General features: G+C 55.1%; 1 protein-coding gene, 1 long non-coding RNA gene and 3 pseudogenes across 2 annotated transcripts; 3 read left to right on the top strand and 2 right to left on the bottom strand.

Annotated features, from left to right (window-relative positions):
• The first annotated feature begins 73,595 nt into the window (after nt 1-73,595).
• On the top strand, nt 73,596-73,771 carry LOC142002505 (U2 spliceosomal RNA; annotated as a pseudogene).
• Nucleotides 73,772-84,835: 11,064 nt separating this feature from the next.
• On the bottom strand, nt 84,836-87,002 carry LOC142002471 (uncharacterized). Its single transcript, XR_012642673.1, has 3 exons — nt 86,960-87,002; nt 86,428-86,617; nt 84,836-85,255 (listed from the first exon to the last, which is right to left on the bottom strand). It is a non-coding gene; the product is annotated as an uncharacterized LOC142002471 (long non-coding RNA).
• A 303-nt stretch (nt 87,003-87,305) lies between these two features.
• On the top strand, nt 87,306-95,897 carry LOC142002469 (uncharacterized; annotated as a pseudogene).
• Nucleotides 95,898-109,489: 13,592 nt separating this feature from the next.
• On the bottom strand, nt 109,490-117,737 carry LOC142002467 (uncharacterized). Its single transcript, XM_074978609.1, has 2 exons — nt 116,440-117,737; nt 109,490-111,655 (listed from the first exon to the last, which is right to left on the bottom strand). Exons 1-2 carry the CDS (start codon nt 116,624-116,626, stop codon nt 109,992-109,994), a joined length of 1,851 nt encoding a protein of 616 aa, XP_074834710.1. The 5' UTR covers nt 116,627-117,737; the 3' UTR covers nt 109,490-109,991.
• A 21,982-nt stretch (nt 117,738-139,719) lies between these two features.
• On the top strand, nt 139,720-141,281 carry LOC142002091 (uncharacterized; annotated as a pseudogene).
• Nucleotides 141,282-141,598: the final 317 nt, after the last annotated feature.

Here is a 141,598-nt window from a genome sequence, read left to right as displayed (position 1 = left end):
GGGTTGGAAAAGCTTCCACCCATCCACTCAGCTGATCCATTATTACCAAGAGATGCTTGAAATCTTCTGCCGGCGGCATGTCTGCATAATCAATTTGCAGTTGCTGAAAAGGAAAACATGACCACGGGCGGCCCCCCATCTGTGCCTTCGGGCGGGTATCTGCAAACTTCTGACAAGTAGGACAAGCCATTACCACGCGTTTCACCGTGGCGTAAATTCCAGGTGCAGCCCAGATTTGTAAAATACGTGCCACTATAGCTGCATCTCCTCCATGGCTGCGTTCATGGAACCATCTTGCCACTGGCAATAGATACCTGCGGGGTAATATGGGTTTCCCTTGCAAAGTCCAGATCCCATCCTCATATTTTGCCTCCCACTTTTTCCAGTCCTCCTTTTCTTTGTCCGGCACATCCATATATAGTTTAGCTGGATCCGTTACCTCCGGCCATTCTGTGAGGGAAGCAGTAGCGGCCCCCAGGAACACTTGTTGGGCCGCCGCTTTAGCTGCTCTGTCCGCTAAGGCATTACCTTTTGTTATCTCAGACTCACCTTTCGTATGGGCTGGGCAGTAGATTACAGCAACTTCTCTTGGGAGTTGTATAGCTTCCAATAATTCCTGCACCTCCAATCCACTGGCTATGGTTTTCCCTGCTGAAGTGAGGAAGCCTCTCTCCTTCCACAGCATCCCTGTTGCATGACAAATTCCAAAAGCATACTTAGTCTGTGTAAATATTTACTCGTAGTCCTCGGCTTACCTCTGCTGCCCAGGCTAGCGCAATCAGTTCAGCACCCTGGGCGCTCATGGATGGGGGTAAGGGTTCAGCCTTAATTACTGCATTCAGGTCTGTGACTGCCTATCCTGTCCGGCGTTGTCCTTCCAAATAATAGGAAGACCCATCCGTAAACAGGACTAAATCTGGATTCTCCAAAGGCTCGTCTCGGAGGTCCTCACGGGGTTTGCTGGAACTCAGGATCACCTGCTCACAAGAATGGTGTAATTCCCCATCCTCCAGCATTGGCAACAAAGTTGCAGGGTTTAGGACATTACACCTTTTCAAAGTCACATTATCTGCTTGCAAAAGGATTAATTTGTACCGGTGCGCCCTCTGTGGTGACAGAGCCTGGGTAGCGTATTGTTTTAGCAGCAATTCTACCTCGTGAGGTATGTATATAGTTAAAGGGTGCCCCAGCACTATAGGCCTAGTCTTCTCCAAGACTGTGGCGGTAGCAGCTATGGCCCTGATACATCCCGGTGTTCCCTTGACAACCGCATCCAACTGTACTGAATAGCATGCCACTGGCCTGCGGTGGGGTCCCAACGTCTGGGTTAACACTCCACTGGCAACCCCTTTGTTTTCATGTACAAATAACTCAAACGGCTTGCTGTAATCCGGGAGACCAAGGGCTGGGATAGATGCTAAGGCTTTCTTGATCCTAGTAAAAGCCGATTCCCGCTCTGGGCCCCATGTTATAGGTTCCACCTCTTCCTTCCGGGTAGCTTCAACAAGGGGTTTTATTAGTTCCCCTAATCCCAGAATCCAAGGCCTACAAAACCTCACGGCTCCTAGGAACCGTCTAAGCTGCTTCTTAGTTACTGGCCGAGGTATTTCTAGAATAGCCTTCACACGATCTGGATCTACCAACCGCTCCCCCTCCCTTAAAATAAACCCCAAGTATTTTACCTCCGGTTAACACAGCTGGAGCTTGTATGGAGACACACGATGCCCTTTTTCTGCTAATGCCTTACACAGGAAGATAGACTCCTTTAAGCATTCCTCACAACTCTTGCTGGCTATCAGCAAATCGTCCACGTACTGTACCAGCACCGAGCTTCCTGGAAATACAATATCTGCCAGATCATTTTTAAGAATCCTTGAAAAAATAGTCGGAGACCTGGCAAACCCTTGTGGGAGCCTAGTCCAAGTTAATTGATGTCCCTTCCAAGTAAAAGCAAACAGATTTTGACTTTCCTTAGCCACCGGAATGCTGAAAAAGGCAGCTGTGAGGTCAATCTCAGTAAAGCATTTTGCCTAGTGCGGAATTTGTAACAGGATGGTTGAAGGATCTGGTATGACAGGGTGGGGAACAATAACATGTTGATTTATAGCTCTTAAATCCTGAACAAACCGAAATTCGGGGTCCCCATCAGCATCCAATCGATTCTTTTTCACTGGTAGAATAGGAGTGTTAAAAGGTGACTCTCAGACCCGCAATATTCCTAATTTTAAATAATGATCGATCTGTTTTTGAATACTTTTCTCTGCCTTCTTTGGAATCGGATATTGCTTAATTGCAGGGGGAGGACCCCCTTTAGTTCTCACAATTACAGGATTAGCTGATTTCAATAACCCCACATCATCCCCAAAGTACTCCATAAGGACAGAGGGATTGTTTCCAAGCCCTTTGGTATCTGCAGCTGATTAGCCTCCGGTTCCTGGCCCTCAGCCAGGAAACAGGATCCTAGGATTACTAATTTTACTCCTTCTGGATGCAGATAAATTTTGGTGTCCAGGGCTTGAAGAAGATCCCTCCCCAGGAGACAGGACGGAGAGTCTGTTGAAATTACAAAACATCCCCACACCCTCTTTCCCCCTACAGGTAACAGGAGGGGTTTGGTTAAGGCTCTCTCCCCACTCCCAGCGACTCCATATACCATCACAGTATCCTGGGATTTTCCACTTTTTGGTACAAAATTTATAAGTGAGAGTGTAGCTCCCGTGTCTACCAAAAAGGGAACTTCTCGATCATCAATTGTACCTATAATCTGACCCTGAAAATTTAAGTCTAAGCCTTCTGAGACTAACCCTGCTGCCTCCAAAATCTCGGAGCTTTCCTGTTCCAGTCTCATTGCTGGTTTACCTCCCGGTCCTCTGATTCTCTCTGGCCCCATTGCTGTCCATACATCCTACCTACCTCAGCCCCCCGAGGTCTCACCGGACACTCTCTTCTCCAGTGTCCCCTCTCTCCACAACAGTGGCAACAATCATTCATACCTGAACCTGGATTCCCCGTTCCAGGATTCCGCCTACCACCTCTTCCTCGACCCCTTCCTCGACTTTCCCCCATCCCTCTACACAAAGCCGCTGCTAACAGACTTATTTCCTCCTTCTTCTGATGTCGTTTATTCTTAGCCTTCTCTCCCTCCCAATTATTATAAACAAACACAGCAAGACGAACGATCTCTTCCATCGTCTTTCCTGGCCAGTCTGGAACATGCTTAGAAAAATACTTCTTTATATCCGGAGCTGACTGCTCCACAAACATAGAAACCATTAAAGGTCTATGTGCCTGTGCCTCCGGATCAATACCTCCCCCGTACATTCTCACCTGCTTAGACAGACGGGCTAAAAAGGCGGAGGGGTGTTCATCGGGCTGTTGTAAACACTCCCGAATTCTAGACCAATTTGCGGTCTTTTGGCCCGCCACCCCTATACTCTCCTCAATACCCTGTCTAGCTTGGAGCAAAGTCCAATAATCTGCATCGCTATTATAGTCCCAACCTGGGTCAGCTGCTGGCCACACAGTGCGTGCCTGCCCATTGGTCCCCTGTTCTGCCCAACGGCAATTAGCCGCTAAAATCGCATATCATTCGTCCGGAGTAAACAATGTCTCCAAGAGCATCTGGACATCTGCCCATGTAGGGTCATAAGCATGGAATATTCCCCGAATTATCTGTACAACCTTTTCGGGATCATCCTGGAGCCTGGGGAGCTGTTGGCTCCAGGTAATCAGATCCTGAGGTCTCCAAGGTTTACGAACTCTAGTCATCATTACCCCCCTATGCTGCTGACCCTCCCTAGGAGGCTCTAGTCCCACAGGGACTGTGGCCAAGGGGGCCTGAAAAGTAACGGGGGAGAGTAGAAGGTGGAGAGGAATAGATAGCAGAAGGGGGAGCATAGGGTGGAGCGGATTCCACAAGCACAGACGCAGCAGCAGAGCTCTGTAACGCCTTTAAATAATTTTTTCTAGGCTTCTCTTTTTGCCTAGCAAATGCCCAAATAACCCACACATACCAATAATCCTCTTGTGTGGGGAACCTGTTTTCCAATTGCTGACGTAAAAAAGTTAACTCCTCTAAATCAAAAGTCCCTTCACTTGGCCGCCTCTCTGCCGGATTACCGCCCGCGGTTAAGAGAGGCCAATCCTCCTGACACAGCTGTATCAATTTCCTTTTTCCTAGTCTCGTGGTACCATCGATTTTCCTCCAGTTTTCCAGCACTTCGGCTAAGGGCGTCCCCTTCTCTATGCCGAAAGCGTTACCCATCCTGTATTCCCGTCAGGTGCGCCTTACGCGGATCAGGCTGTGCCCCAGATGCGCCTTATGTGGATCAGGCTGTGCCCCAGATGTGCCTTACGCTGATCAGGCTGCGCACCTCCCCTAGTGCACTAAATACCATGTGGAAGTATAACATTGTATAAGTATAACGTTGTATAAGGGGACATGCTGGATACATTGTATATGAGAGGGCATGCCAAAACATGTTACAAAGTATCTGAGGGAGCACACGTAGGGACAGTTAGCTTTTGAATGGAGAAGCAATTAAGATGGAGCCAGCGCGTCTAAGAAGCAGGCATCAGAATGGAAGGTGTGAAGGGCAATTAGTTAAGTTAACTGGAAGCTGTTAAAGGAGATTGTTAAGGGTGGCAGGTAATTGAAGATACCTGACTGGTCTCAGGGATCTCGAAGGGTGGTGACTAAACTCTTTTTCTTCTTTTGTCTGTAACTTGTCTGTAACTTGTTCTCCAAAAAACTGTATAAATTAAGAGACACAAGCCCCACTCGGGGGGCTCACTTCTAAATGTATTAGCAGAGCGGCTTTGCTAATAAAACAGAGTGGTCTGATAAATTGTGAGTCTGAGTCTAACTTTGACAACCAGAATTAGAATTTAGCAAGTGGGAATTTAAGACTCACCCTTCGGTGCCTCCCACTGCCAAAGATCCCAGGTGACCTCACCCGTTGGCGCCAAGTGGAAGTATGGAGACAAGAGGCTCCGAGATGGTCGCCTAGGCTGCGTCTACACGTGCACGCTACTTCGAAGTAGCGGCACCAACTTCGAAATAGCGCCCGTCGCGTCTACACGCGTCAGGCGCTATTTCGAAGTTAACTTCGACGTTAGGCGGCGAGACGTCGAAGTCCCTAACCTCATGAGGAGATAGGAATAGCGCCCTACTTCGACGTTCAATGTCGAAGTAGGGACCGTGTAGACGATCCACGTCCCGCAACGTCGAAATTGCTGGGTCCTCCATGGCGGCCATCAGCTGGGGGGTTGAGAGATGCTCTCTCTCCAGCCCCTGCGGGGCTCTATGGTCACCGTGGGCAGCAGCCCTTAGCCCAGGGCTTCTGGCTGCTTCTGCGGCAGCTGGGGATCTATGCTGCAGGCACAGGGTCTGCAACCAGTTGTCAGCTCTGTGTATCTTGTGTTGTTTAGTGCAACTGTGTCTGGGAGGGGCCCTTTAAGGGAGCGGCTGGCTGTTGAGTCCGCCCTGTGACCCTGTCTGCAGCTGTGCCTGGCATCCCTATTTCAATGTGTGCTACTTTGACGTGTAGACATTCCCTCGCTGCGCCTATTTCGATGTTGGGCTGAGCAACGTCAAAGTTGAACATCGACGTTGCCGGCCCTGGAGGACGTGTAGACTTTATTCATCGAAATAGACTATTTCGATGTCGCAACATCGAAATAAGCTATTTCGATGTTGGCTGCACGTGTAGACGTAGCCCTAGAGTCCCATCTGGGTCGCCAAACTGTTTAGGAAAAGATGCAACTCTCCCCCTCACCCACGCAGGTGTTGGGTTCGACTCTAGGATCCCACAGAGTTCCAAGTTCAGAATCCAATCCACAAGTAACCTTTATTGAGGTACAGAATTACAGCTCGAGCTGGGTGCCTCCGGAGAGGGACCCCGCCCCCCAAAATTCACTGACAATTATACTCTTTACAGTTCATAACACCGCCCATACCCCAGTCCAAAGTCCAATCCCCTAATTTGAGTAGGGGTCTTTACTACTCCTCATTGGATGATTCCATTGCTAAGAAGACAGTCTGTTGCTGGGTGTTTGATCTTCTTTAGGAGGCGGTTATCTCGACTCCCTATGTTCTTCTTTTATCTCTACTTCACAAACTCCCAGTTAGTACAATACCAGCCAGTTTTCACTGGTTCTGCAGCTGCTGTCTTCAGCATTCTTCTCAGGTCAGCTTGACCTTGGGCCTAAGGCTTCTGTTACTTTAGCTACTAGTGCTAAGCTAAAAGAACAAACCCTTTAAAATATGCATATAAAATGACCTATAAATGATTTTCCCATAACAATGGACATTATTGATCATCAGAGAATTCACACAGGAGAGAAATCTGGTAATTCTGTCGCTGTTTTTGAAGCTGGGCCACTGGGCAAAAAAAAACTGTTATCAAGTCCCCCCTCAGTCTTCTCTTCTGCAGACTAAACAGTCCCAATTCCCTCAACCTTTCTTCATAAGTCATTTGCTCCAGCCCCCGAATTATTTTGGTCACCCTCTGCTGAACCCTCTCCAGTGTGTCCTCATCCTTCCTATAATTGGAGGCCCAGAACTGGACACAGTACTCCAGATGCAGCCTCACCAAAGCCTAATAAAGAGGAATAATCATTTCTCTGGATCTACTGGCAACGCTCCTCTTGATGCAACCTAATATGCCATTTGTTTTCTTGGCTACAACGGCACACTGTTGACTCATGTCCAGTTTCTTGTCCGCTACAACTCCCAGGTCCTTTTCTGCAGAACTACTACCGAGCCAGTCGGACCCCAGCCTGTAACAATGCTTGGGATTCTTCCAGTCCAAGTGAAGGACTCTGCACTTGTCCTTGTTGAACCTCATCAGATTTCTTGCAGCCCAGTCATCCAGTTTGTTTTAGTCAGGCTGGACCCTGTCCCTACCCTCCAGCGTATCTACGTCTCCCCGTAGCTTAGTGTCATCCTCAAACTTGCTGAGGGTTCAATCCAACCCCTCATCCAGGTCATTGATAAATATGTTGAACAGAACAGGACCCAGAACCGAACCTTGGGGGCCCTCCGCTTGAAACTGACCGCCATCCTGACATGGAGCCGTTGATCACTACCCGCTGGGCCCAACCTTCAATCCACATTCCTTTAACTTGCCGACAAGAATATTGTGGGAGACCGTATCAAAAGCTTTGCTAAAGTCAAGATAAATCACGTCCATTGATTTTCCCCTATGCACAGAGCCAGTTATCTCATCATAGAAACTAATCAGATTGGTCAGGCGTGACTTACCCTTCATGCATCCATGCTGACTATTCCTGATCATTCTCCCCTCTTCCAATGCTCAAACCACTGAGCTTTCCCCATGCCAGGCTCTGCCTTGCTGCTTCCTTTTGTTAGCCAATGTGTGTGTTCTCCATTGTGCACATCACAATAACGTTACACATGTTGTGTACCCCTCTGAAAAGGGGCCCAGAACTCCAGCCACTGCTACCGCTGCCACCACCAAAATGCTGGGCCCTGGGGCACCTGCCTCCTTTGCCACCCCGTCCGTGGGGCTGCCCCTGAGCTAAACCAGGAGAGGGATTAAAGGTGCCAGATGGTCCTGGCTTGTTTTGAAAATCACCTTTCAGCTGCTGAGCTTTTCTGTCCAAGGTGGGGAATTTCTGCTCTTTTCACTAAAATTCCACTTACTAGATGGGGGCTCCTGTTGAAGAGGTTCCAGCAGTACGTGGGTGTGGGTGGGCTGGGGGTTTTGGAGAGCCAGGTGGGGTGGGTGTTGGGAGCAGGCCAGGCTGGAGGGCACGAGGGGAGCTGCGGGCCAAGGAAATATTGGGAATGGGCCAGAGGGTGCAGGGGGAGCTGTGGGGCTTGACTGAAGTTGCCTGGCTGGACAGCTATGGGCACCCTGCCACGCAGCTGGAGCTGCTTTGCAGCAGACAGGCGTGGCTGCCCTGACACTGGAATGTGCAGACCAGGTGTCCAGGACTTGAATCTGCCCCTGATCTTTCGAACACAGACTCCATACGCAAAACAGCCGTCACAGATCAACAGTTGCACAAATGAAACGTTGACAGCGCTGCTCTCCAGGAAACCAGGCTGGCAGATGCTGGGTCAGAAAGAAACCAACTGCCCTTTCTTCTGGAAGGGCTTGGGTTCAGAGGAACGCTGCCTCTGGGCAGTAGGATTTGCTGTTGGGAACAATCTGCTGAAGTCTGTCAATACGCCCAAAGCTGAATTGGAACGTATTAAATCCTGGAAGCTCTGCACCAAGTCAAGATATGTCAACATCGTCGGTGCTTGTGCACCCACGTTGGCGTCATTTTTGGCCATTTTTACCCTGTGTGCAGTGTGAGACAGAGGAGGCTGGGAGGGTAACGCTAATTTTCCATTTTCTAAACAATGTAATGACTTGAGTGCAAGGACTTCTTGCATCGTGTGCCTCAAAGTTTCAATAGTGTTAAGTGCAAAGCAACTTATATGGGTGAGTGAGATCGAGAACTACCTGTGCACCTAATTCTGTTTGCGGTCACACTGCTGTATCCTTGCTAAGGGGTTATGGAAGAGCAAGGGACCCATCTGGCTTAACTCCCAGGTGATAAACCCCGAGTGGGAGGAAAGCATTTGCTTTTTCTAAGCTGGCCCTCCAAGAGGGAAGAGACAGAACACCTGTGCCAGGTTAGTAGGCCCGAGCTGGGCATGAGGGAAAGTGCCAGGGCCTGAGGTCTCCCTCTGGGCCATAGGATGTGGTGTACACCCACAGGACAGAGCACAGGCCACAGAAGTCAGGCCTGAAACACCCAGAGCATAGGGAGGGGGAGCTCTCCAGGAAGAGGCTTGGAGGAAAGAGACTTAACTTTGGGGTTATTTTGTATATAACAAACCTGTCCTCAGGAGCAAGTTGTTACTGGACGTCAGCCTCTGTGAATCACTTCTGGCGGTGGGGCCGGGGGCGGGGGAGGTGACTGAGGCAGGTAGTTCTGCCCTGCCCCGGCCAGTAGATGGCTCTCTAGAAGCAGCTGACCTGTGAACAGGCGTTAAGTCCTGCGACTGCTGGGAAATTTGAAACCAACCATTAGTGTTCAGTTCTCAACTGTAATTTCCACTTGTGGCTTTTTGGTGCTGTCCTTTCCTGTCTGTGCCATGTTTGCCACATGAAAACTGTGTCAGGAGGTGGGGGACAAATCAGAAAAATTGTTATCAAGGTTGGCAAATCAGAAGAGCAGAGAGGTGTGGGGTGATGAATTTGAATATTAATGAGACTTCTGAGCACTCTCACCCCTGATTCTGTGAATAACATGGTTCGGTCCAGTGATCCATTACCCCTCCTTTCACTTACATGGAGGATATCTTTATCTTTTGGAGCCAGAGTAAAGAGACTCTAACAATCTCCAAACAAACCCCACCATCAAGTTATGCCTCAACCAATCCACAGGAAAGATACATTTCCCGGATACTGCAGTCCAAATCAATGATGGCCTGATCAGTACCACACTCTACAGGAAACCCACTGACCACTATACTTACACACTTCTAGCTTCCATCCTGCACACACAACACCATCGTTTGCAGTCAAGCCCTTAGGTACAATCGCATCTCCTCTGCTCCTACTGTCTGAGACAAAAATTACAAGATTTCTACCAAACATTCATAAACCTGAATTATCCACAGGGAGAAGTAAAAAAACAAATCGATGGGGCCAGACAAATACACAAAAACCAACTACTCCAAGTTAGACCCAAAAAAACCCAACAACAAGACACCAGTGGTAATTGCCTACAACTCCGAACTCAAACCACTGCAACACATCATTAAATACCTTCAACCTGTCCTTAATCAGGGTGCCACACTCCAGCAGGCCCTAGGTGACAGGCCTGTTCTCTCCTATAGACAACCTCCCAACCTTATGTGAATTCTCACCAGCAATCACAGGCTAAACCAGAATAACAACAATCCTGGAACTTTTCCTTCCAACAAGCCCCATTGTTAACTTTGTCCACATACCTATTCTGGAGATACCATCACTGGACCTGACCATGTTATTCACGTAATCACAGGCACATTGTCCTATTCCTCAACTAACATCCTATATGCGAACATGTGCCAACAATGCCCACACACCATGTATGGAGAACAGACTAACACTCTTCGACAAAGAATGAATGGACACACAGCAACAAGAAGTCCTGTGGCACCTTACAGACTAACAGATATGTTGGAGCATGAGCTTTAGTGGATACATCTGACGAAGTGGGTCTTTGCCCAAGAAAGCTTATGCTCTCAAATATCTGTTAGTTTATAAGGTGCCACAGGATTTTGGCTACCTCTCTGATCCTGGATGCTAAACAGACATCAAAAAACTCTGAACTCACAAGCCTGTGAGCCAGCACTTTAATGGAGTGGGCCATTCTGTTAATGACCTGAAAGTCTGTGTTTTACTGGAAAGGAACTTTTAACAATTGTTTTCAGAGAGTGCTCACAACTCTCCTTTATATTCAAATTCGACACATTAACACATAGTTTGAACTGGGAGAGCAATTACCTGGCCCATTATAAGGACTCTTTTACATACATTGGTTTATCTAACTCTTGACTTCCCCACCCCATGGCCTATGGGATTCCCTTCTCACAAAGACAAATCCAGCCAGCCACAACTGCACCTCTACCAGCCCCACTGACTAGCTGGACGCCACAAAAGCAAACCCACAGACTTCCCAGCGGCTGTACCAGCCCAGCAACCCCCCAGTTCAGGTGTGGGGCTCTTAATCCTGTTTCACCCAACACTAACAGATTCCTCCAGACCTCAAAAGACCCAGCCTCAGCTACAGGTCAATACACACTTGGATCTTACCCAAAGAACATGCTCACCAATTCTTTAGATCTAATCTCTTCAGATTCCTCAATACAAGAGAAAGAACAGTGGAAGCGAGAAGACTTCTTGGAGCAATACTTGACACACATCAGCCATAACTACTGGTGCAGCCAGCGGTGTTATCTGCTGATTCCTGAAAGTCTCTGAAAGTTCATTTCAGGTTACAAGGGTTCAGCTATCAAGGCACTGGCGATCCAGCCTGTTGGTGTCCACATGCTGGGACATGGACCCTGGGAGACCACAAGACAAAAGATCCAAGGTGGACACTGGTAAGTCCACACCATTGTTCTTGAATAGTAACAGAGAGGAAGCCGTGCTAGTCTATACACTATCAAAAGAAAAAGCAGTCAAGTAGCAGTTTAAAGACTAGCAGAATAGTTTATTAGGTGAGCTGATCCGCGTAAGGCGCACCTGACGGGAATACAGGATGGGTAACGCTTTCGGCATAGAGAAGGGGACGCCCTTAGCCGAAGTGCTGGAAAACTGGAGGAAAATCGATGGTACCACGAGACTAGGAAAAAGGAAATTGATACAGCTGTGTCAGGAGGATTGGCCTCTCTTAACCGCGGGCGGTAATCCGGCAGAGAGGCGGCCAAGTGAAGGGACTTTTGATTTAGAGGAGTTAACTTTTTTACGTCAGCAATTGGAAAACAGGTTCCCCACACAAGAGGATTATTGGTATGTGTGGGTTATTTGGGCATTTGCTAGGCAAAAAGAGAAGCCTAGAAAAAATTATTTAAAGGCGTTACAGAGCTCTGCTGCTGCGTCTGTGCTTGTGGAATCCACTCCACCCTATGCTCCCCCTTCTGCTATCTATTCCTCTCCACCTTCTACTCTCCCCCGTTACTTTTCAGGCCCCCTTGGCCACAAACCTGGAAACCCTGGACGCCCTATAATTTCAGGTATTGGCACCCTTACCACCGGACTATCCAGTTATGTGGACTCCCTCCTCAAACCCTATGCCACCAACACTCCCAGCTATATCCGAGATACCACCGACTTCCTGAGGAAATTACAAAACATTGGAAAAGTTCCTGATAACGCCATCCTTGCCACAATGGATGCAGAGGCTCTGTACACTAATATTCCACATAAAGACGGATTACAAGCAATCAGGAACACCATCCCTGATGCCACCACAGCCAATCTGGTGTCTGACCTCTGTTACTTTGTTCTCACACACAATCATTTCCGTTTTGGGGACAATTTGTACCTCCAGATTAGTGGAACTGCTATGGGCACCTGCATGACCCCACAATATGCTAATATATTTATGGCTGACCTGGAACAACGATTCCTCAGCTCTCGTCCCCTATTACCACTCCTCTACTTAAGATACAATGATGACATCTTTATGATTTGGACCCATGGTACAGAGGCTCTAGAAGAATTCCACAGAGACTTTAACAATCTACACCCCACCATCAACTTATGCCTCGATTACAACATGCAAGAGATACATTTCCTGGACACTACAGTACTAATCAAGGACGGCCTGATCAGTACCACACTGTACCAAAAACCTGCTGATCGCTATACTTATCTACACCCTTCTAGTTTCCATCCTGCACACATGACTAGATCCGTTGTTTACAGTCAAGCTCTTAGGTACAATCGCATTTGCTCTGATCCAACTGACAGAGACCAAAAACTACAAGAACTTTACCAAATACTCATAAACCTGAATTACCCACTAAGAGAAGTAAAAAAACAAATCGACAGGGCCAGACGCATACCCAGAATCCAGCTACTCCAAGATCAGCCCAAAAAAGCCAAGAACAGAACACCACTGGTCATCACCTACAGCCCCCAACTCAGACCACTGCAATGAATTATTAAAGACCTACAACCTATTCTTAATCAGGATGCTACACTCCAGAAGGCCCTGGGTGACAGGCCTGTTCTCTCCTACAGACAACCTCCCAACCTTACAAGGATCCTCACAAACAGTCACAGTCTATACCCCAGGAACACCAGTCCTGGAACCTTTCCCTGCAACAAAGCCCGCTGCCAGCTTTGTCCACATATCTTCTCTGGAAATACCATCACTGGACCTAACCAGGTTACTCACAGAATCACGGGCACTTTCTCATGCTCCTCTACTAACATCATATATGCCGTCATGTGCCAACAATGCCCAGATGCTTTGTATATTGGACAGACTTCTAACTCCCTTAGACAAAGGGTCAACGGGCACAAAACAGACATCAAAACACTCCAGATCCACACACCAGTTAGTCAACATTTTAATGGAATGGGCCATTCTGTCAATGACCTCAAGGTATGTGTGTTACTGAAAAGAAATTATCGCTCCTTTGTAGAAAAGGAAGTGGACGAACTGACATTTATATTCAAATTCAGAACATTAACACATGGTTTAAATCATGATGTGAACTTTCTGAGTCACTATAGGGGCTCGTCTGCAAACTTGGCTCAATCTAATTCTTGATCTTCCCCCCCCACCCCTCCACTCTCTGATTTGCTCACCTTGATTATCTTTTTCTGATCTGTCCTCCTTGCTTACTGTTTTTGGTTCTCTGTGTCTTAAATATTGAGCCTGTTCTGGTCTGGCTATGGTCTGAAGAAGTGGGTCTGTCCCACGGAAGCTCACCTAATAAACTATTCTGCTAGTCTTTAAAGTGCTACTTGACTGCTTTTTGTTTTTACCATTGTTCTTGTTTGTCTCTTTGTGTTTGGGAACAAAGCCCCTTCTTCTTCCCACAATCACTTGAGGGCCTCCCCCACCTGACTCAGGTGGGTGTTGTGGCAAAGTGTCATTGGACGAGTCCCAGGAGACAGTTTCAGATTTCGGAACTGGACCTGTTCCTTCCTTTCAGCCCAGGTCACTTGACCAATGGGCTCCATCCCATTGACAGGTCCCAAGCATCTGGGATGCAGATTCAATGTCTGAGCACTTGTTTATAGCCCATTCATGCTGGCTGGGACTGAGCTCACACCTCCTATTGTGAAGCTTAGTACCGAAACATTGTCTAACACAGCCACAGAGCTAAAATCTGTAACTTCACCTACAGACATGGTACAGACACGTGAGTATCCTACAGAGATTCAGGGCATCATCAGCTTTCACTACACACCTCACACAGCCCCCCCCCAACACAATATTTGGGGCCAATAGCCCCACTGGGCATTAAAATGGCTTCCAGACCCAATATAAAAATCCAGTCACGTGACAGCCCCCCAGGAGCAATCTCAGTGGAGCCCCAGCTTTGGCCAGGCCGATCCCTCCCATAACAGCTGCTGCTCTGCTGTGCTGGGGGTGTTCTGGTTCTCAGCCGGGTGACACCACACTGCTACTTCCTTTGGTGTCACTGCAATACACCCGGAGAGCCCTGGGCCCGAGAGGGGCAGAACACCGTCTCCAGCAGGACTCGCTGGGTGGGACTTGGTGCACAAAACCACAGAGACAGGCTGGGATCAGTGCTGCTCAGCAACCCAGGCTTTGAACCACTCAAGCCAAGATATACAGAGGTGACTCCAGGAAGGCAGGTGTCAGAGGGGGGAGCCGAGTTAGTCTGTGCCTTCCAAAACAACAGGCAGTCCTGGGGCACGTGACAGACTAACGGACGTTTTGGAGCATCAGCTTTCGTGGGCAGAGACCTGCTTTGTCAGCGTGTCCTGGTGCTCTGCTCTGGTCAGACAGAACCAGCTGCTCCTGGGCGCTCCAGAGCGCAACGCCCAGGGCTGTCTGACAGGCTGCTCTCGGCAGTGGGCCAGTGCACCGTGCCAAGCATCAGGCAGCCAGGCATGTAAAAGGGCTCGCTAGGGCCATGCATGCCGCCAGGTGTGTTCCTGGTGGGACAGCCACATCCCAGCCTGTCCTGCTGCCCCATCTTGCTACGCTGGCTGGGCACTGGAGCAGTGTAAGGCAGGGACCAGCCAGCCAGCCAGCCAGGTAACCGTGTTGTGACCACCACTGGCGTAGATCAGCCCTGAGCCCCCCAGCTGGTCTGGGCCACACCCTCCCCCTGCACCCGTACTCTGTCACCCCTCCGCCCTGATTCCCCACAGCCACCTACAACCAACCCCTGCCCTGAGCCCCCCCTGGGCTGTGGTAAGACATCACCTGGCAGAGATTTAAGTTACTTTCCCCCCAGGAAGTGACCTGCCTCTGTGGAAGGGGGGGTCATGGGGTCCCACACAAGGAAGGGGTCACTCCCCAGGGAGCTGGAGCTGGGCTGGGCAGAGACCAGACTTTGTACATCCACAACAGTCACCTCTCGCTCTTCCCCTGCTGCGCTGAACTGAGGGAGCCTCTCCTGGCCCCTACCGTGAGCTGTTCGCTGCAACCCCGAATCGTGTCTGTGACCCTTTCAGAGACCACCCAAGGGTGTGGGACCTGCCCCCGAGTGTGGCTGCTCAGAGCCCCCCAAAACCTGCCCGTGCCACACAAGCGCCTGCACGAGTGGTTCAGAGCTGAGCTCTTATGGCGACTGAGCCCTGGGCCTCTATGGCCCCGGCACCTGCAATGGGCTCACGCCAAGGGCTGACTTCCCGCGGGCGCTGCCGGAAGCTCCGGCTGGGGCTGGACTGGGACAAGGGGAAGTGGCTGTGACTGGCCTCGGGCCAGGGCGGCTGAAGCCCCCCGCCCCCTCCAGAGAGTTGCAGAGTCTCACCGGAGTAACTGCTCCCCCTCTGCCCCCGGCACCCCGGGGCTCAGCTGCCGCTTCTCCCCCCAGCCCGATTCTCCTCCAGCCCCTCACTTAGCCGAGCCTCCAGCGCTGCCCCCGCCCCGCTGCATTTACCCCTTGCCCCGCTTTAGCTCCCTGCTGAAAGGAGCAGCACCAAGGGAGGGCGCCGCGATTCTCCGGCGTTACTGCGCGTGCCCGGTACCCCCCCACCCGCAGCTCAGGCCTGCAGGGCGCTGCCAGCAGGGACACCGGGCCTGGCCCGGGAGCAGCCGTGCCAGGGAGAGAGTGGGCGCGAGCAGGGCTGGCGGGCGGGTCTCGTCCCCGCCCCCCGGAGCACGTGCACTCAGTGGCAGCTGCCGCGAGCGAGCCAGTGAGAGGCGCAGCTCCCCCCGCCCCAGGGCAGCAGCCGCCCGGCCCGGCCCCGCCCCGCCGGGGTGAGATCCGCGCTCCGGGCTGCAGAGGGGCAGAGAGCTGCGCGCCGCGCTCGGAGTGGGGGAGGTTCACAGCCCGGGGGAGTGCGGGTCCCTGGGGCTTGTGCTCCGGAATCCCGCAGGCGGGTCAGGGAACCTGCCCCTCCCTGCAGCTGCTGCCCCCAGACCCTTCCCGCTGCCACCCGCAGGGGCTTCCAGCAGCGCCGGCCCAAGGGACCAGGCGGTTCTCGGGGTCTGCGTGGGCGTTTCTAGCGGGGAAAGGGGCAGCCCAGCGCCACATCCCCCCCCGCGAGGCCCTGGCACAGCCGCAGGTCCCGGGACTGGCCCCACGCAACGCGGCTGGGTGTGCAGAGCGGGAGCCCCCACGTGTGGAGTCCTGCGAAGCCAGGGCCGAGCTGTGCCGGTCTCCCCAGGGGCCTCCCTGCTTCGCTGGCGCTCGGAGCCACCCCCTAGGCAGCGCTCCTGTGCCCAGAGCCGGCTTCCCTTGCCCGGGCTGCAACACCCATCCCGCCGCAGGGCTCAGGCAGCCACGAGGGGTGACTCCAGCCTGGCCCGGAGCTTTGCACCCAGTTATCGCATTTCCTATTGCAGAGCAGCACCGTCCTGCCCTGGCACACCCACCCCTGCGAGAGCGAGAGCGAGAGCAGGACAGGGCCCTTTGCTCTTCCTGCCACCGGCTCCGCCTCACAGGGCGGTTCGGTACAAACATTGAATCCCTCTGACCCGCCCACGGTGCTGGGAGTCTGCAAATCTGGGGCCGGCCCAGCCACTGCCTGTTCTGCAGGCTCCTTGGCCGGTGCTCTGGGAGTCTGGAACAATAAGTGCAGCCCCACGGGAGGAATGGGCCTGAATCCCGCTGCAGTAGCCCCTGGACTCAGTGGCCACTTTAAGTCCTTCTCGTTCCCTGGTGTAACATTAACGTGGGATTATCTGCGGTGTCGTGTTTCCAATGGCCCAGACTTACTCCCTGGGCTTCTTCACCTGCCCGCATCTGCATGACTAGCGTCTGCTGACAGAAGTGACCTTTGGAAGGGATTTCCCAGCAAAACTTCTCTCAGCAGATTGCATCGACACATAGGCCCTGGCTACAGTTAGAGAAATCTTTCCAATAGCCACACTAACGGCCATTTCAAAGAGTACTAATGAGGGGCTGAAATGCATATTCAGTGCCTCATTAGCATGCTGCCGGCCACAGCACTTCAAATTTGCTGCTTTTTGCTCCCGCGCGGCTCGTCCAGAATCACAAGGCTGGAAGGGACCTCAGGGCTACGTCTACACGTGAAGCCTACATCGAAATAGCTTATTTCGATGTAGCAACTAGGCTATTTCGATGAGTAACGTCTACACGTCCTCCAGGGCTGGCAATGTTGATGTTCAACTTCGACGTTGCGCAGCACCACATCGAAATAGGCGCTGCGAGGGAACGTCTACACGCCAAAGTAGCACACATCGAAATAAGGGTGCCAGGCACAGCTGCAGACAGGGTCACAGGGCGGATTCAACAGCAAGCCGCTCCCTTAAAGGGCCCCTCCCAGACACAGTTGCACTAAACAACACAAGATACACAGAGCCAACAACTGGTTGCAGACCCTGTGCCTGCAGCATGGATCCCCAGCTGCCGCAGCAGCAGCCAGAAGCCCTGGGCTAAGGGCTGCTGCCCATGGTGAGCATAGAGCCCCGCAGGGGCTGGAGAGAGAGCGTCTCTCAACCCCTCAGCTGATGGCCGCCATGGCGGACCCCACTATTTCGAAGTTGCGGGACGCGCAATGACTACACAGTCCCTACTTTGACGCTGAACGTCGAAGTAGGGCGCTATCCCCATCTCCTGATGAGGATAGCGACTTCGACGTCTCGCCGCCTAACGTCGAAGTTAACTTCGAAATAGCGCCCGACGCGTGTAGCCGCGACGGGCGCTATTTCGAAGTTAGTGCCGCTACTTCGAAGTAGCGTGCACGTGTAGACACAGCTAAGGAGGTGTGGCATCGTGTGGTATTGTCACTCCTAGTTCTGTGCCACTGCTGGCGGTGGCCCTGTCTTCCGAGCTGGGCGCCTTGCGAGCAACCAGGACTCTCTGGCCGCCTCACTCGGCAGTCAGTGCTGCTCCCAACCATGGTGCTGCAGGATGTGAAGTGGGTGGTGTCAAAGTTTGACTCAGACTCACAATTTATCAGACCACTCTGTTTTATTAGCAAAGCCGCTCTGCTAATACATTTAGAAGTGAGCCCCCTGAGTGGGGCTTGTGTCTCTTAATTTATACAGTTGTTTTTGGAGAACAAGTTACAGAGAAGTTACAGACAAAAGAAGAAAAGATTTTAGTCACCACCCTTCGAGATCCCTGAGACCAGTCACGTATCTTCAATTACCTGCCACCCTTAACAATCTCCTTTAACAGCTTCCAGTTAACTTAACTAATTGCCCTTCACACCTTCCATTCTGATGCCTGCTTCTTAGACGTGCTGGCTCCATCTTAATTGCTTCTCCATTCAAAAGCTAACTGTCCCTACGTGTGCTCCCTCAGATACTTTGTAACATGTTTTGGCATGCCCTCTCATATACAATGTATCCAGCATGTCCCCTTATACAACGTTATACTTATACAATGTTATACTTATACAATGTTATACTTCCACAATCCCCCCTTTTGGTCAAGGCTACGCCCATGACCAACGACTTACTGGATTCCATACATCAATCGTTCTTTTTCATTACTTTCACTGGTGACATTTAACAACATTAGATTAGCACTCTGGTTAGGGGTAACCTGATGGATGGTGTGTCTTGTGCAGTTTTGGATACAACAAGAAATCAATTGAAAACACACAAAGATTATTAGAATTCCAAATAGGATAGTCAGGATTCCTTGAAACAACCAGTTTCCCAGACTAGAGAAATTGAATAAGTTACTTATCCATTTCCACAAGGAACTTGGTTCTTCGTGGGGAAGGTATGCAATTTGCTCCAGATGGCTAGCACGATTTATTACCTCATTAGTATTATCAGGTATGTATACGCAGCATTCTGTTCCAATTAGAGCACAGGTCTCTCCTTTGGCTGCCAGTATTATATCTAATGCCCGACGGTTTTGGAGGGCCACTTGTCGGACCGCTCCTGCTTCTTTGGCTAGAGCTTTTAAGCTCTCTCCTGTTTCATTGGCCATGATCTCAACCACCGCTTGTAACCTTAAAAGCCTTTTTGCATGGTGGATTACCCCCCCTACTGGGACTAAAGAAATGCCAACAGCTTCTTCCCAAGTTAGGGGGCTTATGTTATCCACATACCATTTAGCATCTGGCAAGTCCCTCCTTTTTCACCTGAAATTACGGAGGCGATTTCGTGGGAGGGATTGAAGCACCCGGAATTGTGGGAAAAGCTGAGCAGGATAACAGACACCTGACCAATTTGCTGGTAACACAGTGTAAGCATTTTCCCCACAAACCCAATGATGTCCCATTAAAGCTGGGAAGGGTTGACTGCAACCCTTTGACATGTAAGAATTTACAAAGGAGGAATAGTATCCCCCAAAGGGCACAGGATGATTTTCACTGGGAGAAGAGGTAGCATTTACATGACATTTGTAGATGGTGCTGTTTTTCTCAGGGAGGCTGTAGGGGGAGCAAGAGATTGAATCTTTGGTTTGATCCCAGGTTGAGAGGAAGTTTATCTTTCCATACCCGGTTCGCCATTCTCCAACCTTGTTTGAATAGTCCCATACACCATGGGACACGATGTATTGGAGACAGCTGCTCCTCCCTAGATTTAGCCCTATCCCATTACACACCCAGCACCAGTGGCCCTTTCCTTTCACCACACTTATAAGTTTAGGAACATATGTTTTTCCCAGCCCCCAAGTGTCATTTTCCTTCCATGTCCTTTTAAGTGGATAGGGTTCTCCAGCAAGCTCTGAGGAATTCAAAGGGATTGCCATGGTGGGGATACTAGCTTGTGAGTGAGCTGGGATGTGGCTGCAGACCCAGCAATTAGAAATATTCAGGATCTGGGCTATCTGCACCTGTTGTTGGATGAAAGAATTGTCACTGTCACTCTGGACTCCCCAGACCCTCAGGACACAGTAGCTGAGGATTAAGCTTCTCAAAGGACACATGTTGGAAGCAGGACCCTTTCTGGTTCTGACAACCCCTTTCGAGGGAACCGCAGTCACGGTTTTACGTCCACCAGGCAGCAGGCGCTAGGCTCACTACTGCTTCTTGTTTGTTGGGTCCTGCTGTCTGCTTACCCTCTGCTTCTGGCAACCCTTACGAGAGCGCAGATTGTAAGGTATTGCAGGCTGTTCCTCTTTGTCTTCTGGGGTTGAAGCTGGTTCTGCGTGGTCTTGCAGAGGTGCTTGGTCCCCTGGAGGTGGCGCTGGCTTACACTGTGAGGCATGGATCCATGCAGCGATGACGGATAATTTCACTGCTGTCTGGGTGGTGAGCAGTACCTGGTATGGACCCTTCCACCGGGGTTCCAAGGCGTGCTTCCGAAGGTGGTGCCGCAGGTAGACCAAATCACCAGGCTCAAGAGTGTGACAGGCAGCAGAGGTGGGTTCCGTCGGCCAAGCTGCTCGCACCTGCGAATGGAAGGAGCTCACAGCTTGCATTAACCCTTTGCAGTACTGGAGGAGCGTGCTGTGAGTTAGGTTTAGGTCTGGGGCTGGGGTAATAGTAGCCATTGTTCGCATAGGGCGTCCCATGATGATTTCAAATGGACTCAATTTGTGTCTCTGGGATGGGGATGACCGAATTTCCATAAGGGCCAGTGGTAAAGCAGCTGGCCAGTTTAACCCTGTGGAACTACAGATTTTTGCCAGCTTATTTTTAAGCACACCATTTCGCCTTTCAACTGCCCCTGCACTCTGTGGATGGTAAGGGCAGTGCAACAGGTGGGTGACATGTAATACCTGGTTTAGATGTTGAACAATTTTTCCAGTAAAATGTGTTCCCCGGTCACTAGACAAAGTGGCAGGAATTCCCTTGGTAGGGATAATGTGGTTTAACAGACATTTTGCAACAGACAATGAATCAGCTTTGCGACAGGGAAAGGCTTCAATCCAACCCGAAAACAGACATATTATAACTAAAATGAATTCATATTTCTGACACTTTGGCATTTGTACAAAATCAAGTTGCCAGTGTAGGAAAGGTGCTTGAGGCAAACCCCGGAACCCTTGTGTTACTTTTACAGATTTGCCTACATTGTGGCTTTGACAAGTAACACAAGCGGCACAGTGGCGGGTTGCAAAGGAGCTGAAATGGGGAGCCCACCACCCCGCCTTACTCATAGCAGAGACCATCCCCTCCTTGCCGACATGCGAAACACCATGTAGCAGGGCGGCTAGAGACGGGTAGAGTGAGAGGGGGGCTACAAAGGTACCGGTGGGCGATCGCCAAAGGGAATCAGAATGCAAAGAGCAACCCAAAGCACTCCAGGAGTCTTTCTCTGTTTCTGGGGCAGAATCCTGGAGCTGAGCGAGATGAGACAGGGATGGTGGCGTTACAGAGACAGAGAGGGGACCAAGAAACGCTTCTGGTGAAGGTTTTATAGTGGCGGCATGTTTTGCAGCAGCATCAGCAAGTGCATTACCTTTTGCCACCTCGGTGTCTGCCGCTGAGTGGCCAGTACACTTAACAATTGCCAAGGCAGACGGTAGTAAAACTGCATACAGGAGGGCGGCAATGTAGGGGCCATTCTTGATAGGGGTACCAGTAGAGGTAAGAAAACCTCAAGCCTGCCAGAGGGTGCCAAAGTCATGCACAACCCCAAAGGCATACCGAGAATCAGTAAAAATAGTGGCAGAGAGCCCCTCGGCTAGAAAGCAGGCACGGGTTAGAGCAATCAGTTCAGCCACCTGGGCAGAGGTCACAGAGGGTAAGGGCACAGCTTCTATGGTCTCAGAGAGAGAGACCACAGCGTACCCTGCAAGAAGGTGGCCTTGGTCATTTCTATAACAGGACCCATCAGTGAATAATACCAAGTCAGAGTTAGGGAGAGGTACATCTGAAAGGTCGGGGCGCGGGACAGTGATAGCGGAGACAGTTGCAAGGCAGTCATGGGGTTCACCATCACTAGGTAAAGGAAGGAGGGTAGCAGGGTTTAACCGGGAGCAGCGCTTAATAGTGATATGTGAGGCTGAAAGCAGCAAAAGTTCATACCTAGTGAGGCGAGCAGAGGAGAGGTGAGCAGTGTTGCGTTGCAGAAGGAGAGTTTCCACAGAATGGGGAACCATGAGAGTGAGAGGAGAGCGGAGGACAAGGGACTCAGACATCTCAACCAGGCGCGCTGCAGCAGCTACAGCACGTAGGCAAGGGGGTAAACCCTGGGCTACAGGGTCCAAGGTTGCAGAAAAATAAGCCACCGGGCAATTTCTGTCACCGTGCTCCTGAGTAAGAACCCCGAGGGCACAAGCAGATTGTTCGTGACAGAAAAGGGTAAAAGGCTTGTCATAGTTAGGTAACCCTAAGGCAGGGGCAGAGGCTAAATTCTGCTTAAGGGAGATGAAAGCAGCATTTGCTTCAAGTGGCCATGGCATGGGGTTAGGTACAGAGGATCGAGTGAGTTCTTGGAGTGGTTTAGCCAGAGAAGCATATTGGGGAATCCATTGCCTACAGAACCCTGTCATGCCTAAGAATTTTCTGACCTGGCGTGGAGAGCAAGGCTGGGGAAAGCTAAGGATGGCTTGTACCCGGGCTGGAGAGAATGTACGGGAGCCCTGGGAGAGAAGGAAGCCTAGGTATGTGACAGAGGTTTGGCAGAGCTGCAATTTTGTGCGAGAAGCCTTATGACCCTTGTTCGCTAAAGCTGTGAGAAGTGTTAGTGAATCAGTTTCTGAGGCAGACAGAGAGGGGGAGCACAGGAGTAAGTCGTCCACATATTGGATCAGTGTGGATCCTGATGGGAAAACCAGATCAGCGAGATCCCTGGCTAGGGCTTGAGAAAAATAGGATGGACTCTCTGTATACCCCTGGGGAAGGGTAGTCCATGTATATTGCTGACCCTTGTAGGAGAAGGCAAAGAGATACTGGGATTCAGAGTGAACTGGGACAGAGAAGAAAGCGGAGCACAAATCTACAACAGTAAAGTGGGTTGCATTTGGAGGAATAGACGCTAGTATTGTAGCAGGGTTAGGAACCACTGGAAAAGAAGGTATGACAGTACGGTTAATAGCTCAAAGGTCTTGAACAAATCGCCACGATTTGCCATCAGCCTTTTGAACTGGGAGGATAGGGGTGTTACAGGGGCTGGAACAAGGGACAATAATTCCTTGTTCTTTTAATGCAGATATAACTGGAGCAATCCCAGCCTCTGCCTCAGGATTCAAAGGATACTGAGACAGGCGAGGCAGAGGTTTGGAATTGTCTACAGTAATCCGAACTGGGTCAGTATTTAATCGGCCCACTTCAGATGGGTGAGATGGCCATAGGGAGGAAGGAACCTGAGAGATTAGGTGCTCTAGGGACGGAGTTAAGGGACAGCAAGGGACCGGAGTGGAGAGGGAAGTTTCAGACAGCAGGGAGGCTACAGAATCACATAAGGAAGACTGAGAGATTTGCAGATAGACACCATCTGGGGAGCAGTAAATAGAACAGCCAAGTTTGCATAGCAAGTCCCGTCCCAGAAGGTTTGCAGGGGTGGAATCAGAGAGGAGGAATGCATGCTCCTCAGAGAGGGGACCGACCTGAACAGACAAAGGTTTTGAGAGGGGAAAAGAGGTAGGGATCCCTGTAATGCCAACAGCAGACACAGATTTTCCAGATCAGGGAACCACAGGCAAGTCAGTGGTGTGGATTGTAGAAAGAGAAGCTCCAGTATCAACAAGGAAAGGGAGAGAGAGATCATTTACAGTCAGGACACATTCTCCAGTAGGGGACAGAGGTAATAAGGGAGCTAAAACTTTCTGAGGTTCCCCAGCATCCCGTCATTGTTGGGGTGAAAAATAGGGTTGGGGATCAGCTGGAGGAACCAGCGGGGGGTTCACTTGATTTCCCATACAATTATTAGGTCGTCTTGGACACTCTTTTTTCCAGTGTCCAGTCTGTTTACAGTAGTTACAAACCCCAGTTAATCCAGCCCCCCGCCCCCTTCCGCAACCCCGTCCCTGTCCCCGGTGTGGTCTGCTTAGTCCTGAATAATGCTGTATCTGCAGAGCCATTAACTTTTGGGAGGACTGTTCCTCCTTTCCTTTTAAAGTGCGGTGGCAATGCTCTGCCACTGCCAGCAATTTGTCCATGGTTTCAGTCTCCCATCCCACACTTATTTGTTTTAACATGCTGCCTGTGGCAGGGAGAAGACCATCAACAAATGCATGTGCCAAGGCCCCCTGCCCATTTACATCGGGCTCTTGTATTCCTGAATGTTGTAGGAAAATATCAGTTAGCCGGGACCTATAGTCGCCTGGGCTTTCTCCTTGCCCTTGCTTACAGCAACGTATTGCTGTCCAGTTTGTTTTAGGAGACCACACTTTGGGAATGGCTTGATGCAGGCGCTTCCAAAGAGTCATACACCGGTCTCTGTATGCCGAATCTGGGCCAGTACTTTTTATGGTTGAGTGGCGTGCCTCAGCTGGCCAGTCTGCGGCAGCCAACCATTTTTCATAATAACTGGCAGGAGCTAACAATTTACACAGTTGGAGGAGATCTGTCTCAGAGGGTTCATAGGTTTCACAGATTAACAGAAACTCCTCAGCAAATTTGACAGAGTTTTCCTGTGGTTTGGGAAAACCTTTAACTATAGATAAAAGTTCCGTACGAGTCCAGGGCTTATAATCCCATATGGACTCACTTTCTCCCATCTTAAGGACTCGTAAGGGTGCCACAACAGTTTGATCAGAGTCTCTCATTAACCTCCCATCAGGTTCTCTTTTCCAAGAAGAGATGTCAAGAGAATCTTTGCAGTCTGCTTTGGATTTCTTCTTCATTATATTTTGCAGAGCTGCGAGGCCAATGAGGGTATCTTCTTCACTTTCATTATCTGTAGTCACTGAAGATTTTTCTTTTTCTGATTTCTTATTTGCGCAGGAGTATGGTGGGGGTCGGGTTTGATCCGGATCATTGCACAGGACTGGGCAAAGGGGAGCGCTCGGACTAGTGGTGGGAGAGACTGCATCCAATTGAACTGTTAGTTTTTTTTGATAGAATTTTTAAGAGAGGTGAGTTTTGACTCAGTCCATCTACGATTTGCCTCTTCCCACCACTGCATGAAGCAGTCTACTTCTCCTCTCTCTCCAATTTGGTTTTTGGGAGGACGAGTTTGCTTTTTAAAGCGTCCACTCGATCCTTGTCCCAAGAACCTAACAGTGGCCACTGTAATTTGGGGTTCTCTAGAGCTAATTTGGACCATTTTTCAAGAAACCTACAAGAGTCCGGACCCCTCCTAAAATACATAAAATAAGCCGGAGTTCCCTTAGGGAACTGTTCTACCTTAGACTTCTGATTACCCATCCAGGAGGACTTCACACAGCATTCACACAAGAAGGAAATTTGGGCTCGGCAGAGCGGTACCCGGTGCAACACACAGAAAGGAGCCCACAGGCTACTGCCTCAACTGCCCTTGCTTTCACACCAGGGGTTATACCCAAGGCGTGGTGCGGCTGCAGCTGTGCAGATTCCACTTATTCAGACCATGGGGACAGGGACCCCTTGGTCAGCCAGTCTCCGGACAGAGATGGCTCCCAGATTCACACACACACCACAGGGAAGACGGATAGACACAAAGACAAGACAGTCCTCAAACCGGTTAAAGCACAAAAATAATAATTACCTGAGACGTCTGATTCCAGAAGCTGGATCCAAAGACCCCTACCAGAACAGAGTGGGAACCAACAAGTTCAATGGCGTAGACTGCGCTGCTGCTGTGTACCTTTCTGTCTTGTGGAGGATCGCTTGGACTAAGCGTCCAGTCGCCGGCTGCCACGATCGTCCTGCAAGGCAGTCAGGGATCACACAGCCTCAGTGAAGCCGCTTGCCATCTCGGTGGAACCTCCAAATTGTCAAAGTTTGACTCAGACTCACAATTTATCAGACCACTCTGTTTTATTAGCAAAGCCGCTCTGCTAATACATTTAGAAGTGAGCCCCCTGAGTGGGGCTTGTGTCTCTTAATTTATACAGTTGTTTTTGGAGAACAAGTTACAGAGAAGTTACAGACAAAAGAAGAAAAGATTTTAGTCACCACCCTTCGAGATCCCTGAGACCAGTCACGTATCTTCAATTACCTGCCACCCTTAACAATCTCCTTTAACAGCTTCCAGTTAACTTAACTAATTGCCCTTCACACCTTCCATTCTGATGCCTGCTTCTTAGACGTGCTGGCTCCATCTTAATTGCTTCTCCATTCAAAAGCTAACTGTCCCTACGTGTGCTCCCTCAGATACTTTGTAACATGTTTTGGCATGCCCTCTCATATACAATGTATCCAGCATGTCCCCTTATACAACGTTATACTTATACAATGTTATACTTATACAATGTTATACTTCCACAGTGGGGATGGGGGAGAGTTGCAGCACTTCCTTCAGCACCACGGCTGGGGGCAGCCCTCCCTCCCAAACGGGGTGACCGGAGAGCAGGTGACACTGGTCAGGGGCCTTCTACAGAGGGCAGCGCCAGCTCCAGCAGCAGCACAAACTGGGGCTGTCAATGTGTGTAGCTGACTACACACTGAACTGACAGGCCTGGGCTTATTGGTTAATCCCGTCGACTACACGAACCCGCCTCCCTCGGCAGCCTCAGTATCAGAGGCAGAAAGCAGGGCAGGGAGGTGGGGGCTGGTGCCTGTGGGGAGCCAGCTTTTAAGCTACCTCCCCATGAGCACCAGATCCCACCAAGCTGCCTGGCCTCCTACCCCCGCACTGCTGCCTGTAATAGAGATGCAGCAATGCGGATGGTCAGGGGAGCAGGCGGGAGCCGGTGCACGTGGAAAGTGGTTTTCGAGCCACCTCTCCCTGTGCCCAGGAACTATTGAATAACGTGGAAGTGCTACTTTTTGATGCATCATCATCATCATCATCAACTTCTCTTCATCTTCCTCAATGATAACTATCATCTGCGAACCTCACATTGGTAATTCTCATCCTGTGTACCGATGTCCCTTCTACCTCTTCCTTGATCTTGTACATCGCTCTCTAAGTGTGTGATAAAGATACTCAGTGATCTCAGATTTTCTTGTCTTGTACTTCTGCTCATTTTAAACCAACTTCCCAACTCTCCGCATGTTCTCATCACCGCCGCCACATTGCCATTGATTTCCTTCAACGACAGTATCAATCTGCTATCTGCTCCATACGACTCCAACACCGCCCAAGTCAATTTGTAATCTACACTGTCAAAAGCCTTCTGAAAATTGACGAAGAAATTGTAGATGTTCTTTTGTTGAGCTTTCTGTGCTATCAGTCTTAGTGCCAATATCTGCTGCATGGAACTTCTATCCTTCCTGATTCCCTCTTGCTTATCTGCTAGATGGTCTTTTATCTGCATTCTCAGTCTCTCTGTCAGTATCATCATCAGCGTCTTGCCTAGATGACTCGTTAGGGCAATTGTTCTGTAGTTCTGGCACTCCAATGTACTTCCTTTGTGACTAGCACGGATCTTGTCCATTCCTTACGTGCCTTCCCTTCTTTCTATCATATTATTACATGGTTGGTGTATTTCCTCAGTCATACTTTCTCCACCATATTTGATCATCTCTCTCATGATCTTATCATTTCTAGAGCTCTTGTTATTTAATCCTTTCACTGCTCTTTGTACTTGCTACTTCAAAATATTGGTCTTGGTCTCAATGGTTGGCAGAGATGTCTCTCAGTTTTTCAATCAGTCTCTGTGAGACACTGGGGTCCATCTGTGCTTTGTCCAGATGGGTGCAATATTTCATCCATCGCTATTCCTAATCGTCCTGTAAACCTCCCTGGTCTTACGTTCACCGAAATACCTCTCAATATCTTCACACTGCTCCTCTAAGCATTTCACCTTATCCATTCTGGCCACTTTCCTTCCCTCCTTGCATTTCATTCTACATTGCTGTTCTGCCCTCTCGGCAACAGCCCTTCTGATCTACAATGCTCTCTTCTCTTGAGCCAACTTCAGTGTCTCCTGTGTAGTCCTCTTCTTCTTGATCTTCTCTTATTCCAGAACCGTCTGCTCAATTGCCTCTTCTATCGCTGTGACTATCCCTTCCCCTCTCTTATCTCGGTCTCTCTCTGTGCCCCCATTCCTGATGTTCTCTTCCAGCGCTGCTCTGTGCGGATTCCCTGTTCTGATGCAGTGACACAATTATTCAGTGACTTCCTGTCTGACATCCCTAGCACAGAAGAGTGGGCGACCCTCAATGGTGCTGCCCTTCTTCCTTCTCTGTCATTCCTGGCAGCAGCTGGGGAATCACGCCGGGCAGCTGGATGTTCAGTGCTGTCACCAGGAGAACTACAGAAGGCAGGTGGCCTGGTGCAGCTTTGCCTCCCTTCCTTCTGCACCACTACTGCTGCTGCTGCAGGCTAAGGATGTTACAGAATGATTCATTTTCTAGTGCGTGGAATCTCCATTGACTACTTAAGTAGCTGATGGACACATCTGAACTCAGAAATGTGCCTGATCCCCAGCGGGGGCTCATGTGCATTTCAAAATGGGAACTCCGCGTGCAGCCCGGGGCCAGCAGGAAGTCTGGGGACTCTTGTGCATTTCAAAGTGGAAGTGCCTCCTGGAGTCTGGGGTCAGTGGATCCCGGGCTTCACGCAGCATTTCCACGGAACCCAGGATCAACTGGGGAATCCAGTTTCCATGGAAATGCCACAGAGAACTGCACTCAGCCAGGGAGTCCCCAGCTACCCCGGGCTCCACGTGGCACTGCCACTTTGCAGTATTTTCTTTTCCCTCCTTTCCTGCCACTCTACGATAGAGGCAGGAAATGGGGGAAATTGACAAGTCGACTCCACTTCTTTATCACATAGTTGAGGAGCCCTGAGCATCCTTACTGCCGGCAGCACTGAATTCCACCCTGGGAGGCTGCAGCCCCTGGCCAGGCACCTGGCTGGGATGGCAGCACGGCCACCAGCAGCAGCGCAGAGCACAGGGCGGCATTCGATGGCGTTGCTGCCCTGCCTGCTGCGCCCCTGCTGGTGGCAGCTCTGTCTGCCTGTGTGGGCAGCTGGAAAGGCAGTGCCACCCCCAGCAGCAGTGTAGAAGGGCGGGACGCCTGGTGTGGTGTCACTTCCCTTCCTTGTGCACCCCCGCTGGTGGGACGCTGCCTAACAGGGTGGCTGGGGGCAGGGGAAGTGGCTCAGGTGCCCAACCTGGATGGCCACCCCACCGCCAGCAGCAGCGCAGGAGGGAGGCAGGCCTGGGCTGGTCCTGCCACTCTCCCTTCTGTGCCGCTGCTGGCGATGCCTCTCACTTCCACGCTGGGTGGTAAGGGAGTGCGGTCACCATGTGCACACAGCCGTCTGCCCCCAACAGAGGCACAGAGGGGCTGTGACTGCAACCGTCCTTCTGTGCCACTGCTGGGGGCAGCCTGGCTCGCCAGAGAGAGGCAGGGACAGGCCGGGCGCCCAGGCCTGAAGTCAGCTCCACCGCCTGCAGCAGCACAGGAGGAAGGGGCCTGGTTCGGTATCACCCCCCTTCCTTCTGCCCCACTGCAGGCACTGGCACAGCCTTTGGACCTGGGCGGCAGCAGAGCAGCGGCTGCTCTTCTGGTTCCCAGCTCAAGGGTGACCCCACTGAGCACTGGGGGTGGGGGGTGGTCACCGGCAGGACACCCAGCTCTGAAGTCAATGCCCCCAGTAGCAGCACAGAAGGCAGGGTGTACTGTCAGTGACCACCCCTTCCTCACGCTCAGTGGGGCCACCCTCCGAGCGGGGAAACACAACAGCAGCCACTGCTCTGCTGCAGGAGGCAGCCCCCAGCTGGGATGGCAGCGCTGCTCCCAGCAACAGCACAAAAGGGAGGCGTGTAGCTTGGCATTGCCACCCTTCCTCCTGTGCCGCTGCTGGTGGCATCTCCCTTCCAAGCTGGGTGGTCAGAGCGAGCGGGAGCCCAGCTGTGAAGTCAGTGCCAGCAGCAGCAGCGCAGAAGGGAGTGCAGCCAGCGATGGCATTGCTGCCCTTCTGTCTGCGCCACTGCTGACCAGGTTGGGCAGCAGAGAGCAGCTGCCCCTCCAGGCACCCAGCTCAGAAGGCCAGGAGAGATCACTGACATTTCTTCTTATTTCCAAACTCCGCCTGGACGGAGACCTGGGGACTGCAGATGAGGCCACGGCCGGGAAAGCCCAAATGGCTGGTGACCCTGTGAGCAACCCTCCTGCCCTCGCCTTGGCACCCCCTTCTGGGCTGGGACCCCCAGGGGGAGAAACGCTGCACTAGGCGATTCCTCTACGACCCTGAGGGCGAACACGGCCAGGACTTCCTGGCAGCCCCTTTCCCACCACTTCCATAGAGGAGGGGGGAGGTTCTCAGGGGAGGTGGCCCCCACTCAGAGATCTGCCTGAATGGAGAGTGGAGGAGCCAAGGGAGGGCCTGGCCAGGAATGCCCAGGGCCATGGCAGGGCTCACACCTCAGCACCCCAGCAGTGTGTGACCAGAGACTCATGGGGACCCACTGGTGTATGAAAAAATCTCATACTCCCAGGCACAAAACACTGTGTCTGCCACCCACTGGTATACCAGCCAAGATTTATCCAGCCAGGGCTCCAGAGTCCCTGCTGCTTCCTCCTGTATTGCTTGGAACAGCAGAAGTGAAACTGGTCTCTTAAGAGATGCTCCCTCCATGTCAAAATCTCCCCCAACCTCAGGTGTAACCACACGAGGAGCCGAATAAACCGATTGTGGGACTGGCTGAAAATAATGAGATAGAAGAGAAATAAACCAATGATTTAATTTGTCTCTTTTTATGAACTTTGCTTTCTGGGCCTTAAGCACATGCTTGGGTCATGTTTTAGCCTTTTCTCTGCAAACGAGAGGACCTGGAACACTTTCCCCGACAGCTAAGGGTGCAGCTCAGGATGGTGGTACAGGGGGTGTTGCAGAATGGTTCTGATGCTGCAGACAGATGGGGCTGGGCTCCAACTGGGGGCTTGCTGGCCAGGCTTCATTTCTGAATAAAGTATAATATTTTGCCCCTCACAAAAGGTTTCAAGTTTCAGAGAGGTGCTGTGTTAGTCTGTCCCTTCGAGAACAGCAAGAAGTCCTGTGGCACCTTATACACAAACAGATATTTTGGAGCATGAGCTTTCATGGGCAAAGACCCGCTTCATTTGCCCACAAAAGCTTATGCTCCAAAATATCTGTTAGTCTATAAGGTGCCACTGGACTTCTCATTGTACAAAAGGTTCCATCATTGTCTTGTTTTGCAGCAGGGGTGGGGAATCTTTTTTGGGTCAGGGCCTCTATCCCACAGAAAAGTCATTTGGGAATTGATGTGGCCCCCAAGTAGACACCTCACTCCCCTGGCACTCCAGCCCACCTGGCTAGCAGGGGATGTAGGACGGAGGTTCAAGGTCTCAGGCCAAATTAACAATTCCGGAGTTCCAGAGTTGGTGGAATTTGTGGTCCGTCGTAGGCTCTAGGGTGGGACCAAAATCAGGGGTTCAGCACGTGGGACAGGGCTGCCAGCAAGTGGGATCTGGATGGGAGTTGGGTGTCTGGCCAGGGGGAGGGGCAGGAGCAGGTTGGGGGTGCAGGTTTTTGGCGTGGGGCAGTGGGGTGTGCAGTGTCTGGGCAGCACTTACTGGCATTTCGTGCCCATGCTGTTCTCAGGCTCCCTGCCCCAGGCTCAGCTTCCCGATGCTCTACTGGCCAGATTCTGGCCCCAGGAGTAGCAGCTGGATCCCCAGCCTGGGCCATGAGCAGAATCCACATAAAGAACCTGGATGGGACAGGCCAGGAGACAGCTCCAGGGGCCACCTCAGCCTCACACACACCACCTGGTGCCCCCTCACTTTCACCCCCACTGACCGATGGCCCCCCCAGCCTCACACACACTGTCCAGCGCTCCCTCAACCTCCCCCCACTGCCTGTCCTCAGCCTGAGAGAAGCAGCATCACCTCCAGCCTGGCCATGTGGGCTGGTACCTGGGAGTCTCCAGGGACGTGTGTCTCTGGGCAGGGTCTGCAGGCGGTGCTGGAAGAAGAACACGAGCCACCCTTCAGGGAATGCAGCCGCTCCTCATCCTCAGCGCCCGGATCCCCCGCTGCCACCTTAGCATCACCTTGGGTGTTACCCCCACCTCAGCCACAACCCCCCAGTCACCAATCCCTCACCTGAGCCACAGTCCCCCAGCCACCAACCCCCACCTCAGCCACAACCCCCCAGTCACCAACCCCTCACCTCAGCCACAGTCCCCCAGCCACCAACCCCCATCTCAGCCATAACCCCCCAGTCACCAACCCCCCACCTCAGCCATAACCCCCCAGCCACCAACCCCCATCCTCAACCATAACCCCCAAGTCACCAACTCAGCCATAACCCCCCAGCCACCAACCCTCACCTCAGTCATAACCCCCCAGCCATCAACCCCCACCTCAGCCACAACCCCCCATCAACAACCCCCCACTTCAGCCATAACTCCCCAGCCACCAAACCCCCAACTCAGCCACAACCCCACAGTCACCAACCCCCCAACTCAGCCATAACCCCCGACACCAGCCCCCTACCTCAGCCATAATCCCACAGTCACCAACCCCTCACCTCAGCCATAACCACCCCCGTCACCAACCTCCCACCTCAGCCACAACCCCCCAGTCACCAACCCCCTTCCTCAGCCACAACCCCCAGTCACCAACCCCACCTCAGCCATAACCCCCCAGCCACCATCCCCCCAGCTCAGCCATAACCCCACAGTCACCAGCCCCCTTCCTCAGCCATAACTCCCAGCCACCATCCCCCCACCTCAGCCATAACCTCACAGTCACCATCCCCCCACGTCAGCCATAATACCAGTCACCAATCCCCCACCTCAGCCATAACCCCCAGCACAAATCCCCCACCTTAGCTATAACCCCTGTCACCAACTCCCCACCTAAGCCTTAACCACCCCCGTCACCAACCTCCCACCTCAGCCATAACCCCCTGTCACCAACCCGCACCTCAGTCACACCCCCCAGTTACCAACCCCCACCTCAGCCATAACCCCCAGCCACCATCCCCCCACCTCAGCCATAACCCCCCAGCCACCATCCCCCCAGCTCAGCCATAACCCCACAGTCACCAACCCCCTACCTCAGCCATAACCCCCCAGTCACCAACCTCCCACCTCAGCCGTTTACACTAAGTCCCTCTCACTTATTAACACATCCCCCGAGCCATTAACCAACCTAATTTATGCATTAACCCTGCCCCCCAGGTCACTAAGGCCCTTTCATTCATTAACACTCTGGCCATTAACCCCTCCCCACCTCAGGCATTAACCCCCCCAGCTTCTAACCGCCACCTCAGCCATAAGCCCCTCCCCCGCTAGCCCCACCGCCACCAACCCTCCTCCTCAGCCCCTGACCACCCCAGCTACCAACCACCCCCAGCTCTGCCATTCACCCGCCTGGCCTCTAAACACCCTCGCCTCAGCCCCTCTGCCACTAACGCCCATTGACCATTATCCCCGTCAGCAACCCCCAGCCATTAACCCAACCCGACCACTACCCCCCCGCACTATCCCCCACCTCAGCCATTAGCCCCCCACCCGCTCACTCCCCCGCAGCCATTAACCCAACCCGACCAGGATCCCCCCGCACTATCCCCCACCTCAGCCATTAGCCCCCCACCCAGTCACTCCCCCCAGCCATTAACCCAACCCGACCACTATCCCCCCGCACTATCCCCCACCTCAGCCATTAGCCCCCCACCCGCCCACTGCCCCGCAGCCATTAACCCAACCTGACCACTACCCCCCAGCACTATCCCCCACCTCAACCATTAGCCCCCCACCCGCTCACTCCCCCGCAGCCATTAACCCAACCTGACCACTACCCCCTAGCACTGTCCTCCACCTCAGCCATTAGCCCCCCACCCGCTCACTGCCCCCCAGCCATTAACCCAACTCGACCACTATCCCCCAACACTATCCCCCACCTCAGCCATTAGCCCCCCACCCGCTCACTGCCCCCCAGCCATTAACCCAACCCGACCAGGATCCCCCCGCACTATCCCCCACCTCAGCCATTAGCCCCCCACCCGCCCACTGCCCCGCAGCCATTAACCCAACCTGACCACTACCCCCCAGCACTATCCCCCACCACAGCCATTAGCCCCCCACCTGCCCACTGCCCCCCAGCCATTAACCCAACCCGACCACTATCCCCCCGCACTATCCCCCACCTCAGCCATTAGCCCCCCACCCGCCCACTGCCCCCCAGCCATTAACCCAACCCGACCAGGATCCCCCCGCACTATCCCCCACCTCAGCCATTAGCCCCCCACCTGCTCACTTCCCCCCAGCCATTAACCCAACCCAACCACTACCCCCCGGCACTATCCCCCACCTCAGCCATTAGCCCCCCACCCACCCACTGCCCCGCAGCCATTAACCCAACCTGACCACTACCCCCCAGCACTATCCCCCACCACAGCCATTAGCCCCCCACCTGCCCACTGCCCCCCAGCCATTAACCCAACCCGGCCACTATCCCCCCGCACTATCCCCCACCTCAGCCATTAGCCCCCCACCCGCCCACTGCCCCCCAGCCATTAACCCAACCCGACCAGGATCCCCCCGCACTATCCCCCACCTCAGCCATTAGCCCCCCACCCAGTCACTCCCCCCGCAACCATTAATCCAACCCGACCACTATCCCCCCGCACTATCCCCCACCTCAGCCATTAGCCCCCGCACCCGCTCACTCCCCCGCAGCCATTAACCCAACCCGACCAGGATCCCCCCGCACTATCCCCCACCTCAGCCATTAGCCCCCCACCCAGTCACTCCCCCCCCAACCATTAATCCAACCCGACCACTGCCCCCCCGGCACTATCCCCCACCTCAGCCATTAGCCCCCCACTTGCTCACTCCCCCCAGCCATTAACCCAACCCGACCACTACCCCCCCCGCACTATCCCCCACCTCAGCCATTAGCCCCCCCACCCACTCACTCCCACCCCTTAACCCAACCCGACCACTACCCCCCCACACTATCCCCCACCTCAGCCATTTACCCCCAGGGCCGCTCACTCCCCCCCACCATTTATCCCCTTAGTCCCAAACTCCCACACTCCCATCTTTCCCTGAGCCTGGCTGGCACTGGGGGCGGCTCACCCCGGACCAGGCTCAGGAGGGCTCCAGTTGGGATTCCAAAGAGTCAAACTCCCAAACTCACCAGAAACCGCTTAGGAGCAAATTCCAGACACCCCCCAACCGCCAACAGCTGAGCTCAATGGAAACTGCAGCTGCCTCCCTCACCCCGAAACTCAGCCCCTCAAGGTCCATATGGCCCGAGAAGGCGCTTGCTGCTCATGGGGCTGCACTCGGTGTGAGAACGTTTCTCTCTGCCAGGGGCTCCCTGATTGACCCTGGGGAAGTTACTTCCCCTCTGCCCCAGTTTCCCTTCTTCCGTAGTTGCACCATTAGGATGCTGGGGCAGAAATTGTCTCTCCTGTGAATCTCTGCAGCTGATCTTGGTCAGTGACTAATACAATGGATCAATGGTAGATCACAGCCCCATTGCCTGGCCAGTTGGGAGCAGAGGTGCACAGCTGACAGCAGCTACCTCTAGGCTCTGGGGTAGGGAATGGGCCCCTCACTAGCGGCAACATGCAGAGACCATCCTCCCCCTCCTCCCCAGGGGCCACCTGGGAACAGAGCTCGTCCCTCCCTCGCCTGAATCCCTCCCACACGTGATCTGCCCAGTCACTGCTCCTGGCAGGTCCTTCTGATGGGCAGTGCGTCCCAGCGGCTGGCTCCCCACCTGGGTAACGCGCTTTCTCTGCAGCTGTAATTCGCCCCAGCCAGCTCCTGTGGGGATCACTGTGCTCCCGCCCCACCCACTTCTCCTGGGCAGGCCAGGTGCTCCCTTCAGCTGCACCCCCAGGCATGTCCTGCACCTGCTCTGTAACCTCCAGGCAGACTGTGCACAGCTGGGGTCTTCAGGGCCAGGCCGGGCGTGAGGCCTCGTAACTGTAATAAATAAACCTGGTTTTGTCATTTCTCAGTTATCATTTATTGATTATTTTCCCTATTTGCACAAAACAACTGCTGTGAATTTCTCAACCGGAGGGGCCCAATGTTCTACTCTCGCCTCAGGCACCAAATTCGCTCCTCGCGGTGCCGGTGGGACTCTTGCCAAGGCAGGAAAATCGGGTTGGAACCAGTTCTCCAACCGCCACAGGATGTTCCAGAGGGAGAGGGCCCAGCCCAAGATGGAGCTCAGGGGTCAGAGTGGAAGGACTCCATTTTATTTCCTCTTACACCGATTTAACATTAAAATCATGAGCATATAATTGTAAAGATAGCACACAGTTAGGGGTTCCCACTTAAGCACCAACACCTCCCTCCCTTCAAACAGAAAAGGCCATCCTGGAGCATCTTAAAAACTATCAATGTCATTTATTCTGCGACGAGGTTTTGTGGGATGGACCTTCTTCCTCCCGCAGCTGGGGATATGGAGCCACCGCAATGCTGGGTGTTGTGTAAGCACAGGCCATGCCCACCTCTGCAAGGGAAGGGAAAGAATCCACAGGAATTAGATGAGGCCAGGGGTCTGCAACCTGCGGCTCCGGAGCCTCATGCGGCTGTTGAATGACTTTGTTGTGGCGCCCAATGCTATAATTACAAAGTAAAAAACAAAAAAACCCCCCTTCCTTATTATTGATAAATGGGGGACGTCTAAAAGCCCAACGATGAACAACTTGTATCTAAAAAGCAAACGATATGCAATCGTGAAAGGTTGGATAGCCCCCTCTTTAATACGTGCAGTGCATTGTGGGATATGATACTGTATCTGTGTTTGAGCCTGTCACTAAAAAAGTCGTGACTTTGATAAGGAAAAGGACGCCTGCGGCATTCCTGCTGGGAAGGGCAACACACGTGTTAAAAAAGAAAACTAAAATTAAATGTGAAGAAAAATTTGCATAATGGAAGTATGTTTGGGAGCACAAGTCAGGAAGACAGTGGTACAAACACACTTGTAAAGTGTGAGGGAACACAACATGTAAAGTTTGTGAACGTCCTGCAATAAACGTGTGTATCTGCAATTGACTTTCTTTCCCCGGTGTAGACGTAGCCTCAGGCTGTTAAGCAGCACTAGGGGCACTTTTTCTGGATTTTCTGTGCAACTGACAGGGCTAGAAACGTCCATTGCTCAGAACATGAAAGCCGAGAGTCTCAGCTCCTGATAAAGCCATGACAGTGGTGACCTGCCGGCACTAAGGCCCCTTTGCACTGCGCAAGAGCTGCTTTAATGGAAATGGGAATCAGGCCTGTGAAACACTGACTCCAGAGCAATCAAGTTAGCCTGCGCCGCGAGGTGGTAGGTAGTACAGACAGGGGACGGCTGAGGCTCCCTACGCAGCCTGACATGGCCCTGTCCACACGCCACCCCCAGTCTGCTCCCGCTGCTTCCAGTTCCCTTCTCTCTCCTCCACGGCAGAGCTGCTGGGGCCGGCAGGCTGTGGGGGCTGGGCCCACCTCGTGCTGCCCGAGTGTCCCCCTAGTGCTGGTGTGGCTCCCCCTGCTCTGCCCACCCTGCTCTGGAGCTTCGGTCCCATGGGGAGGAGGTGGCTGTGGGAGGTTTGCTCTGGGCTCCGTTGAGGTGGGGTGGGGGGAAGGAGGGAGGGACGGGGCTTGTGTACGGGGGGGGAGATGGGGGCCGGGCTCCCTCAGCCGCTCAGTCACCCCCCACCCATGTGGTGAGTTCAGTAGCGCTCGGCTCGCAGGGCTCAGATTGTGTCAGTAACTGGGGGATTTCATTGCACACACGCAAACCGCATTTCCATCAAGGGCCATCACACTGCACAGAGAGGCACAAAAGCCACCCGGCTGCATGAGAACATCTGAGAGTTCCCTGCCAGGAGAGTGACTGTGTCTGTCTGACGTGTGAGTCACAGCCTGGGATTTAATGGGGATAAAGTTTAAACTTTCCCCACGTCAGTGTCTCCTGTGGATGAATAACGATTCCCTGATGCCTGATTGTCTGAGCCCCCAACACAACAAGGAGGAGGCTGCAGCACCTGAAAGACTAACAGATTTATCCCAGCTGCCCATGGGCACTTAGGCCAGTCAATGAGCTTGTGGGAGTCCCAGGGCCCCAGTGTAACCAGTGAGCTCCTCCCAGCCCAGCAAACAGCCTGAATCAGATCCAGGCAGGGAAACACCCACTCGCTGCAGCATATGAGCCTGTTCCTGAGCTCAGGGAAGTGAAACTCACCCTGTTCCCAGCCCAGAGGGAGCCATGGCTGCAGGGAGCCCCCTGGAAAGTCTCCAGGAAGAAGCCACATGTCCCGTCTGTCTGGAGTATTTCACAGCCCCGGTCACTCTGGAGTGTGGGCACAACTTCTGCCGAGCCTGCATCAGCCAGTGCTGGGAGGGACCCGACCCAGCTGCCTCCTGCCCTCAGTGCAGAGAGACTGTGCAGCAGAGACACCTCCGGCCCAACAGGCAGCTGGCCAATGTTGTAGAAATAGCCAAACGGCTGAGCTTGCAGGCAGCGAAGGGAGCAGGCGGGGACGGGGTGTGTGGGGAGCACAAAGAGGCTCTGAAGCTGTTCTGTGAAGAGGATCAAACCCCCATCTGTGTGGTGTGTGATAGATCCAAGGCTCACCGCACTCACGCTGTGATTCCCATCCAGGAGGCTGCCCAGGAGTACAAGGTACAGAGCTGCTGTCCAGGCTGATGGGTAATAACTTTGCATTTTACTGACAAGTCAATGGCATCATTCCAGTGTGTGCAGCCTTCATGGCCTGAAAGTTGCTGTACAAATTAGTGATGCTCCAGCCTGGCAAAAAGGCAACAAAGGAAATTTTTAAGTTTGTCTTGTGAGGGACACCCCTCCCCCCTGTACTGTATGGAAAATGGGCTGTGACTGTAAATATCCATAACTTAGAGATGCTTTGAACAAAAGATGGTTTGTAACCGATTACGTTTAATGTTCTGACCTGCTGAGTGCGTAACTGTTGTGAGTAGTTGAAAATACGCCGTGTGTGTGTGTGTGTGTGTTTAGAGTAAGAGGTGCTAATAACAGCCATTGCTGGAGATTCTGGGGTTAGTTTTCCTCAGGGCTGAGCAATTAACCTGAGGGCTTGTAAGTGGCTTTTGTTCTGTAGGTCTGGGAGGTGGCTGCTTTAAAGACACGTAACTCTGTCACCTGGTGCAGGCCTCCATTTTGCGGGGTGCTTAACAAATGCCTGTGGGGTGGAGTGGGGAGAGAGGGAGCCTATGTAAGCAATAGCAACAAAGGGTCCTGTGGCACCTTATAGACTAACAGAAAAGTTTTGAGCATGAGCTTTCGTGAGCCCAGACTCCCTTCATCAGATGCTGGTCTTGGAAATCTGCAGGGCCAGGTATAAATAAGCTAGAGTGAGGGTGGGGATAACAAGGTTAGCTCAATCAGCAAGGGTGAGGCTTACTACCAGCAGTTGATCTGGAGGTGTGAACACCAAGGGAGGGGCAGCTGCTTCTGTATTTAGCCAGCCATTCACAGTCTTTGTTTAAGCCAGAGCTGAGGGCATCGAATTTGCAGATGAATTGTAGCTCAGAAATTTTTCTTTGGAGTCTAGTCCTGAAATTTCTTTGCTGTAGGATAGCTACTTTTATGTCTGCTACTGTGTGGTCTGGGAGATTGAAGTGCGCCCCTACGGGTTTTTGTATATTGCCATTTCTGATGTCTGATTTGTGTGCGTAAGCAATAGGCGTTTTTCAGCCCAGTATTTGGGCCAGCTTCACTTTTTGCTTCTAACCTGCCTTCGAAATAGCCTGACATCCCCTGAGACTACGTCTGCTCTTACTGGGAATGTCGGCGGCTGCTACGCAACTTTAGTTACACCAATTGCATACCTAAAATCAATTCTGCAGCCGTCGACTTTGGTCCCTGTCCTCACTGCGGACTGTCGATGGGAGCGCTCCTCCAGTCAGCAGTCCTTAATCTGTGTGGCTTGCAAGGAGCTCCGGGGTCAACCGAGACCCCAGAACGAGCCGTTTCACGCAGGTGCAAAACAGCACCCCAGAAGATCATCCCTTCCGTGACCCGTGTAGACCTGCCCTAAGGCTGTGTCTGCACTGCAGGGTTTTCAGAAATAACTTATCTCAGTGTTCTAACAGCTAAATAAGTTATTTCTGAGAAGAGTGTTCACACTGCCAGAGCATTTCAGTATGGAGCATTCACACTACAGAGCCCAGTTTTGAAATAAGAGCTAGGATGGGATGTCTCCCAAGAGGCCAATTAATTCTTAATTTCCTCTCTTTTGTTCACACTGCGTCAGTTTCAAAATTGAAAGGGGGAGGAGGTCAGTGGAAGTTGTTTGTTTTGGGGGAGTTACGATTTTGAGTTAAAATGCCCTGTTAGACCAGAGTAGCAAGCTTTGCAGTGTGGGCACAAGAGTTTGTGGGATCTTCCCCCACACCCATAAAGGGGCTTTTCTGGGAATCAAACAAACAAAACCAAAGCCAGTGTAGACAAGTCCTAAGAAACACAGAGAACGTTACTGGAGACCCAGGTTGGGATGCGATTCTTTTTCACCTAAAGATTTTACCTGCTATAAAGGCAGCTGTGACGCTATGATGCCCTCTCACCGGCACTGAGTGGTGAAGAGGAGCAGCTGTTTGGAGGGTGTTGCCTCCTTCTTAAGGTGGCACAGTGGCAGTTCGTGCCCGGTATGCAACGCTGGCCCAATAACACACCGAGAGTGGAAGAAGAATCTTTATTTGGCATGCCAAGTAAGGCGCAGGGGGATCTCTCCTCAAAGCCTGTGCACCTTGCAACAAGCAGTGAGCAATACTTATACCTCTCTCCTCCTTTGTTCACCCCCCCTCCCAACAAACCAGGGGAGAGTTTCTCATACTCCCTTTATCCATTCCTCCAGCTCAAACTGAATTGCTACTGCTCATATGACATTCCGCTCTGGTAATTCCCTATTAATCAGGAGGTAAAGTACCAATAGATTATTAACAGAATGTAAGTTACAGGGAGGTAGAGTTATTCAGTCGTATAGAACATGAACAGGATTTCAGTAACAAAACAATGCTGAATTTCATGAGAAAATTAAGGAGGATTCACTAACAACGCTAAATACAATATTGAACCTCATGGGAACATCAGTGCGCATTCATTTACAAAACAATGTTTCTATGAGTACAGAATATAACGTTTCCCCTGCCAACAGCTCAGATGTTTGTATTATTGTTGTTACCCTTCTGCCGGAAGGAACTGGCAGCAACCAGGGCCGGGTTCAACATCAAGGGGTTCCTTTTCATCCATCTCACACAGAACTGGCCCAAGCCCCCAGCCAGTAGCCTGGGAACATCACACACCCCTGGGGGCCTCGGAGAGGCAACGCTTCCCCACTCGCAAGCACACAGTCTGAGTGCAGAAACGGACTTTTAATTAAAGAGGCAGAAAAGTTAATTAGCATAAGTTTGGGAAATTATCACACCCAGAGTTCATAACCAGTTCTCAAGTAACTGTCCCAGCTCAAATGCATTGAGCAGTGTCCTTGGCCTCTCAGGCTCTCCAGTCCAATACTGTGACCAGCCAATCCACACACCCAACTTTCTCCGTACCCCCACTTCAAATGCCCCACTTACAACTTGGTCCAGTCCCTGTGGGCACTGACACCTCATGCTGATGCATTCCCTCATGGAACCTGAGACAAAGCCACCTTTGCGCCAGTCCGGCGTTCTGCTTGCTCCTACCAGCCGTCCATGGGTCGTGCCTTCTGTCCGTCCGCTGCTCCTCCTACCAGCTGCCCGCCGGTCACACCGCCTGCCAGTCATGCCATCCATTGCTCCTCCTACCAGCTGCCCACCTGTCACACCATCCAGTGCCATGGTGGGTCTGGCCTGAGGCAAAACCCTGTAATTTCAGCTCTTGGTGGCCTCAGCTGCCCCCCTGTAATTTCAACACTTGGTAGCCACCAAAGTGCAGTCTCATAAAAACATCAGTATCCAGCACTATATTTTAACACAGGAGAGGGCTACTCAAACCAAACTTACAGCTATAGGGCCAAGGTATAGGCAGGACCAAGGCACTCAGCTAACTGGTTCAAACCATACCCCCCACTCCCTGCATATTTGCTTTATAATGCTTCAAACCAGGGAGCTCTGTGTAATCCATGTCTTACCCAGTTATATCGACTGCCCTGTCCCCCACAACGACTTGGAGCATTGGTGAGATTTCACAATTCTCATACTGAGTGTTAGCATAAATTGTGATTTTACAACAATGTGTTTACAATAGACAAAATCTCATTGCTTCCTTGCTACCCATCACTCTTTGTTTGCCAGGTATCACAAATGCACCCCTTTGCATTCTCATGCAAATGATCTCTGGGAGACACATTCCTCCCAGCCTTCAGCAGCATTGAGTTCCTGCTGGCACATTCCTTACAAAAATATTTCCGAATAACGCATCCACGCTGCAGGGAAAATAAGCAAAACTTATTCCCAAATAGTGTCTCCACACACAATAGAGCCTATTGTGGATTAGAGTCCTTGAAAGCACGGCTTCCAGGGGCTCTAATCTGAAATACCACGTCGACACAGCAAAATTATTTCAGAATAAATATTCCATAATAGCTCATTTTGAAATAGGCCCTCCTCCTGTTTACACAGCCCCTAGTTTGGAATGGGCACTATTCTTCATGGAATGAGGTTGACCAAATTTGAAATAAGCCCTTTGCTATTTCGAAATAATTTTGCAATAGTGGTTTTGCTGTGTAGACACTCGCAAAGTTACTCGGGAATAGTGGTTGTTATTCCACAATAACTTTGCTGTGTAGACACACCCTCACTGACTGCAAACCTGGCTGCCATGTTAAAGGGACACTGCCAATTTGAACGACAACGGCCTGGATTCTCATTCTCACCCAGGTCCCTTTATTTACACCACTCTGGCATTGCCATCCCCGGTGGTTCAAAAGCCACGAATCAGGCCCTAAAACAATCATGAGAGATTTAGAAAAATAATGCTGTGAGGATTTTTTATTATTTGTGTTCTGATTTCAAGGTATGGAGCTGGCACTACAGTCACAAAGGTATTTGAATAGTATTTAGATTGTAGGTACATTATTATTTATAACACAGTCATAATAGTATAGTCATTATCTGACTGGTGCTGAAAGAGAGATGCAGAAACACTCCTCCCATTTAAAAACCTGTTGGACGGCACTTGTTTTCTTTTTCCAGTGGTTGTCTGCAAAAATAACAAGATTATAAAACCACAACATTTAAACATATTTCTTCAGACCTAATTCGTTTTGTGTTTCTTTTTCACAAATCTGTTTTTTAAGCTTGAAGGAAGGACTGGCCTTTTTTAAACACTTGTTTTTTCTATTTTTGTACAAAAGAACGACACTAAGCGTTCTTCTTTTGGCTGCCATAATGATGTTTATTCTGGGTTTGCACTTAATATTTAATTTTTATACTTAATGATACGATTGCTAAACATCCTCCTATCAGAAGGACATCAGCTGTTCATTCAGATAATTTTCTCTTGTTAGTTTTTGTTCTTTGTAAAATAAAAGGCATCTAAAACCCCGAACCTTTTAAAATCAACTTTGGACAATTACATGCAGCAATTTTCGGTATGAATCTCCCTCTCCCCCAGCCCAGCCTGTCTGTGGGCCGTCAATATATTCCAAGCCCAAAAGTGTTCTGTGGCCAAATTAGTTCGGGATACACTGACCTACCGGAATCGTCTCCCCCCCGCCACACTGAAATGCAGCCACCTCTGAAGGGAAATACACCGGCTGTTCAGCAGCGCACCACACGGCTGCAGGATGTCTGAAGGGAAGGATGGAAGATGAACCCCACACCGCCTGGCCCTGCAGGAGGCAACCTGCAGTCACGCAGGCTGGACTCTGGGCACACTCAGAGCCCCCTGTTCAAGCAGCGCTGTGAGATTTTTAAGGATGCCAGACTGCCCTGGCTGTCAGTTCTCCTCAACCTCTGGCACGAGCGAGGTCAGAGCGCCCCCTACTGCCAGTCTGCAGCACTGAGCTCTGATCAGCCCTGTGTGTGGTCCCCACTTCCCAGGCTCGGTCTACTCTGGGAGTTAAGTCAATGGCAGACACACAGTTCTAGCTACTGCAATTGCGGAGCTAAACTCGACCTCTCTGCAGTTGACTTACCTGGCCGGCTACACAGAGAGAGGTCAACAGGAGAAACTCTCCATCGATCTCCCTTACTCCTCGCGATATGGAGGAGTACAGGGGTCGACTGTCAGCTCCAGAGAGTTTGATTTTTGTGCGTCTTTACCAGGTGCGCAGAATCGAATCCCAGAAAATCAGCCCCGAACAGGTGACTCTTTCCCTGGTATTAGGGTGACCGTATCTCCCTATCCCAAATACAGGACAGGGAGATATGGGGGTGGGGGCGGCTCCTCCTGGCTCCACTGAGGTGTGGGGAGCTGGGAACCTGGCAGCAGCCGTGGGTGAGCTCCCAGGCAGCCAGCAGGGGTGTGTGGGAATACAGGGCAATTAGCCCCTTTTAAAAGATAAGTTGGGATGCCTTTCTGGCCCCCAAAATACGGGGCTGTTCCACCCAATATGGGACGGATGGGCTCCCGACATAGTATAGACAAGGCTCCGTCACCAATCAGTGAGAAATCTTCCAATCTGCTTTCCTAGTACTGACCCCCTTGTCCCACTCACCTGGCCCTCCCTCCCCTCCCCCACCCCACCGCACTTCCTCCCTCACCCCCACTCCCCTACCACTCACTCTCCTCCCCCACTCCCCTGGCAATCCCTCCCCCCCCGTCCGTTACCCCTCACCCCACCCCACCGGGCACTCCCTCCCCTCCCCCACTCCTCTAGCACTTCCTCCCCTCCCTCCCGAACACCCCCCACACCCCAGCAGTTCTGCAGTTGCTGTTGTACTTCAACGAGAGCTTTTACCCCAGAGAAGCCACGTGTCAGGGACTCCCGCAGAGACCACTGGGGTCCCGGCGATTGACATGGAAAATGCCCACACACCAGCAGGAAACGCCCAGCCCAGAGCACTGAACAGGCAGGTGTCCTTCGGGGGAGGGGAAGGGAGACAAAGGGAAATAGCCGGATTTACACAGAGACCTCTCAGAGACAGGGATGTAAAATCACCTTTCATTAGCTCACCAGTTAAACACGAGCTCACTGCTCAACGGGTGCAGAGGCAGCTGGGGGGGCCCCTCCAACCTCACCCGGCTGGAGCAACCCCACTGCCATGGACAGGAGCTGCTGCAGCCCAGCTGGAGCTTCCTTGCCCATAGCACTGCTGCAAGTGGGGGGCACCCCAGAGCAGACAGAGGAGCCCCCATCAGCAGCGGCCTGGCTCAGGCGCTCCACAAGGCAGGGATGCTCCCGCTGGGCTGCAGTAGCCCCAGTCTGCCAGAGAGAAACCTTTCCAGCCACGCTCCCCCTCCCCGCCACTCCCAGGGCCACCACAGATGGGGGCTACTCTGGCCTGGCTGGAGCGCCTGGGCCTGCGGCAGGCAGGAGGCTGCTCCAGCCCCTGCCTGTTACCCATAACCCTTTCAGGTGAGGCTTAGCAGAGCCACATGAACATCCCTACTCAGAGACTGCCTCACACAACATGCTGAGACAGAGCCACACGTGACCGATGCGAATCGCTCCACTGAGAGGGCAGCACTCAGATGCCAGGAGGACATTGTGGAATAAACCTGAATAACTGCATATGAAATCAGAACTGGATGCTGCAAAGGGCTCTTGGTAACAAAACCACCACAACCATCCAAACAGCACGGAACTGGGCATCCAAACAATCCAAACAGCTGCAAATGGCCAAAGCCTGGTTCTCTAGGGGGCCCTCACCTGGTCTGGTATCTGGTGGACCCGTTCCTCAGCTTCCCGTCAGCGGCTGCACAGTAAATTCTATTTAGCTTTCCGCAGGCCCCACGCCAGCAGGGGTCCTCCCTCTGCCAGGGTCAGAAAGGATCCCAAGGAAACACAAGCTCTTCACCTTTCCTGGGCCACTTCTCGTCCCAGCTCCTCCCCTTCGTTGCAGGGTTCACAGAAGTCACTCCAGGGCCTTTGGGTCACCTGCTTCCCAAGACACGGGGTGAAGATGGCGAAGAGCTGACGTCTTTTCTTGAGTGGGAAGTGCAGGAGCTCTGCCCATTGCGCTCCTCTCTTCCTGCCACACGCGGGGTCCTTTCCTGGAGCTCTCGATGGGAGGCCTCCGGAACAACAGGCCGTGGGCTGAAACCCTCCATTGAGATGCGTAGGGCAGCTCCCCGGTCTCAAAATCATTTCCTTAGGATCTGCAGACCCAGGCAGATGTTTCTGCGTCGCTTCTTCTGAGATCACAATTCCAGTCTGCTCTTCCCAAGGACGCAAACCTGAAAAGAAATGAAAACACAAAACAAAACAGTCTGAGGCGGGCTCTTTAAGGATGTTCTTTGTGGCTCCCACGCTATAATTGCAATGTTAAAAAAAAACAGAAAAACCCCTCTTGATTATTTCCAGTAAATGGTGAATGTCTAAAAGCCTGAAAATGAGCAACTCATCTCCAAACAGCAAACAGTGTGTGATCTCCAAACACTGGGTAACTCCCCCCAGCAACTGATCAATCCCACCTCAGAACAGAGACTTGCTCATTATCCACAATGGCTCCATGCACTCTCTCTAGAGTGGCAGCAGCTAATTTAGACACCCCCCCGCAACAGGTCTGGTGGGATGAAGTTTTCCCCTGTGCATTACTTTACATTTATCAACACTGAATTTCATTTGCCATTTAGTGCCCCAGTCACCCAGTTTTGTGAGATGCTTTTGAAGCTCTAAACAGCACATTGCAGGCTGCAAAGGGGTGCATGGACCAATCACTTACCCTGTCTCATTTTCTCACGAACATTCCCAACCCAAAGTCCCACGACAGACACCAAACTGCTGCAGAAGCCGTTATTCTGGGCAGGGCTTTTCCAGGAGGTTCCTCGTCCCTTTCTCCACCCACCCACCCACCCGTGCTTCCCACCCTCTGCCCCAGCCCTCAGCCCCTCCCGCACACTGAACCCCTCAACTTTGCTGCTACCAGCCAGGCGGCCGCTAGCCAAGACTGCTCAGGAACAGCTGTAGAAGCCACTGCCCTGACTCGGGTCACCCTCTGCTCCCTGGTGGACGTGAGGCCCCAAGGGAGCGAATCTTAATGCAAACCTGGGTTTGTAGTAAATAAAAACATTCAAAGGACAAATTGTGCACAACTCTGGGCACCAAATTAAACAGCTGCTGCAGAGGAAACACCACCGAGTTCACAGGCACTGCCAGGCCCTTCAGCTTGCGTGGGTGGGTGGGTCTGTGGGTAAAAATAAGCCCAGCGCTGCCCTAAGGCTGGGATCGCCAGAACACCCTCCCCCCACTGCAGACCAGGGGGAGGGACTCAGTTTCCCAGGACACTGGGGTGTAGGAAGATCACAGCTCACCTCATCCCGGCACTCCCGGGCCGCAGCGCCCCTTGCAAGTCAGGTCCCAGCTCCACCTCCCCGTGTCTGTCCCGTAGCCGAAGGGGGACCCCGAACGCCCCATTCACACGCTCCTCTTTTCCCATTGCCAGTGCAAGAAAACGCGCGAAAAAGCCAGGCAGCAGCTGACTCCCTTCAGGGGCGTGGCCATATTAGCATAGGGCTCCCGGATTGGACGAGGCCCCGAGAGCTTTCCAGCAGCTGCTGTTGAAATGAATGAACTTCACCGCGGGCGGGAGGTTGGCGGTGACCCTGTGACATTAGCATACAGCGCGCCAAATCCCTTAAAGGGGCAGAGCCCGTAGCTCTGCAGGGCGCGGCAGGCTAACAGCGCACCGAAGGACTCATCCTGCACCAGTGTCCAGCCCCGGCCGCGCTCCGCTGCCGCCCGCAGGGCTGTGCCCGGTGTCGCTGTAGCCAGGGCGGTGCCACGGGCGGCAGCTAAGAGACAAGGGGGACGGACAGAGGGACGCGTCGTTTATTGGCCCGGCTTCTGCCGTGGGGAGACTTGCCGGGAGCGCCGCGTCCTGCGGCAAAGCGCTGGGACCTGCCCCGCTTGGCCCTGCCGCCGCCAGCGGGTCCCGCGAAAACCCCCGCCCCCCTGCCCGCTTTGGGCTGGACACGGACGTGCGTGACCCGCAGTGACCGGGGAGCGGAGTCTCCGCTCTGCAGCGCGGGGGGGCGGGGGCGCCAGCAGCCTGTGGCTCCCGGGACAGCCCCGGGCTTTAGCCCCCGGGAGCCGGGTTCGTTCCCTCCTGCAGATCCGGGCGGTCGCCTGCTGCCCCCTGGGCTGTGAGCTCCGTCCCTGCGGGCCTGGGGCCCAGGGATCACACACATGTACCTATTGGATGCCGGGGGAGTGGGCAGGCATGCCACGGCTACAAGGCCCCTCTCACAATGAGAGGGGACCCATTAAAAACAGCCCGGTCCCAAGTAAATATGGGGGACAAGGAAAGAAAAACCAGGAGCGGGAGTGAGGGTCAAAGGTTTAAAATGAGGGAGCCGGAGGGGGACACCGAGCAGAGGACCCCGGACAGCGTCCACCGTTCCTCAAATGCGTCCAGGGAGTTGGTGGACGCCGCCCAGAGGAACTCTGCTCGGATTCGTGAGCGGAGGGAGGAACGGAAGTAGGCCCCACAGTCGCAGGTCACCCCCCCTGCCAGCCTCCTCTCCCTGGTTTTGTAAATGGCCACTTTGGCCGTGGCCAGGAGGAGGCTGACGAGGAGGTCCTGCAACTTTGTGGGGCCATGGATAGGGTGTGAGAGGATGAGAAGGTGTGGGGAGAAGTGCAGCCAGAACCTCAGGAGGAGGTTCTGGAGGAGCCGGAAGAGGGGCTGCAGCCTGGCGCACTCGATGTAGAAGTGCACCAGGTTCTCCCTCGTGCCGCAAAAGGTACAGGTGTCTGGGATGGGGGTGAACCGCGCCAGGTACACGCCCGTGCTCACCGCTCCGTGGAGTATTCTCCAGCTGATGTCCCCGGCGGGCCGCGGGACCAGGGTGGAGTAGAGGCCGGCCCACGGGGGCTCCCCACCCTCCGATGACGGCAAGAGGTCCCGCCATTTGTGATCGGGGCGGGACACGAGGGTGGGGAAGTGGAGCGTGTGAAGCACGAGCACGTACAGAAGATGTCGAGGCGCGGTTCGGAAGGTGACCGGCTGGAAAGTGTGCAGCCGGCTGAGGTGATGGGGGGAGGGGGGCGGGCAGGATCGCGAAGCCGGGGGCCCACGGAGAGGTCCGGAGGGCTAGGAGTGGGAGGGGGGCGGGGTGCACCCTCTCGCAGGACCCGGCCGAGGTAACTGTGAGCGGTGGAGGGCAGGGCAGCCTTCACCTCCCGGAGTACGAGACGGGGGGAGCGTAGGTCGGAGAGCCCCATGTGCCGGGCGAGTGCCGGGGCCTCGATCCAGTCCCCCCGCTCGTAGTCCAGGAGGTCTCCGACCCTGGTGATTCCACCTAGGACCAGCCTCCGGCGCACCGTGCGAGACTCCGCCGCCTGCACACGAAGGTGGGGGTTGTGTAGCAGGGGCTCCACGAGGAGGTCTTCTCCCAAGGTGGCCCCTAAGGACCTGGAGGCTGCGAGCAGCCGCCAAGTGCGGAGGAGGTCCTGGTAGAAGGCCGGCAGCTCCGAGAGGCCTCGCGGACGGTCTCTGCAGGATAAATAGAGGAGCTGCCGGTCGCATCGGAGCCCTCGGTAACGGCGGAGGAAAGCGTGCACCAGCGTGCTCCACGCCGGACTATCTGCACTGTTGGTGTTGAGAAGCCTCTGCAGGGCCCGGAGGCGGAAGACATGGACCTGAGTGCGCGTGCAGGTCAGGCCCTGTCCCCCCTCCTCCGGGGGGAGATGGAGTACCCCTGCAGGGACCCAGTGCAGTCCTGGCCAGAAGAACTCCAGGATTAACCTCTGGAGCTGGTCCAGGAACCCGGGGGGTGGGACCAGGGTGCTGAGGCGGTGCCAGAGCATGGACAGGACTAGTTGGTTCAACACCAGCACTCTCCCTCGGAGGGAGAGACACTGGAGTAGCCCTGTGCACCTCCGCAACTGCTCAGCGACCCTGCTCTCTAGGCCTTGCCAGTTTTCCGGCGGAGAGGGATGCGTGGCGGAGAGAAAGACGCCTAGATAGAGCAGCGGACCCGCGCTCCACCGGATGGCCTGAAGCGCGGGTGGGAGGCGGCTCGTCTGCCATCCGGTCCCGACCACCAAGGCCAGAGCTCTTGACCCAGTTGACCCGGGCGGAGGAGGCTGCCGAGTAGATAGCTTGGCAGGCCTCCAGACACACCACGTCTCCCGGGTCCTGGACCACGAGGAGCACGTCTTCGGCGTACGCCGACAGGACTAGCCGCAGCCCTGCCTCTGGAAGCGCCAACCCCGTCAACCTTCGCCGAAGGAGGCAGAGGAAGGGCTCGATGGCCAGAGCGTACAGCTGTCCTGAGAGCGGGCAGCCTTGTCGTACTCCCCATCCGAAGCTGACCGGAGCGGTCAGGGTCCAGTTGAGCTTGACCATGCACTCCGAAGCAGCGTACAGCACCTGGAGAAACCCGACGAAGCGGGGTCCGAAGCCGAAGGCCTGCAGGGTGCCCAGGAGATACCCGTGGTCCACCCTGTCGAACGCCTTCTCCTGGTCCAGGGACAGGAGGGCGAACGACAGGTCGTCCCTACACCCAAGCTCTAAGAGATGCCGGACCAGGGACAAATTATGCAGGATGGTGCGGCCCGGGACGGTGTAGGTCTGGTCGGGGTGGACCACGTCCTGCAGCACGGACCCCAAGTGACGGGAGATGGCTTTGGCAATGATCTTGTAGTCCGTGCTGAGGAGCGAGATAGGACGCCAGTTCTTGAGTTCGCGGGGTTCCCCCTTCTTGGGTAGCAGGCTGAGGACTGCACGCCTGCACGAGAGGGGGAGCACCCCGCTTTGCAGGGCCTCGGCCCAGACGCCGAGCAGGTCTGGGCCGAGGACGTCCCAAAACACGCGGTAAAACTCCACGGTCAGCCCGTCCATGCCCGGGGATTTACTGGTGGGCATGAGACTGAGGGCTTCCGAGAGCTCGGCCAGAGTGAGAGGAAGCTCCAGCCGGTCCCGGTCGCCCGTACTGACCGACGGGAGTTGGTCCCAGAGCGCTCTGCGGGCGTCGGCGTCGGTCGGATCCGGGGAGAAAAGGGCGGCGTAGAAGGCGCGAGCCCTCTCGCGCATCTCCACCGGATCCGTAAGAGGGGTGCCATCCTCTGCCAGAAGGCAGAGGATATATTTTTGGGCGCCCCTCTTTTTCTCCAGGGCGTAGAAGAAGCGGGAGCCACGGTCCATTTCCCGGAGGAGTTGGATTCGCGACCTCACCTAGGCCTCCTGTGCCCGATGGGCGTCGAGGGTCCTGAGCTCGTCCCACTTCTCCTGGTACGTGCCGCAGAGGGATGGATCTCTGGGGCTGGCGGCTAGACGCCTCTCCAGCTCAAGGACCTCCCGTTCCAGCTGCCCTATCAAAGCATCCCGCCGCCGGCTGGCCCCCCGAGTATAGTTGCGGCAGAAGAGCCGCGCGCGCCTTTCCCAGGTCCCACCACCGCCGTGCCGAGGGAAAGGTGTGCCGCTGCTCGCGCCAGGCCAGCCAGAATTCCCGGAAGGACGCCACGAACCCCACGTCCTCCAGCAGGCTGTTGTTAAAATGCCAGTAGGCCGACCCCGGCTTCCCCGGCGAGAGGGAAGCCTTCACGGCCACCAGATGGTGGTCCGAGAAGGGGGCCGGCCGTACGCTGGAGGCGTGGGCCTGGGAGAGATGGTGCCGCGAGATGTAAATGCGGTCCAACCGGGAGTGTGCAGATTTATGGCCCACCACCCGGACGTAGGTGAAACCGGCGTCCTCGTCCAGGTGGTGGCTGCGCCAGACGTCCACCAGGGAGCGATGGTTAATGAGCTCCCTGAGGACGACTGCAGCGGCCTGGCACTTCTCGGTCCCTGTGTGGTCCCACTCCTCGAGGGTGCAATTGAAATCCCCGCCGAGGACCAGGCACTCACGAGGATCGATGGTGTTGAGGAAGGCCGCCGCCTGCCGGAAGAAGGGGGTTCTCTCCGGGCCGAGTGTCGGGGTGTAGATGTTGACAAGGTGAAGAGGCAGCCCCTCCACCCGCACCCGGAGATACAGCAGGCGGCCCGGCATGACCTCGACGACCTCGACGCTCCCCAGCAGCCCAACCGCCGCTTTCAGAAGCCCCTTACCTTTCCTGGGGGGTGAGGATGCAGCAGCTGCTGGATGAGGAGGTGGGCTGGCCAAGTGGGGGGCAGCAGCAGCTCCCCCGTCCCTGGCAGCGCAGGGAACGGGGAGCAGGAGAACGCAGTTCCGCCAAAGGCCGGGAGGAATGTGTCTCTCAGAGGTCATGTGCATGAGAATGCAAAGGTGTGCATGTGTGATACCTTTTCAGGCAAAGCCTAATGGGTAGCAAGTAAGCCATGAGATTTGGTCTATTGTAAACATGTAGTTGTAAAATCACAATTTAAGCTGACACTTAATGCGGGAGTTGTGAGATCTCACCAATGCTCTGGGTTGTTGTGGGGGACAGGGCAGTCGCCTTAGCTGTGTAAGACATTGATTACACAGGGCTCCCTGGTTTAAAGCATTGTGAGAGAAAGGGGAGGGCTACTGGTTGAGCCAACTTGCTGAGTGCCTTGGCTCTGTCTATGCCTTGGCCATATAGCTATAAGACTGGCTTGAGTAACCCTCCTCACCTGTTAAAAGATAGAGCTGGATACTAGGGGCTTCTGAAAGCGGCGGTTGGGCCCCCTCCACAGGCCTCTTCCTGTGGAGTGGCCTGGGAGGGGTGAGTTTGGGCAGAGCCCTTCCTTTCCACCGGGGCTCCAGAGGGGTGGCTGCATAGCCAGGGGTGGGGTGTTAGGATGTACCCCTGCCCCACCCCTGCAGCCACTCCCCCCTTACTGCCCCCCCACCCACACCCAGCCGCCGCTGGGGGCCCCTCCTCCACCTAGGCCCCCTTCTAACCAGCTGCCCCTTCCTTCTCCCCCTGGTTTCTTGAAGGCTCTGCAGCAGCTGCCGTGGGCGCCCCCCCCCTCAGGCGCACATGGGCCCCCCCTTCCCCCAGGTTGGCTGTGCCCAAGCCCCCTCCCACCAGCTTTCTTTTTGCACTTCACCCAAGCGCCTGAGGCCCCCCCCCCCACCACACACACATAAACTTTAATCCCTCACATCCCAGTGCAGAAAAGGAGCCATTTTACCATCTTGTGCTGGGAGTAGCGGCCATCTTAGGTTTCACCTTCTCCTGACCTCACTGCCCTTGCTCTGCCCTTCCCCCACCTGACCGGGTCCTCAGCCCGGCCGGTGGGGGAGGGGCAGCCACGCCTCCACCCTTCCTTCCCCTCCACTCTCCTCCCCTCCCCCGCTCTCTCATAAAGGCCCCCACACCCTACAAACTTCAACCATCTTACAAACCCACCACCATGACCCCCACACCCGCCGGAGGGTCATCCAGTGACCCCCTCCTCCCCTCGTCTTCCACTGTCACCCCTCCCACCCCCGAAACGGCGGCCCACTCATCCAGGGCCGCCCAAGACTCTGCTGCCATGTCGGCTGAGGGCGCGGGCGCAGGCTCCGGGGCTCCCACCACCTCTGCCGCGGCGTCCTCCAGCAACCTGGCCCCGAACCCACCCCCCACAAAAGGGCAGGAAGGGCCAGGGGAAAAGGAAGGGCAAGAGCCCCACCCGGAAGGCTAAACCCCCCGTGGCGGGGACTCTCCCCCCGGCTGCCCAAGCACTCGACGCAGCCTCCCCTTCTCCCCCTCCCCCTGCTCCCTCCACCACCCCTGGGGGCCCCGACATCTCGGCCCCCAGGTCGTATGCCCAGGCGGCGGCTGCCGCCCCGCACCCTGCTCCTTCCGCCTCCGCCAGGACTACCATCCCCGACGGTCGCGGCCCCTTCCCCGCGCTCACCAGGAGGCACGGGGTCCGCTGCCTCCTGGTGGCTGCCTCGCCGCACGTGGAAATCTACGTGCGGGCGTTGGCACGGGTGGTGGGGTCCGCGGCCATGGTGGCGGCCTCCCGAATGTTCGGGAAGATCGTCTTCTTCCTGGCTTCGGAGGCCGCCGCCCAGGAGGCGGTGGAGAGGGGCCTGGCGGTTGGGGGCGTGCACGTGCCCCTGGAGCCGCTGGAAGACCTGGGCGTGCGGGTGGTGTTCTCGTCCGTCCCGCCCTTCCTTCCCAACGCCGCCCTTCTGCCTTTCCTCGCTGCCCTGGGCCGGCCTTTGACGGTCCTGAGTCCCCTCCCTCTAGGCTGCAAAGACCCCGCCCTCCGGCACGTGCTCTCATTCCGCCGGCAGGCCCGAGTCCAACTGCCGCCGGCGGCAGCACAGGGCGGGGTGGCCCAGGAGGGGACTATACTGGTGCCCTATCAAGGGGCCCAGTACCGGGTCTTCTACACCCTGGGGGAGGCCCGGTGCTTTGGGTGCCGGGCGGCGGGGCATGTCCAGAGGGATTGCCCCCTGGCCCGGCACGAAGAGGAGGAGCCTGGGACCTCCTCCAACCCGGAGGGCATGAGCCACGAGACTGGCGGCGCCCCGACCACGACAGGCCCTGGGACCACCCCTCCTCTTTTAGGCCCGGACAGATCCATCGCCGCTCGGGCGTCGGAGGGCGCCCGGCAGCATGGTGCCGGGAGAGAAGAAGCGGGCGCCAGCGCCCGAGCGGGCACAAAAGCCGGGCCCATGGAGGAGAGGGAGGCAGGGCCGGCGGCAGGACCAAAAGAGGGCCCACCCCAGGGCGGGTCGCCCCTCTCCCTCGCCGCCTCACCCCCCTCCTCCCTCCCTCCCTCCTTGTTGGCCCTATCCCCTGGCCCCTCCTCCTCTACTGCCCAGCCCGCCTCCTCGGAGGGCTGGGTATTGGTGGGGGGGAAAAGGAAAAAAGGGGGTGCGCGCGTCCGGCACCCCACCCCGCCGGAGGACGGGGTGGAGGTGCCGCGCAAGGCACCCAAGAGATCCGCCAGCCCCGCTCCACCCGCCGAACCCCCGGCTACCAACCATCTGCCGGGGGCGACGGAGGTTGCCACCGCGGCGGCCGAGGAGATTAACACCCCCTCGGCCCCGGAGCCAGAGACAAAAGAGGCCGAGACGGCCCTCCCTGTGCCCGCGCCCTCCTCCGACATCCCTCCGGCCGCTACCCAGGCGGCTGTAATGGAGCGCCCGGAGGAGGTGGCTCCCGGCCTCGCCCTCCTCTCGCAGGAGGTCGAGGCCCTGGGCCTCACCCCGGTGGCCCTGGACATGGAAGGCCTGCTATTAGAGGCCTGTGGGCCGCCTATGGACTCTCCCCCACCCCTCCCACCAGCGATCCCTCAATTGCCACCTCCTTCTGCCCTGAGCTGTCCCAAGGGGCAACCCCTCCCTCAACTAGGGACGACCCCCCCGGCGGAGGTCAGCCAGCCCCCGGACGCCCCAGGGAAATTAGGGCTCCCCTTGCCCCCCCCCCTTCGTCCCCGCAACTGAAAACCCCAATACCCTCTCCCCCGACCTGCCAGCGCCTCCCGCTGAGAGTGCCGGCACCTCAACCTCTACCCTGCCATTGCCTGAGGAAGCCCCCCTCCCGGAGACCTCCTCGGCCCGTATTTCCGCCCTTGCTCCCACCTTGGCCTCACTGCTTGCCACCCCCGCCATACCCCTTCCCGGCCAATGCCCCGCTCCAGAACCCGCAATCCCCCCGACTCTAAACCCTCCCCTTCCTCCTCCCCCCCCACTCCCTCCTTTCCCTCCCCCCATGACCCCTCTCTTCCCCCACTGATCTCTACCTCCCCTGCCCCCATCCCTCCCCCTCCTTTTTACCCCTGCTCACTCACACCTGCCCCCGAGGTCGTAACCCCTCAGGAGGCCCCTCTTGCACTGCCCTCTCCCAGCACTTCCGGGGCTTCTCTCCCTCCGCCGCCCTCATCCCTCCCAAACTCAGGCCCCAGTCCCTACCCCAACCTCTTCTGTGGCCGGGGGGCCCAAAAGAACGCGAGGCCGACGGGTTCTCAAGACCCCGAGACCTCGGCACCCCACGCGCTGGCAGGTGAGATGCGCCAGTTCTTGGAGGACGTTCGCGGCTCCAAGAACAAGGGTACTCTCGCCCTCCAGTGCTGGGGAGACTTCCATTCTGCCCTGGAGTCCACGAGGGCCCTTCTGAGGGAGGGCAAGGGGACTGGGAAGAGGGATGCCGTGGTCTACCAACGGGCCCGTGGCTTCCGTGACGCCCTCGTCACCTTTGGCGTGGCTCACGGCTTGCTGCATGGCCCCACGGGAACCGCCGGCGCTCCCTCTGGCGAGGATCCTCCCCAGCCCTCCAAATGGCGCCGTTCATCTTTGCCACACTAAACGTCAGGGGCTGCGGGTCGGGTCTCTGCAGGTACCAAGTGCTCTCCTTCCTCCGAGAGGGCGGGTACTCGGTCACCTTTCTACAGGAGACCCACACTACTCCGGCCGCCGAAGCCAAATGGCGGCTGGAGTGGGGAGACGGGGTCCACTTTAGTCATCTCTCGGCCCAGCGGGCCGGGGTAGCGACCCTGTTCTCCCCAGACCTGCAGCCCGAGGTGCTGGGGAGCGTCGAGGTCGTGCCGGGCCGCCTCCTGTATCTCCAGGTGCGGGTGGAGGGGCTGCCTCTTCACCTTGTCAACATCTACGCCCCGACACTCGGCCCGGAGAGAACCCCCTTCTTCCGGCAGGGGGCGGCCTTCCTCGACACCATCGATCCTCATGAGTGCCTGGTCCTCGGCGGGGATTTCAACTGCACCCTCAAGGAGCGGGACCGCACGGGGACCGAGAAGTGCCAGGCCGCTGCAGACGTCCTCAGGGAGCTCATTAACCATCGCTCCCTGGTGGACGTCTGGCGCAGCCACCACCTGGACGAAGACGCCGGTTTCACCTACGTCCGGGTGGTGGGCCATAAATCTGCACACTCCCGGTTGGACCGCATTTACATCTCGCGGCACCATCTCTCCCAGGCCCACGCCTCCAGCGTACGGCCGGCCCCCTTCTCGGACCACCATCTGGTGGCCGTGAAGGCTTCCCTCTCGCCGGGGAAGCGGGGGTCGGCCTACTGGCATTTTAACAACAGCCTGCTGGAGGACGTGGGGTTCGTGGCGTCCTTCCGGGAGTTCTGGCTGGCCTGGCGCGAGCAGCGGCACGCCTTTCCCTCGGCACGGCGGTGGTGGGACCTGGGAAAGGTGCGCGCGCGGCTCTTCTGCCGCGACTATACTCGGGGGGCCAGCCGGCGGCGGGATGCGTTGATAGGGCAGCTGGAACGGGAGGTCCTTGAGCTGGAGAGGCGTCTAGCCGCCAGCCCCGGAGATCCATCCCTCTGTGGCACGTACCAGGAGAAGCGGGAGGAGCTCAGGACCCTCGACGCCCATCGGGCACAGGGGGCCTTGGTGAGGTCGCAAATCCAACTCCTCTGGGAGATGGACTGCGGCTCCCGCTTCTTCTATGCCCTGGAGAAAAAGAGGGGCGCCCAAAAACATATCCCCTACCTTCTGGCGGAGGATGGCACCTCTCTTACGGATCCGGTGGAGATGCGCGAGAGGGCTCGCGCCTTCTACGCCGCCCTTTTCTCCCCGGATCCGACCGACGCCGACGCCCGCAGAGCGCTCTGGGACCAACTCCCGTCGGTCAGCACGGGCGACCGGGACCGGCTGGAGCTTCCTCTCACTCTGGCCGAGCTCTCGGAAGCCCTCCATCTCATGCCCACCAATAAATCCCCGGGCATGGACGGGCTGACCGTGGAGTTTTACCGCGTGTTTTGGGACGTCCTCGGCCCAGACCTGCTCGGCGTCTGGGCCGAGGCCCTGAAAAGCAGGGTGCTCCCCCTCTCGTGCAGGCGTGCAGTCCTCAGCCTGCTACCCAAGAAGGGGGACCCCCGCGACCTCAAGAACTGGCGTCCCATCTCGCTCCTCAGCACGGACTACAAGATCATTGCCAAAGCCATCTCCCGTCGCTTGGGGTCCGTGCTGCGGGACGTGGTCCACCCTGACCAGACCTACACCGTCCCGGGCCGCACCATCCTGCATAATTTGTCCCTGGTCCGGGATCTCTTAGAGCTTGGATGTAGGGACGGCCTGTCGTTCGCCCTCCTGTCCCTGGACCAGGAGAAGGCGTTCGACAGGGTGGACCACGGGTATCTCCTGGGCACCCTGCAGGCCTTCGGCTTCGGACCCCGCTTCGTCGGGTTTCTCCGGGTGCTGTACGCTGCCTCGGAGTGCATGGTCAAGCTCAACTGGACCCTGACCGCTCCGGTCAGCTTCGGACGGGGAGTACGACAAGGCTGCCCGCTCTCAGGACAGCTGTACGCTCTGGCCATCGAGCCCTTCTTCTGCCTCCTTCGGCGAAGGTTGACGGGGTTGGTGCTTCCAGAGGCAGGGCTGCGGCTAGTCCTGTCAGCGTACGCCGACGACGTGCTCCTCGTGGTCCGGGACCCGGGAGACCTGGCGCGTCTGGAGGCCTGCCAAGCTATCTACTCGGCAGCCTCCTCCGCCCGGGTCAACTGGGTCAAGAGCTCTGGCCTGGTGGTCGGGACCGGATGGCAGACGAGCCGCCTCCCACCCGCGCTTCAGGCCATCCGGTGGAGCGCGGGTCCGCTGCTCTATCTAGGCGTCTTTCTCTCCGCCACGCATCCCTCTCCGCCGGAAAACTGGCAAGGCCTAGAGAGCAGGGTCGCTGAGCGGTTGCAGAGGTGGACAGGGCTACTCCAGTGTCTCTCCCTCCGAGGGAGAGCGCTGGTGTTGAATCAACTAGTCCTGTCCATGCTCTTGAACCGCCTCAGCACCCTGGTCCCACCCCCCGGGTTCCTGGACCAGCTCCAGAGGTTAATCCTGGAGTTCTTCTGGCCAGGACTGCACTGGGTCCCTGCAGGGGTACTCCATCTCCCCCCGGAGGAGGGGGGACAGGGCCTGACCTGCCCGCACACTCAGGTCCATGTCTTCCGCCTCCGGGCCCTGCAGAGGCTTCTCAACAGTGCAGATAGTCCGGCGTGGAGCACGCTGGCGCACGCTTTCCTCCGCCGTTACCGAGGGCTCCGATACGACCGGCAGCTCCTCTATTTATCCTGCAGAGACCGTCCGCGAGGCCTCTCGGAGCTGCCGGCCTTCTACCAGGACCTCCTCCGCACTTGGCGGCTGCTCGCAGCCTCCAGGTCCTTAGGGGCCACCTTGGGAGAAGACCTCCTCGCGGAGCCCCTGCTACACAACCCCCACCTTCGTGTGCAGGTGGCGGAGTCTCGCACGGTGCGCCAGAGGCTGGTCCTAGGTGGAATCACCAGGGTCGGAGACCTCCTGGACTACGAGCGGGGGGACTGGATCGAGGCCCTGGCGCTCGCCTGGCGCATGGGGCTCTCCGACCTACACTCTCCCTCTCGCGTACTCCGGGAGGTGAAGGCTGCCCTGCCCTCCACCGCTGACAGTTACCTCGGCCGGGTCCTGCGAGAGGGTGCACCCCGCCCCCCTCCCACTCCTAGCCCTCCGGACCTCTCCGTGGGCCCCCGGCTTCGCCATCCTGCCCGCCCCCTCCCCCCCATCACCTCAGCCGGCTGCACACTTTCCAGCCGGTCCCCTTCCGAACCGCGCCTCGACATCTTCTGTACGTGCTCGTGCTTCACACGCTCCACTTCCCCACCCTCGTATCCCGCCCCGATCACAAATGGCGGGACCTCTTGCCGTCATCGGAGGGTGGGGAGCCCCGGTGGGCCGGCCTCTACTCCACCCTGGTCCCATGGCCCGCCGGGGACATCAGCTGGAGAATCCTCCACGGAGCGGTGAGCACGGGCGTGTACCTGGCGCGGTTCAACCCCATCCCAGACACCTGTACCTTTTGCGGCACGAGGGAGAAACTGGCGCACATCTACATCGAGTGCGCCAGGCTGCAGCCCCTCTTCCGGCTCCTCCAGAACCTCCTCCTGAGGTTCTGGCTGCACTTCTCCCCACACCTTCTCATCCTCTCACACCCTATCCGTGGTCCCACAAAGTCGCGGGACCTCCTCGTCAGCCTCCTCCTGGCCACGGCCAAAATGGCCATTTACAAAACCAGGGAGAGGAGGCTGGCAGGGGGGGTGACCTGCGACTGTGGGGCCTACTTCCGTTCCTCCCTCCGCTCACGAATCCGAGCAGAGTTCCTCTGGGCGGCGTCCACCAACTCCCTGGACGCATTTGAGGAACGGTGGGCGCTGTCCGGGGTCCTCTGCTCGGTGTCCCCCTCCGGCTCCCTTATTTTAAACCTTTGACCCTCACTCCCACTCCTTGTTCTTCTTTCGTTGTCCCCTGTATTTATTTGGGACCGGGCTGTTTTTAATGGGTCCCCTCTCATCGTGAGAGGGGCCTTGTAGCCGTGGGCAGGCTACGCCTGCCCACTCCGCCGGCATCCAATATATACACTTAGATACACTGCATCTGTTACTGTAACCTTGGCGTAGGTTATGGTCATTAAACGAGCCATTTCTATGTCAGACTCTGTGCTTGCGAAGGGGGGAGAACCACCTTACAGGCACCCAGCACGGGGGTGAAATTGTCCTAGGCCACTGGGTGGGGGCTCGAGCCGGTTGGTTGTATCCTTGACAGGAAAACCCCACAGGAGTTGAACCCGGCCCTTCTGGCAGGCACCTGGCATTAATAGAAGGGTTACACACAGATCTGCCCAGGCTGGGGCTGCGCCCCGCCGAGAGGGCCGGGATGGGACGGGACGGGACCCTGGGACCTCCCGATTCCCGTCCGGCTCAGTGAGCTGCGACGGGAGGCTGCGGGCAGCGGCTCTGCCCCGCCCCGATGAGCTGAGACCGGGGCTGCACACGGCCGGGAATGGGGGGCGGGATCTGCCGCTGGGTCTCAGTCCCGTTCCAAAGGCTGAACTCTGGGGCTGGGCCAGGCTGGGCGCTCACAGGGCTGGACTGACCCGCAGTGTTTGTACTGGGGGTCCCTGTTCCCTGCACCAGCCCCACGAACTTCACCCCGCCCCACGGGCAGAAACTCCCAGCGGTTGGGGACATGAGACGGGTGGGGGAGGGGCGGCTCATGGGTGGGACAGAACGTGGGGCCGAGGTGAAGGGTTTGCTCACCTCTGGGACAGGCTCTGGGGGGAGGGAGGAAACAGCTCCCGCCTCCCCAGCCAGCCAGTGTCCCCTCCGCCCACCGTGGGCAGCGCGAGGTGCCCCAGAGGGAGTGAACCCAACAGGGAACCACCAAGTGAGCAGTGGGAGTGCTGGGAATGCAGCTCGGCAATATCGACCTCCTGTGGTCCTGCAAATTCTTTCGTCTGGCACCGGTCAGGGCCCGAGGGTGCCGGACTGGGGAGGTTCATTTACACATTGCGCAAATTGCATAAATTATTTCAAGATACAACTGCAGCCTGAACGTTGCCTGAGCCGCATCTGGGGAGCTGCACTGCCCCCTTCATCGTCCTGCTGCAATGCTGGGAGCGGCCAGTAGGTGTCAGCATTACACAACCCAGCCCCCGCGCCCCCGCCAGCCCTCCGGCATTTAATATCCCCCCCAGGGGCTTGCGGCAGCCCGCGCACCCCCCTCTCAGAGCGGAGGAATTCACCCCCCGGCAATAACCAACACCCCCCGCCAGTGCCGGACTCGGTCCGCGTTAACCGTTCTGTGTCTTGCTCCGAGAGCGTCCCGGGCTGCCGCGCTCAGTCCCCGGGGCCGCCGGAGGGACGCGGGGGCCGCGCCCGGGTGGGGCTGGCGGGGCCCGCAGCTCGCAGAGGCCCCAGAGGCGGCCGGGGGGCTCGAGGGGAGGCAGCAGCCGGGCGCGGGGAGGTCGCTGTCACCCGGCAGGAGCGTTTCGCGCCCAGGAGACAGGACAGAACCGCCCCCCGGGCAGAGGGCGCGCGCGGCCGGACCACACCCCCCTCCCCCCGCTCGGCCCGGCCGGGGGCAGCTGCACCCGCACGTGCGGCCCCGCTCGCGCACCCAGCACTGCGCACGCGCCGCGGAGAGACCCTCCCCTCCCGCCCCGGGCAGGGCGGGGCCCCGAGAAATGCCGCCCCCGCGCCCCTCCCCTGGGGCTGGGTCTGTCCCCCCTCCCCCCGCGGCCCGAGCTGAGCCCCGGGGGGGACCGAGCACCTCCCCCATGTGCGCGGCCTCGTCCGGGAGCCCCGCCCCCCCGCGCGCTCAGAGGGCGGGACAGGGCTGTTGTCACCCGCGCCCGGCCCGGCCCTGCAGCGGGTGTGTGCGGTGTCCTGCCCCTCCCCGCCCCGCCCGTCGGTGTGACACTGTCACACCCGGTACACACCCGCCACGGGCACGTCACGTGTTCCCGGTGCAGCCCCGGGGCGCCCAGCGCCGCCTCCCCCGGGCGGCACCGCACAGCACCCGGGCCTGGGGGCGCGGCCACAACGGCGCTGCCCGTCCCGCTGCCACCGCCGCCCTGCGCTGCACCTGGGCCGGGCTGGGCTGGGACCCAGCCGCTGCCTGCGGGGAGCGCTCCGGCACTGCCACGTGTCCTGTGCCCATGAGTGAGTGACCAGGGGGCTGGGCTGCGCAGGAAGTGCCCTGCAGGGCTCAGTGTGTGGGGCTGTGAAATGGGTGCCTGGTTCAGAGGCTGGCTTTAGGATGCGGGGGGCGAGGGGCAGTGCAGCGGGGTTGTGCGGGGGGTGTCTATTTCCATCTCCCAAAGGAGGGTGACATCTAATGGGTAGATTATTTTAGGAGCAGAGGGAGATCTAGGAGTTGAAGCACGGGCAGGGCTGGGCAGCAGGACTCCTGGGTTCTCTTCTCAGCTCTGGGAGGGCAGTGGGGTCTAGTGGTTTGAGTTCTGGCGTGCTCTCCCTCACTTCCCTGTCACTCTGCGCCTCGGTTTCCCTTGGTGAGTGAGGACACGTTCCCAGGAACCCCGGGGAGCGGTGCAGTCCGGATAATTAACCCAGAAGGGCTTCATGCCACTCCTGTGAGCAGGCTCAAGATACACCAAGGAGCATGGGGGTTACTGCAGCCCATTGGGCTGCCCCACAGCTCCGAGAAGCTGCCTCAGAGCAAGCGGGGGGAGACTTCCCCTTGACCGGCCAACATGTGTCAAAATGTCGCCTGCCTCAGCTCCCTGAGGCCTGTGACAGACAACAAGAGCTGCCTTCCCCACCACAGGCACCCCATGGGCCAGGTTTGCCTCTATGGAACCTCTCAGGGTAAAATGAGGCACAGGGAGGGAGTCGTGAGTAGCTTGAGCTGAGCTGGGGAAGCAGCGCTGTCTCCCACCTGCCCCTGCCTGCTCTCCAGCCCTGGTGGGCCCCTCATGTCCTGGCTGCCCCTTGCAAGGGAAGGGACACGACCCAACTGGATTTCTGGCCATGCAGCTCTGTGCTCCCACTGGAGATCCACCCAATGGGACTCAGCCACTGACGTCCCTTTGAACACCCAGATCTGCTTCTTTGCCCTCTGGGGAAGGAGGGGGATTAAGGGGCTGGAGCACATGAGCTATGAGGAGAAGCTGGGGGATTTGGGTTTATTTAGTTTCCTGTAGAGAAGACTGGAGAGCGATTTGATAGCAGCCTTCCACTACCCAAAGGGGGGCTCCAGAGAGGATGAAGCGAAGCTGTTCTCAGTGGTGACAGATGGCAGAGCAAGGAGCAATGGTCTGAAGTGACAGAGGGGGAGGTGTAGGTTGGATATTAGGAAAAACTACGTCAGCACAACGGTGGTGAAGCACTGGAATGTGTTACTGAGGGACGTGGTGGAATCTCCATCCCTGGAGTTTTTTAAGTCGGAGCTTGACAAGGTCCTGGCTGGGATGATTAGTTGGGGTTGATCCTGCTTTAGGCAGGGGGCTGGACTAGACGACCTTCTGAGGTCCCCTCCAGCCCTCGCATTCTATGAGTCTGTGATTCTGATCTGTCGGCCTTTTCCAGATGTATTAGATTCTTTTCCAGTTGATTGATTCTCATCTGATATTACCCGTTTTATCATCTTCAGCCCTCTCCTCCTGAGTAGAACACAGAGAATCCCTATTTATCGACCTTCCCGTAGGAGATGCCTGTGTCCAATCCATACGCTCCTCTGCACCCATCTGCTCCCCACAGCCCTTCACTTAAAAACTGCTCTGTGGCATTTCAGTGTTAAGTGCCAGCAGCCTGGTTCCATTTTGGGGTAGGTGGGGCCCATCCTCCCTGTACAGCCTCCCGCTTCTCCAAAGTTTCCCCAGTTCCTAATGAATGTGAACCTCTCTGCCCGACAGCATCATCTCACCCCTGAACTGAGACTCTGCAGTTCTCCCTGCTCACTTGGCCCTGCACATGGAAGTGGGAGCGTTTCAGAGAGCGCTGCCATAGAGGGCCTGGATTTCAATCACTCCAGGATATCTCCAGGTCTCTTCCAGTTCTATGACCACCCTGGAGTGCTTGGGCAGCTGCCCAGAAAAGATTCAGGGCCACTCAGCTGGTTTGCTAAGCACCCAGCGCTGGCAGCCTCTGTTTCTATTGCAGGCGCACAGCCACACAGGCTTTGGTGCACATACACATTTTATTCTGCCGCTGGAGGGGAACAATGGTGAGGAGGGAGAGCTCAGTGGTTAGAGCGTCGCTCTGGTAAACCCAGGGCTGTGGGATGAACCCTTCAGAAGGGCCTTCAAGGGTCTGGGGCAGGATAGATTGAAAAAACCCCAAAACTATCAGGCCTGGTGATGGGTCCTAGTAGTATAAGGGGTCTACCACCAATCAAACTTTAGCCACGCCCCTTTCACCAGAAGCCCCACCCCAGCCCTTTTAGCTCCGCCCATCCCTTTCACCAGAAGTCCCACCCCCTTAACCCTTTTGCCCCTCCTTCCGGTCACCGGAAGTTCCGCCCCCAACTCCTTTAGGCCCGCCACCTGTCACCGGAAGATGTGCCCCTGGGGGGTAGTAGTACATCTGGGTCAAGTGAGACACGTGACTGGAAGGAAAGGATGTCATGTGACCCCTCGAAGGACTCGCCCCGCCACCCTCTACCAATCGGAGCACAGCGCTACCCCCAGAAAGAGGCCATCTTATTCCAAGAGCACGTGTTTCAGATATCGTGCAAATGCTGAGTGGGAAGATGGACGCTTTCACCACCCCTGCCAGAAGTTCGGACTTTGTTTATGTACCGACGGGTCTCCGCCGCATGTGGAGAAAGCGCTGCATCAGCGACAGCTCCGAGGGGGAGGCAGTAGCCGAGGGGAGCCCTTTGTCCCAACCCTTGCTGACGGATACACCGGAACCTGACCCCAAAACCAGACCACTCTCGAGGCAGCCCGGCAAGGTAGACGGCTTCTCTTTGTCCACCCCAATGGAAGAAGGTGGCCGCAGCTTGCAGGAGTCGGACAAGGAGAACAGAAAAGAAGCCAAAGAGGTAAGAAATGAATGAGCGAGGTTGGGGGGGTGGTATAATGGGATTTTGTAAAAACCTAAGAAGACCACAGGATTGTACATTATTTTCTTTCTGGGAATCTCTCCAGAGCTCGACAAGGCCTTCCTTGAGGACCCTAAGCCCCAGGACAACGCTGTGTCAGAGAATGAAGATGAAATGGACCCACCTTGGTTTTGCTCAGCACCGATACAAACCACTGAAGATAATGCCAAGGACGGTGGCTATGAGGAATTGAGGAAGAGGCTTGGTATGGAACTGGCTGAGCCAGTACCACATCATCAGTGTAAAAAAGGTCTGCGTTCAATTGTCCGCGTTGTTGTTTATGCTGTCTGTAGGTGTCCGGTGCTAGGGCAGTGCCGATAGCTCCGGAGGGGACCGCAGCCACACCGGCAGTCCTGGGAGGCCCAGCCCTTGGCTCAGGGCGGCCCAGCAACAAAAGGGTTACGACACAGGCCCAGCCCTCACTTCAGGGCGGGCAGCAGTTCACAGTTTATAGTACAAGCCAAGCCCAGCCCTCAGTTTGGGGTGGGGCAGCAGCACAAGGGTTTGGAGCATGAGCCCAGCAAGGGCTCGCCCCGTGAGGGAGGGGGATAGGGGGTTGCAGGCCCTCCCACACCCCTGCGACCCGGCCCGGGGCCCTGGGGGTCGCTCACACGCGACCACGGCGGTGGGGATCCAGGCCGCAACACACCGCCATGGGTTCAGGAGCAGCGTTCCCCGGGCCACTTCCTACCTCTACCTCCACCGGGAAAAGGTCCCAGTCCATCTGGTCAGGGGGTCCCGTGGAGTCAGCCCCCTCCAGATCATCTACCTTTGGGGGCTCCAGCCAGTCGGTCACGTCCACATCATTGGGGTAGTCCGGCGGTGGTAGCACAGTGGGCCCGAGGCGATTCTGGGCCTGGGGGCTGCAGGGGCCCGCCAGAGCTCCAGGGCAGGCTGCTCCTGGGGCCTCATGGTCACCAGCCCTTGTCAGACTGGCAGGGCCCGGAGTTTCCTCCAAAGCTGGGGGTCTCCACCGACGTGAGGGTCCTGGCAGGTCTGGGAAGTCCGGGTAGGTCCCCTGGGGCATCTGGATCCATGGTTGCTCTGGGCTGCTGGGGGCTTGCTCCTCCGGACCGGTCAGGCGGCAGCAGCCCTCTGCCCCTAGCACCGGGGAGCTCACACAGGTGCTCCCTCCCTGCCTCGAGGCCCAGGCTTTAATGGGTCCCGAGCTCTGCTGTTAGCCCTTCTGGCTCCGGGCCCCTGGTGTTCTGGCTCCTGGCCCGCCCACCAGGGCCTCTGCGCAGCCTCCTCTGCTTCTGAGTCAACAGGAAGCCACACCAGCTCACTACACTGTCCTTAAGCACTGCCTCCGGGAGCAGCTTTTTGAAGATTGTGAGGGCTGTGTCATAGGTGCACCAGGCCAAAGGCACCAGGACTTGGTGGCCCCTCACAGACTAACAGAGATTTTGGAGTATATGCTTCAAAATGTCTCTAAAAAAATTCTGTCTGAATTGTTATGGGCCTGGACCTTCAGGCACCTCAGTCCCCTTCTTAATAGGGCCCTGGGCACATCCAGCGCCCTCTCACCTGCAGCAGCTCCAGCGCCAGCTGCTGACACATCCCCTCCAGCTGTGTGTTGAGGGCACTGGGCTGGGAAATCTTCTCCCCCAGCTGGGTGGCATTTTCCTCCCCCCTCCGCCCGATCTCCTGGGCCAGCTCTCCCAGCCAGGCCAGCAGGAGGCGCTCTTGTTCAGCCAGGAACTCCCACGCCACCAGCTGCCTCTCCACCTCCATCTGCCCCTGGGGTGCGCAGAGGGGCCGGGCCGGCCATGGGGAGAGGGACACAGGACAGTGGACGGGGCTGTTCTGTGCTGCCTGGGGCTTTTCATTCACAACTCAGCCGGGCCTAGCCAGCTAGCAGCTCTGTAAGAAGGCAGCCCCAGCGAACCCTGTGAGGAGCAGCGAACAGGAGCAGCTCACAGGCTGCTCGCCTTTGGGAGGAGCCACATACCTGTTTTCACCTTTCTTATACGGTGTTTCTCTTGTGCCTTCCAAGGCGGCACTAGAAACCAATAAGGGATCTCTGTAAAGGGAGAAATGGAGAGTGACATGGCTGGGGAGAGCTCTGTTGTTGTGAGCTGCGTAGCATGTGCCATGTTTCTCTTCCTCCCGAATGATAGAAAGGATTTTCTCTGCACCAAGTGTAAGGTGGGAGCCATTTTAGAAGAGAAGGTTAAAGGACTTGAGGCACAAATATCAACCCTCAGGTCCATCAGAGAGGGTGAAGACTTTCTGGATAGAAGGCAACAGATAATACTGCAGGTACAGCAGGCTGCCCAAAACAAGGAGGAGAACTGGAAGCGTGTTACCTCCAGGAGGAGGAGAAAACCAGTTCAAGTCTCTCCAATTGCCGTGGAGTTAAGTAAGCGCTTTCAGCCTCTGTCTGAAATCACAGAGCAGCAGCTTGGGCCTTGCAGAGCTGAAATCACAGGGTTCCGCCTCAGGGCAATCCCCAGCAGTGGGATAGCTAAGGGAGGGATGATAGCGGTGGGTGACAGGAGGGGGTTGCTGCCGAGGTGTGTGGTTGACACCGGTTCTGCAGTCCGGTGGTCTGATGGTCTGAAGAAGTGGGTCTGTCCCACCAAAGCTCACCGAATAAATTATTTTGCTAGTCTTTAAAGTGCTACTTGGCTGCTTTTTGTTTTCGTTCTGCAGTCCATACAGGGTTAACAGCTCGATGGCGTCAGCACGCTGCAGCGAGGGTACAGGCTTCGTGCAGATTAGGTGATTGCTTCGGGAGCAAAACAACCACCACAGAGGCAGCTCGCAGGTCTGGTGGAATAACTCGTTTTAAAGCTGAATTATCAGGTGAGAGAGGTTTTGCTTTGACCAGCTACAAAGGAGCTGCAGGATGAAGAAAGTAGGTGTACTTGCCGATCTGTGAAAATCTTGTTGCAGTGCTCACATGTGTTGCGTTGGGGTGAGTCGTCGTGACGTGTAAAAATGTCCAGATGGGTGGGCTGTGTAAAATTTTTACAGAATGGTATTGCTTCTCGCGCTTTTGGCTAAGATCAGGTGTAGGATGGCTGTCAATAAGAAGGAAAGTAGAAAGGTGGGGATTTCTAAGACCACTTTTGCAAAGATAAGGAGATTCTGCAGTCAGGTGTCCAGTAGCGCCAGTATGAAAACCACGATGGTGAATGCCGGCAGCAGCATGAACTGTGGCAGTGATCCTCTGTCTCCAGGGTTGCTGTGTGATGAAGATCTTCAACAGACAGTTCCCTGAGACTCAGAAACTGCTGCCTCTGCAAAGGAGACTCTTGTGGAATACGTTTCGCTGGACCAGGGTTGTTCTGCTCCCCTGACGAAGATCCCAGTTGCTGCTCCAGACTTTCTTGTTTCAGACGGGATGGCAGCCGGAGGATCCCCTTTGGATGCAGATGCTGCCTGTTCTTCTGCTGCTCCTTTGGCATCTCATCCGGACCCAGGAGCTGCCCTGTGCCTCGCTATCCCCAGAGGAGCGATCGCCGAGAAATCCCCTCTGCTGGACTTGCCTCTTGTCTGTTCCACGTTGCCTCTGGACCGAGAAACTGCTCCAAGCTCTGTCACCCCAGGAGGATCGGCCACGGCAGTACCCCCTCCGTCAGCTGGGTCTCCTGCTTGCCGTCCTACTGCCCCCTTGGCTGCACTTCTGGATCCGGAGGCTGTTCTGCGCCCTGATACCTCAGGAGAATCAGTTGTAAAGGGACCCCTCCCACTGGACCTACCTCCTGCCTGTTGCCCTGTCACCACTCCAACAACAACAACCCTGGACCCGGGAGCTGCTCTGTGCCCTGCTAACCTGGGAGGAGCAATTGCTTCGCAATCTTCATTGCCAGACCTGGCTCCAGCGCCCACTGGCCCTTGCAGTGCCGCCCCAGTAGCAGAGTAGGTCACTGGTCCGGAGCCTCTGTATCTAGACTTCCCTATTCCGGATCACACCCTCCTCTGCCCGGACTGCTTCCGCTTCCGTGGAGTGCGGACACTGGGGGCCCTTAGCAAGCACGTGCGAGCGGCGCACAAGAAGAGAATCGCCTTCCGTTGCGGGTCCTGCCACGAGCTTTTTGATACACAGAAGCAGTGTAGGCGGCACCTGCTCACCACCTGCCGAGGCCATAGTGCTCGTGTGCCCCCCACGGTTCCGATTCGTCTGGTGCCGACAGCACCTCTTCCAAAGGAGCACCTGCTGCAAGCTGGAGTCATCCTCCAGTCAGACCTGAGCTCCCCTGCTGTGCGATCCGTCGCTTCCATCCCGCTATCCGGTTCCTCCACCAACGTCCCAGAGGTACGGGCTGCCCCTGTGTGCTCCAGCCAGGCTGTGAGATCTAGTTCCTCGCTCCCTGCTGCTACACTGGGGACCAGCCCGCCCTCGGGGATTCCCATCCTCGCCTCCGCTGGCCAGCGTGCACCTCCATCGCTGATTGTCCAGAACCTCTCCGACCGCTTGGACCAGCTCCTTTCCCGTGTCCGGAAGACAACTGGTTCATGCAGGATCAGTGCTTCTTCGCGGGTGACCGAGCCTCGACCGTGTACTGGCAGACCCAGCCTCTCTCCGCAGACTGCTGGTCAGAGGTTATTGGCTGCCCTGCACGACTCTTCCCTGTGCCCCTCCTCAGCCTTCACTGGGATATCCGCCAGATCTTGTAACGGTGCTAAGAACTGCTCCTCTCGGGTCCTTTACCGGCCGGATCCCTCCCAGAGGAAGTCCAATAACCACCCCAGCACTCTTGGCGTATCTGAGGGTCTTAGTTCTGGCCTTAGATCCCCTGATGCTGCAGCTTCACCACCGGAGTCCCCCGCTGCAGCGCCTAGCCAAGCTGCCTGCACCTCCGCGAGTCCACCGCCTGCCATGCCTGAATCTGAGCCCACATCTCATCCAGAGGGTAGGCGCACCCGCAAGCGGTCTGCCACGGCGTGGCAACTTCTTTGGTTACAGGAGTTGGCGGCTGTCGGTACCTATGAGGACCTAGTAATTATCACTGAGCGCCTGACACAAGACCTCTCCGCAGGCATAGCTGACGGCCGTAAGCGCCACCAGGAGGTTGCCCATCATCCACACCAGCCCATGACCCCTAGACTGGCCCCTGGCAGCAGGGCTGGCAGACGAGGGGACACCGGCCGCCAGGACGACCCAGTCACCGCCACTCGCCTCCAAGGCCTCTATCGCTCTGACCGTCGGAGGGCTATGAGGGAGATCCTGGAGGGAGCCCTGATGCACTGCTCCGTCCCTGCAGAGGAGCTCCACTCCTACTTCTCGGCCGTCTTCGAAGGGGGGCCTCCCCATGACCAGCCAAGGCCAGTCTGCCTCCCCCAGCTGCCGAGGATCCACGCTGATAACGCCCTGGATGTGGATTTCATGCCCCATGAGGTGCTGGTTAGACTGCAATGGACTGCAAATACGGCCCCAGGAAAGGATGGCATCCGGTATTCCCGCCTTAAACAACGTGATCCCGGATGCCTGGTCCTTGCTGCCCTTTTTACCACCTGCAAGAAGTTGCGGCGTATCCCGGAGGCCTGGAAGCGGTCAATGACCGTCCTCCTTTACAAGAGGGGCGACCGCAATGACCCTGGCAATTGGAGGCCCATCACGCTAAGCAGCACCCTTTACAAACTATATGCCAGCTGCTTAGCCGCCAGGGTTACGGATTGGGCAGTTACTGGCGGTGCTCTCAGCTCCGTGCAGAAGGGCTTCCTTTCCTGTGAGGGCTGTTACGAGCATAACTTTGCTACAGGCGGCCATTGCGGAGACGAGGAGATCCCGGGGCCAGTGTGCTGTGGCCTGGCTGGACTTGGCTAATGCCTTTGGCTCCGTTCCTCATCAGCACATTTTCGATGTTCTCACAGAGTTTGGGATCCCAGACAGCTTCCTGATCATCCTCCGTGATCTTTTTAAGGACTGTGTTATGACCATCCGCGCTGCTACTGGAGAGACTGCCCCCATCCACATCTATCGTGGCGTCAAGCAGGGTTGTCCTCTCAGCCAGATTATTTTTAACTTGGCCATGGAGACACTTTTGTGGACCATCTCCAGCAGTGGGGACGGGCTGGACCTCTTCGGCGTCAGGGTTGATGTGCTGGCATACGCGGACGACCTGGTCCTGATTGCTGACAGCGATGAGGCTCTCCAGCGAATGCTCCACATCACCGGTCTGGCTGCCAAATGGATGGGTTTGCGCTTCAATGCAAAAAAACGCGCCTCCCTGCATGTCGACGGCAGCCTGAAGACACTTGCTAGGCCCACCGTGTTCTCCGTCCAGGGCCAGCCCATGATCCCCCTGGAGTAGGGCCAGTTTTACCAACACCCGGGCACCCCGACGGGGGTCCGGATCCAGGGCACGCCTGAGGACACCATCTTCGGGATTTTGAAGGACGCCGAACGCCTCGATGATTCCCTCCTCGCACCATGGCAGAAGATTGACGCACTCAATATATTCCTCATCCCACGCATCTCCTTTACCCTCCGTGGCTCTGCGGTCGCCAAGGTCCCCTTGAATAAAGCAGACAAGACCATCCGTCACCTGGTCCGGAAGTTGATGTATCTCCCCCCGAGGGCTGCCACGGACATAATTTACATCTCCAACCGGCAAGGAGGCGCTAACGTCCCACGTATGGGGGACCTGTGCGATGTGGCGTCTATTACCCATGCCTTTCGTCTCCTGACCTGTCCGGACCCGAGAGTGTGGACCGTTGCGGAGAATGCCCTGAGGGGCACGACACGGAGAAGGATCGGCAGAGCTCCCACTGCTCAAGACCTGGTCACCTACCTGAGCGGCTCCCTCGAAGGCGAGTTCGAGAGGGATGGAGGCGACCTGTCATCTCTCTGGTCACGTGCCCGTAACGCCTCCCGTCGCCTGGGCAAGCGGCTCAGCTGCCGTGGGGTGTGGAGTGAGGAACGACGGGAACTGGGCATCCTGATCCCCCGCATTGCCACTGAGGGTCATACCATCATCACCCCGTCCACCCGGACCCTGCTGGAGCGCCTGCTAAAGAGCACCATTCTCCACCAATATGCTGAGGCTTTGCGGAAGAAACCTGATCAGAGGAAGGTGTTCGACGTAACCAGCCGCTGGGAAGCCAGTAACCACTTCCTCCGGGCTGGCAACTTTACCCGTTTTGCGGACTGGCGCTTCATCCACCGAGCGTGCCTTAATTGCGTCCCGCTCAACGGTGCTGTCTGCCACGGGACCCGCGATAAAAGGTGCAGGCGTTGCGGATATCCACTGGAGACTCTTCCCCACGTCCTCTGTGGCTGCATGGTGCATTCGGCGGCTTGGCAGCGCCGCCATAACACCATCCAGGACCGTCTGGTGAAAGCGCTGCCTCCGACCCTCGGATCCGTTACCGTAGACTCTTCCATCCCTGGCACTGACAGCCTTCTGCGGCCGGACATCATTGTGACGGACTAGCGGTCTAAGAAGGTCCTCATCGTGGACATTACGGTGCCCTTTGAGAACCGCATGGCGGCGTTCCGTGACGCCCAGGCCAAGAAACTACAAAAGTATGCCCTGTTGGCGGACACCCTGCCGTCCCAGGGCTACTCGGTGGAGGTCCATGCATTGCTCGTGGGGGCATTGGGTGCCTGGGACCCCCTGAATGATGAGGTACTGGAAGCCTGCGAGGTCAGTCGCTATTATGCTCGAATGATGCGCAGGCTGATGGTGTCTGATGCCATTAGGTGGTCCAGGGACATTTACACAGAGCATATCACGGGCCATCGCCAATATTCTGACAGGTGATTACCAAGCTCCTTTGTGGGGTTTTTTTTCCCTTATTTTATCTATTATTTTTATTTTTTTTCTTATTGTAATTTTTTATTATTTAATTATTATTTAATTTATTTTATTTTATTTTATTCTCCCTGGCACTTAATGGGTCGGGGAGTTTTATGTTTAAAGACTTCTTCTTTCTTCTCTCCTTTTTTCTCAGGGACTGGCCAATAAGCCGATATTGTTTATTGTCTATTATCTGTAAAATACTCCCTTTTTTGATTTTCCCCTAGGGATTGGGATTGATCCAAAGGCCAATATCTTATATTGTCTGTTACTTGTAAAGTATTTTCCCTTTTTCTTCTCAGGGTAGGGATTGGTTAAAAGGCCGATATTTTATATTATCTGTTATTTGTAACTGGGTTGTTTTTTTTTGTCTATCTGAGACTAGATGGGTTTCTTGTGTAAGTACTAAGATACTGTTTACTGTATATTACGCTCCATAACCTGTTCTGGTTTCTCAGATGAGATATTCTTGTGTAAGTTAATTTGTGATGCTCCTTGCTGTATTTGAAACATTCCCTCAATAAAACTCATTTAATCTGTTCTTATCAGTTTAATATCTGATATGTTCTCTATCTGAGGACTATATATTAAATGGATTTTTGAAACAGGGAGATGGAATAGGAGCTTGCTCCATCCATTCCACGCATTGACCTGGTATTGCAGTACTTCCAGGAACGGTGCACCTCGGTTTGGGGGGAATATTCTTGTTAAAAAAATAGAGTTTAACTCCAGACGTCTTGTTTTTTTGCACCAAAAATAGAGTTCTTTGTACATAAGTTCATTCCTACAATTGTTTATGGTTTTGCATATGGGTTGTGTTTCTACTAGCCCAAAACTTTGAAATTACCATATAAATGACTATTTTAAAAACTACTATGGGAGCACTGAAATACATATTTAGCATCTCTAAAAGCAGTCAAATGCATATTTAGCACCTCATTAGCAAGAGCGTGGCTGGGGCACTTTGGAATTACAGCGCTGATCTAGATGGGGGTCCTTTTCAAAAGAACCCCGGCAACTTCAAAATCCCCTTATTCCTATCAGCAAATGAGAATAAGGGGATTTCCACATCTGGACTTGCTGCACAGCACGAGCCGCTGCAATTTCCAAGTGCTGCCCCCCATCGCCCCTGCATTCGAAAGAGAGACTCATTCATAATCTTCAAAATGGCTATTTGCATGGCCATTTCGAAGTTTTGGGCTAGTGTAGACATAGCCACTTTGTTTTATGTGACTCTTGATTTCTCCCCTTCCTACCGCTATTCTGATGTGCCCACTTTGATTCCAATTTTTCTGATTTGTCAAACTTAATGACTAGTTTGGGTTGTCTGTGCCTTAAATATTGAATCTTATCGTCTGAAGATGTAGGTCTATTCCAGAAAAGCTCACCACTCAATAAATTATTTTGTTAGCCTTTAAAATGCTAAGCGACTGCTCTTTTTTTGCAGAGAAAAGAATCCAAGTGTTTGTAAGAGGCAGGTCTGCTCTAGGTCAGCAGGCCTCCAGGGCTGCTGAAAGCAGAGGGCTGCAACTCCCCTTCATCAGCACTCCCATGAGAAAAATTGTTCCAGCCCCCCCTGGTCAGACCTGGTTTGGTTAAGCAATAAGAACAGATTGAAACTTTTTGATTGTGCAGGTTTAAGACTAAGAGGAAAAGCAACTGAAGACAGTTGGCAGTTTTTCCATGGGCCGTTATTAAGGGCCTAAAAGCAAGCAAGCTGCACCGCTGAAGTATAAAACTCTTTCAGTTCTATGTAATGGTCACCTGTATCTGACATTGAATTCAGTGTGATGGCTTTGAAATTAACTTGCTGTTCAGCATCAGTACTGACTGTAGCTGTGCTAATGAAAGCTCCTTGTTGTGTGAGTGAGAATGGATGCTGTATGTATGCGAGACTGTCACCAGATGTTCCAGGAAGCGATCAGGATAGACCCTTAGTGCTGCAGATCATTACAAGGTGAGCCGTGGGCAACTCTAAAGAAGGAGAGAGGCAGTGAGAAACAGTCATAAGAACATAAGAATGGCCATACTGGGTCAGACCAAAGGTCCATCCAGCCCAGCATCCCATCTGCCGACAGTGGCCAATGCCAGGTGCCCCAGAGAAGGAGAACAGAAGACAATGATCAAGTGATTTATCTCCTGCCATCCATCTCCTGCCCTTGTACTGAAGGCTAGGGCACCATACTTTATCCCTGGCTAATAGCCATTTATGGACCTAACCTGCAAAAATTTATCAAGCTCTTTTTTAAACCCTAACAGAGTCCTGGCCTTCACAGCCTCCTCGGGCAAGGAGTTCCACAGGTTGACTGTGCGCTGTGTGAAGAAAAATTTCCTTTTATTAGTTTTGAACCTACTACCCATCAATTTCATTTGGTGTCCCCTAGTTCTTGTATTGTGGGAAAAGGTAAATAATTTTTCTATATTCACTTTCTCCACACCATTCATGATTTTATATACCTCTATCATATCGCCCCTCAATCGCCTCTTTTCCAAACTGAAAAGTCCCAGTCTCTCTAGCCTCTCCCCATATGGGACCCGTTCCAAGCCCCTAATCATCTTAGTCGCCCTTTTCTGAACCTTTTCTAATGCCAATATATCTTTTTTGAGGTGAGGAGACCACATCTGCACGCAGTACTCGAGATGTGGGCGTACCATAGTTTTATATAGGGGAAGTATGATATCTTTTGTCTTATTATCGATCCCTTTTTTAATAATTCCTAACATCCTATTTGCTTTACTAACTGCCGCTGCACACTGCGTGGATGTCTTCAGAGAATTATCCACTATAACTCCAAGATCCCTTTCCTGATCTGTCGTAGCTAAATTTGACCCCATCATGTAGTATGTGTAATTTGGGTTATTTTTTCCAACATGCATTACCTTACACTTACCCACATTAAATTTCATTTGCCATTTTGCTGCCCAATCACTCAGTTTGCTGAGATCTTTTTGTAGTTCTTCACAATCTGTTTTGGTTTTGACTGTCCTGATCAACTTGGTGTCATCTGCAAACTTTGCCACCTCACTGCTTACCTCATTTTCTAGATCGTTGATGAACAAGTTGAACAGGATCGGTCCCAGGACTGACCCCTGGGGAACACCACTAGTTACCCTCCTCCATTGTGAAAATTTACCATTTATTCCCACCCTTTGTTTTCTGTCTTTTAACCAATTCCCGATCCATGAGAGGATCTTTCCTCCTATCCCATGACCACCTAATTTACATAAAAGCCTTTGGTGTGGGACCGTGTCCTCAGTCAGCAGTAGCAGGCTGGGCCAATAGAAGAAGAGCCTGTAGAGTGAGAGGGAAAAGGTGAGCAGTGGGCGCATTGCCACCTAGAAAGGCGAGCGCACTCTGGGATGAAGCAGGTATTTGCCCACGAGAGCTGATGCTCCAAAATGTTAGTCTCTGAGGTGCCCCAGGACTTGTTGTTGTTACAGTGCACTGCAGGGCAGTCCCAAGGGGGCATTAACCCTGAGCAAAATGCAAGTCCCCTCTCTCATGCGCTCTGCTCCCGGTTCCCCCCCTCCCCACCCCCACTCCCCCCAGCTGTTGGTCACCCCTTGGAAACAAGGCTGGGATGTTGGCCCAGCTGAGTTGGTGCTTCCTCTGTAAAACCCGGGCTCAGACTCAGCATTCCCGCTAGCTTTTCCCAGGCACCTGTGCAATGAATTTGTTCCGTGCACCCCTCATGTGAAATGTGACACGTCCCCTCCATATTAGTAGTCTGACAAAGCGGGGGGGGGGGTGAGGCCAAGGGGTTCGGCGTGTAGGAGGGGGCTCAGGGCTGGTGCAGAGGGTTGGGGGTGAGGGTGCTGCCTGGGCGTGCGGGCTCTGGGGTGGAGCCAGGTCTGAAGGGCTTGGGGTGCTGGCTGGCCCCGGGCTACAGCAGAGAGGACGCCCCCCAGCTCTCCCCCCAACACAGCCCCCAGGCTGAGGCAGGGGGAGGCGCCACGTGGGGCTGGGCTGGGAGATCGACATGCCTCCCCTGCCCTCAGTAGGACTGGGGCTGGCGGGGGCTCCCCTGGGCCGGGGGGTTCCCCAGCTGCAGCAGGTCCCTGCCAGGCTGGGGCGCCTTTCCCCCGGCCGCGGCAGGCTCGGGCCAGTTGGGTCCCGCAGCGCCCTGCTTGCAGGGAACGTCGCCCCAGGTGATCTCCGAGAGCAGCGTTCACCCCCAGCGGGGCTAAGCGGCGCCACGTGTCCCCCACCCCCGGGAGCAGCCCCAGCTCCTCGCCCCCGCCAGGAGGCCCGGCCCCGGCACAGCCCAGCGCCGAGCTCCCCGCACCGCGGCCAACGCCCCATGAGCTCAGCGCCCCGGGAGGCGCTGGCCGGGGAGCCCCGTTACTCCCGGAGCAGCAGCCGGGCGGGGGCGAGGCGGGGCACGTCCCCTTCGCATCCCGCTCCCCCAGGGCGTACGGGAGTTGTTATTCCCATCTGCTCATAGGAGTAAGGGGGCTTCCAACTGGGCAGGATCCTTGCGAAAAGGAGCCCCGGCTGAACGAGCTGCGTCAATCCTGAAGTGTGGCAGCTGCCTGCCTGCTAATGAGATGCTGAAAACGTAATTCAGCACTTCATTAGTAAACCCTCTGAGTTCAGCTCTGCAGGGCTCCAGCTGCTGCTCTGTGATTTCAGCTCTAAAGAGCCCCAGAAAGGTTCACAGACACTCGAGCACCGAGCTCTATTTCACAACAGGTGGGACAATCTAAACAAGCACATAGTTCTTACACAAACAAACTACATCAACTGCTACTCACCGCTTTTCTGCTTTACCGTGTTTTAAAGCAGGGAGCCCTGTGTAATCAATGTCTGATCAGCGATAGCGACTGCCCCGTCATCCACAGCAACCCAGAGCCCTGGTGAGGTCTCACAACTCCCACACTGAGTGTCAGCATAAATTGTGATTTTACAACAACGTGTTTACAGGGGACCAGATCTCGGGGCTGACTCGCTCCCCACGAGGCTTTGCCTGGCAGGTGTCACACACGCGCCCTTTGCATTCCCGTGCAGATGAGCTCTGGCAGACACACCCCTCCCAGCCTGCAGCAGCGTTGCGTTCCTGCCGCCGCGCTCCCTACCTATGGATTGTTGTTACTATTAAACAACACTGAAAAGTCCGTTCCGAAGGAGCAGTCGGGGCCTTTGCACAATCTGCGCGTTTAAAACAATCCCCAGGGCTTTGCAGAGTGTCACAGCACAAGCACAGGGGAAAGTGAAGCTGTGAGCACAAGGCAGCTCCACCCCACAGGGCCTGCCCAGCGCTCAGTCCAGTCCCTCCTCCCCGGCTCAGCAGCTGGTCCTGCTCCTGCACATTCTCCGCCCTATGGCTCAGCTGGAGGCACAGGCGTCCCCGGGAGCATCACCGCAGCCTTTTCCGGTTTCTGCTCGAGCCCTTGCTGAGCGGTGGAGCCGCAGCCCATGTCTGTGCGCCTCAGCCCCCACCCCTGGGTCAGGCCGTGGCCCTCACGCTCACTTGGGGGAGCAAAACAGAACGTGCAGCTAGAATCTGAACCCCCTTTTGTGTGCAGCTCCCGGCACTGTCCACAGACTGTCCCGCCTGCCTTGGGAATGGGCCATCGCTCTCACCCCGGCCACTCTGCGCCCGCAGAGGCCAGAGCTAAAGCATCCCGGCTCTGCAATGGCCAGTGATGGGCTTCGCTCCCGGGGAAGCCGAGGGGAAGCCGCTCTCCCAGGGTACCCGGCCGGCGCTATCTCCACACCGGTAACGTCTAGAGTGATGCTGGGGGTGAAGCATCGTCCTCGCTGTCAGACACGCAGAGCTGAGTTCTACGAGCTCTGAGCCCGGCGATCCCCCCGCACTTATGGGTGTAAAGCCGCCGCGCTGGGCCCCAAGGCCTTGGAGCTCCGTGGAGAACCAGCCTTTTCTCTGGGTGACTGCTGGGTGCTGGCGTGTGTTTCCCAGACTCCTTGGGAGGTGCCGGCTCCCCCGGAGCAGCAGGGAACCAAGTAGCAGCTGCACCCGCTGTCCCCACCCCCCCATTTCCCGGCTGCAGGGCAGCTGTGTGATCGCTGCTGGTGACGGTGGGTTTGGGGGCTCAGGCCAGACACCGCAGCTGGGGACCCACCCCCAGATCACTGGGAGAGCCCCTGGGCCCAGGGCATTCCCAGCCCCCATCCGCACCCAGCTCTCCCTCAGCCCAGCCGGCTCCTCACCTGGAGCAGAGCAGTTGCCGCGGGCGTCCTCGCTGCTCCACGAGACCCAGGAGAGGCCGCTCTCCCAGGGCAGGATGGAGGAGTGGCTGGTGCTGGGTGTGGAACCCTCCAGCTCCTGGTCGGAGGCGACCAGAAGGTCCTGCTCGGGGTGGGGGCTGGGCTCCTGGGTCAGGCAGCTCTCTCCGCACAGGGGGCCCCTGAGCCACCCTGCCCGGCTCCCCTCCTGGGCTGGGTCCCGCCTGCAGAGGTGCAAGATGGGCCAGCTCCACCCGGCCCTCACCGCAGCCTCTCCCGCCTTGGCGCCTGCACCGGCAGCAGGTTGCCTCTGCCAGGAGCTCAGGCAATTGCAGCTCCTGGCCTGCCTGGGAGCTGCCTCCCCGCCCGCGGGGACGGAGGAGCTGCTCTGCTCCTGGGGAAGGCGGCGGCTGGTTCCCACAGGCTCTGGCTCTGGAGCCACCTTCAGAGCCTTCCTCCTGAGCACCCGCAGGAGCCTGGCCAGCCTGGAATCTGGCAGGGAGCAGGGGTGAGGCTGGGTCAGGGCAGCCCCTCACTGACGGGCCTTCTCGGTCCCTCCTCGCCCCGGCCACAGCAGCCCCTTATCCCCCCACAGGGGTGGGGAGCGCCAGTGCCAGCCTGGCAGGAGTCCATTGCATGGGCACTCCCAGCCTCCCCTGGCCACTTCTTCTTATGGGCATTAGAAAAGGTTCAGAAAAGGGCGACTAAGATGATTAGGGGCTTGGAAAGGGTCCCATATGGGGAGAGGCTAGAGAGACTGGGACTTTTCAGTTTGGAAAAGAGGCAATTGAGGGGCGATATGATAGAGGTATATAAAATCATGAATGGTGTGGAGAAAGTGAATATAGAAAAATTATTTACCTTTTCCCACAATACAAGAACTAGGGGACACCAAATGAAATTGATGGGTAGTAGGTTCAAAACTAATAAAAGGAAATTTTTCTTCACACAGCGCACAGTCAACCTGTGGAACTCCTTGCCCGAGGAGGCTGTGAAGGCCAGGACTCTATTAGGGTTTAAAAAAGAGCTTGATAAATTTTTGCAGGTTAGGTCCATAAATGGCTATTAGCCAGGGATAAAGTATGGTGCCCTAGCCTTCATAACAAGGGCAGGAGATGGATGGCAGGAGATAAATCACTTGATCATTGTCTTCTGTTCTCCTTCTCTGGGGCACCTGGCATTGGCCACCGTCGGCAGATGGGATGCTGGGCTTGATGGACCTTTGGTCTGACCCAGTATGGCCATTCTTATGTTCTTATGTTTTATGGTCGGCAAGGAGCATTTCCAGTACAAGGTTCTTCCGTTTGGCCTCTCCTCGGCCCCCAGAGTCTTTACCAAAACCCTGGCAGTGGTGTCAGCCTACCTGCACAGACAGGGGGTATTTATATTCCCATACCTGGACGACTGCCTATTGAAAGGGGCCTCGAAGGCAGAGGTCCTACGCATGATACGCGTAACAGCAGACACGTTTTCTTCACTGGGCCTAGTCATCAACCTCGCGAAGTCAAAGACCGACCCCACACAAGACATAGAGTTCATAGGGGCACGCATAAACTCTATCACAGCAAGGGTGTACCTACCCGACGCCCGCTTCCGCACCATCAGTTCGCTGGTGCAAGTCATTACATACAGCCCCACGGTGCCGGTCTTAACGTGCTTGCAGCTGCTAGGCCACATGGCGGCAGCGACGTTTGTGGTGCAGAATGCCAGATTGCATATGCGCAGCCTACAACATTGGCTGGCGAGCGTCTACAAGCCGGCATCCCACACTGTCCACAGGGTGGTGTCGCCCACGACAGAGGTGCGCAGATCCCTGCAGTGGTGGGTAAACCCCAAGAACCTGCTAACAGGGGTACCCTTTCACCAACCACAAATCTCTATTTTTCTTTCTACCGACGCTTCCCACATAGGATGGGGAGCACACATCGGCAACAAGGTGATGCAAGGACTATGGTCCCCTGCAGAACAGTCACTGCACATAAATATACTGGAGCTCAGAGCAGTGTTCAACGCCTGCAAACACTTTCGAGACCACATACAGGGCAAAGTAGTTGGGATCAATACAGACAATACCTCCACCATGTTTTATATAAATCGACAAGGAGGAGCCCAATCCCATGCCCTATGTGCGGAAGCAGTCTGACTGTGGAACTGGTGCATCGCCAACAATATAATGTTGAAAGCCTCGTGTTTGCCGGGCGCTCACAACGTGAAAGCAGACCAGCTGAGCAGGCGCTTCGCACTCACGCACAAATGGCAGATCCGCTCCGATCTGCTACGACTGATCTTTCACACATGGGGGTTTCCCCAGATCGACCTGTTTGCCACTCAGCACAACAAGACGTGCCCCCAGTACTGCTCCAGGGCAGGCTTGGGGCGGGGGACCCTAGGGGACGCATTCGCGATTTCATGGCAGGGCCCCCTACTTTATGCGTTTCACCCCAGTGCTCATCCACAAGGTCTTGCAGAAAGCCAGAAGGGAGAGAGCCTGCATGATTCCAGTGGTCCCAACGTGGGATCGACAGCAATGGTTCCCCTTGCTTCTGCACGTCGGACTGCCCACCGCTCCCCTTTCTGGTGGCGCCGGACCTACTCACACAGGCCCAGGGGTCCATAGTGTACCCACACCCCCAAGGTCTGCACTTACAAGCATGGCTAATCCATGGCTCAGCTCCCTAGAAAACACATGTACGGAGGGAGTACAACAAGTCCTGGAAAGTAGCCGAAGGACCTCCACCAGGAAGACTTACAAGCAGAAATGGACTCGATTCACTGCATGGTGTTCCGCCAAGCAGTTAGCTCTCCTTGACGTTCCTATACCTGTAATACTAGAATACTTATTGGACCTCAAGAGGGGTGGGCTTTCCCTATCCTCGCTAAAAGTCCACCTCGCCACTATATCTGCTTTTCAGCATGCAGAGGAAGGGCCCGCGGTATTTGCCCATCCTATTGTTACCAGGTTCCTGGAGGGGCTGGTAAACCTGTACCCCCCTCGGAAACCGCTTCCACCATCGTGGAGCTTGGACTTGGTGCTCAGCACGCTAGCGGGTCCACCTTTTGAACCATTAGCCACAGTTCCCCTACATCTCCTTACGATAAAAACAACCTTCCTCCTTGCAATTACGTCAGCTCGCAGTGCGAGTGAGCTTGCAGCAGTTATGGCAACGCTGCCCTGCACAGTATTCACAAAGGAGGTGGTAACTTTACGGCTGCACCCAGCCTTTGTTCTGAAGGTTTCTTCAGAGTTCCACCTTAACAAACCCATAGTTTTACCCTCATTTTACCCGAAGCCTCACAGCTCCAGCAAGGAGGCGCGCCTACATCTCCTGGACGTGAGGAGAGCGTTGGCCTTCTACATAGACAGAACTAAGTCCTTCCGGAAAACAGACAGACTTCTAGTCTCTCTCGCTCCCAGGTCAAAAGGAGAGGGTCTCTCCTCACAGAGAATCTCGAAGCACATTGTGTCCTGTATCAAAATGTGCTACGAACTTCGAAAGACTCCTTTGCTGGCCCAGTCTAGGGCTCACTCCACCAGGGTGGTGGCGGCGTCAACAGCCTTTTTCAAGGGCATCGCGTTAAAAGACATCTGTAGAGCGGCGACCTGGTCATCCTATGACACCTTCGCCAAACATTATGCACTACATCGGGTATACCAAGAGGACACCCGTCTGTCGACAGCAGTCCTTTCGGGGGCAAGCTGCACATAAACTGATTACCCACCTCCTTACTTGGGTTACTGCTGGGTAGTCACCTATTGTGGAGCACCCATGGGGACACTCGTAGAAGAAAGAGAAGTTACTCACCATAGTAACGATGGCTCTTCGAGATGTGTCCCCGTGGGTGCTCCACCACCCGCCCATCCTCCCTGCTTCGGATCGCTGTTTAGTGTTTTTCAGGAGCATCCGAGGGGGTTGGTCAAGGAACTGGCGGGGACTGGATCGCGCACGTGGCCGGGGACATGCAAGGGAGCGGCGCGCGCCGGCGCATACGCAATCCAGGAGAAACTGCTGGAAAGTTTCCGATCTGCAGCGCTGGGCGAGCCTGACACCCATTGTGGAACTATTGTGGAGCACCCACGGGGACACATCTCGAAGAACCATCGTTACTACGGTGAGTAACTTCTCTTTCCTGCTCTCCGTAACCTGGGCCATCAGGTCAGCCCTGTCTTCCTTCCCGGGGAACAGGACGAGGGCGGGAGGAGGGGCCTGGCTGCTGGAACTGGAAGTGGCAGTTGGGAGGGGGTCAGTCCGGTCAGGGTCACTGTCTCTGGGTTTAACCCAACGGCTCCCAAACTTTTCGGCATCACACCCCCCTTTTGATTTCTGAGACACCCTCGGGCCCCCCCCCCACCCTCTCCCATCATCCCAGCCCCTTGGAACAGAACATTCAATTCGCCGTCTGAAACAAACACAAAAGGTTGAGATAAAATGTTATTTAAAATTAAAAATAAGCACAAATAATTGTCCTTGGCCCCTTGTGGTTGCCTGGTGCAGCCCCAGCTAACCAGCTGCCTGAGCCCCAAGCCAGCCACCTGCCTGCCCTCCTGAAACTGCACTACCAGAGCTACCTGCCCGAGCCCTGTGCTGCCAGGGACAGCAACCCACTCGCCTGCCAGCCGCTAGGGTCAGCTCTCCACCTGCCTGCCGGCTGCCTGAGCCCCATGCTGCCAGGCCCAGCCGCCCACGCCAGCAACAGTCCAGCCACCCGAGCCGCCCACCCCAGCCTCATGCTGTTGGGGCCAGCCGCCCACACCCTGATTTGCCGGGACCAGCCACCTGAGCCCCCATGAGTCCCATAAACTGGCCAGCTGCCCACACCCTGTTTTGCTGGGACCAGCTGCCTGAGCCCCACAAGTTGGCCACTTGCCCAAGCCCTGCAAGCTGCCCACCTAAACCCCTCCCCTGCCCTCCCACAAAGCCAGGCACCCCCAGCCTCCCATCTAACCCCATCCTCCTCCTCCCCCCAACCCACACACTCTCATTGGCAGAAGGCAGCCAGCTCCACATGGGCGTTTGCTGGCTGCTTTTTACAGCGGCTGCACCGAGTCCCCCACATAAATTGGCAGAGGCTGAGAGCTGGAAGCAAAGGCCGACGTTTTCTTCAGGTGGGGGGAATGACGGGGGGCTGGGTCGCTTCACGTCGCCCCTGAAATTTCTTCATAACAGCCTAGGGGGCAAGCCCCCCAGTTTGGGAAACCCTGGTTTAACCCTTTACGGGCATTCATTCAACACACACATCCCCCTGCCAAAATAAAAGCTGTGGTGGAAGGTACGGCCACACGACCTTTAATTTCCTTCTTGAGGTCCAGTAGACACCTAGATAATTGCAGACATGGGCCCTTTGGCATCCTATGGGCCCCAGGAAGAACCAGCACAACGCCCCTAAGTCAGGGAGCACAAGGCCTGATGCACCAGAGGAGCCCTAAGGAGCCGAGTGTGGGAACCCCTCAGGGGAGCGCATCAGCCACTTCATGAGCCGCCCGACACAGGCTCCAGGCCCAGCCCTAGGCCCAGTCCCAGTCCCAGTCCCAGCCCCAGCCCCAGCCCCAGCCTTGGAGAGCCCGACTCCATGGCAGGAGCTTTTTGTCAGTCACTGGCTGCGCGAAGCCGCCTCAGCACAGAATGGTGGGGCTGCGGATGGAGGCGTTGTCCCCACGCGTGGGGGCGCAGCGTGTCTGGGGCACACACACGAGCAGAGCGTCCCGGCTCGGTGGCGGACCGGCGGCTTCCCCTCACCACAGTTATTTGCTGGGAAACATGACAGGGGGAAACTGATGATCTGGCGCCGGCTGCATCAAAGCTGCTCCCACACGGTGCTGAGCTGTGCCAGGTGCCCACGAAGGGCTGGTTACAGTCTGGGGCCCTGAGCACAGGGCAGACATCAGGACGGCGTGAAGCTGCTGGAAGCTTCCTGACGCTGGTCCCTCACTTGTTCGCGTTTGGTGGTTACTGGAGCTCTGACCCGACTGCAGTGGGTACAACCCGCCTGTAACACCGGCCAAGCCTAGGCAGGGCTGGACCTGCCCCTTTCACTTTGGGATTGGCCAGTCGCGGACGGCCTCTACTTTTGCCTGGAGCAGGTCGAGAGTTCCTGGGCCCACCTGGTGCCCAACGCACCTCACCCTGTTTGGGCCAGTTTGAGCTTTTTAGCCTTAACACTCAGCCCTGCCTCTCCCGTGCGCTGGGAGAGAGCTTGGAGGGGTCCAGGTGTCCTGCCCACGAGGCAGAGAACACAGAGAGTCAGAGAGCACAGGACGGGGCCTGGCCCCAGCCTCCCTGCCCCACTCGGGGGTTCAGGCCATGGCCCAGCACAGCCACATGGCAGCCCTGCCCCCTCCCCCGACAGCCAGGACTGAGGCCAGGGCTGCTTCTGGGCTCCAGCACCACCTTGCACTGGGAGTTCAGACCACAGAGGGCTGGGCCCAGCACCAATGTGGTGAGTCGGGGGGTGGCCCCAGTTCTGGGGGGTGGTGACTGGGATGCTGCGGCGCAGCCCGCTCCCAGCCCAGGCTCAATCGTGGGAGGTCCCTGCAGCTGAGGCTGGGCCATGGCCTGAATGCCCAGGGCAAGGCAGAGAGGCCATGGCCTGTCTCAGAACCCACCACAACCCCAGCCCCAGCCCCAGCCCCAGCCAAGGGGTGACCTTGGCCCCAGCTGTAGGAGGCTCACAGGGCTTTGGGTCTGGGCTGGGAGGGAGGGGTGCCATGGTGCTGACCCCAGCTCCAGGGGAAGGGATGTCCCCAAGGCACCACTTCTCCCTCCCTCGCCCAGAGCTGGGTCCACCCCAAAGCACACCCTCTCCCCCAGAAAGCTCAGGTTGTTGCAGGGCCGGGCATAGTCCCCGAGTCTGAAGTTGGGTTGGGCCCCCAAACCCCAGAGCTGGGGCTGAGGCCAGTGCCATGTCCTGGCCCTGGTCCCCATGACACCCCCACCCATCAGGGAGCTGGGGGCAGGGACAGCCCCCACATCTCTCCCTTCCTTACCCCATGGTGAGGGCTGAGACCCCCAACCCACCCTGGGAGGGGCAGAGCTGACAAGGTCAATTCACTCAGGGTGGAAATGACCCATTATCGGAAGGACACTTGTCAGCTCTGCCCCCTTCCTTTTACTGGGACCCCCCTTTAAATCCTCCTTTAACACCCCCCCCCATTCATGTACCTGACCAGGTAGGTCTTTGCCACCAAAGCTCCTGCTCCAAATTGTCTGTTAGTCTCTGAGGTGCCCCAGGACGGTGCCTGTTGTCTTCTAGTCACCAGCAGAACCAGGTCCCACAAGGGGCTGGGCAGGAATCGCACACACGGAAATCCCGGCAACGCCACATCCGGACAAGCCCCACACAAGCGCCCAGCTGGGAAAGGAAATGACTAGAAATCACAGGAGTCCCGGAGCTCCCACCCCCCAAACCTGTCCTGAGCCCGGCCCCGCCCACAGCCTGTGTCCCCACCCAGAGCTCTCACAGCCCCGCCCCCCAACCTGTCCTGAGCCCGGCCCCCCCCCCCCCCCCCAGCCTGTGTCCCCACCCAGAGCTCTCACAGCCCCGCCCCCAAACCTGTCCTGAGCTCTGCCCCACCCCCACAGCCTGTGTCCCCACCCAGAGCTCTCACAGCTCCGCCCCCCAAACCTGTCCTGAGCCCGGCCCCGCCCACAGCCTGTGTCCCCACCCAGAGCTGTCACAGCGCCGTCCACACACCCGTCCTGAGCCTGGGCTCCCGGCGTCAGCAGAAGGGTCCCTCCAGGGACTGAGCAAGAGCTGAGAGGAAGGCGGACTCTTGTGGCTAACGGCCAATAGCGAGACAGATTAGGATTTTTTGGCCAATGAGAAAAAGACATTGGCTCGGTCTAGCCAATGGCCGTGAGGATTGCGTGGATTGACATTATTGTCCCAGAGGGCGGTTTCAGAACGGGCGACCAACGGCAGGGAGGGCTGATCCACTGGTCAAAGTCGGAAGGTGATTAGTCATCGTACCGACCAATGGCGGATCTGGGAGGCGGGATGACAGCCAATGGGGGGAGCGGGGCGGGGGAATTCGAAGGAGCGCGGGACTGGGCTGCAGCAGCGGACGCTGGTTGCGGTGAGGCGCTGTCGCAGCGCTGGGAGTGCGGGTGTCGGTTGGCCCTCGGGCCGGGCCCGCGCTGGGCGAGGGAGGAGCTGGGCGGGGCCATTGACCACACGAGGCGCTGCCGCGGGAATGGCCGGCCGGGGGGGCTGTGCTGAGGGGGACAAACGCCCCGTTCCCCCCGGGGCGCTGGAGCCGGAGGCTGGGGGCGAAGCTCAGTGTCTGGTTCCCGCCTCTCCCGGGGGGCGGGTCCGGAGGGTTGTTCCCCTCCCCGCCCCAGAACGTTCCCGGCGGCGCTGGGGCGGCCCCGCCCGCGGGGGGTGGGTGTGAGCAGAGCCCGGCGGTGCCCCTCCCCCCCGGCCGGTCCCACCCGCAGCGACCGCCCCGCGCCGGGCCGGGCCGGGCGCGGAAGGGGCGTTACTGCAGCCCCGGCCCAGCCCCAGCAGGAGCAGCCGCCGCCGCCCCGCCCCGCCCCGCCCCCACGTGCATCGGGGGCAGCAGCGGCACCAGGTCCGGTCCCGACCCCGCCCGGGAGCCGGGGGGGTTTCTCCCCCTCCGCTCTGTCTGCCGCTTACGTCACTATCCCTCCCCGGTCCCGCCCCCGCGCTCAGCCCGGCCGGCGCAGCCCTTGCGGGAGGCGGGCGGAGGGGGCGAGGTCCGGGGGAACCGCGCTCGGACTCGCCGGCCGCGTATGCGGCTCCGGCAGCGGAGGGGTTAGCCGGGGTCCGGCGGGAACGTTCTGTGGCCGCTCCGCCGGGTCACGCGCTGCCGCCGCCCAAAGCCCCCCGCCCCCCCCCAGGGAGCTGCCGCCGGGTGAGGGGGGGCCGGACCGGGAAGTGACTCCGCCCCCCCCCCGTTTGTCGCTTCGACGCTCCGTGCGGGGCCCCCCCGCGCCAGCGCCTCCCCCTGGTCCCAGCCGGGCCACCCCGTTCTCCAGCTGCTCCGCCTCGTCCTGCCGCCCGCGCCGCTTCCTCCCTCCGCAGCGGCGCCTGGTTCGCCTCATGCTGCAGGCGGCTCGCGGCGCAGGACCCCGCGGGCAGCAAAGAAGCGCCGCCCCAGCGCCCCGCACTCGCCCCCGCCCGGCTCCGGGGCGCCCGGGGAGGGGAGAGGAGGGGGATGGAGGCGGCCTGGGGGGTTGTGACTCGGGGCCGGTTTTCGCTCCTGGCTCCGCTCGCACCTCCAGGCGGAGTCTCTGGGCGGCGCCCGCGGGCTCTGCACCCCGCAGGGACCAGTGGGTGCTGGGGGCTCTGTGCTCGGTTCTCCCCCAGCTCCCTTGTTTTTGCCCCAGGGCCTCTGCACCTGCCTGGTTTTCTTCTTTGTTCTCTCCCCTCAGTGATTTGGGGTCCTGAGTCCATTGCGTTCCCCCCCTCCCCCGCAGGGGATCCGATAGCTCTGGGTGGGCTTGTGTGTCCCCACCCCGGTTCCCCAGTGGGGCCGGGCAATGGTCCTACGGCGCCTGTGCTCCCCCGCGGTGCAGTTCAGTGATCCTCATTGTCCCTTCAGCTGCTCCCTTCCTCCGGGCTTGTCCCCGTGGTGTGTCACTAACCACGTGACGTGTCCGTGGGACACACTCCAGTGCGCAGCAGTGCTGAAGCTCAGGCCGTGTGACGGATTTGGGATCTGACTTGTGCGAGGTCGTTCTGTGAGACGTGAGTGTTTCCCCAAATGTGCGTGTGCAGCACGTCTGCCCCAGGGAGCGAGTGTGGGGAGCCGGGGGTGCGAAGCGGCTTCCAGCCCCGTCTGAAATGTCTCCATTGCTTTTTTCACCTGCCAGGCGCAGAGCCCCTATGTCTGGCTCCAGAGCAGCCCCGGACCTGCAGAGACAGAGCAAGGACATGGCTGTGGCGGCGGAGCCTGTGACCTTGGAGGAGGTGGCTGTGTGTTTCTCCAAGGAGGAATGGGGGCTGCTGGCCCCGGGGCAGAGAGCCCTCTACAGGGAGGTGATGCAGGAGAATTACCAGACCCTGCACTGGCTGGGTGAGGAGTCCTGTCCCCGGGCGTGTCAGAGGCTGCGTGGGCTCCACAGCAGCTGGGTTGGGTTTGGTTCAGGGTCCCTCTCTGCCCCTGTCCCCAGTGTCAGGTGTGTCAGATCCAGGAATCACTGGCTCCCCTGTGAAAGACTCTCCCCTCCACGGCCCCTCCCAGGGAAAGCAGGTTCAGGGACATGGCAGTGGTGCTGCTCTTCCCACAGCCCAGGTCTCCATGTGCTTCCCACCATCTGCCTTATCTGGAGGTGTGAGTGGAGGGGCACAGGCAGGAACGGCAGGTACCAGAGCTGTGGGGCTTGGTCCAGCTGCTCTTCATGCCTGCAGGGCACCCCTGTGGCCAGTGTGCTGCACCCCGGCTAGCACCTACCATTTAGGGGGAGTTCTCGAATAATCAAACACAAACTCCCAGACAAGTGCACCAGCTGTCCCATGTAGATGGCTTTCTCAGGAGTCACTGGTGGGAACCAGACACAGGACAAACCGGTTATGAGTAACGTGTGCCCCAGTTTGGATGCAATGTCACTCCCCGTAGGTCTCATAACACACCTCATCCAGCGTCCTCGGCCTGCATTCATATTGGGGGTTTTGAAGATAGTTGGGAGGTGCCCAGCTAGGTCATGTGACACCTGGTGGGGCCAAACCTGGGTAGTGAGTAGTAAAACTGTGAAGACTAAAGTGCAGCTAGAAGCTCAGGAGGAGGTTGTGGGGGAGGCGGAGATGGGGGCTGTAACTAACCCCCTCCAGCCACACTTCTGCCAGTCTCCTTCCTGCACCGAGGGAAACGCGCCGGATGTGGCTGGAAAGTGAGTCAGCAACAAGCCCGTGATGCAGGAGGAAAGTGGTAAACCACGCAGAGAAGCTGCTCCTGGCAGAGTAGAACTGAGGTAGTTGAGGGGGAGCCCAGCTGCAACAACAGCCACACCCCGCAGAGAGCAGCACAGCCAGACACTGTCATGGCCGGTTGCAGGAGCAGCAGCTCTTGTGGGTTGCTGGGAGGGCCCACCCACCCACCCACCCACCCAGCCGCAGGCAAGCAGGGGTCACAGAGCAGGAGCCTCGGCAGTGTCTGAAGCAGCCAGCCCAGGACTCTCCTCACAGCTCAGACAACTTCCTCTGCCTCCTGCTGATTCAAGTAGCTCATCAGAGCCAAAGAGCTGGAGGAACCAGGCCCCAGCCAGGAGCTTTGTGGACAGAGCCCTTGGGGAGCCAGAGCTCTGCCAGAGCCTTTCTCTCCAAGTTCCAGTGATCTACCCTGTGGCAGCTGCAGTCTGAGCCCTGCCTGGGGCCTCAGTTTCGGCCCTGCCAGCCCTCACAGAGCTCGCGTTTTCAGTCCAGCAGAAACACAGAGAAGTCCTGTGGCACCTTGCAGACTAACAGATGTTCTGGAGCATCAGCTTTTGTGGGCAAAGGCCAAATTCACCAGATGCACCAAGTGGAAATTCCAGAGGCCAGTAGAAATAAGCAGGCACAAGAAAAGGAGGGAGTCCCACTCAAGAAGAAGGCCAGAGTCAATGAGAGCAATTCTGTCATGGAGGATGTGGCCCATTTCTAGCAGCTGATGTGGCGGTGTGAAAACGAGAGCAGAGAAACTGCTTTTCTACTTGGCCAGCCACTCCTGGTCTTTGTTCAATCCTAAATAGATGGAGTCACATTTGCAAATGAATTGCAGCTCTGCAGTTGCTCTTTGGGGTTTGCTTTTGACATTTTCACATTGCAGGATGGCTACTTTTAAATCTGCTCCTGAGCGTCCCAGGAGGTTTTGTATGTCACTGTTCCTGATATCTGATTTGCATCCATTTATTCTTTTATATGGAGACTGTCCAGTTTAGATGTGCAGGCAAATAAGCTCCGCTGGTTAAAATAAAATTAGAATATAAGTGAAGATACACATCTAGATCTGGAAGAGACCTCGGGAGGTCATCTAGTCCAGTCCCCAGCCCTCTTGGCAGGACCAAGCACCCTGACATCTATTTGCCCCAATTGCTCAATGGCCTCGTCAAGGATTGAACTCACAACCCTGGGTTAAATCCGGGTTAACCCTGGGTTAAGCAGGTGTGGTAGTGTCATTGGTGGGTAGAGATGGCATGGAGGTATGTGGAAGGGTGTGGTTTGTGATTTGCAGTGTTGTGGTTTATAGTTGCTGGTGAGAATTTGTTTAAGGTTGGTGGGCGGCCTGCCTCCCAAGGTCTGTGAGAGTGAAGGATCATTGTCCAGGATGGGTTGTAGGTCACGGATGGTGCATTGGAGAGGCTTTAGTTGGGGGCTGTAGCTGATGGCCAGTGATGTTCTGTTGTTTTCTTTGCTGGGCCTCTTGTGCAGCAGGTGGCTTCTGGGTACATGTCTGGCTCTGTCAATCTGTTTCTTCACTTCCTAAGGTGGGTATTGTAGTTTCAGGAGAGCCTGGTAAAGGTCTTGAAGGTGTTTGTCTCTGTCTGAGGGATTAGAATAAATGTGGTTGTACCTTTAGTGCTTGGCTATATACAATGGATCATGTAGTGTGCCCTGGATGGAAGCTGGAGACATAGACATAAGCATAATGGTAGTTGGTTTTTCGGTATAGGGTTGTATTTATCCGACCATCTCTTATTTGCACAGTCGTGTCCAGGGAGTGGATCTCTTTTGTGGGCCATTCCAGGCTGAGGTTGATGGTGGTGTGGAAACTGTTGAAATCACTGTGAACTCTTCAGGAGCCTCTTTCTCATGGGTCCAGATGATGATGATGTCGTCAATGTAGCTCAAGTAGAGGAGGGCGCCAGGGGTCGAGAGCTGAGGAAGTTGTTCCAGGCCAGCCATAAACATGTTGGCAAAGTGTGGGGCCACCCGGGTGCCCGTTACAGTGCCACTGATTTGAAGGTGTAAAGTGTCCGCAAATCTGAGATACTTGTGGGTGAGGGCAAAGTCACAAAGCTCCACCACCACTTGTGCCGTGGCATCATCAGGGATACTGTTCCTAACACCTTGAAGTCCATCTTCATGTCTGTTTTTTTGTATAAGGGACCTCGACATCCATGGTGACCAGGATGGTGTTTTCAGGGAGATCACCAGTGCATAGCAGTTTCCTGAGGAAGTCAGTGGTGTTTCAAAGATAGCTAGGAGTGCTGGTAACATACGGTCTGAGGAGAGAGTCCCCATAGCTGGACAAGGCTGCAATGAGAGCGCCAATGTCTGAGCTGATGGTGCCTCCAGAATGTCTAGATTTATGGATTTTGGGGCTCTAGGGATGTGTCTGTGTAGATCTGTTCCTGCGCTTTTGTCAGGAGTGTCTTGAGCAGACGGTGCAGTTTCTGTGTGTGCTGCTCAGAGGGATCAGAGGACAGTAGCCTGTAGAAGGTGGTATTGGAGAGCTGCCTGGGAGTCTCCTTTTCATGGTCTGACCTATTCATGATGACAACAGCAGCTCCTTTGCCAGCCTCTTGGATGACAATGCCAGAGCTGTTTCTGAGGCTGTGGGTGACATTGCATTGCGCACGGCTGAGGTCATGGGACAAGCAATGTCGCTTTGCCACAATTTCTGCCTGTGCACAGAAGCGGAAGCGCTCTAGGTATCGATCCAGTCTGTCGTTGTGATTGCCAGGAAGGATTCCACACATAATTCTTCTTCTTGTGCTGTAGGTGTGACGGTGCCTGTAGGGCTGTTCAGAGTCTTGTCAAAAGTGTTCCTGGAAAGTGTTCCTGGCACAATTGGGGTGGGGTTCCAGATCCCCACAGAACTGTGTCATGTTTGTGAGGGTGGTGGGGCACAAAGAGAGTCTCCGAGATAGGACAGACTCCTCTGCTGGGCTGAGTGTGTGGTTATATAGATTGACAATGTTGCTGGATGAGTTACGGGTACCACTACTGTGGCCCCCTGCGGCAAGTAGGAGGTGAGAGAGTTTACAGTCCTGTAGAGAAGAGCAGTGTGTGTTGTAACTCTCCTGTCTCCTTTCAGTAAAGTCCAGCCACGTGGATGTTTGTGTGGAAGGTTGTGTTTTAGGAGAGGCTCCAGACTTGAGATCTCCTTGTGATGTTTCCCTGTTTGCTGCACAGGATGCTGAACAGGTGGTTCCTCAGGTCTGTGGGAGTGTGTGACCAATCTCTCGACAGTCCGTAAAGTGTGTTGGTTGCAGTGAGTGTTTCACCTTCAGTCTGTTGGGTGGGACGTCCATCCATTTGCACTTGGCGAGGAAGATGGTGTCTGTATCTGTGCAGGTTTTCTCATGGGTTTGATGGATTCCCACTCCACATGGCTAAATTCAGAGCCTGCCTGGTGCCAGGCACTTGGTGTAGCTGTGTTAGTTTTATCCACAAAAACAAGAACAAATCGAATGTCTTCTTTGGGTTGAGTGGTCCTGTCCTGTCCTGTCCTGCCCTGGGATGGAGGGGATGGAACAGGTCAAGAGGGAGGCTGAGTTATACCCTAGAGAGAGCAGCAGAGCACTCGGTTTCCCCAGGAATGAGCTGGGCCATTCCCGAGGCAGGGGTGAGGTACCTGTACCCCAGGTGAGTGTGACATGGGATCTTGTACCATCCAGAGCCTGGCCTGTGCCAGGTGGGGAAGGAACCTCTCTGGGTGGGTGGCTCAGATCCTGGGGCTGGAAGAAGTAATGGCCTGGACCTTCATGAACAAGATCAGCACTTGGTTAATTGCACCCCAGGCAGTATTTCCAGTTCCCAAGCCTGATGTGATCTCCTGGGTGGAGCGAGGGGAGGAGCTGGGGGTCCCAGATCTCTAGAGCTCTGAGAAAGGAGAGATCATCAGTGACCCCCACACCGGTGAGCAGTCAGCTCAAGTGACTCAGAAACCGATTTCCATGTCCTCCTAGATGTTAATTGGGCCTTTTCATCCAGAGTGACTGAGCCTTCAGCCTCTCTTCAGCTCCAGCCAGAGGGTGGGAGCAGGGCTGGGGTCCCTCCTCTGGGGAAGGGTTGTGAAGGAGGAGGAGCAGCTCAGTTCATGTTATTTCAATCTTTCCATCAGCTGTTGGTGCGTTCCCCCTTTTCTGTTTCCCTTTCAGAGTTTTCTTTTCAGCTAAGCACAGTGAGTGACACTGTCTGGTTCTCTCTGTGTCCCAGCAGGTGAGGTGATGCTGCTCAAGAATGATGAGGAGAATCTTCAGCTGGAGGAACCAGAGCAAGTGGCCTCCTGTGGGATGTTCTTGGGAAGCTCTGGAGGTTGTGTTTGTCAGAGTCCTGAGCACAGAGAGACCTGTGAGAGTCAGCGTAGCCCAGAAAGGCAGCAGGGAAACCATGCAGGGGAGGGGCAGGATAACTCCAGCCATGGAAGCAGAGGTGTGAAAAACACAAAACAGAGCGAACAACAGAAAACCTGTGGGAAAAGCTTCAGTCTTAACAGTCGTCGTACCATTCGCACTGGAGAGAAGCCCTATATCTGACCCGACTGCGGCAGAAGCTTCCAGCTGCGCTCAGGTCTTATTTGTCACCAGAGAACCCACACAGGAGAGAAACCCTTCCACTGCTCTGACTGTGGGAAAAGCTTTCGTCAGCGCTCAGGTTTTATTTATCATCGGAGAACCCACACTGGAGAGAAACCCTTCAGCTGCTCTGACTGTGGGAAAAGCTTCTTATGCTCCTCAAGTCTTAAAAGACATTGCAGAATCCACACAGGAGAGACACCTTATAACTGCTCTGACTGTGGGAAAAGGCTCACACAGAGGGCAAACCTTGTTACTCATAGGAGAATCCACACTGGAGAGAAACCCTTCCACTGCTCTGACTGTGGGAAAAGCTTTCGGCAACACTCAGGCCTTCTCACTCATCAGATAATTCACAGAGGAGAGAAACCCTATCACTGCACTGCCTGTGGGAAAAGCTTCAGCAGCAGTGCACACCTGGTCAGACATCAGAACATCCATACAGGGGAGAAACCCTTCAGCTGCTCTGAGTGTGGGAGAAGGTTCAGTGATGTTTCCGGCCTTAATCAGCATATAAGAATCCACACTCGGGAAAAACCCTTCCTCTGCTCTGATTGCGGGAAAAGCTTCAGTCAACGCTCATATCTTGTTGATCATCAGAAAACCCACACTGGGGACAAACCCTTCCGCTGCTCTGACTGTGGCAAAAGCTTCTTCAGGCCTTCAAAACTTAAAAGTCATTGCAGAATCTACACAGGAGAGATACCTTATACCTGCCCTGACTGTGGGAAAAGGTTCAGACAGAGGTCAACCCTTGTTGTACACAGGAGAAGACACACAGCATAAAAACCCTTCGACTGGTCATCAGATAACGCACATTGGAGAGAAACCTTTCAGCTGATCTGACTGTGGGAAAAGCTTTTGTCAGCACTAAAATCTTACAGATCAGAGAACCCACACCAGAGAGGAAACTTTCAGCTGTTTTGTTTGTCCGGGAACACTCATACATTATCAATCATCAGAGAGTTCATAGAAGAGAATAACCCACTGACTGCACTGATGTGGGTAACCTTCAGTGGCTGCTTGGACATTATTGATCATCAGAGAATTCACACAGGAGAGAAATCCGGTAACTCTCTCTTTGTTGCTATTTTTGAAGCTGGGCCACTGGGCAAAAATGTCGGTGAGAACCCATAAACTACCACACTGCTTCTCATTCCTCAGGGGTGTGGTGTTACGGAGCTGTTCAAGTAACTAAAATAAAGTCGACTTGTTCCTTAAATTAACCCATGCTCCTTTATAAAAAAAAAAAACCAACTAGACGTACTTTTGAGTTTGTTCAGGACCTCAACTTGATTAATTTTTGGTGTCTTTTTTTAATTTAAACTGAAAATGCTTCACTTGAGTTGTTGCTCTCGGGTGTGTCTGGAGAGGAGGGGTCAGTGCATGGGAAAAGCCCACTTTCACCAGAGAAGCTTTGGGCCCAGGTGAGAAGCACCTCTGCTTGGGTGCTGCAGCTCCAGCAGGTACAACCAGGGGAGCGGTGTATGTCTCTCGCCTGGGGCAGGGCCAGGGTCATCGGTCCTCTTCGCTGTCCAGCCAGAGGGGACTGCAGCAAATGTGCACTTTCTCCTCGCTCCCTGGTGGAGGGGAACAGCCAGCCGTGTCCCTTTACAAACTTAGCGGGGAGGGAGCTGCAGCTGTTCTCAAGGGCACCTGGGAGTGGGATGCTCACGGCTGGGATAGTCCTGGGTGGGGGAGAGGGGGCATCCCCAGCCAATGCCTTTCTCATGTGGTGGTTGTCTCTTTTCTGTGTGGTCCCCTGAGAAGCCATCCCAGTGCAGCCCATCCATTCCCTGGCACACCCACACCCCCAGCCTGCCTCTAAGTTACAAGAAGAGAAAGCTGCAGACAAAGTAGGTGGTCCTGGTTCTTACCATTTAGGAGTTCTCAGACCAATGGACAAGCACAGAGTGCGACAGACAGACAGACATTCCCTCAGAGACTCTAGAGCGGATCCCCATGAGAACAGATGGAATTAAAAAGGCACCTGGGCAAGTAAAACGATGCAAAACTTCCTGTACAAATGAGATGAGCAAACGTTGCTCGTTCCTCTGCCTTTGTCTGTGCAGTGTTTGTCATCGCCTTTGCGCCCCGGCAAGGCAGTGGCAGTGATCATTGCTCTGTTCATTCCTCTCTTTGCTTTGACAACACTCACTGTTGTCAATGTCGGCTGACGTGCAGATGTGCTGTCGTGGTTGGTGCCTGGGGGAGTCCCCTAAACTGAGCAATACAGCGTAGGAGCCCTGGCCCTGAGCAGTCAGCAAGGCCCAGCTGCCTTTTAGCAGGGCTGAGCAGAACAGCCAGTGCACCGGTGGTTTGCCCTGGCACAGGCTCAGTAACAGACACACAACCAAAGCAGTGTGGGTTGGGAGAGGCGAGGGGCTACTTCTCTCAGGGTGGGGGAGGGAGATGTAGGCCCACCCACTCCACCGCTCCCCAGCCCAGGGCCTGAACAGCAGCTCCTGCCAGGAACCAGTGAGGTTTCTCCCAAGCAATCAGCTCTGGCTGCAGGTCTCCCCGCGCCCTGGCCAGGGACCCTGTGGGTGGCTCAGCTCCTGCCCAGTCCCAGCCACGAACCTCATGGCCAGCACAGCTCCAGCTGCAGGACTGCTGGTCTTCCCAGCCAGGGACCCGGGGGCTGGCTCGTATGAGTGGGGAAGTCCACTCGCACAGTGAAGAGTGGTAAGTGTGTGTCCCTCGTGTTCGAGAGTACTGGTGAGTGAAGCACTTGTTAAACGAGGGGTGAGTGTTAGCTCCACTTGCTGGGTGTGTCTGACAATCAGGTGCAGATATTCTCGTACTGTGAATTTGAGCACTAGGGTGACCGGATGCAGAGCTCCAGCTGTGCCCTTGCTGGTGCAGAATGAAGAAATAATCCCTTCCCTGGTTCTGCTGGCAGTGCACCGCCCAGTGTCATCCCACACACCGTGAGCCTTCTTGCTGCACATGCAGCTCTCAGCCCTTTGTGATCCCCAGGGCCTTTTCTGCAGCACTCTCCCTTAGCCAGGCGGTCCCCAGCCAGTGGTGCTGGGCTGGACGAATCCCAGGGAAGTGCAGGATTCTGCACTTGCCCTTGTTCGGCCACTTCATATTGAAAGAAGCTGAACAGCAGCACAGAGCGAAGTGAGAGCGGTGCCACGGTCACACAGGAAGCCTGGTGCTGAGCCAGAACCTGACCTCAGCTCTCATTCAAACAGCCACCCGGGGTCACAGGGAATTAAGAGAACAGGGCAACTTCTTGCTACCCATTCCCTGCAGTCCAAGCTTCTGGCTGGTGGGGGTTTAGGGACGGCCAAAGCAAGAGGTTGTGTCCTGGCCAGCTTGGCTAATAGCCATTGCTGCTCCTTTCCTCCTCAATGAGCTACTGAGCCCTTCTTTGAAGCCAATTACACCTGTGACTCTCACGCCGTCCTGTGGCAGCAGACACCTAGATTGGGTGAGAAAGTATTTCACTGTTGGTTTTTTAAAGTCCTCTGAGTGTCACAGTCCAACCACCTCCCCACTTGAGTTTCTTTCTCTCTACTCCATGCAGCTGACAAAATGGTTTTCATCTGTGAACGCTTCTGCAGAAAGAGATGTTAGTTTTTAAGGTCCTAGAATACAATCTATGGAGCTGCACATGTCAGAGAGCTAGAAGGGACCTCAGGATGTCACTGAGTCCAGTCCCTGCCCTCGGGCCAAACGCAATCCCTGACAGGCTTTTTTTTTTTTTTTTTTTTTTTTTTAATTATTTGCCCCAGATCCCCAAATGGCCCCTCAAGAATTGAATTCACAACTCTGGTTCTAGCAGGCCAATGCTCAAACCACTGAGCTCTCCCCACTCTTGGCTCTGCCTTACTGCTTCCTTTTGTTAGCCAATGTGTGTGTTCTCCATAGTGCACATCTCTGAAAAGGGGCCCAGAACTCCACTCCTACCGTTGCCACAACCAAATTGCTGAACCCTGAGGCACCTTCCTCCTTTGCCGCTCCTGTCTATGAGCTGCCCCTTGAGCTAAACCAGGAGAGGGATTAAAGGTGCCGGATGGTCCTGGCTTGTTTTGAACACCACCTTTCAGCTGCTGAGCTTTTATGTCTGATGTGGGGCATTTCTACTCTTTTCACTAAAATTCTACTTGCTCGTTGGGGGCTCCTGTAGAGGAGGGTCGAGCAGTATCTGGTGGTAGTGGGCTGGGGGTTTTGGGGAGCCGGGTGGGATGGGTGTTGGGATCAGGCTGGGCTGGAGGATGGAGTGGGGTGAGCTGTGGGCCAAGGAAATGTTGGGAACAGGCCAGAGGGTGCAGGGGAAGCTGTGGAGCATGACTGCAGTTGCCTGGCTGCACAGCTGTGGGTGCCCTGCCATGTGGCCGGAGCTGCTTTGCAGCTGGAGAGGACTTTCCATCCTTCTGCTAGCCTGGGTGCGGGGGGGCGTGTTTGACCAAAAATCAAAAAGTAGCTGTAAATGATTGCGGAAGCCATCTTGTATAGACGCCATTTCACATCCCTTACTCCCGCACGCACCCAGGAGCCGGTCCTTTCCTTGACCTGTTTGGGAACAGCTGGGAGGATGAGCTCTATGGAATGCGTTAATGGGCTGTTCAGAGTTGGGGATCCAGCTCCCGATACCTGTTTCTCTTTGCTGATAATGGTTTCTCTTTGAAACGTGATTTACGCTGCTCTAACTAATTGCCTCTGACACTGGGCGTTGTTTGTGTGAGGGTATAAAATACCAGAGTTCGCTGCATCAAGCAGCCTTGCTGGGCCTGGTTTTACTAGTGTCCAGTTTGGCTCATCTGTTGCCTTATTGAATTCAATAAAGCTGAACGTTAGCCGCCGAAACACAGAGAAGTCTTGTGCTTCAGCAATCTGGAGGTTCCACCGAGATCCCAATGCACCACTTGCTCAGATGGAGGGGCCGGCAGCCCCCCACTTCCAAGCCTCTGAAGAGCGCTCAATAGAAGGTAAGGGGGATACCTGTTACAAAATCTCCCAGCAGGGGCTTGGGACTGGAGTGCCGGCGGCCATCAGGGTAAGGGGGGAGCTACAGGTTCCACCTTTGTGGAGTGGCTAACGTTCTGTGTCTGTCTGTGTCTATTAGGCCTGTCTTGTATGTCACAGTTCCCACAGGGCACACCAGTGTCTCTCATGAGGCAGCCATGCGCTGGGCCCTCTGTGTTCAGACACTAAAAGCTGGTGTGGTGCCACGACTCTCTTTCGGCACACGGAACTGTGGGAAGCTTTGTTGCCTCCCTCTGTTTCTGTTCTGAAGTAAGACTAACCATTAAAGATATCCCTAAGCACGGGCAGACTTAACTCCCGCCAGGCGTCCTGCTGGGCTGGAGCGGGTGCCAGGAACACCCCCCTCCTCCCCGCAAGCCAGGGGGGCTTTGGTCCAGTGCCTCGCACTCTGTAAGCCAGGTGAGCTTCGGTTCGGTGCCTTGCAGGGAGAGATGTTGGGAGCCAGGTGAAATACGGTTCACTGCCTTGCACCCTATGAGCCAGGGGAACTTCCATTCGGTGCCTCACAGGGAGAAAATCAATGCTGGGGATAGGTCAGACTCCAGGAATTGCGGTACCCTCTAAAGGCAGTCCAGCTGTTTTTATGTACACTCACTAGGGGAAATTAATTGCAAGTTTCTAGACAAAAGGAATTTTTATACTCAGGACAATCCCAAACTGCAGCTCCCTCTATTAGGTGCCACTGATAGGGATAAAATCCTCCATTTACAAGTCGCTCTTGAGGGTCGTGGAGCAAAAACTCCCGATCAGCAATGGTCTGCCTCGTTATCATGGTACGAAGACCCTTGTAAAAGGCAGAACGAGTCTCGTTTAAGAAGTTTAAAAGATTCCCGGGAGAAACTTCAGTCAAAAATCAGACAGCTTGAAGGTGCAGATGTACAACACAAAACAGCAGACACACAGCCGAGTGCGCCATTTATGGGGCAACTGTATCCTTGCCTTCCAAGCCCTAACTCCCAGGACGATATGAATGACGTCCTGTGTTCTGCCTGGAATCCTCTACCTTGTCCAAATGCAGGTCCCCAGGCCCAGGAGGATCAAAGGGCTTCAGGAGCCGCTGTAGAGAGGGAAGAAAAGGGACCCAGGGTGCACCTTATGACCGATCAGCCAGCTGCTACAGCTGCTATTGTCCTCAAGACCCCACCTTCAAAGGGACAACACAAAATAGCCCAACCACTCAAATTTTTCCTTTACAAGAAGTCCCAAACCCCCAAGGAGGGCGCATGCAGGTTTACCAACCCTGGACTAGAACTGAATTACGTGCCATGGCTAAAGCCTTTCCCCCAGCAGAAGATGACCCGGTAAAGTTTCAATCAGAACTAGTGCTAGTGATCCGGTCTTGTGCCCCAAATTGGCAGGACCTCGATCAGCTTTTAAGGGTGATCTTGCCTGATAAGCATAAAAAGATAATAAGAAAAGCAGAGTGGCCAGCTGAGCCCATCCAAGGAGTGCCGGGGGCAGGAACTTATGATACTGAGCTTACACAAACTAGAAATAGGCTGCTGGACAGTATCCTTACAGTTTTTCCCAAGTGACCAGATTGGGTTAAAATTAATATCTGCGAGCAGGAAGACAAGGAAACACCAGGTGCCTATTTGGAAAGGCTGACAAAGGTATTTGAGAAGCACTCTGGCAATGACACTCCAGCTCAAACTGCTCAACAGGCGCTGGGTGCTGCCTTTGTTAATGGATTAAACCCAGCTGTACAGAGACAGCTGAAACGAATGACTGTGGGCTGGGAAACTAAACCTTTAGAAGACCTCTTAACAGTAGCAAACCATTGCAGCCAGTGCTTAAAGGCTAAACACGTTAAAGAACCTAAACATGTGGTCTTACAACCAATGCCCTCTCAATTAGGCAGGGGTTGGGGGCCACTCGACAGAGCGACATCCACGGGGCACCTATGGGACAGCAAGATCGATGCCCCACCTTGGTTTGCAGCTACAGCTGGCCGAGGCAGCCCAGTAACACCGATGGGTACAACTGTTTGCCAATATTGCAAACAGCCCGGACACTGGGAAAGTCAGTGCCCACGTCGCCCCAGGCCGACAGACCCTGCAGTTCACAGAGCTCCCCAGGCTCAGTTTAACTTAGGGGACTTTGAAAGTGAATTGGGGTGCCCGGAGGAGGACTGCAACTTCCCTCTTTTATCTCCTCGTATTCCCCTGAACCCAGCTGGCACTCTGGCCTGCCAGGTTGCTGGACAAAACACCCAGGTTTCAGGAGACACGGGGGCCAGCAAGGCCACCCTCCAAGCTTCTTCTTTCCCTCTTCGCCTTTCTGGCCAGGTTGTTAATGCAGTCGGCGTTTCTGATCAAGTCATACCTCACCCTGTCTCTGAACCCGTCTCCCTTGTACTCGGGCCCATTTCACAGCAGCGTTCTAAGTCCTGCTTCCCCCGTAAGTCTATTAGGAAGGGATCTACTGTGCAGGTTGTGCTGCACCATCTTCTGTGCTCCAGATGGGGTTTATCATGAAGTTCCTGCACAGTCAGGAGAGGAGGTGAAAAACCTCCTGCAGGATCCTACCGCCTCCCTCGTGCCTTCTATTCCCCAGCCAGATGCTGATCTTTTGTCCCAGGTACCCAGCTGCTTGTGGGCCACCACCCCAAACGAGGGGGCAGAATATCAGCAGATCCCCTGTACATTTCGGTTAACCCTACTGAGCCCTTGCCCCCTGTTCCTCAGTACCCGCTGAATCCTGCGGCTGGGGCAGGAATTCAACCTGTCATTTCTGACCTCCTGGCCCAGGGGATTCTCACCCCCTGCTCAAGTCCTTGCACCACCCCCATACTGCCCTTGAAGAAACCGGGGAGGGACACCTGCCTTTGAGCGATCAGCTCCATTAGCATCTCTCAATTTCCTGTTGTTCCCAACCCGGCCACAATTCTTCCCTCTGTCCCACCAGATTCCACCCACTTGACTGTGTTGACCTCTCCTCTGCCTTTTTCAGTGTTCCTCTCCATCCCTATTGCCAACACCTTTCACCTTTTTCTTATAAAGGGCAGCAATACTGCTGGACTGTTCTGCCACAAGGGTTGAGCAATTCTCCCACCTATTTTTCACAGATCCTACAGCGGGATCTTGCTGACATCACTTTCCCCTCCGGCTCTACTCTCATTCAGTATGGAGATGATTTGCTGCTCTGCAGCCCGTCCCTCGAGGCATGCAGAGCAGACTCAGTTACATTTCTCGTTGCCCCAGCCAGAAAAGGGCACAAGGTGTCTAAACAAAAATGTCAACTCGGTCAGCCAAAAGTCAGGTATTTGGGGCATGATCTCTCAGCTGGCAGCCGTCAGCTCTCTGATGACAGACTCCAGGCGATCCTTTCTGCCCCTAGACCTACTACCCCTTTGCAAATCCCTTCTTTCTTAGGCATGGCTGCTACTGTAGGCAATGGATTCCTCACTTTTCTCAACTAGTCAAACCACTCCAGGACCTTACTCGAAATGCCACCCCCACTCCCATTCCTTGGGGCCCCCAGCAAGCACTGCTTTCGCCTCATTAAAACAAGCATTAGCGTCTGCTCCTGCTTTGAGTTTACCTGATTATTCCCGGCCTTTCACTTTGTTCTGTCATGCAAAGGAAGGATGTGCTATGGGTGTGCTGGTTCAGAGCCATGGTGATAAATGCCGCCCTCTTCCTTATTACGGTACCTATCTTGATTCTGTGGCCGCTTCTTTCTCTCCTCGCCTTTGTGCAGTTGCAGCTGCAGCACGAATTTTCGAGCCAGCAGAGACTTTGGTTTTACAATGTCCCTTAACGTTGGCTGTTCCTCACTCAGTGGCTGCGTTGCTCCTGAAAGGAAAAACTCAGCACCATTCCAATGCTCGTCCTGTTAAATATGAACAGCTCCTTTTTGCCTCTCCTAACGTTTCAGGGGTTCATTGTGCTGCTTTAAATCCCACTACATGGCTCCCCACCCCCTTCGAGAGGGAGCCACATGATTGCTTGAAAGTTGTTCAGGCTGTCACTTCTCCTCCACCTGATCTCGCTGGAACCCCCTGGGACAATCCTGACTTTATACTGTATACAGATGGTTCTTGAGTTTATAATCCTACTGGTACCTTAATAGCAGGCTATGCACTTTGTACTGTTTATGATGTTGTGGAATCTGCTCCTCTGCCTTTTGTCTCATCTGCACAGGTGGCAGAGCTCATAGCTCTCCCTTGCACCTGTCATATCGCAGGAGAGGTTTCTGCCACTGTCTATACTGACTCCCGGTGCGCTTTTGGTGTAGTGCGTGATTTGGGCACGCTATGGAAACAGTGAGGTTTTCTCACCTCCTCTGGACACGCTATAAAGAATGGCCCTTCTGTAGCTGCTCTCCTAGATGCTGTACTTTTACCGTCTGCTCTGGCTATTGTTAAGTGCACAGCTCATTCTTCTTCCTCTGCTGAAGCTGCAATAGGGAATGATACGGCCAATCGGGCTGCCAGGGCAGCTGCCCCATGTCCTCCTCGGGCTGAAGCATTGTACCCCTCCCTTCTGATGCCATCTCCCATGCCCTCCCTGTCGGAACCAGCCCTCCTGCAAGACCAAGCCCCTGAATCGGGAAAGCAGGAGTGGAGATTGGCAGGGTGCACCCAGACCACTTGTGGCGCAGCTTTGACGGCCGCATTATTGCCCCAGTGGTCCTGTTACCTCACCTGGCTTCCGTGCTCCATGGGTTGTCGCACGTTAGCAAAGGGGGGATGGTAGCAAATCTAACACAAAACTGGTTTGCTCCCAAATTCTCCCAAGTAGCCCAAGAGTACGGTCTGGCTTTCCCTGTCGGCCAAGCCCACAACATGGGCAAACCCGTAAAGACAGTTCTGGCAACCAGACCCCCGCCTTTAGGACCGTTCCTGAATTTGCAGATGGACTTTGTTCAATTACCTCAATGTAAATCCTTTCAATATGTGCTGGTTATTGTTTGTTTGTTCTCAGGGTGGGTAGAAGCCTATCCATGCAGGAAACCTGATGCCTGCACAGTGGCTAAAAGATTTCTAAATCACTTCATCCCATCCTGAGGAATACCCCTTGTGATCTCCTGTGATAGAGGTAATGACTTCACTGGACAAATCGTTCAGAACGTGGCAAAGTACTGCTCCATCCGACAGGCGCTATCCTGTCTGCGACACCCAGAGAGCGCGGGAGCAGTGGAAAGACGAAATGGGATTTTAAAGAATAAACTCACCAAAATATGTGAGGACTCTAGTTTAACTTGGGTAGAAGCTTCTCCCGATTGCCCTAATGAATATGAGAGCCACTCCTAACCGAAAAACTGGACTTAGTCCTAATGAGATTGTGTGTGGTCGGCCTATGAGACAGCTGAGCAGCCCAGAGATTGACCAGGCTGACATCACACTTGTCAAAGGAAGCACAGTTAAGTAGTGTCAGGAACTTATGAGGTGTGTGCAGTCCTGTCATTCACAGGTCAAGGACGCTTTCCTGGAGGCCCCGACTGAACCATGCCATAAACTGCAACCAGGAGATTGGGTCTGTGTAAAGGTCCACCAGCGAAAGACTGCCCTGGAACCAAGGTGGAAGGGCCCCTACCAAGTCCTTTTGACCACCCATACTGCTGTGAAGTGTGAGGGACTGCTGACCTGGATCCACGCCTCCCACTGCAAACCAGTTCCAGCTCCTACAGAGGTTAGTCCTGAAGAGGAGCGCCACAGACCTGGTACCAGCAATCCAGGTCCAGAAGTAGACGAGGATCAGGGCAGGCCTGGTACCAGCAATCCAGGCCCAGAAGCAGACGAACCTGAGGAACCAAGACTACGGTATCAACTACGACCCAGGAAACCTGCCACAGATAGGTGAAGAAAGCTACGAAGTCCTGAAGAACAGCCAAATGGGGCTGGCCAAACAAATCCTGCTGAACTTATGTTTAGTTTTGTTTTTAATACCTGGTAGCTATAGCTGATATGGCTTAAATATGGTTCATTTAAAGCATAAACCAAGTTTCCCTAGAATTTAATACGTCAGATTGTTGAATGTGTGCTCATAGTCCTGTACATTCAGAAGGAGGGGTCCCAATGATTCCAGCCTTACTAAATAACAGTCAGATGAATGGCACATGGTTTGATGAATTGGGTCAGAATGGCACACGGTATGATAAAGAGTTTATTGGCCTAGGGTATGTCCACCTAGCCATAACCTCAGTTGGAGAATACTGCTGGACATGCAATGGCACAGGAGCCCACAGAATCACGGAGCTGGAAGGGACCTCAGGAGGTCATCTAGTCCAGCCCCCTCTTTCAAGCAGGATCAACTCCCACTAAGTCATCCCAGCCAGGACTTAAAAACCTCAAGGGATGGAGAATCCACCACCTCTCTAGGCAACGCATTCCAATGCTTCACCACCCGCCTGGTGAAGTAGTTTTTCCTAATATCTAACCTACACCTCTCCCTCTTCACCTTCAGACCGTTACTCCTTGTTCTGCCATCTGACACCACTGAGAAGTTTCTCACCCTCCTCTCTAGAGCTCCCCTTCAGGAAGCTGAAGGCTGCTATTAAATCACCTCTAAGTCTTCTCTTCTGTAAACTGAACAAGCCCAAATCCCTCAGCCTCTCCTCATAGGTCTTGTGCTTCAGCCCCTCAATCATTTTTGTTGCCCTTTGCTGAACCTGCTCCAGCAAATCCACATCCTTTTTATATTGGGGGGCCCAAAACCGGACACAAAATTCCAGATGTGGCCTAACCAGTGCTGAATAAAGAGGCTTAGATTACTTAGAGATTTAGATTACTTCTCTAAATCTGAGAGTGGGGAAAAGCAAGTGTGAGATAAGCACTGTCCAAAATGGGGTTTGGTATAAAATTAACACCTGGGAAAAAAATAAAGGCATCTTTGGGTACTACATGCAGTGGATGATGAAACCCCAGTGCGATAAAGCCTTAACAGCTAAGGTCAGCCATTATTTCATATGTGGCTGAAGAGCATATAAACTCTGTCTATAAACTGGAGTGGAACCTGCTATACTGGGGCAGCCTTCCCAGCCGTTTGGGTAGTAAACCATCTTCCAGGTGGAAGGGTCTGAAACTACCGAGAGATAACAAGTGAAACGTATTGAGGAGTCACGACCCCAGGTTTGGGTGTGGCCTTTGTGCTGAAGGAAACCTGGAGGAAGCTTTCGAGAAAGTAGCCAATGCTACAACCAAAGCCCTCCGAGCCATCGATAAGGAATTAGCAGAAGTTAGGCAAATGTTCCTCCAAAACCGAATGGCCCAATATTACATCCTAGGGAGTAAGGGCGGGGTTTGTGCCGTGGTGGGAACGGAATGCTGTGTGTATATTACCGACACCGGCAATAAAGTAGAGGAAGATGCCTCAGAAATTTAAAGGGCTGTGATGAGCCTGAAGCAGGAGGAAAGTTGAACCCTCTGGGGTTGGTTGGGAGGTTGGATTGGACATGTGGGAACTTAATTTTGCAAGGAATAGCATTAGTATTAGCAATAATCCTTTGTGCTTATTTTTGTTTCTTGCGAATCAAATGTCGTATTTCCTGTGCTCTAAAAGGAGCCGAACAGGCTCTTACCAGCAGGGAAGTGGAGCTAATGATTTTAAGGCATGATGAGCAAAAGAAAGAACAAGAGGTGTATGTAAATACTTTAATGAACATGTATCTATGAAATGGTTTCTGAGATGGTCTTTTTAAGGCTAAAAGGGGGGAGTTCTGGAAACCATCTTGTATAAGAAGCCATTTCACATCCCTTACTTCTGCATGCACACAGGAGCCTGTACTTTCCTGGACCTGTTTGGGAATGGCAGGGAGGATGAGCTCTGTGGAATGCGTTAATGGACTGTTTGGAGTCAAGACTCCAGCTCCCCAGTAACTGTTTCTCTTTGAGAAGTGATTTAAATTGCCTCTGACACTGGGCTTTGTTTGTGTAAGGGTATAAAATACAAGCGTGAGCTGCATCAAGCAGCCTTGCTGGACTTGGTTTTACTAGTGTCCACAGTTTGGCTCATCTGTTGCCTTACTGAATTCAATAAAGCTGAATGTTAGCCACCTAAACACAGAGAACTCTTGTACTTCAACAGGCTCCTCAAGGAAGTCATTTTGAGGCACTTGGAGGAGGGGAGAGTGATCAGGAATAGTCCGCATGGATTCATGAAGGGCAAGTCATGCCTGACCAATCTGATTAGTTTCTACGATGAGATAACTGGTTCTGTGGATAGGGGAAAATCAATGGATGTGATTTATCTTGACTTTAGCAAAGCTTTTGATACGGTCTCCCACAATATTCTTGTCAGCAAATTAAGGAATGTGGATTGGATAAATGGACGGTAAGATGGATAGAAAGCTGGCTAGAAGGTCGGCTCCAGCAGGTAGTGATCAATGGCTCGATGTCAGGATGGCGGTTGGTTTCAAGTGGAGTTCCCCAAGGTTCGGTTCTGGGTCTGTTCTGTTCAACACATTTCTCAATAACCTGGATGAGGGGTTGGATTGCACCCTCAGCAAGTTTGCGGATGACACTAAGCTAGGGGGAGAGGTAGATAGGCTGGAGGGTAGGGACAGGGTCCACAGTGACTTAGATAAACTGGAAGACTGGGCCACAAGAAATCTGATGAAGTTCAATAACGACAAGTGCAGAGTCCTGCACTTGGGCTGGAAGAATCCCAAGCATTGTTGCAGGCTGGGGTCAGACTGGCTTAGTAGTAGCTCTGCAGAAAAGGACCTGGGAGTTGTTGTGGATGAGAAGCTGGACATGAGTCAACACTGTGCTGTTGTAGCCAAGAAGGCAAATGGCATCAAGAGGAGCGTTGCCAGTAGATCCAGAGAAGTGATTATTCCTCTTTATTTGGCTTTGGTGAGGCCACATCTGAAGTACTGTGTCCTGTTCTGGACCCCAAAATATAGGAAGGACCTGGACACACTGGAGAGTGTGCACCAAAGGGTGACCAAAATAATTTGGGGGCTGGAGCATATGACCTGTGAAGAAAGGTTGAGGGAATTGGGTCTGTTTAGTCCGCAGAAGAGAAGACTAAGGGGGGACTTGATAACAGCCTTCAACTTACTGAAGGGAGGTTGCAAAGCAGCTGGAGAGAGGCTGTTCCCCGTGGTCACCGATGGCAGAACACGGATCAATGGTCTTAAGTCGTGGTTGGGAAGGTCCAGGTTGATCATTAGGAAAAACTTTTTCACTAGGAGGGTGGTGAAGCATTGGAATCGTCTACGCAGGGAAGTAGTGGAGTCTCCATCCCTGGAGGTGTTTGAGTCCCGGCTGAACAGAGCACTGGGTGGGCTGATCTGATGGGTTCGGTCCTGCCTTGGGCAGGGGGCTGGACTTGATGTCTTTTTAGGTCTCTTCCAGCTCTATTGTTCTATGATTCTATGATCACATAGAAAACATACAACCACCACACAAGAAAGGGGTTGGCTGGGGATGCACCCTCACCCCCACCCAGGACTATCCCAGCCGTGAGCATCCCACCTCCAGGTGCCCTTGGGGACAGCTGCAGCTGCCTCCCCCCTAAGTTCATAGAGGGACATCATTGGCTGTTCCCCTCCATCAGGGAGTGAGGAGAAAGTGCACATTTGCTGCATTCCTCTCTGGCTGGGCAGTGCAGTGGACCGATGACCCTGGCCCTGCCCCAGTGGGGGACATACACTGGTCCCCTGGGTGTACCTGCTGAAGCTGCAGCAGCCAAGTAGAGATGGATCTCATTTGGGCCCAAAGCTGCTGCGGTGACAGTGGGCTAGGACAATAGTCTCTCTCCAGAGTCCCCATGCACTGACCCCTCCTCTCCAGACACACCTAGAGCAACAACTCAAGTGAAGCATTTTCAATTTATTTAATAAAAAAAAGACACCAAAAATTAATCAAGTTGAGGTTCTGAACAAACTCCAGTGTGTCTAGTTCTTTTATAAAGGAGCATGGGTTAATGTAGGAAGAAGTAGACTTTATTTTAGTTCCTTGAATGGCTCCATAACACCACACCCTTCAGGAATGACAAGTAGTATGTTAGTTAATGTGGTTCTCGCTGACTTTTTTTGCCCAGTGGCCCAGCTTCAAAAATAGTGACAAAGAGAGAGTTACCGGATTTCTCTCCTGTGTAAATTCTCTGATGATCAATAATGTCCAAGCAGCCACTGAAGGTTACCTACGTGAGTGCAGTCATTGGGTTTCTCTCTTCTGTGAGATCTCTAATGATTGACAAGGCAAGAGTGTTCCCGAAACTTGTCCCACACATAGAACAGGCGAAAGGTTCCTCTCTGTTGTGGGTTCTCCGATCTCTAAGATTTTAGTGCTGACAAAAGCTTTTCCCACAGTCAGATCAGCTGAAAGGTTTCTCTCCAGTGTGAGTTCTCTGATGATGAATAAGGTTTGAGAGCTTACAAAAGCTTTTCCCACAGTTGGAGCAGGTGAAGGGTTTCTGTCCTGTGTGGGTTCTCCTATGTGTAACAAGGTTTGAGCTCTGTGTGAACCTTTTCCCACAGTCACAGCAGCTATAAGGTCTCTCTCCCGTGTGGATTCTGCAATGACTTTTAAGACTTGAGGAGCATGAGAAGCTTTTCCCACAGTCAGAGCAGTGGAAGGGTTTCTCTCCAGTGTGGGTTCTCTGATGATAAATAAGATCTGAGCGCCGACGAAAGCTTTTCCCACAAACAGAGCAGTTGAAGAGTTTCTCTCCTGTGTGGATTCTATGATGAGCAACAAGGTTTGACCTCTCACCAAAGCTTTCCCCACACTCAGAGCAGATGAAGGGTTTCTCTCCTGTGTGGCTTCTCCTATGATTAACAAGGTTTGACCTATGTCTGAACCTTTTGCCACAGTCAGGGCAGTTATAAGGTCTCTCCTCTGTGTGGATTCTGCAATGACTTTTAAGGCCTGAGTGCCACAAGAAGCTTTTGCCACAGTCAGAGCAGCGGAAGGGTTTGTCCCCAGTGTGGGTTTTCTGATGCTTAACAAGATATGAGCGTTGACTGAAGCTTTTCCCGCAATCAGAGCAGAGAAAGGGTTTTCCCCGGGTGTGGATTCTCAGATGTTGATCAAGGCCGGAAATGTCACTGAAGCATCTCCCGCACTCAGAGCAGTTGAAGGGTTTCTCCTCTCTGTGGATACTCTGATGTCTGACCAGGTTTGCACTCCTGCTGAAGCTTTTCCCACAGGCAGTGCAGTGATAGGGTTTCTCTCGTCTGTGAATCATCTGATGAGTGAGAAGGTTTGAGTGTCGCCGAAAGCTTTTCCCACAGGCAGAGCAGTGGAAGGGTTTCTCTCCAGTGTGGGTTCTCTGGTGATCAATAAGAGCTGAGCGCTGACGAAAGCTTTTCCCACAGTCAGAGCAGCTGAAGGGTCTCTCTCCTGTGTGGATTCTCTGATGAGCAACAAGGCTTGGCCTCCGACGGAAGCTTTTCCCACACTCAGAGCAGCTGAAGGGTTTCTCTCCTGTGTGGATTCTTCTATGATTAACAAGGTGTGACCTGTGTCTGAACCTCTTCCCACAGTCAGAGCAGTTATAAGGTCTCTCTCCTGTGTGGGTGCTGCAATGACTTTTAAGACTTGAGGACCATGAAAAGCTTTTCCCACAGTCAGAGCAGTGGAAGGGTTTCTCTCCACTGTGGGTCCTCTGATGATTAATAAGACCTGAGTGCTGCTGGAAGCTTCTCCCACAGTCAGGGCAGATATAGGGCTTCTCTCCTGTGCGGATGCTACAATGACTGTTAAGACTGAAGCTTTTCCCACAGGTTTTCTGTTGTTCGCTCTCCTTAGTGTTTCTCACACCTCTGCTTCCATGGCTGGAGTTATCCTGCCCCTGCCCTGCATGGTTTCCCTGCTGTCTTTCTGGGCTACGCTGACTCTCACAGGTCTCTCTGTGCTCAGGACTCTGAGAAACACGACCTTCAAAGGCTCCCAGTAACATGCCACAGGAGGCCACTTGGTCCGGTTCTTCCAGCTGAAGATTCTCCTCGTTGTTCTTGAGCAGCATCACCTCACCTGCTGGGACACAGAGAGAACCAGACAGTGTCACTCTGTGTGCTGAGCTGAAAGGAAAACTCTGAAAGGGAACAGAAAAGGGGGAACGCAGCCAACAGCTGATGGAAAGATTGAAATAACATGAACTGAGCTGCTCCTCCGTCTTCACAACCCTTCCCCAGAGGAGGGACCCCAGCCCTGCTCCCACCCTCTGGCTGGAGCTGAAGACAGGCTGAAGGGTCAGTCACTCTGGATGAAAAGGCCCAAGTGACATCTCGGAGGACACCGAAATTGGTTTCTGAGTCACTTTAGCTCACTGCTCACCTGTGTGTGGGGCGCTGATGATCTCCCCTTTCTCAGAGTCCTGGAGATCTGGGACCCACAGCGCCTCCCCTCGCTCCACCCAGGAGATCACATCAGCTTTGGGAAATCCTGCTGCGCTCTCAAGTGTACAACTCAGCCTCCCTCTTGACCTATTCCACCCCCCCGCCGATCCCAGGGCAGGACAGGACCACTCAACTCAAACAAGACACTCGATTTGGTTGTTTTTGTGGATAAAACTAACACAGCTATGCCCAATGCCTGGCACCAGGCAGGCACTGAAGTTAGCCACATGGAGTGGGAACCCATCACACCCATGAAAAAACCTGCACAGATACAGACCCCATCTTCCTCGCCAAGTGCAAATGGATGGACGTCCCACCCAATGGGCTGAAGGTGGAAAAACTCACTGCAACCGACACACTGTACGAGCTGTGTCGAGAGATTGGTCACACACTCCCACAGACCTGAGGAACCACCTGTTCAGCATCCTGTGCAGCAAACAGGGAAACATCACAAGGAGCTCTCAAGTCTGGAGCTTCTCCTAAAAAAACAACCTTCCACACAAACGTCCATGTGGCTGGACTTTACTGAAAGGAGACAGGAGAGTTACAACGCACACTGCTCTTCTCAACAGGACTGTAAACTCTCTCACCTCCTACTTGCTGCATAGGGCCACAGTAGTGGTACCCTTAACTCACCCGGCAACATTGTCAATCTATCCAACCACACACTCAGCCTGGCAGAGGAGTCTGTGCTATCTCAGAGGTTCTCTTTGTGCCCCACCACGCCCACAAACATGACACAGTTCTGTGGGGATCTGGAACCCTGCCCCAGTTTTGCCAGGAATACTTTCAACAAGACTCTGAACAGCCCTGCAAGCACCATCACACCTAAAGTTCAAGAAGAAGAATTCTGCATGGAATCCTTCCTGGCAATCAAAACGACAGACTGGATCGATACCTAGAGCGCTTCCGCTTCTGTGCACAGGCAGAAATTGTGGCAAAGCGACATCGCTTGTCCCATGACCTCAGCCGTGCGCAATGCAATGTCACCCACAGCCTCAGAAACAGCTCTGGCATTGTCATCCAAGAGGCTGACAAAGGAGCTGCTGTTGTCATCATGAATAGGTCAGACCATGAAAAGGAGACTCCCAGGCAGCTCTCCAATACCACATTTTACAGGCTACTGTCCTCTGATCCCACTGAGCAGCACACACAGAAACTGCACCGTCTGCTCAAGACACTCCTTACAAAAGCGCAGGAACAGATCTACACAGACACACCCCTAGAGCCCCAAGATCCATAAATCTAGACATTCTGGAGGCACAATCAGCTCAGGCACAAGCACTCATTTCATCTTTGTCCAGCTATGGGGACTCTCTACTCAGACCTTATGTTACCAGCACTCCTAGCTATCTTTGAAACACCACTGACTTCCTCAGGAAACTGCTATGCACTGATCTTCCTGAAAACACCATCCTGGCCACCATGGATGTAGAGGTCCCTTACACAAAAAGACCCATGTGAAGATGGACTTCAAGCTGTTAGGAACAGTATCCCTGATGATGCCATGGCACAAGTGGTGGCAGAGCTTTGTGACTTTGTCCTCACCCACAAGTACTTCAGATTTGAGGACAATTTACACTTTCAAATCAGTGGCACTGCAATGGGCACCCGCGTGGCCCCACAGTGTGCCAATATGTTTATGGCTGACCTGGAACAATTTCCTCAGCTCTCGACCCCTGGCGCCCTCCTCTACTTGAGCAACATTAATGACATCATCACCATCATCATCTGGACCCATGAGAAAAAGGCTCTTGAAGAGTTCACAGTGATGTCAACAGTTTCCACACCACCATCAACCTCAGCCTGGAGCGGTCCACACAAGAGATCCACTTCCTGGACACTACTGCACATAAGTGATGGTCAGATAAACACAGCCCTATACCAGAAACCCAAGGACCGCTATGCTACCTCCATGCCTCCAGCTCCCATCCAGTGCACACCACACGATCCATTGTATACAGCCAAGTACTAAAGGTACAACCACGTTTGCTCCAATCCCTCAGACAGAGACAAACACCTTCAAGACCTTTACCAAGCTTTCCTAAAACTACAATACCCACATTAGGAAGTGAAGAAACAGATTGACAGAGCCAGACGTGTACCCAGAAGCCACCTGCTTCAAGACAGACCCAGCAATGAAAACAACAGAACACCACTGGCCATGAGCTTCAGCCAACTAAAGCCTCTCCAGTGCAACATCCGTGACCTACAACCCATCCTGGACAATGATCCTTCACTCTCACAGACCTTGGGAGGCAGGCCTGTTCTTGCCTGCGGCCAGTCTGCCAGCCTTAAACAAATTCTCACCAGCAAGTATAGACCACAACACTGTAAATCACAAACCAAACCTTTCAACAAACCTCAGCGCCAACTCTACCCAACAATGACACCAGCACACCTGCTAAACCGGGGTTGTGAGTTCAATCCTTGACGAGGCTATTTAGCAATTGGAGCAAATAGATGCCACAGACAGTACTTGGTCCTGCCAAGGGGGCAGGGGACTGGACTTAGATGATCTCTCGAGGTCCCTTCCAGTTCGAGGAGATGTGTATCTCCACTTATATTTTAATTTTATTTGAACCAGCGGAGCTTATTCGCCTGCACATCTCAACTGGACAGTCTCTACGTAAAACAATAAATGGATGCAAATAAGATATGAGGAACGGTAATATACAAAACCTCCCGGGACACGCAGGAGCAGATTTAAAAGTAGCCATCCTGCAACGCAAAAATGTCAAAAGCAGACCTCAAAGAGCAACTGCAGAGCTACAGTTCACTTGCAAATGTGACACCATCCATTTAGGATTGAACAAAGACCAGAACCAGCTGGCCAAGTTCAAAAGCAGTTTCTCTGCTCTGGCTGTTCACACCACCACATCAGCTGCTGGAAGTGGGCCACATCCTACATGACTGAATTGCCCTCATTAACTCCGGCCTTCTTCTTGACTGGGACTCCCTCCTTTTCTTGTGCCCGTATATTTTTACTGGCCTCTGGAATTTCCACATGGTGCATGTGGTGAATTGGGCCTTTGCCCACAAAAGCTGATGCTGCAGAAAATCTGTTCATCTATAAGGTGCCACAGGACTTCTCTGTTTTTGCTCAACTCAAAACGTGAGCTCTGTGAGGGCTGGCAGGGCCAAAACCGAGGCCCCAGGCAGGGCTCAGACTGCAGCTGCCACATGGCAGGTCACTAGAACTTGGAGAGAAAGGCTCTGGCAGAGCTCTGGCTCCACAAGGGCTCTGTCCACGAAGCTCCTGGCTGGGGCCTGGTTCCTCTGGCTCTTTGGCTCTGATGCGCTGCTTGAATCAGCAGGAGGCAGAGGAATTTCTCTGAGCAGTGAGGTGAGTCCCAGGCTGGCTGCTTCAGATCCTGCCCAGGCTCCTGCTCTGCGACCTCTGCCTGCCTGTGGCTGGGTGGGCCCTACCAGCGACCCACAAGAGCTGCTGCTCCTGCAGCCAGCCATGGTGCTGTTTGGCTGTGCTACTCTTTGCGGGAAGTGGTTTTTGGTGCAGCTGGGCTCCCCCTCTGCTATCTCAGTTCTACTCTGCCAGCAGCAGCTTCTCTGTGTGGTTTAACACTTTCCTCCTGCATCACGGGCTTGCTGCTGACTCATGTTCCAGCCTCACCCGGTGCTGTTTCCCTTGGTGCAGGAAGGCGACTGGCAGAAGTGCAGCTGGAGGGGGTTAGTTACAGCCCCCATCTCCGCCTCCCCCACAACCTCCTGCTGAGATTCTAGCTGCGCTTTTGCCTTCAGTTTTATTGCTCACTGCCCAGGTTGGGCCTCACTCGCTGTCACGTGACCTAACTGGGCACCTCCCAACCATCTTCAAAACCCCCCAGTAGCAATGCAGGCCGAGGACGCTGAATGAGGTGTGTTATGAGACCTACGGGGAGTGACATTGAATCCCAACTCGGGCACACATTACTCATAACCGGTTTGTTCTGTGTCTGGTTCCCACCAGTGACTCCTGAGAAAGCCATCTACTGTACATGACAGAGCTGGTGCCTCTGTCTGGGAGTTTGTGTTTCTTTATTCAAGAACTCCCCCTGAACGGTAAAAGCCAGCGGGGTGCAGCACACTGGCCCCAGGGGTGCCCTGCAGGGACTAAGAGCAGCTGGACCCAGTCCCACAGCTCTGGTACCCGCCGTTCCTGCCAGCCCCGCTCCACTCACACCTCCAGATAAGGCAGATAGTGGGAAGCACATGGAGACCTGGGCTGTGGGAAGAGCAGCACCACTGCCATGTTCCTGAACCTGCTTCCCCTGGGAGGGGCTGTGGAGGGGACAGTCTCTCACAGGGGAGCCAGTGACTCCTGGGGCTCACACCCCTGACACTGGGGACAGGGACAGGGACAGGGAGGGACCCTGAACCAAAGCCAACCCAGCCTGTGACACCCCCGGGGACAGGACTCCTCACCCAGCCAGCGCACGGTCTGGTAATTCTCCTGCATCACTTCCCTGTAGAGGGCTCTCTGCCCTGGGGCCAGCAGCCCCCATTCCTCCTCGGAGAAACACACAGCCACCTCCTCCAAGGTCACCGGCTCCGCCACTGCCATGTCCTTGCTCTGTCTCTGCAGGGCCGGGGCTGCTCTGGAGCCAGACATAGGGGCTCTGCACCTGGTAGGGGAAAAGGGCAATGGAGACACTTCAGACGGGGCTGGAAGCTGCTCCGCGCCCCTGGCTCCCCACACTCGCTCCCTGGGGCAGACGTGCTGCACACAGACATTTGGGGAAACGCTCGAGTCTCACAGAACCACCTCGTACAAGTCAGATCCCAAATCCGTCCTCGTTTCTCTCCGGACACGGCCCGAGTTCCAGCACTGCTGTGCACTGGAGTGTGTCCGATGGAAATGTCACGTGGTTAGTGACACACCACGGGGAGAAGCCCGGAGGAAGGGAGCAGCTGAAGGGACAATGAGGATCACTGAACTGCACCGCGGGGGACCACAGGCACCGTGCGACGAGCGTCCGGCCCCACTGGGGAACCAGGGGGGGATGGACACAAACCCACCCAGAGTTATCGGATCCCCTGCGGGGGGTGTGTGTGTGCAATGGACTCAGGACCCCAAATCACTGAGGGGGGAGAATAGAGAAGAAAACCAGGCAGGTGCAGAGGCCCTGGGGCAAAAAAGAGGGAGCTGAGGGAGAACCGAGCACAGAGCCCCCAGCACCCACTGGTCACTGCGGGGTGCAGAGCCCGCGGGCGCCGCCCAGAGACTCCGCCTGGAGGTGCGAGCGGAGCCAGGAGCGAAAACCGGCCCCGAGTCACAGCCCCCCCAGACGCCTCCGCCCCCCTCCCCGGGCGCCCCGCAGCCGGGCGGGGGCGAGTGCGGGGCGCTGGGACGGCGCTTCTTTGCTCCCCGCGGGGCCCAGCGCCGCGAGCCGCCCGCAGCACGAGGCGAACCAGGCGCCGATGCGGGGGGGGGCGGGGCCGCGCGTGCAGAGGACGAGGCGGAGCGGCCGGAGAACGGGGCGGCCCGGCCAGGACCGGGGGGGTGGCGCCGCACGGAGCGTCTCAGAGAAATGGGGGGGGCGGAGTCATTTCCCGGCCCGGCCGGGCCCCCCCTCACTTGGCGGAGGCCCCCTGCGGAGGGCGGGGCGCGGGGTTTCCGGGGGCTCTCAGGGGGGCTCCGGGCGGCGGCAGCGCGTGACCCAGCGGAGCGGCCGCAGTAAACTGGCTCCAAAGAAGTGACGTCCGGAAGGAGAAGCAAAGGGGGCAGAGGAAGTGACGCGGTAGGGAGGCGGGGGCTGAGACGGAAGTGACGCAAGGGGGAAGGGCGGACTGCAGGGGGGCAGATGTGGGGGGGTTTCTCCCACTCACAAGCTGTGCGGGTAAAACTGCCCGCAGCAGGCTGCTGCCCCGGCCTGGCTCTGCGCCTGCGCAGCGGGAGACGGATAAGTGGCCGCTCGCAGCTCCAGCCACATCCACCCCCCCCCCCCCACGCCCGCATCGCGGGCTGCGTCAGGGGCGAGCAACAACCGGGGTTCTTGCATCGAACCTGTCAAGGGCTCGTCCTATGTGTCCCGCTTCTTCCCGCCCCCCCGCTCCCATTGGCCGAGCTGCCTGTCAGCCCTGCCTCTCCCGCTCCCATTGGCCGAGCTGACCGGCCCGATCTGTGCGCCCGGCTCCGCACTGGCCTCTCGCCGCGGATCGCTGTTGCTCTGCGTCATCCGCGCCCTTCACTCCGCCCCGCCCCAGCGCTGCGCGCAGCCCCCGCTGTGCTCCCCACAGCCCCAGAGGGGAGCGAGTCTGTGCTGGCCCCGCCCCCTCGCCCCGTCTGTCCGGCCCCCAGCAGCTCGTCCCGGCCTGTGTCTGTGATTTCCCCGCGGGAGTTTGTTCTGTGCCCCACGTGGTCCCCAGGCGGGCAGATTTCCTGGGCTGGGGTCAGTTCCCCTCCGGGTCCCTCCCTCCCGCCCCCAGCCTGGATTGCCCGTGTCAGGGGCGGCTCTTCTCTCCGCCCGCCCGCAGCCGGGGGCGCTGTCACCGGGCACCGCTTGGGGGCGTCTTGTGCCCCAACACTCGCAGCGGCCCCGACTTGTACCTGTCCCAGTGCGGAGACCCCCGTGTGTGAAACCCCCTTTTCAGTTCCCAGCCCCTGTCCGTCCCTGACACACACACGCGTCCTGCAGCGCTGGGAAGACTCACACGTGTAGGGAGTGCGGCGCCAGGAACGCAACGCTGCTGCAGGCTGGGAGGGGTGTGTCTGCCAGAGCTCATCTGCATGGGAATGCAAAGAGCGCGTGTGTGACACCTGTCAGGCAAAGCCTCGTGGGGAGCGAGTCAGCCCTGAGATCTGGTCCCCTGTAAACACGTTGTTGTAAAACCACAATTTATGGTGACACTCAGTGTGGGAGTTGTGAGACCTCACCAAGGCTCTGGGTTGCTGTGGGGGACAGAGCAGTCGCCATCGCTGCATAAGACATTGATTACACAGGGCTGAAGATTATCCCAGGCCGTTGGGGGGTGGGGGTTGAGCCGGTTGCTTGTATCCTTGACAGGAAACCCCCCAGGAGCTGAACCGGGCCCTTCTGGCAGGCACCTGGTATTAATAGAAGGGTTACATAAGTGGGGGTCATCTGGGATGTCTTTTGTTGGGTAGTACCTCTCGCAAGCACATATATATAACATTGCAAGAAGCGGTTCTGTTGTTGCAGGGGAAGTTATAGTTTGTGCCATGGCTGGCCGTATGCTAGAAGACTGGTGTGAGGAGTTGAGTATCGATGCTCGGAATTGTATATTAGTATTGGGGATACCTGAGGGTATGGAAGATGGCCCAGTTGAGGCCCTTCCAACAAAAGCCATTGATTCTCTAACGAGGTGTCACATACGGGGGCGCGGACCTCAAGTAGAGGACAAAGCCTCTGTGGTGCTATGTGAACTGCCAGTGGCTGTGGACTCTGCAGATCCCAAGTGAGATAAAGACTCCCATTGGCACATTGAAAGTTGTGATCACCAAGGCCTTTGCAAGGGGCCCTGCCTCACGTGCCGGGTTGAGGAGAAGATGAGCGCCTTCTTGGCACAGGAAGGAAAGACTATGGCAGACGTGTGGAGTTTACTGAGAGTCGAACCATCGGCCCCTGGCCCTTCAACGGCTCTGTGGTGTCAGCACGCTGCAGCCAGGGGGCGGGCTACATGCAGATTAGGTATTTTAATTAGGTGTTTCTAGTTTTAAAGCTGAATTATCAGGTGAGAGAGGTTTTGCTTTGACCAGCTAGAAAGGAGCTGCAGGATGAAGAAAGTAGGTGTACTTGCCAATCTGTGAAAATCTTGTTGCAATGGTCACGTGATGTATTGGGCTTAGTCATTGTGATGTCTAAAAGTGTCCGGATGGGTGGGCTGTGTAAAATTATGAAAGCATTGTAACGCTTCTTGGTCTTTTGTGAGCTAAGATTCTTGTGTATGAGAGGGATGATCCTAATGATTTCAACAATGAAAGACCCCCAATGCTAAGGAGTGTCTTTTAAACACTTTATGTTAACTGCCAGAGTTTTAGATTGACTAGCTAAAGACAGTGTTTTCAGCTCCACGCAAAAGGGCTTTCTTTCCTGTAAAGGCTGTTATAAGCATAACTTTTTGTTCTAGGCAGTCAGTGTAGAAACAAGGAGATCCTCGGGCCAGTGTGCTGTAACCTGGCTGGAGCTGGCTAATGCTTTTGGTTCTGTTTGCTATCTGCACATTTTCAATGTTCTGGCAGAGTTTAGGATCCTAGACAGCTTCCTGATCATCCTCTGGCTGTGTCTACACGTGCCCCAAACTTCGAAATGGCCATGCAAATAGCCATTTTGAAGTTTACTAATGAAGCGCTGAAATGCATATTCAGCGCTTCATTAGCATGCGGGCGGCAGCGGCGCTTCGAAATTGACGAGCCTTGCAGCTGCGCGGCGCGTCCAGACGGGGCTCCTTTTCGAAAGGGCCCCGCCTACTTCGAAGTCCCCTTATTCCCATGAGTAGGCAGCATTTTTTTAGAGACATTTTAAGTGCACATTCCACAAGCTCCATTAGTCTGTGAGGGGCCACAGAACTTCTAACCAATTTGAAGTACCTACATCGTTGGCGTGCACTGATGCTGTGTGCTCTATAGCACAGTCCTGGACTCCCCCAGCATCACTTCTGTATAAGACACTCCCAACATCCCTCAAAGTCTAAGTACTCAGTGTCATCGCTAGGTGGGACCAGTGAGAATCGGGCCTGGATCGCTTATGGTGGACAACCAGCAGCGAATTTGTGCTTCACACTTATAAACCAAGTTACGATGTACTTCGGGCGGCCGCCCCTGCTCTTCTAGTCAGACGATGGCCATTTATTCCCATGTTTCCACAAGGAGATGGAATTTGCATGATTAACCGCTCCTTTGCCCATAATCTGGTGCATGATGGGATACAAGGGCTGGTCATTAACAGTCCACTCCATCATAGCATTCCTTGTCTTCGGCCCGATTGCGGCTCCCTTCACTCGTAGGGGTGTTGGGGGCAGCAGATGTACAGCGAATCACCAGCTCCCGGGGTTGCCAAATGACACGTTCAGTTTAAAATAATGAACAGTTGTAGGTAGATGGTGTTTCCAGAGAGCCCAAGTCATGTTAAAGACACGGCCATTTACTGCCCCTTCACCTCAATAGATGGCACCAGGGTAGTGGTGGGCAGTAGGGGAATTTTCAACTCTTACTAAGGAATCTTTGACTCTACCCACAACACCTACAAGCAAGTTCAGTTTGCACAGCCCGTTTATAAGATTCATGCATTTTTCTGCAGCCACCTGATTAAATAAGTAGGTTAACTTTAATACTCCATCTACAACAGGTTGTAAAAATGGTTACTAGCTCAGCCCTATAAATTACTACAGATTTGTGTAGCATTTATAATTCTGAACAAATTGCCGTCAATTGTCTGTATTGTAAATATCAGTAAGAAGGCTATCAAAAAAGCAGCCAAGTAGCACTTTAAAGACTAGCAAAATAGTTTATTAGGTGAGCTTTTGTGGGACAGACCCACTTCTTCAGTAAGAGGGCTGTGATTGTGTATTAAAACTTTTACCAAGATAAGCTATTGAGATAAGTTGGTGTTTAACAGAAAGATCACATTACAAATAAGCACTGGATCTGTCATCTGTTTTACAGTCTTACGAATGATAAGATTTTCTAGGGTGTACATCATTACCACTTTGATCAATAGTACTTTTAAAATTAAACTATATATAATAGAACAATATTAAATATTCATTTGTCATCATTTTAGATATAAATTATCATCAAGGGTCACATTGTCACGGGAATTATCTTATTCAAACCTACAAAAGTCTCATTTAAATAGAAAAATCTGATTGATTTTTTTCAAAGTTTTAACAAAATAGCTAGTAATATAATATCGACTAGTCTCGTAGTATTATTTCATATAGAACATGGATGGAGAATAATAAATCTATTTGCCCCATGCAGGGTAAAATGAAGAAACCAAAATGTGGGTGGAGAAGGTGAAAGCGAAGAAAGAGGAAGAGAATAAAGGGAAGACATTGCTTGCTACGACAAAGAGAAGTACGGACTTTTGTTCTTGGCAAACAAGAAGTGAAGGCAGGGGCACTGCAAAGGATACGGATACATTAGTGACTGTGACCCCGGCTTCAGAGGCAAGTGATACCTGAGAACTAGTAGGCAGCAGTGACATTGCCAGTGGGGAACCTCAGTAGAAACCTGCGTTGAACAATCTGGGAATCTGAAGTTTCCAGCTGATCTAGGACAGTGGAACGTGTGGGAAGGTTTGCGTGAATACTTTTGCATGAAATGGGTAAATCAAAGTCAGCACATGGATGGTAACTTTGATGCTTCTGAGGGAACATTCCCCAGTGAAGAGTTCAAGCACCGGTCTACGACAGCATTGGTTTCTCCGGAACGACACCATGGTGAGCCAATGCAGTGGGAATCATTCTGTGCACCTTGTAAGTAATTTGCAAATGTGTACAAAAGTGCACAATTAGCAATCAATGGGGACTCCGGCTGGAGACATGCAGCCAGAGACTTCAGTCGCCAGGAAAACAGTTCTGTGCATGCAAAGTCAATGGAAACACTCTTCAGAAGAAAACGCAGTGCTGAGCGCATAGACAAGGGCATGATAGAGCAGTATGAGGCTGAAAAGAAATACTGGCGGGCTGTGTCTGCACTGAGCCCTAGTGCCAACAGTTTGATGCAAATAAGCAATCTCAAAAATAGAAAACAGGCAACTTATTTTGCATATTCACACAACTAATGTGCATATTCATGAGGCTAATTTGCATCTTCACAGAGAAAATCAAGCCCTGTGCATGTGGTTCTTCAAGAAATATCAGGTACAAGGGGCTGCTGACAAAGGAGATTTTTGCCAACAGAACCATGTCTATGCTGCTTGATTTCTGCTGCAAAAATGTAAATTAGCATAATAAATATGCACATTGGCCATGTTAATTTGCAAATGAGCCACCTTTTTGTATTTTGGAGACTGCTGATTTGCGTCAAACTGCTGGCACTCAGGCTCAGTGCACACACAGCTGCTTCTCTTCTGCAGAGGATGCTCAGGGTGCTCAAGACGCTTGCATCCAGAGGCCTTGCTCTTCGTGGGCGTGATGAACTCGCGGGATCTGTGCACAGTGGAAGTCATTTGAGGAGCCTTCAGTTCTGAGCAGAATATGATACGTTCCTATTTTGCTGGTTTGGTTGCCAGCCCCGGGACAGGGTTATCATGTTTATACTTTCAGAGGACACCCCTGACAGACAGTGCAGCTGCGTCCGGATCTACCAGCTCTCCTGGTGCTGAGGGGTTATAGAACGTGACACACTTCTGCAACCTGAGCTGGTAGCTTCAGATACAGACACACTCCCGCACAGGGGTGTTCTCTTTTTTGGAGGTTCAACTCTGGCACCCCTAGGACAGGAGAGCCGGTTGCTCTCTGGTTATTGAAACCCAGGGGGTTAGTGTGTGTGTGATGACATCATACTGGCAGAAATCTGGTCGATTTTCACTTGTTTTATCATTTCAGCATTCACTTGGAGCTATTTAAAAATGAAACCGAAGGGCAGGAGTTCCATTGTCACCCAGCAGGATTGCAATGAGGCTGCAGAGGAGTGTCTGTGTGAAGGGGTATTTGTGAGCAGCAGTCGGGGTTGGAAAACGAGGTCTTTCCTATTACTTCAGCAGTAACAGCCTACAACAAACACACAGTCGTCCTCTTGGGATTCTCTCTTTACAATCTTGTTAAAATGCTGGAATGTCACCAGGTGATTCTGCGGCTGTTTCACCGTGTAGCCGGCTGTGTTCCCAGAATACAAGTACCGAAAAGAGTGTTACAAAGAGGAGGGAGAAAAATTGTTTTTCTTGGCCTCTGAGGGTAGGAGGAGAAGCAACGGGCTTAAACTGCAGCAAGGGAGGGTTAGGTTGGACGTTACGAAAAACTTTCTGTCAGGTTGGATAAACACTGGAATAAATTGCCTGGGGAGGTTGTGGGACCTTCCTCACTGGAGATATTGAAGAGCAGGTTCGGTAAACACCTATCAGGGATGATCATCTGGATGACACCTGGTTCTGCCGTGCAGACAGGGGACTCGACTCGATGACCTCTCCCAGTCCCGCCCAGTTCCAGTGTTCTCTGGTTCCAGACTGAACAGTCCCTGAGTGGGGCGACCCCAGGGAATAGCTCAGAGGGGCTGGCCAGGGGCAGGACATCAGCCCTGCAGGGAGGCAATGGCTGTGGCAGTGACATCACACAGGCCTGGGGCAGGACCTTAGCATATTAGGGAAAGCTGGGTGGGACGTGGTGACCTCACAGAGAGACTCTGACATCAGCCAGGCAGAAAAGAGATATGAGGCTGGGATGAGCTCGGAGACCCCTGTGGCTTTTGCTTCAGCAAGTCTCCCCCTCGAGGTCTCTCTGTGCGAGGGCTGAGAGCTTTCTGGTTGGCGTCTGCGAGCGCCTGGAGGAACCTCTGCTGAGCTTTCTCCATTCCGTCACGTGATTGGTTCTTGATTTTTCCTGTCCCTTACCAAGTGGACATCCCCATTGAGCAGGTGAGAGCCTCCGAGGGGTTGGGAACCTGCTCAGTCTGCTCCACCTGGGGCTGGCTGGATTCTCGGCCTGGCGAGCACTCGGCTAAGGCGACAGAATGTCCCTCCCCACCTGGGGCTTTGTCCCTTGGAACCGCTGGGGCCATGGGGGTTTCTCCTGTTTGGTTTCTCTTCTCCTGTGACAAAGGGGAGATGCTTCTGTTTGGCCACAAGACATTCGGCAAAGAATTTTCACCCTGGCTGGGGTCTGACGTAACAAACTGGTTTGTCAGAATGGGATTTGAGGACAGAAAACAGGTTCCATGAAAACGTCCCACCCTCTGGTTTCCTGGGCGCTGTCCCTGCCTCAGGGGCTGTTCCACGTCAGGTAGAAGAGAAGTCAGGACTGGTGGCTTCTCTCTCTGGCTCTGCCATCACCTGCTGGATTGGACCCTGGGGTTGCTTCCCTTCTCTGTCCCTTGGGGTCCCCATGTGTCACTAACTCTGGGGGCAGTGAGCCCAGGGGGGAAGGACTTAGATGACCTCTGTGACGGAGAAATGGGGGTTTCAGGGTGTTGAGTTACAAGGAATTCTAAACTTTACTCAAAGAATAAGAAGAAGTGGCCAGGGGAGGCTGGGAGTGCCCATGCAATGGACTCCTGCCAGGCTGGCACTGGCGCTCCCCACCCCTGTGGGGGGACGAGGGGCTGCTGTGGCCGGGGCAGGGGCGAGGAGGGACTGAGAAGGCCCGTCAGTGAGGGGCTGCCCTGACCCAGCCTCACCCCTGCTCCCTGCTGGGTTCCAGGCTGGCCAGGCTCCTGCGGGTGCTCAGGAGGAAGGCTCTGAAGGTGGCTCCAGAGCCAGAGCCTGCGGGATCCAGCCGCCGCCTTCCCCAGGAGCAGAGCAGCTCCTCCATCCCCGCGGGCGGGGAGGCAGCTCCCAGGCAGGCCAGGAGCTGCAATTGCCTGAGCTCCTGGCAGAGGCAACCCGCTGCCGGTGCAGGCGCCGAGGTGGGAGAGGCAGCGGTGAGGCCCGGGTGGAGCTGGCCCGTCTTGCGCCTCTGCAGGCGGGACCCAGCCCAGGAGGGGAGCCGGGCAGGGTGGCTCAGGGGCCTCCTGTGCAGAGAGAGACGCCTGCCCCAGGAGCCCAGCCCCGACCCCGAGCAGGACCTTCTGGTCGCCTCCGACCAGGAGCTGGAGGGTTCCACACCCAGCACCAGCCACTCCTCCATCCTGCCCTGGGAGAGCGGCCTCTCCTGGGTCTCCTGGAGCAGCGAGGACGCCCGCGGCAGCTGCTCTGCTCCAGGTGAGAAGCCGGCTGGGCTGAGGGAGAGCTGGGTGCGGAGGGGAGCTGGGAATGTCCTGGGCCCAGGGGCTCTCCCAGTGATCTGGGGGTGGGTCCTGAGCCGCGGTGTCTGGCCTGAGCCCCCAAACCCACCAACACCAGCAGCCGTCACACAGCTGCCCTGCAGCCGGGAAATGGGGGGGAACAGCGGGTGCTGCTGCTACTTGGTTCCTGATGCTCCAGGGGAGCCGGCACCTCCCAGGGAGTCTGGGGGACACTCACCCTGCTGGCAGCTGGAGTCACCCTGTCCCCTTCCCTCCTGGCACAGGGCCCCCCAGGGCCTGCGAGGACAAGGAGGAGGGGGAGGAGGACGACGAGGAGGAGAGGGAGGAGAAGGAGGAGGATGTCGAATTGTTCCTGGAGGACTTTGAGGAAGCTGATTTCCAGGACAGGTGACCTGAGAGCAGCTCAAGGTACAGATGTTCCCCAGCTGGGCAGGACCTGAGTGTCCATCTCCTGGGCAGGGCTTTCCCCAGGACATAGGGTGGGGGTGGGGGGCAGCAGGGGGTAAGAACTGGGGAGAAGAGTCAGGTGAAATTCTGACCTGGTCACGTGTGGGCAGTGGGAGCGAGGGGCTGGGGGCAGCTGGGGCTGGGGAGGAGGAAGGGCCGGTTCCAGCTGGGGAGCTGGGAAGGTGCTGGAGGGGCAGTTCTGACAGGAGGGGGAGAAGGGGAAGGGGCCGAGCTGAGCAGGACCCCAGGTAGGGGCCCTGTGTGCTGGGCAGGAAGCAGGCGGAGGAGCGGGAGGGGTGGGGGGATCCTGCTGGCTGGGCAGGCGCTGGCTGTGGGGCTCCTCGCGGAGACATGTCAGTGGGGCCCGAATCTCACATGCTCCTTTGTCTCCTCAGGGTCTCACAGGAGATCACTGGAGACGAGCCTGAGGACTCTTCCCCCAGCGCTGTGCTGGCCAACGCCCCCAGCACCAAGGGCAGCCTAAGGTACCGGCCCTCTGCCCTGCCCCCCAGCTGCCTTCCCCGGTGCTGCTCCGGCCTGGGGCTGGGCGTCACTGCCCCCCTTTCCAGGTGCCCCCCCAAGGGCAGCTCCTCTGGCCCTGGGCCAGGTCTGAAAATCATTGCCCACCCCAGGGGCAGCAGGTGAGCTCAGGGCTGGGGGAGGCCAAACTCCAGCCCTGCCAATCCCGCCAAAGGCCACGCTGAGATCGAGTGTGGAGGGCTGGGGGGGGTGGGGAAGTAAGAAAATCTCCCTGGTTAGGTTGCTCGTGTTTCCTGGCGCCCGGCAGTAACACCAGGCAGGTGCCTCAGTTTCCCTAGGCCCAGCATCAGTGCGTGGTGGTGATGGGAGTTTGGGTGTGATGACGTCTCACAGGGAGATAAGGGGAGTTCCTGCTCTCTGTAACCTGGGCCATCAGGTGAGCCCTGTCTTCCTTCCCGGGGAACAGGACGAGGGCGGGAGGAGGGGCCTGGCTGCTGGAACTGGAAGTGGCAGTTGGGAGGGGGTCAGTCCGGTCAGGGTCACTGTCTCTGGGTTTAACCCAACGGTTCCCAAACCCCCCTTTTGATTTCTGAGACACCCTCGCGCCCCCCCCCCGCCCGCCTTCTCTCCCATCATCCCAGCCCCTTGGAACAGAACATTCAATTTGCCGTCTGAAACAAACACAAAAGGTTGAGATAAAATGTTATTTCAAATTAAAAATAAGCACAAATAATTGTCTTTGGCCCCTTGTGGTTGCCTGGTACAGCCCCAGCTGACCAGCTGCCTGAGCCCCATGCCAGCCGCCTGCCCGCCCGCCCGCCCGCCCTCCTGAGTCTGCACTACTAGAGCTACCTGCCCGAGCCCTGCGCTGCCAGGCCCAGCCACCCACCCACCCCAGCCCCGGGCCAGCCACCTGAGCCACCCGCCCCAGCATCATGCTGTCAGGGCCAGCTGCCCACACCCTGCTTTGCTGGGACCAGCTGCCTGAGCCCCACGAGTCCCATAAACTGGCCAGCTGCCCACACCCTGCTTTGCCGGGACCAGCTGCCTGAGCCCCACAAGTTGGCCACTTGCCCAAGCCCTGCGATCTGCTCACCTAAACCCCTCCCCTGCCCTCCCACAAAGCCAGGCACCCCCAGCCTCCCATCTAACCCCATCCTCCTCCTCCCCCCAACCCACACACTCTCATTGGCAGAAGGCAGCCAGCTCCACATGGGCGTTTGCTGGCTGCTTTTTACAGCGGCTGCACCGAGTCCCCCACATAAATTGGCAGAGGCTGAGAGCTGGAAGCAAAGGCCGACGTTTTCTTCAGGTGGGGGGAATGACGGGGGGCTGGGTCGCTTCACGTCGCCCCTGGAATTTCTTCATGACAGCCTAGGGGGCAAGCCCCCCAGTTTGGGAAACCCTGGTTTAACCCTTTACGGGCATTCATTCAACACACACATCCCCCTGCCAAAATAAAAGCTGTGGTGGAAGATACGGCCACACGACCTGTAATTTCCTTCTTGAGGTCCAGGAGACACCTAGATAATCGCAGACATGGGCCCTTTGGCATCCTATGGGCCCCAGGAAGAACCAGCACAACGCCCCCACGTCAGGGAGCACAAGGCCTGATGCACCAGAGGAGCCCTAAGGAGCCGAGTGTGGGAACCCCTCAGGGGAGCGCATCAGCCACTTCATGAGCCGCCCGACACGGGCTCCAGGCCCAGTCCCAGTCCCAGTCCCAGCCCCAGCCTTGGAGAGCCCGACTCCATGGCAGGAGCTTTTTGTCAGTCACTGGCTGCGCGAAGCCGCCTCAGCACAGAATGGTGGGGCTGCGGATGGAGGCGTTGTCCCCACGCGTGGGGGCGCAGCGTGTCTGGGGCACACACACGAGCAGAGCGTCCCGGCTCGGTGGCGGACCGGCGGCTTCCCCTCACCACAGTTATTTGCTGGGAAACATGACAGGGGGAAACTGATGATCTGGCGCCGGCTGCATCAAAGCTGCTCCCACACGGTGCTGAGCTGTGCCAGGTGCCCACGAAGGGCTGGTTACAGTCTGGGGCCCTGAGCACAGGGCAGACATCAGGACGGCGTGAAGCTGCTGGAAGCTTCCTGACGCTGGTCCCTCACTTGTTCGCGTTTGGTGGTTACTGGAGCTCTGACCCGACTGCAGTGGGTACAACCCGGTAACACCGGCCAAGCCTAGGCAGGGCTGGACCTGCCCCTTTCACTTTGGGATTGGCCAGTCGCGGACGGCCTCTACTTTTGCCTGGAGCAGGTTGAGAGTTCCTGGGCCCACCTGGCGCCCACCTGGTGCCCAACGCACCTCACCCTCTTTGGGCCAGTTTGACCGGGGGTGGCCCCAGTTCTGGGGGGTGGTGACTGGGGTGCTGTGGCCCACCCTGCTCCCAGCCCAGGCTCAGTCATGGGGGTCCCTGCAGCTGGTGTTGGGCCATGGCCTGAATGCCCAGGGTGGGGCAGAGAGGCTATGGCCTGTCCCAGAACCCACCACAACCCCAGCCCCAGCCCCAGCCCCAGCCAAGGGGTGACCTTGGCCCCAACTGGTAGGAGGCTCGCAAGGCTTTGGGGCTGGGCTGGGGCCTGAGCTGGGAGGGAGGGGTGCCATGGGGCTGACCCCAGCTCCAGGGGAAGGGATGTCACCAAGGCACCACTTCTCCCTCCCTCCCCCAGAGCTGGGGCCACCCCACAGCACACCCTCTCCCCCAGAAAGCTCAGGTTGTTGCAGGGCCAGGCCCAGCCCCCCAGTCTTAAGTTGGGTTGGGCCCCCAAAACCCAGAGCTGGGGCTGAGGCCAGTGCCATATCGTGGCCCTGGTCCCCATGACACTCCCCACCCACCAGGGAGCTGGGCGAAGGGACAGCCCCCACATCTCTCCCTTCCTTACCCCATGGTGAGGGCTGAGACCCCCAACTCACCCTGGGAGGGGCAGAGCTGACAAGGTCGATTCACTCAGGGTGGAAATGACCCATTATCGGAAGGATACTTGTGAGCTCTGCCCCCTTCCTTTTACTGGGACCCCCCTTTAAATCCTCCTCTACCCACCCCCCATTCATATAGCTGACCAGGCAGATCTTTGCCACCAAAGCTCCTGCTCCAAATTGTCTGTTAGTCTCTGAGGTGCCCCAGGACGGTGCCTGTTGTCTTCTAGTCACCAGCACAACCAGGTCCCACAAGGGGCTGGGCGGGAATTGCACACACAGAAATCCCGGCAATGCCGCGGCCGGACAAGCCCCACACAAGCGCCCAGCTGGGAAAGGAAATGACTAGAAATCACAGGAGTCCCGGAGCTCCCACCCCACAAACCTGTCCTGAGCCCGGCCCCGCCCACAGCCTGTGTCCCCACCCAGAGCTCTCACAGCCCCGCCCCCCAACCTGTCCTGAGCCCGGCCCCGCCCACAGCCTGTGTCCCCACCCAGAGCTCTCACAGCCCCGCCCCCCAACCTGTCCTGAGCCCGGCCCCGCCCACAGCCTGTGTCCCCACCCAGAGCTCTCACAGCCCCGCCCCCAAACCTGTCCTGAGCCCGGCCCCGCCCACAGCCTGTGTCCCCACCCAGAGCTGTCACAGCCCCGCCCCCAAACCTGTCCTGAGACCGGCCCCGCCCACAGCCTGTGTCCCCACCCAGAGCGCTCAAAGCCCCGCCCACAAACGTGTCCTGAGCCTGGGCTCCCGGCGGCAGCAGAAGGGTCCCTCCAAGGTTTGAGCAAGAGCTGAGAGGAAGGCGGACTCTTGTGGCTAACGGCCAATAGCGAGACAGGTTAGGGTTTTTTGGCCAATGAGGAAACGACATTGGCTCGGTCTAGCCAATGGCCGTGAGGATTGCCTGGATTGACATTCTTTCCCAGAGGGCGGGATCAGAACTGGCGACCTACGGCAGGGAGGGCTGACCCACTGGTCAAAGTCGAAACGGGATTAGTCATCCTACTAACCAATGGCGGATCTGGGAGGCAGGATGACAGCCAATGGGGGAGCGGGGAGGGGCAATTCGAAGGCGCGCGGAACTGGGCTGCAGCGGCGGACGCTGGTTGCGGCGAGGCGCTGCTGCAGCGCTGGGACTGGGGATGTCGGCTGGCCCCGGGCCGGGCCCGCGTTGGGTGGGGGAGGGGCTGGGCGGGGCCATTGACCGCACGAGGCGCTGCCGCGGGGCTCTCCGGGAGAGGGGCGCGCGGGGGGGAGCTGTGGTGAGAGGGGAGAAAAACGCCCCGCCCCCCGCGTGGCGCTGGGGCCAGAGCTCAGTGTCTGGTTCCCGCCTCTCCCGGGGGGTGGGGCCGGGGTGTTCTCGGCCCAGAATGTTCCCGGCTGCGCTCGAGCGGCCTCGCCTGCGGGGGGTGGGTGTGAGCAGAGCCCGCTGCTGCCCCTCCCCGCCGGTCGGTCCCACCCACAGCGAGATCCCCCCACGGGACGGGACGGGCGCGGAAGGGGCGTTACTGCAGCTCCGGCCCAACCCCCGCTCAGCCCCACCCCGCCCCCACGTGCCCCAGGGGCAGCAGCGACTCCCGACCCCGCCCGTTTCTCCCCCGTCCGCCCTTCGCTGCGCTGCAGCCGCCGTCATTTCCCCCTCCGCTCTGTCTGCCGATTACGTCACTCCTCGTCCCTGCCCCCGCGCTCAGTCCGGCCGGCGCAGCCCCTGCGGGAGGCGGGCGGAGGGGGCGGGGTCCGGGGGAGTCGCGCTGGGACTCGCCGGCCGCGTGTGCGGCTCCGGCAGCGGAGGGGTTGTCCGGGGGGAACGTCCTGCGGCCCCTCCGCCGGGTCACGCGCTGCCGCCGCCCGGAGCCCGCCCGCAGGGAGCCGCCGCCGGGTGAGGTGGGGCCCGGCCGGGCCGGGAAGTGTCTCCACCCTCCCCCCGTTTGTCTCTCGGACGCTCCGTGCGGGGCCGCCCCGCGCTAGCGCCTCCCCCCGTTCTCCGGCCGCTCCGCCTCCTCCTGACGCCCGCGCGGCCCCGCCCCGCAGCGGCGCCTGGTTCGCCTCGTGCTGACGGAGGCTCGCGGCGCTGGGCCTCGCGGGGAGCAAAGAGACGCCGCCCCAGCGCCCCGCACTCGCCCCCGCCCGGCTCCAGGGCTCCCGGGGAGGGGAGGCGGATGGAGGCGGCCGCGGCAGGCTGTGACTCGGGGCCGGTTTTCGCTCCTGGGTTCACTCGCACCTCCGGGCGGAGTCTCTGGGCGGCGCCCGCGGGCTCTGCACCCCACAGGGACCAGTGGGTGCTGGGGGCTCTGTGCTCGGTTCTCCCCCAGCTCCCTTGTTTTCGCCCCAGGGCCTCTACACCCCCCTGGCGTCCTGAGTCCATTGCATCCCCCCCCGCAGGGGATCCGAGAGCTCTGGGTGGGCTTGTGTCCACCCGCTCCTGGTTCCCCAGTGGGGCAGGATGCTCGTCGCACGGTGCCTGTGCTCCCCCGCGGTGCAGTTCAGTGATCCTCATTGTCCCTTCAGCTGCTCCCTTCCTCTGGGCTTGTCCCCGTGGTGTGTCACTAACCATGTGATGTTTCCGTGGGACACACTCCAGTGCGCAGCAGTGCTGGAACTCAGGCTGTGTCTGTAGAGAAACGAGGATGGATTTGGGATTTGACTTGTGCAAGGTGGTTCTGTGAGACTCGAGCGTTTCCCCAAATGTCTGCGTGCAGCACGTCTGCCCCAGGGAGCGAGTGTGGGGAACCGGGGGCGCGGAGCGGCTTCCAGTCCTGTCTGAAATGTCTTCATTGCCCTTGTCCCCTTGCCAGGCGCAGAGCACCCACCTCCGGCTCCAGAGCAGCCCCGGCCCTGCAGAGACAGAGCGAAGACATGGCGGTGGCGGAGCCGGTGACCTTGGAGGAGGTGGCTGTGTGTTTCTCCGAGGAGGAATGGGGGCTGCTGGCCCCGTGGCAGAGAGCCCTCTAAGGGAGGTGACGCAGGAGAATTACCACACCATGTGCTGGCTGGGTGAGGAGTCCTGTCCCCGGGGGTGTCAGAGGCTGTGTGGGCTCTGCAGCAGCTGGGTTGGCTTTGGTTCAGGGACCCTCCCTGCCCCTGTCCCCAGTGTCAGGAGTGTCAGCCCCAGGAATCACTGGCTCCCCTGTGAGAGACTCTCTCCTCCACAGCCCCTCCCAGGGGAATCAGGTTCAGGAACATGGCAGTTCTTTGATAGCATTTTGATTCGGTCTCTCATGATATTCTTATCAAAAAACTAGGCAAATACAATTTAGATGAGGCTACTATAAGGTGGGTGCATAACTGGCTGGATAACCCTACCCAGAGAGTAGTTCTTAATGGTTCTCAATCCTGCTGGAAAAGTATAACAAGTGGGGTTCTTCAGGGGTCTGTGTTGGGACCGGTTCTGTTCAATGTCTTCATCAATGATTTAGATATTGGCACAGAAAGTATGCTTATTAAGTTTGCAGATGATACCAAGCTGGGAGGGGTTGCAGCATCTTTGGAGGATAGGGTCATAATTCAAAGTGATCTGGATAAATTGGAGAAATGGTCTGAGGTAAACTGGATGAAGTTTAATAAGGACAAATACAAAGTGCTCCACTTAGGAAGGAACAATCAGTTTCACACATACAGAATGGGGAGAGACTGTCTAGGAATGAGTACAGCAGAAAGGGATCTAGGGATTATAGTGGACAACAAGCTAAATATGAGTCAACAGTGTGATGCTGTTGCAAAAAAAGCAAGCATGATTCTGGGATGCATTAACAGGTGTGTTGTGAACAAGACAGGAGAAGTCATTCTTACGCTCCACTCTGCGCTGATTAGGCCTCAGCTGGAGCATTGTGTCCAGTTCTGGGTACCACAGTTCAAAAAAGATAACGAGAAACCAGAGAGGGTCCAGGGAAGAGCGACAAGAATGATTAAAGGTCGAGAGAATGTGACCTATGAAAGAAGGTTGAAAGAATTGGGCTTGTTTAGTTTGGAAAAGAGAAGATTGAGGGGAGACATGATAGTGGTTTTCAGGTATCTAAAAGGGAGTCATAAGGAGGAAGGAGAAAACTTGTTCTTCTTGGCCTCTGAGGATAGAACAAGAGGCAATGGACTTAAACTGCAGCAAGGGAGGTTTAGGTTGGATATTAGGAAAAAGTTCCTAACTGTCAGGGCGGTCAAACAGTGGAATAAATTGCCAAGGGAGTGTTAGGGAAAGATTTAACTCTCTCTCACCTTCGCAGGTGTGGTGTTGGGTTCAACTCTAGGATCCCACAGAATTTCAAGTTCAGAGGCCAATCCACAAGTATCCTTTATTGAGGTACAGAATTACAGCTCGAGCTGGGTGCCTCCAGAGATGGACCCCACCTCCCAGAAATCGCTGGCAATTATACCCTTTAAAGTTTGTAACACCGCCCATACCCCTGCCCAAAGTCCAATCACCTAATTTGAGTAGGGCTCTTTACTCTACCCCATTGGATGGTTCCGTTGCTAAGAGGACAGTCTGTTGCTGGGTGTTTGATCTTCTTCAGGAGGCAGTTATCTCAGCTCCTTACATTCTTCTTTCATCTCCCATTTTGCAAACTTCCAATTAGCACGATATCAGGCAAGTTTCACTGGTTCTGCAGCTGTTGTTTTCAGCATTTCTCTCAGGTCAGCTTGACCTGGGCCTAAGGCTTCAGCTACTTTAGCTACTAGTGCTAAGCTAAGAGAAAAAACTCTTTAAAACATGCATATAAAATGACATATAAATGATTTTCCCGTAACAGGGAGGTTGTGGAATGTCCATCGCTGGAGATATTTAAGAACAGGTTAGATAGATGTCTGTCAGGGGTGGTTTAGATAGCACTTGGTCCTGCCATTGGGGCAGGGGGCTGGACTCGATGGCCTCTCGAGGTCTCTTCCGGTCCTAGTGTTCTAGGATTCTTCCCACAGCCCAGGTCTGCATGTGCTTCCCCACTATCTGCCTGGGCTAGAGGTGTGAGTGGAGGGGCGCAGGCAGGAACGGCGGGTACCAGAGCTGTGGGGCTGGGGTTGGCTGCTCAGTGCCTGCATGGTACCCCTGGGGCCAGCGTGCTGCACCCCGCTAGCTCTTACCGTTAAGGGGGAATTCTTGAACAATCAAACACAAACTCCCAGACGGACGCACCAGCTCTGTCATGTACAGTAGATGGCTTTCTCAGGAGTCACTGGTGGGTACCAGACACAGGACAAACCACTTATGAGAAACCTGTGCCCGAGTTTGGATGCAATGTCACTCCCCGTAGGTCTCATAACACACCTCATCCAGCGTCCTCGGCCTTTATTGATATTGGGGGGTTTTGAAGATGGTTGGGAGGTGCCCAGTTTGGTCATGTGACACCTAGTGGGGCCAAACCTGGGCAGGGGGTGGTAAAATTGTGAAGGCAAAAATGCAGCTAGACTCTCAGCAGGAGGTTGTGGGGGAGGCGGAGATGGGGGCTGTAACTAAGCCCCTCCAGCCGCACTTCTGCCAGTCTCCTTCCCGCACCGAGGGAAACGCACTGGGTGCGGCTGGAAAGTGAGTCAGCAACAAGCCCGTGCTGCAGGAGGAAAGTGGTAAACCACGCAGAGACACTGCTGCTGGCAGAGTAGAACTGAGGCAGCCGAGGGGGAGCCCAGCTGCAACAACAGCCACATCCCACAGAGAGCAGCACAGCCAAACACTGCCATGGCTGGCTGCAGGAGCAGCAGCTCTTGTGAGTTGCTGGTAGGGCCCACCCAGCCACAGGCAGGCAGGGGCCACAGAGCAGGAGCCTGGGCAGGATCTGAAGCAGCCAGCCTGGGACTCACCTCGCTGCTCAGAGAACTTCCTCTGCCTCCTGCCGATTCAAGCAGCGTGTCAGAGCCAAAGAGCCAGAGGAACCAGGCCCCAGCCAGGAGCTTTGTGGACAGAGCCCTTGTGGAGCCAGAGCTCTGCCAGAGCCTTTCTCTCCAAGTTCTAGTGACCTGCCATGTGGCAGCTGCAGTCTGAGGCCTGCCTGGGGGCCTCAGTTTCAGCCCTACCAGCCCTCACAGAGCTCGCGTTTTGAGTCGAGCAAAAACACAGAGAAGTCCTGTGGCATCTTATAGACTAACGGATTTTCAGGAGCATCAGCTTTTGTGGCCCACTTCGCTAGATGCATGACGTGGAAATTCCAGAGGCCAATAGAAATATACAGGCACAAGAAAAGGAGGGAGTCCCAGTCAAGAAGAAGGCCGGAGTTAATGAGAGCAATTCAGTCATGGAGGATGTGGCCCACTTCCAACAGCTGATGTGAGGGTGTGAACAGCCAGAGCAGAGAAACTGCTTTTGCACTTGGCCAGCCGTTCCTGGTCTTTGTTCAGTCCTAAATGGATGGTGTCATTTGCAAATGAATTGCAGCTCTGCAGTTGCTCTTTGAGGTCTGCTTTTGACATTTTTGCATTGTAGGATGGCTACTTTTAAATCTACTCCTGAGCATCCTGGGAGATTTTTGTATCTTACCGTTCCTGATATTTGATTTGGATCCATTTATTCTTTTACGTGGAGGCTGTCCAGTTTACATGTGCAGGCAAATAAGCCCCACTGGTTAAAGTAAAATTAAAAAAAAATTTGGAGATACACATCTCCTAGAACTGGAAGGAACCTCGGGAGGTCATCTACTCCAGTCCCCTGCCCTCTTGGCAGGACCAAGCACTGCCCTGTCATCTATTTGCCCCAGTCCGTAAATGGTCTCCTCAAGGATTGAACTCACAACCCCAGGTTTAGCAGGTGTGGTAGTGTCATTGGTGGGTAGAGTTGGCACCGAGGTTTGTCGAAAGGTTTGGTTTGAGAGTTACAGTGTTATGGTCGAAAGTTGCTGGTGAGGATTTGTTTAAGCTTGGTGGGCTGGCTGCAGGTGAGGACAGGCCTGCCTGCCAAGGTCTGTGAGAGTGAAGGATCGTTGTCCAGGGTGGGTTGTAGAGCACAGATGGTACGTTGGAGGCTGTAGCTGATGGCAAGTGGTGTTATGTTGTTTTCTTTGCTGGGCCTGTCTTGTAGCAGGTGGCTTCTGGGTACATGTCTGGCTCTGTCAGTCTGTTTCTTCACTTCCTTAGGTGGGTATTGTAGTTTCAGGAAAGCCTGGTAAAGGTCTTGAAGGTGTTTGTCTCTGTCTGACGGATTGGAGCAAATGTGGTTGTACCTTTAGTGCTTGGCTGTATACAATGGATCGTGTGGTGTGCCCTGGATGGAAGCTGGAGGCATGGAGGTAGCATAGTGGTCCTTGGATTTTTGGTATAGAGTCGTGTTTATCTGACCATCACTTATTTGCACAGTCGTGTCCAGGAAGTGGATCTCTTGTGTGGCCCGTTCCAGGCTGAGGTTGACGGTGGTGTGGAAACTGTTGAAATCACAGTGACCTCTTCAAGAGCCTCTTTCTTGTGGGTCCAGATGATGATGATGTCGTCAATGTAGCTCAAGTTGAGGAGGGCGCCAGGGGTGGAGAGCTGAGGAAGTTGTTTCAGGTCAGCCATAAACTTGTTGGATACTGTGGGTCCACGCGGGTGCTCATTGCAGTGCCACTGATTTGAAGGTATAAATTGTCCCCACATGTGAAGTACTTGTGGGTGAGGACAAAGTCACAAAGCTCTGCCACCACTTGTGCCGTGGCATCATCAGGAATACTGTTCCGAACAGCTTGAAGTCCATCTTCACGTGGGTATTTTGTGTAAGGGACCTCTACATCCATGGTGACTAGGATGGTGTTTTCAGGAAGATCACCAGTGCATAGCAGTTTCCTGAGGAAGTCAGTGGTGTTTCAAAGATAGCTAGGAGTGCTGGTAACATAAGGTCTGAGTAGAGAGTCCCCATAGCTGGACAAGGCTGCAATGAGAGCGCCAATGCCTGAGCTGATGGTGCTTCCAGAATGTCTGGATTTATGGATCTTGGAGCTCTAGGGGTGTGTCTGTGCAGATCTGTTCCTGCGCTTTTGTAAGGAGTGTCTTGAGCAGACGGTGCAGTTTCTGTGTGTGCTGCTCAGAGGGATCAGAGGACAGTAGCCTGTAGAAGGTGGTATTAGAGAGCTGCCTGGGAGTCTCCTTTTCATGGTCTGACCTATTCATGATGACAACAGCAGCTCCTTTGTCAGCCTCTTGGATGACAATGCCAGAGCTGTTTCTGAGGCTGTGGGTGACATTGCATTGCGCACGGCTGAGGTCACGGGACAAGCAATGTCGCTTTGCCACAATTTCTGCCTGTGCACAGAAGTGCTCTAGGTATAGATCCAGTCTGTCGTTTTGACCGTCAGGAAGGATTCCATGCAGAATTCTTCTTGTGCTGTAGGTGAGATGGTACCTGTACGGCTGTTCAGCGTCTTGTTGAAAGTGTTCCTGGAAAGTATTCCTGGCAAAATTGAGGTGCGGTTCCAGATCCCCGCAGAACTGTGTCATGTTTGTGAGGGTGGTGGGGCACAAAGAGAGTCCCCGAGGTAGGACAGACTCGTCTGCTGGGCTGAGTGTATGGTTAGGTAGATTGACAATGTTTCTGGGTGAGTTACGGGTACCACTACTGTGGCCCCAAGCGGCAAGTAGGAAGTGAGAGAGTTTACAGTCCTGTAGAGAAGAGCAGTGTGTGTTGTAACTCTCCTGTCTCCTTTCAGTAAAGTCCAGCCACGTGGATGTTTGTGTGGAAGGTTGTTTTTTAGGAGAGGCTCCAGACTTGAGAGCTGCTTGTGATGTTTCCCTGTTTGCTGCACAGGACGCTGAACAGGTGGTTCCTCAGGTCTGTGGGAGTGTGTGACCAGTCTCTCAACACAGTCCGTACAGTGTGTCAGTTGCAGTGAGTGTTTCACCTTCAGTCTGTTGGGTGGGACGTCCATCCATTTGCACTTGGCAAGGAAGATGGTGTCTGTATCTGTGCAGGTTTTTTCATGGGTTTTATGGATTCCCGCTCCATGTGGCTAAATTCAGGCCCTGTCTGGTGCCAGGCACTGGGCGTAGCTGTTAGTTTTATCCACAAAAACAAGAACAAATTGAGTGACTTGTTTGAGTTGAGTTCACCTGCCCTGTCCTGCCCTGGGATGAGGGGGATGGAACAGGTCAAGAGGGAGGCTGAGTTATACCCTAGAGAAAGCAGCAGAGCACTCGGCTCCCCCAGGAATGTGCTGGGCTATTCCTGAGGCAGGGGTGAGGTACCTGTACCCCAGGTGAGTGTGTCATGGGATCTTGTACCATCCAGAGCCCAGCCTGTGCCAGGTGGGGAAGGAGCCTCTCTGGGTGGGCGGCTCAGATCCTGAGGCTGGAAGGAGTAATGGCCTGGACCTTCATGAATAAGATCAGCACTTGGTTAATTGCCCCCCAAGTAGGATTTCCAGTTCCCAAAGCTAATGTGATCTCCTGGGTGGAGCGAGGGGAGGCGCTGTGGGTTCCAGATCTCCAGGGCTCTGAGAAAGGGGAGATCATCAGCGACCCACACACAGGTGAGCGGTCAGCTCAAGTGACTCAGAAACCGATTTCTGTGTCCTCCTAGATGTCACTTGGGGCTTTTCATCCAGACTGACTGAGCCTTCAGACTGTCATCAGCTCCAGCCAGAGGGTGGGAGCAGGGCTGGGGTCCCTCCTCTAGGGAAGGGTTGTGAGGAAGGAGGAGCAGCTCAGTTCATGTTATTTCAATCTTTCCATCAGCTGTTGGCTGCGTTCCCCCTTTTCTGTTCCCTTTCAGTGTTTTCCTTTCAGCTCAGTGCACAGAGTGACACTGTTTGGTTCTCTCTGTGTCCCAGCAGGTGAGGTGATGCTGCTCAAGAACAACGAGGAGAATCTTCAGCTGGAAGAACCAGAGCAAGTGGCCTCCTGTGGCATGTTACTGGGAAGCTCTGAAGGTCGTGTTTCTCAGAGCCCTGAGCACAGAGAGACCTGTGAGAGTCAGCGTAGCCCAGAAAGACAGCAGGGAAACCATGCAGGGGAGGGGCAGGATAACTCCAGCCATGGAAGCAGAGGCATGAAAAACACTCGAGAGCGAACAACAGAAAACCTGTGGGAAAAGCTTCAGTCTTAACAATCTGTGTAGCATCCGCACAGGAGAGAAGCCCTATGTCTGCCCTGACTGTGGGAGAAGCTTCCAGCTGCACTCAGGTCTTATTGATCACCAGGGAACCCACACAGGAGAGAAACCCTTCCACTGCTCTGACTGTGGAAAAAGCTTCTCATGGTCCTCAAGTCTTAAACGTCATTGCAGCACCCACACAGGAGAGAGACCTTATAACTGCCCTGACTGTGGGAAAAGGTTCAGACACACGTCAAACCTTGTTAATCATAGGAGACTCCACACAGGAGAGAAACCCTTCAGCTGCTCTGTGTGTGGGGAAAAGCTTCTGTCAGAGGACAAGCCTTGTTGCTCATCAGAGAATCCACACAGGAGAGAGACCTTTTAACTGCTCTGACTGTGGGAAAATGTTTTGTCAGCGCTCAGCTCTTATTGATCATCATAGAACCCACACTGGAGATAAACCCTTCCATTGCTCTGACTATGGGAAAAGCTTTCGGCGACGCTCACGTCTTCTCACTCATCAGAAAATTTGCATGAGAGAGAAACCCTATCACTGCACTGCCTGTGGGAAAAGCTTCAGTACGAGTGCAAACCTGGTCAGACATCAGAGAATCCACAGAGGGGAGAAACCCTTCAACTGCTCTGATTGCGGGAAAAGCTTCAGTCGACGCTCAAATCTTGTGAGTCATAAGAAAACCCACACTGGGGACAAACCCTTCCGCTGCTCTGACTGTGGCAAAAGCTACTTGCAGCACTCAAAGCTTAAAAGTCATTGCAGAATCCACACAGGAGAGACACCTTATACCTGCCCTGACTGTGGAAAAAGGTTCAGACACAGGTCAAACCTTGTTAATCATGGGAGAATCCACACAGGAGAGAAACCCTTCAGCTGCTCTGAGTGTGGGAAAAGCTTTTCTCAGCACTCAAGTCTTATTGATCATCAGAGAACCTACACTGAAGAGAAACCCTTCCACTGCTCTGACTGTGGGAAACACTTCTCATGTTCCTCAAGTCTTAAGTCATTGCGGAATCCACACAGGAGAGAGACCTTATAGCTGCTCTGACTGTGGGAAAATGTTCTTTCAGAGGTCAGACTTGGTTAAACATAGGGCAGTCCATACAGGAGAGAAACCCTTCAACTGCTTTGACTGTGGGAAAAGCTTTTGTCAGCGCTCAAGTCTTACTTGTCATCAGAGAACCCACACTGGAGAAAAACCTTTCAGCTGATCTGACTGTGGGAAAAGCTTTTGTCAGCACTAAAATTTTACAGATCAGGGAACCCACACCAGAGAGAAACCTTTCAGCTGTTCTGTCTGTGGAACAAGTTCCGGGAACATTCGCACCTTGTCAGTCATCAGAGAGTTCACTGAAGACAGAAACCCAATGACTGCACTGATGTGGGTAACCTTCAGTGGCTGCTTGGACATTATTGATCGTGAGAATTCACACAGGAGGGAAGCCGGATGGTCCTGGCTTGTTTTGAAAATCACCTTTCAGCTGCTAAGATTTTATGTTTGATGTGGGGAATTTCTGCTCTTTTTCACTAAATTTCTACTAGCTAGTTGGGGGCTCCAGTGGAGGAGGTTCCAGCAGTAGCTGGGGGAGGGTGGGATGGGGGTTTTGGGGAGCCAGGTGGGGTGGGTGTTAGGAGCAGGCCAGGCTGGAGGGTGTGGGGAGAACTGCGGGCCAAGGAAATGTTGGGAACAGGCCAGAGGTGCAGGGGAAGCTGTGGAGCGTGACGAGTTGCCTGGCTGCACAGCTGTGGGTGCCCCGCCACGTGGCCGGAGCTGCTTTGCAGCAGACAGGCGTGGCTGCCCTGACACTGGAATGTGCAGACCATGTGTCCGGGACTTGAATCTGCCCCTGTCCTTTCGAACACAGACTCAATACGCAAAACA

Source organism: Carettochelys insculpta, chromosome 27 (assembly GCF_033958435.1).
Source record: "Carettochelys insculpta isolate YL-2023 chromosome 27, ASM3395843v1, whole genome shotgun sequence".
Taxonomy (NCBI): domain Eukaryota; kingdom Metazoa; phylum Chordata; order Testudines; family Carettochelyidae; genus Carettochelys; species Carettochelys insculpta.
This window is presented reverse-complemented; position numbering and strand designations above follow the sequence as displayed.

Excerpts from the sequence above, each read along its gene's own strand:
- LOC142002467 (XM_074978609.1), bottom strand. The coding sequence starts at position 116,626 with ATGTCTGGCTCCAGAGCAGCCCCGGCCCTGCAGAGACAGAGCAAGGAC. Across the intron at positions 111,656-116,439 it reads CCAGACCGTGCGCTGGCTGG|CAGGTGAGGTGATGCTGCTC; the intron begins GTGAGGAGTCCT and ends TCTGTGTCCCAG.